A 144,179-nucleotide genomic window follows, 5' to 3' on the forward strand; every position below is an offset into this window, starting at 1 on the left:
CTACAAGGAACACATACACACCCTAAAGTATTAACACTTATTTTTGTTACACCTTGTATTAATTAGTAGAAAACGCTTACAAGCTACACCCCTTAGAATATAGATTAACCTCTAACTAATAAAAAATCCAATGTGTATATATAGACGATATAGTTAAACAACGTTTTGTCGTTGTCTGTCAAGCGACTCTTTTAAAATATCAGACGAGGATAAAGCCTTATAAAAGGGTTTTCCAATAGGGACTTGACGACTTTGAATTTAGTTTGTGGACGCACCCTTACACTTAACATCGAACTGTTACTGTCATTTTGCTCATTAGACATTACATTTTTATCACGGTTAAGTCACTATGACATATCCCTACTAATATAGCTATACTGTGGTAAAGTACACGAACGAACAATGTCTGCAAATCTTAAAAATTTACTACAGAAATTCGTAGATTCGTAAATAGAGTCGGTGGCCGCTCCTTTAAGAGCGTTAACTCCGATTTTCAATCGCAATTCTCGCCCTAGCAGACAGACAGATTGGCCATAATTATGGATTATTTTGGCCCGAATTAGAAGATATGGACTTGGACAGCATTCGAGGTATCGCTAGGACGGCACCACAAGCCGCACGTCACACTGCACACATTACAATCGATTTATTTAAGAGCAAGTTTGATGAGCGTGTTATCTCAAAATATGGACCAGTCGATTAACCGCCTCTTTCGTGCGATATAACGCCTCTAGATTTTAAGGGGCTGCGTCAAGTCGTTGGACAAGCCGACACCGTTGAATGAGTTCCATTAAAAAATTTTATTGTACTTCAATTCGATAATAAAATTTTTGAAATATCTCAAATGGTTTTAATTTAATTTTGAAAAAAAGTTGTCAAGCCCTTTTTGGAGTAAAAAAAGTAAGTGACAATACTGAAGGGTGTGTAATGTGTATATCCCTTAAATAATTCAATGTGAAAGTAGCAGCGCTGAAAGAGTACATTTTTTGTGATTCGTATGGTCACGCGTCCGAGCGTGTTGAATTTGCAAGTACGTAAGCTAAAAAAGTTACACATCCTAAAGTACAATCACGTCTTGTTACATTCTGTATAACGTCTGTACGCGCAGTATGGATATTTTATTAGTATATGTACTTAGGATAGAATTTTGACCTGCAATAAGTGTGGTATGCTTTTGGCCAGCAAAAGCGCTTTAAACCTTTAATAGGTAAGATATTAATTATGTAAATAGCTACAGTAGATACAAGTTAAGTTTACAGTGAATAATCAGTACTTACATAATGTTAAAATTAGCAAAGTGCTTATTCAATAATTCTAACATTATAGTACTGATGATTCGTGCAAAGAGCCACTTAAGCAAAAATACTGTACATGAAATATTTTAAATCTAATATTTTAAATATTAATATTTACAGAGGTAATTTTAACAGGTAACATGATAAGGACATTCATTTAAATACATTATAGGTAAATGAGTAGTTATAATATTGGTACTGATTTTAATTATATCCTATTTGCTTTTTAATTTTTATACAAAATCTGGTTACGTAGTACAAGTACTTGCTACTGTAGGTATCTGATTCCCGGAGAAGTAAATTAAATTTTGTATCATGTTAAACGCAACATGTAGTATTTTTTTAAATAAATTTATTACTACATTCACTTAAGAGGCCGGGTGTCATCGAAATTCTCATACATACGTAATACCAAAATCATTTTCTCATACGAAAATATTTAACATGTTTGAGTTATTTTTCAGCTTAAAATAGTAATCACCTATCTAGGTAACCAGGAACCTTCCTGCACAAAAATTTACTACAAAATATTTAAGTAAACACTAAAAATATTTTTAAGTGTTTAAAATATTTTGTAGTAAATTTACTACTAAATATTTAAACACTAAAAATATTGTAAAACACAAAAAAATATATAAATAAAAATATTTTTTAGTTTTTAAATATTTAGTAGTAAATTTTTGTGCAGGAACCTAGGTAATTACTATTTTAAACTGAAAAATAACTCAAACATGTTAAATATTTTCGTATGAGAAAATGATTTTGGTATTACGTATGTATGAGAATTTCGATGGCACCCGGCCTCTTAAGAATAAGTATATAATATTAGAATATAAAATAATTAATTAAGTATTTAATTGTTGTTACGTAACTTATTAAACAAAAGTCTCATAGGATAAAACATGGCTCTGCGAAAATTTTTGTCGTAAAATCAGTTCCTTAATATGAAGGGTATCAATTCCACATATAAACGAAAGGGACAGAAATTGGTTTAGTTTGAACCAGTCAAGTGAGTGAGGTGAAATCTAAATTAAATCAGAAGGGCCCAGATTCGCAAAAACCCAACTTAAACATTTTCGTATTCGTTATCTATCTTACCAGAAAATGGGGAACCTATTTCGAGGTAGAAATGTAAAATTGTGAGGATAATTTCATGACCTTTTGTATAAATGGACAAATATTAATCGTTTTTAGCTACGAATAATAAAAACTAAGGAATCGTAACTCCCATACTATTACCGTTTTAAATTTGGTTCCTTTTGATCTGTCATGTAACGTCAGCCTAGTACCGCTCAAGGTCACCTAAATATTGCAAATGTATTGAAATGTGTACCTAAGGTACACTTCTTTGACAAGTATTGTGGAGCATGTTTTTTGACAGAGTTACTTTTCCTTAGTTTTTATTATTCGTAGGTTTTTAGGGTTCCGTACCCAAATAATAAAAACGGGACCCTATTATTAAGACTTGGTTGTCTGTCCGTCTGTCCCAGGCTGCAACTCAAGAATTAAGCTAGAGCGAGGGTTCCCAATCTTTTTCAGCCTGCGGAGCAGTTACACGTACAATATTTTGTCACGGCGCGGCCCTCCTCTACCTAGCAGCTAGCTATATTAGAAAAAAATACACGAATAAACACCTTTAATGATTTTAGTTAGGTTTAGATGGTAATTGTATGTAGAACAAATATTAAATCATCTATCTGCTTTACAAATTACAATTTTATTTTACGATATTTTGGTTTCGGATAATGATGGAGGATCGACTCACGGCGCTCCTCTTCAAGTCTTTCCACAGAGTTGTCACAGATTGTGTTCGTTGTCGCTATGACAACAAATATTAAAAACAAAATAAAATAATATTTAAGGGGGCTCCCATACATGATACAACAAACGTGATTTTTTGGCCTTTTTTGCTCTATATCAATGCAAAAGTCGTAGCAGAGATAGCTACTAGCACATACAGTGAATAATCCGACCAAAATCCGATATGCTGCACGCGTCATATCAGAATATTGACAAACGTCAAACATAAAACTTTTTGTTTACAATCTGTGCTGGTGCTGCACTCTAGCGTGAAATCATTGTAGTAATTCCTAATAGCTTTGTCCACACTGTGCCTTTTTCTGTTCGTCAAGGGCATGCGTTATAGAGCAGTCAACAGCGAACGTGAGGCATGCCCGCGACGCATGCCCTCTGACCGTATCCAAAACTTCAAAAATGCACTTCAAAAATTGAATGCGCTAATATGAAAGTTGATGACGAAAATTGAAGATGAAAGTGCACAGTGTGGACATAACTTTTGACGTAGGTCCGCCATTTGCATTTAATGAGAATGTTCTTTTTGACATTTGGGTCATTTTTGACATAGGGTCCCATCCCTATTAATTTTGGATAACTATTAATTTTGAATAAGATAGCACAAAATATGATATTCTAGATAGCAACACCAGTAGCTAAAGCAAAGCGCACGTGTACAGTTTCGCACATTCTGTATAATTTCAGCTCTTTAATATTCACTCTTTTGTAGCTTGCTCAGTCTGAAATTTTCATTAGTTTTTACTTATACTGAACAAGCTTTTACTTACAGCTCGTCTGCCAGCAAAATGTAGATATTACAGACTCTGTACCTCTTTGGCACAAAAATGAAGGATGTGGACTCTACGAACAGACGTTGTTCGTAGAGTCCACATCCTGAGGATGCTCCGGTGTTGGGGTGAAACGCGCGTCGAGGTTTTCAACCTGCATGGTGTTGAGGGGCCTTGCACGGATTTGCCAACATTATTGCTTGTGTGGTGGTGGTGTTTGCAAGTTCTTGCATGCGAGTGTACGCATAGGCAGTGTGGGAGGAGGGAGGTGCTGTACGCATGCCTATGCGTACACTCACTCATTTACAAAGACTTCCTCATTTACTTAAAGGTGGAAGTTTATTTCGCGGAATATTGCTAAAAATAATAACAATCTAAATAAAACGATTCCATAAATAGCGATTGCACCTGACTGGAGCAGATGGTAATTGGAATTTAACGACCACATAAACTTAGGTACTTTATTAGGAACATGAGCCTGATTCTCATAAATAGAATCTCGCTTTGAAAATTGACTCGTTTGGCAAATCGAGTTGTGATTGGTCGAAATTCCAAAAATTACTTTATATTTTCAACAATATGGCAAACCAATAACTACTAATTTTAAAGTCTAATTTTTTTATAAAATTAGGGGGCAAACGGACAAACCAAGATGGAAAGCAACTACCGTCGCGTCGCCCATCGACATTCGAAATATCAGAAGAGTTGTAGGTGCTTTGCCGGCCTTTTAAGAGGGAATACTCTCTCTTCTTGAAGGTTTGCAGGTCGTATTAGTCCGGATATACTGATGGCGACAGTTCATTCCAGAGTTTTCCTGTGCGTGACAGAAAGTTACGCAAAAGACTGCCACTCTACAAGGTGATGAGGATGATAATATATTTTTCTCGTCGAACGATGGCGGGAAGTTGCAGGAGGTTACGAAAACTGGGGTTCAGGCTGTATTATTTACGCGTGACGTATTAGATTATTTAGAATTAGGACCCTGCACAATCGAAACAGAAATCCAGATTCTTACCAAGAAAGCTTCCTGGACCTTCCATCCACGTGGCCATTTACTAATAAATGGACCAGGAAACAATGCAGATTGCAGATGGATCGCATGATGGCATTAGCAACACTATAGAAGTTACAAGTGAGTTTCCAGTCCATAAAAACCTTATGCTTGTTACTCATCATGAAGTATTTGCCCGCGACTTTTTTTTATGAAATAAGGGGGCAAACGAGCAAACGGGTCACCTGATGGAAAGCAACTACCGTCGCCCATGGACACTCGCAGCATCAGAAGAGCTGCAAGTGCGTTGCCGGCCTTTTAAGAAGGAATAGGGTAATAGGGGAGGAAAGGGAAGGGAATAGGGGAGGGTAGGAAAGGAAATTAGGGTATTTATTTATTAGTAGGGATTGGGCCTCCGGTAAACTCACTCACTCGGCGAAACACAGCGCAAGCGCTGTTTCACGCCGGGTTTCTGTGAGAACGTGGTATTTCTCCAGTCGAGCCGGCTCATTCATGCCGAAGCATGGCTCTTCCACGTAACTTTGCCGAGGAGAAAACCGTTTATCACTCAGTTTCCTTTCTTAGGACTCAAAGTATTAGTCAGAGAGCCCTAGAACAATTTTTTTTATTACTTACAAGCTAATTTTTTGTGAGTAGCTTTATTGGTAGGTTCATAGTTAAATAATTTAAGAGTAACATTGTCCTACAAATAGAACAATCCATATTTTAGGACCATCAAATCAAAGTATGAAATCCTTTCTATCTCTGTTTGCTACCACTTTCAAGATTTTTCGCTTTATTATTCGTAGTTTTTCGCAGATAAAAAAGTTGTTTGTCTTATCAAAATGAAGCTACTGACAAAAAATTTGCTTGTTAGTAATTTAAAAAAAAATGTTCTAGGGCTCCCTAGGGATATAGTCATATCTCATGACATGAGTAGTGTAGAGGTAATAGACATCAACCAGACAGACAAAAATTACGCATCGCATTCGCATTATCATGTTGTATCAATTGAGTAACTAAGTTTCGCATTTGAATAGGCCCGTATTTAGGAATAACTTAGACAGAAAATATAAATATTTTGCTGAGAAATAACCCAAATTATACTACATAAAAATTCTTTTCAGTTATTCTATACAATAATTTAATTTAGTTTCCTTTTAACACAAAAAAAATTATAAACTGTGACAGAACGTGATTAGATTTTTTTTACATTGACTAGAGATCGCCCAATGGTCGAAATTCGACCTTAGATTCAACGACATTAGGAGTTAGGACTACTACCTATATTTTGTAAAAACATATTGACAATATCATATTTTTTTCAACCCTTGTCACTGGGACTTAGCTGATCTCAGACTGGCCGTGTTAGCATTGTCTAATAGCATCTATCTAACATTAAATAAAAAAAACTATAATCCATTTTCAATTTGTCACCTTGTGAACAGACTGCAACCATGAATAAAATAGTATAATTCGTATGTATAGGCTTGTCAGTTGTCACTCAAAAATCTGTAATTTTTCCTAGTGTGTGTGTTGTAGCGTGTGTTTATTTGTTAAAAAAATGTATGATAAAAGCTTAATTTTAAAATAATATTAGCTCGATGCACTCCTTCACCATATAAACTATACTATACTGTGCAAAATTTCATTCACCTATGTTTTCCCATTTTTCGTCCAAAGGGTTACGAATTTTTGGCTCACGTATTAATAATTATATATATAAATAATAGATACAGCTCAGCAGCTTGATAATTTATGGACGCCGCGCTGGACTGTATCGTATACAGCTATCTACTGTACAGTGCTTAGTAGCACTGTGTAATACTGTGTATGTATATACTATATTGTATGCATTTTATTAGTAAGTATGCATTTTTTTTAGGTTGAAATGTGGACAGAGGCCATGTTAAAGTTCATAAGATAGTTCTTATGAATTTTAACTGGCCTTTGTCCACATTTAAACCTAAAAAAATGCATACATTCACTGTTAAAATAATGACAAATTAAATTAATTTAATGAGGGTGTTTGATATTCGATTTGCCACCAGGTGTCGCTATGTAGCCTGTAGCCCATTACTGTATCAAAGCAAATAAGCACAGCTCTAATTTATAAACGTCAAATATCAAAATGTAACGTTTTAAGTACTTATATAAAAAAGAAAAATATTATAAATTATAATATCCTATTATAATATGGATTTATACAACGTTTACCGAGAGAACGTACTAGAGTTTCATAATTTTAGACATACAATTGATAAAATAATTATATTACACGGGTTCAGATCCTACAGTATGATATAAACTTATTAAAATATAATTATATTACAAAGTCTACGTTCTAACAACTATTATATTAATTATGTTAAAACTTTCACAATTACAGTGACAAAATTGTTGACTAAAATTAAATTAAAATTGGATCTGTATAAAGGTAGAGAAATATGAAATTAAATTAGTATATTACCATTGAAAATAATTTAAAGTTATCTTAGATATTATAAGGTCTACAATTAATTAAAAAGAGGAAATGTTTTTTTTTTATTTAAGGCTCCGATTTTGATGAGGCACCGACGCGATATGGAGAAGACAGATGTGAATGCATAGACTCTGTACAGAAACTGTAACTATTCTATTTCAGTAATAATTGTGAAATAATTGAAAGCGAATAATTAATTTGCCATTTAATTTATTTATTTCGCAGTTAATTCTGAACGTTACTGTAGCCTATATCTCGATAAGTTGTAAACAGGGTGTAACAAAACTAAGTGATAAAATACTTTAGGGTGTACAATGTATTTAAGTTGTGTGTCTAGTAGCAGCGGTGTGAGAGCAACTTTTTTACTTTTGTATGTGTAAACTTATGAGTCATGACGCTGCGCCGCGCGCCGGGGAGCTTGCCCACTCGACCCACAAAAATAATTTTACTCCTTCAGCGCTGCTATTTTCACAGTAAACTCAACACAAGGAACAAATACACATCTTAAAATTACTATAACTTAGTTTTTTACACCCTATACAGCATGTCGAGAAATAGGCTACAATGTTCAGAATACTGTAATATTATAAATTAAACTAAAGGCATATAAATCACGTTATTACATAATAACTTTGCTTTTATTACTTTAATAAGGCTGGGTGTTATACTCGTATGTTTAAGAGAAGCGAGAATATTACCTAGAAATTACTAACATAGCCTATATCATAACAACATCTGTAACCATATTTTGTTCTAAATTCCACATTAATACAGCTACGATATTCTTTTGATATAAACCCGGCAAAAAATTACAAAATGATAATAAAAAAGAACGTGCTCTAATTTATCAAAATATAGCATACCTGTATCTCAAAAATTGGGAGCCCCCTTACTTTTTATTTTAATGTTATTATTAAATATTAAAGTACACAATATATAACCAAGGATTTGTGGAAAATTCAGGTATCTATCTGTTGCCATTATTGATATAAAGCAAAAAAGGCCAAAAAAACACGTTTGTTGTATGGGAGCGCCCCTTAAATATTAATTTTGTTTTGTTTTTAGTATTTCTTGTTATAGCGGCACCAGAAATACACAATCTATGAAAATTTTAGAAACCTAGCTTTAGCGGTTCTTGAGATACAGCCTGGAGACACACAGACAGACAGACATCGAAGTCTCAGTAATAGAGTCCCGTTTTTACCCTTTAGCTACGGAACCCTAAAAATTGTGACGCCGGCTACTACAGCAAAGAGTGATCCTTTGTCCTTGGAGACTACTCTACATTATAATACTCTATGCTTTAAGCTCAAAACAAAGATGGCGAAGGTTCCCTGTTCAATGCGATACGGTTGTTAGTTTTCAATGAACAAGCCTCCATAGTGATTACTATTAATATATTTCCAATACTGAGAAGGGTAGGGTTTATAATAATATTAATTATTGTGTTTTCAACTACGAATATTGCTTTTAATTACGCCCTACACGTGTTCTCGCTTAAAAACGGCAAGGCCGTTTTTCTTAGCAAAAAAAAGAGCTGTCAACTTTGTCACTGTTTTATTCACAGGTTTTATTTCTATGCCTTTATTAGTTTTTTGGTTTTCCGAACACTCGGTGCTTCGCAATATAAATAAATTGTTATTTACACTTCGGAAAATACCAATAAATCTTTTGTTTCAAACAAATAATCTGCAGATCGGCTTTGCAAAAATTTTGAACGAAAACAGAATTTCCCTCTTAATAAATACATAATATATTTTTTGGCCTTGTTTATCCTGTGACTTTTCCAATATGCTAGACAGAGACAAGCACATCTTAGGGTCAATTCAGACCGCAACGCGTTGCGGAGATGCATTTTTAAAGTGTCGAATTGACAGATTTGCATGACGTCTCACGCAATAATTAAAGTCTGTCAAATGACAAATCCATATAAATTTAGAAATATCTACGCGTCGCGTCGCGGTCTGCATTGGGCCTTAGAGCCATAACTCACCGGAACGCCATCGTGCATAGCGACGTAACCAGTGACGTTGTCACCTCTACGTCGCCGCGAAGCGATGCTTTTAAACTTAATAGACCTAGATCCCAGAAGGATAAGACATAACTTACTCTTTGATGGATGAAACCATAGGTTATTAGTAGTGCCTCGTGTACTTAGAATACCTGCGAATTTGTGTAGCTCTAAGTGTGACACCTGGTCAGGTACCCGGAACCAAAGTGGACTAAAATGACTCTTACTTTACTTATTTTCAAATGGCTAATATTTATATATAATTTGTAGATTATTGTTCTGAACTAGTATCATGTAGTATATGGTACTTTTAAATGACCAAAACTATTATCAGACGTTTTAAAAGTAACTTTGTTGCTATTTTTTTTTCAAAGGCATTATTTTTATTTTATAAATTAATATAACACCTTAGAAAACAATACGATATTGCAATAATTTATTTTCTACTAGCTGTTGCCCGCGACTTTGTCCGTGTCAGCATACTGCATAGTATAATAACAAAGTTGGACAATTTTCCTCTGTTTCCTTACCCAAAGGGTAAAAGCGGGACCCGATAGCAAAGATATTTCAGCCTGCGCGCTCGGCGACGTAGAGACGCCAGACGTTGCTTGGACGTTGCCATGGTATCGTCTCTGGCTACGTCGCGATGACGTCGCGGTAAGTTTTAGCCCTTACAGTAATGCTCCGTGTAATCATTTCTATTAGTAAGGGGCTCAGACTTAATCTATATATAAGTTACTTATCGTTCTTATAACGACTTATAATCAACCTTATAATTACTTATAATAGCATAGTTTGTATCACACTAACCACGGTAACTCTCGAGTGGTATGAAGAAGCTCTCTGCCTCCTTCGTCTCTGGGTTCCCGTCGTTCTCGCAGCATTTTGGAAATGGTGCCAGGAAGATAGTGTTGTAGTCCTTGGGTCGGCCGACGGAATGCGGCGTGTCCCTTCCTCAAAGCTTCGACGAGCCGTTTAAAAGCCGAATGCTGCTGTCGCGCGCAACACTAGTCCTGTCAAATTGTCTATGGTTAATATCTATGGTTTGAAGCATAGAAATACAAAGAACGACAACTCTTAGCGGGCCCCAAGACGATCAATTTCATTGTGCAATATCACGTATTGTGCAATATTATTGACCGTCTGTTGAACGTGCTTTCAATTTTATTGTCAAATATATTGTTCAATTAATTAAATTGTTCAAACTTCAATGATTTTCACAATAAAATTGATCGTCAAGGGGGATGTAAAAACAGTGATAACAGCGTAGAATATTCAGTGATACGAGTAATATCGTAGGGTGTGTATATTCTGATTTCTGACAACAACTCACACATAGCAATAATAATAATTATTATTATTAAGCTGCTTTTATGCGTAAGAGTAACTTTTGAACTTATTTTTTTTTACAAGTAAGACATTGAAGCAAAGAAATGGGGAATAATACTGCCTATTATATTTTAAAAGGTAGCGAAACCGAAAAGAGGCTTAAGTCCTAAAATATTATTTATATCAGTAATACCCAGCCATTGTTCTATTATTATGGTATTAAGAATATAGATAAGATAGAAAGGTCTAGATTCTAGACAAAACAAGCTTAATACTATAACGATTTCCATTCATTCATTAATTGAGCAAAACGGTACAATTAAATTGAATTAATAATGGACAGAGTCGAGTATTTGAAGCTATGCCAAGTCTTTGTGGCTTGTAAAATTCTGAATCTATTATTTTAACTGTCTTGCATAGAAATATACTTATTCATTTACAACCAGTCTTTGGTATAATTTATATAATAAATAATAAGTTTGGTACAGTACTCTAAAAGTTATAGCTTCCGTGGTCTATAAGTTGCTTTAGAACTTATGCCTTTATTTCAGACGAAGGTCGTGAGTTCGATTCCCATGATGGGACTGAACACAACTACACATGATTGCCAAGTTAGCTTTTTTTATGAAATAAGGGGGCAAACGATCAAACGGGTCACCTGATGGAAAGCAACTAACGTCGCCCATGGACACTCGCAACATCAGAATAGCTGCAGCTGCGTTGCCGGCCTTCGGTATTTACAGGTATCATATAGCTTATTTACAGGTAGCTTAGGAGTTTAGCGGTTTATCACAACCATTGAAATACTGTGTCAGATGTTATTGTACCCTTAAAATAAGCGAGGTATGTGAAAAATAATAGCGGCAACAGAAATACGTAATTTTTGAAAATTTCAAATCTCCAGCTATTACCCTTATTGAGATACAGCCTGAAGACAGACAGACTGACAGACAGCTGTACAGACGTAGACAGACGGACAGACACAATATACAGACGGGCAGACAGTCTTAGTATTAATATGAAGGTCCCGACTTTACCCTTCAGGTATACGGAACCGTAAAATTGAGCACAAAAACAGTAAACATTGTTTTTGTTTGCCACAACTCTTTTTTTTTGTTTTGGCTTTCATTTTATAAAGTGAATTTTGATAAATAAGAAAAAAGGACGAGGTTTGATTTCGATTTGCGATTTTAAAGCCCTTCGTAAGCAAAGGGATAATACATTTTCCCTTTGAAACCTTTTTCTGTTTTTCTAACCCGAGACAAGCGATGTAAAATATTTCGTCGCTTTGAAGTGTGAGTGTAAGTCTCCCTCTTAAGTAAATTCTTGGCGAAGTTTTTGTTTCGTCAACATATTTTCGTTATACTTATATATTTCTAGTTCAAGGTACAGACTACAGAGTAAATTCTATGGTATTTACCACAGAAATGAATCAAGATAGAACGGCTAAGCGGGTACAGTATGCGTGTTTCAATCTTGCACAAGAGAGCAAGAATTGTTGAACGTTAATTTAGTCAGCGCGCACGTCTCGACTTGATTACACCGGAGTGGTTGTGCAAAAATGCCTCATTGTGCAGTGTTTAATTGTAAAAACAGAAGTACGAAAGTAAATCGTCCAAAAAGAGGTATTTCTTTCCACGGGTAAGTTATTTGTTCTAACTAAATGCAAAGCAAAAATTGACACGATCGATTCCTTAGCAACGCACGCGCGTCGCCGTTCTATCTTGATTTAATTCTGTGGTATTTACTCTAAGGCAAGTGCCATATTTTTTGTCAAAGAAAATTAGTTTATACTTAAAGGCGAGGAACAGAATTTTGTAAACTTTTTTACTATTAATATAATTTTTTGTGACTTGTTCTACGACTATTTTATACGTCAAAATCCGGGACCCTGGCGAATTATAGGCTCAATGAAAAAAGTGGAATTAGAAAAATCGGTTCTATAATAATTCTGAGTTAAAACAACCTTCCCAACCTTTTTAGAGCTGTTACCCCTATGGCCTGTAAGAGAAACTGATTTTACCCCTCCCCCCCACCATTAAAAACAACTTCATTAATTCGTATTATTAATTAAGTAAGGACTTTATTTTAAGGTTGATATTATTACTATTGTTATTATTATTTTACACTCGCAAGTTTTTTAATGTAATAGATTCAGACTGCCGTTTCACATGCTCCACGTTCAGACGGTTTCTGGCCATTTTTTAAATGTTACCAGAGTTGAGAGGCCGCTCTCGCATTTACAAGTGGTAGCTAACGGTACCAACATTTTCAGATCTCTGTCTCCAATGATAGGGTATTCTGTAGCTGTTTTTCTCCAAAATGCAAAGTTTATTTTTTTTCTGCCAATTCATCTATTTAGGTACCACCTCTGTTACCCCTATGGAATAGCTATTTTACGCCCGCAGGCATGGGCGTACCCAGGTTCTGGGCCAGGGGGGGGCAAATTACCCAGGTTCTGGGCCAGGGGGGGGGCAAATCAGATTTTTCATTAGCTAGGTGCTTATAAAGCATAAAAAAAAAATCATAATTTTTAGTTGTAAAAATATTGTATTGCAAAAAAATGGCAAAAATTAGTTTTCTTAATTTTTAATTTTTATAGATAAAAGTACTTAGTAGGGACGTCAACATGATCCAGGGGGGGACCCCCCCCCCCCCCCTCGGTACGCCCATGCCCGCAGGGGTAATTACCCCCAGGTTGGGAACCACTGCTCTAGTGTTTGATTTTAGATTTGTTCTATTACGTGGACCGTGGTATTACAGTAGACTTAAAATTATGATGCTCTGAATTATTTTCCCCGGCGGTTTAGATTGCAGCGGCTATCCAGAATTCCTGTTCGACTCAGATTCTGAAACGTAGGGCCTTATTAAACCTACGGAGTAGATGGAACGTTGATTGGTCAAGAGGCAAGGGCACTGTTTTGCCACTCTACTCGGTAGGAGTAAAGAGGCCCTTATCGCTTGGTCAGCGAATAGCGAGGAGAAATTTCAAATTAGGTTTCAAAGCTTAAATTCGTAACTAAATATATTATGATATTGGCTTACCAGCCATTTTTTATTGACTAATTTCATGTAGGTAATGTTTTTGTCAATGAGTTTCTAAAATACTAGAGTAGCAATGTCTTACAAAAGATTCTCAGAAATGCGTAACCACTTTTTTGTTCAAAAGACAATGTCAAGTCATATATTCGTTATGTCATTATGTATGTGAGATATGCCTGCAGGCATCTTCGAAGTGGCAACGCGTTGCTACCGTAAACTTCCAATCTAAATAGTTACGTTAGTAACATAGAATATCATAGAATAACATAGAAGCTAAGAGCATTTCTAGCTTTAAATCCTTAATTAAAAAACATTATTTAGAGTCACTCCCTAACAATAATAATATGTACCGTAAGTAATGTTATTTGAATGTAATGGTAATTCAGCCATCGCAAATTACTTATCCTTCTCCTTCTTTTTATTTTTATTTTTACTCACATGTAGGCATGTTTAGAGGTTTACAATAATTACTTTTAGTATATTAATATTTGATTATTATAGAGTATTTATTAGTTTATAATATACTTATTATTTGTGTATTAGAATGTAAATGTTTATGTAATTATTAGGCATATATGTATTATATAATATTATTAGAATTTAAGTTAGTTGTTAAGTTTCAATGCTTATAGTTTTTATTAGAGCACAGTATACCCTAAGTTAATTGTTATTGTACTCCTATAGATACCAAAGGTCGCTTGGAAGAAATTGCTCAATAGCAATAAAGCCGCCTTTGCGTTCTTGTATCTTTGATGAATGTATTTTATGTTTGTACAATATCTTGAACGCAATAAAGTATATTCTATTCTATTCTATAGAATATCATTGGTTTTTGTGGTGTAAATCGGCAGAGCGATTATGTAAATTGCGACAGCTCTGCAACATGCAATTGACAGCATAAATTACACATTGGCCGCTGTCAAACGCCTGTTCCGCAGCTGTGTTGCGACTTGCGAGGAATGTGTTTTTGAGAACCAATAGAATCGATTCATTGACGTGAGCTTGCCATGACATCGCTCAGCGCGGCGATGCTATTGGATCTTAAAAACACATTCATCGGAACACATATCTGGTAGACACACAGCCTTATGTTGAACTTTTAAAGTGGTACTTACGTTCTCGGCACCATGCTGATGTTGGTCTTCCTGCTAGAAGTGATTCTTCTGGACGTGGATATGGAGAGGGAGCCCCGCGGCCCATGCGCCGACCCGCTGCGGCAGAGCAGGTACCTGTTCCAAATTTGAACTTTAGCAAATCTGAACTTTTGAGCTTTGCTGAAATCTGAACTTTTGAACAAAATTTGAACTTTGCTGAATCCAACCCCTTTTTTTGGAACGAAGTTCCTTATCGCGCGTTGCGAAATGAGGCTAGGGCTTCCTCCTCCTCGTAGAATCTGGCACGTTATAAAAAAGGGTAAAATGGAAATTTTGAATTTAGAAGAATATTTTACAGTAGCTGAATACTGGTATGTAATAACAATGTTAATTGTGTAACATAGGTACCCTACCTATGTTACACAATTAACATTGTTATGTTAATTGTGTAACATAGGTTAAAGTTGCTTTAAAAACTACCTTTTTCTTTAAAATCAGGCTTTCTTTTCCTTTTTAAGGCAACCTTAATAAATATTGTGTTTTTGTGCTTTGTCCAATGACTGGTAATAGTCCTATCACTAGTCATTTACCCTATAGCATTTTTAATTTAGAATTTAGAATAGTGACTGAATACTGGCACGTAATAAAAAGTGTAAAATTAAGCTGTTTGATTTTAGAATTACTAAAAATCTTTCAAAAAAACTTAAGAAACCGGGTATTTAATTGCTATCCACCACTTAATTTGACAGAGTATGTACTATGATAAAATTGTAACAAATAAATTGTGGATAGCCTATTCGGTACTTCATTTATTATACCTACACTTCACACATATTTTATTATAAAGGCGAAAGTTTGTGAGTTTGTATGTTTGCTACTTTTTTACGTCTAAACCGCTGCTCACTGGAGCGATTTAATAAAAATTGGTATGAAGCAACGACGGGTAATACCGCGGGGCACAGCTAGCAAAATATAATCTTTTAATGCGTCTCCAAATCGTGCACTGCCACTGGAGATAAGTATTTGAACTTAGAACAAAACGGGTTTAAATATTTCATTGCAACTAAAAGCTTGTAAATCCAGTTGAAATTGGAAAGGGGTTTAGTCGAAATGGATTATTTAAATCAATGTTGTTGATTTAAATAATCCATGTCGACAGCCTTACAGATGTTAATATCATTAATTTGTTTGTATTTAATATTTCTGTCAGCAAAATTATTTGAATTTTCATGATGTTTAGTAAACTTTGTCTATCCATACTTATATTACAAATGCGAAAGTGTGTCTATCTGTCTGTCTGTCTGTTACCTCTTCACGCCCAAACCACTGAACCGATTTTGCTGAATTTTTAATACGTGGGAGAGCCATGCTTCGGCACGAATGGGCCGGCTCGACCGGAGATATACCACGTTCTCACAGAAAACTGGCGTGAAACAGCGCTTGCGCTGTGTTTCGCCGAGTGAGTGAGTTTACCGGAGGCCCAATCCCCTACCCTATTCCCTACCCTCCCCTCCCCTATTCCCTTCCCTTCCCATCCCTACCTTCCCCTATTACCCTATTCCCTCTTAAAAGGCCGGCAACGCACGTGCAGCTCATCTGATGCTGCGAGTGTCCATGGGCGACGGAAGTTGCTTTCCATCAGGTGACCCGTTTGTTCGTTTGCCCCCTTATTTAATTTTAAAAAATTGGCATTGAGACACTTAGAGTCCCGGGAAAGGACATAGGATACTTTTTGTCCCGGAAAAATGCACGGTTACAGCACGATAAACGAGTTTTGGCGCAACGGAATTGCGGGCGTCATCTAGTTAGGTATAAAGTGAAGGGGAAATACATTGTGTATTTGCATGGACGTACCCAGGTTCTGGGCCAGGGGGGGGGCAAATCAGATTTTGTATAAGCTAGGTGTTTAGGTCGACCTCGCAAAAGATGGCGCGATGAACTTGATACATACAAGCCAGGTTGGCCGACGGTGGCGATGGATCGGGATGAATGAAAGGACTTGGGGGAGGCCTTTGCCCAGCAGTGGAACTGCATAGGCTCTTAAAAAAAAAAAAGGTGTTTATAAAGAATAAAAAATTAATATTTTTTTGTTGTAAAAATATTGTATTGCAAATAAATGGCAAAAATTCGTTTTCTTAATTTTCATAGATAAAGTACAAAATAATATACTTAGTAGGGACGTCAACATGATACAGGGGGGGGGGGATGCTGCCCCCCCCCCTCGGTACGCCCATGTATTTGCATCTAACTATTATAATTCATATCCATACTCATATCAAAAATGCGAAAGTGTGTCTGTTTGTCTGTCTGTCTGTTACCTCTTCACGCCCAAACCGCTTAACCGATTTTGCTGAAATTTGGCATGGAGATGCTTTGAGTCCCGGGAAAGGACACAATACTTTTTGTCCCGGAAAAATGTACGGTTCTCGCGAGATATACGAGTTTTGGTGCAACGGTGTTGCGGGCGTCATCTTTTTTTTTTTTTTTTTTACGTTAGACCTGGGCCTCTATCATGAGCTCTTAAATCCATTCACTTTACGTCCTTATACAGTAAGTATAAGGACGTAAAGTGAATGGATTTAAGAGCTCATGATAGAGGCCCTGCACGGGATGTCAAGAGGTCGTGCAAAGTTGAAACGATCTACAAGGTAAGAGGGAGACATGGGATTGTAAAGGACTTTGTAAAGGAGAGAGAGAATATGGGAGTTTCGCCGGAGCCGTATTATGCTAGAATTTTTCTGGATGTTTGAACACAGCGGAAAATCTGGCCATTTTTTTGGGTTTTTGAATTTCTTATTTAATAATTAAATTATGAAAAAAAAAACATAGGGACATTGTATTAGTGGCCGTAGATATTCAGCAAAAAAATATATAAATCTACTAGTATTATCCAGGGAGGAAACAGGGGACTACGTTGTATGGAAAAAAGGGCGGTGTGGACTCCTCTCAGTACTCCCAAATTAATAATGCGCATGGAAATCTTCGCTAATTGTCGTAATCACGGAAACACCCGAATCTATGAAACGTATGAGCCCCAAACAATGCACTTGCATTTTGCACCTTGTTCAAAGGAAATAGAAGTAAATATCACATGGCCGGTGGCTGTCCGCTGTCGCCAGTCCGTTAATAACATAAAGTTAATATACTTAGCGGAATAGAGCAACAATCTCGAGCTGTCAAACGAAACCAAAATTGGTTTTCATCTGTGTGAAAAATATGTGTACGTATACACTTACACAAGCATGATTGAACATGAATTCTATGAGATTAAATTGTCAACGTGCGGCACGTGCCGACTGACCAAACATAGTATTAATATCGGCACAATATCGGCAGCGTTTCCTTTTATGGGGTAACGCTGCCGATATTAATCAAGTCAGTAAATCTTTCAAAAGTCAGTAAATCTTTTAAAGGTCAATGTATACGCCTTTTCAATAAAATCCCAGAAAACGTTAAAAATCTTTCCATTAATAAATTTAAGAAAGTAGTCAAAGAGCGTTTGTGTGCCAAAGCTAAGGTCAATGATTTCATAAACGATGGCACATCTTGGGCTGCTTACAAGGCTACTTCTACATTATTGTACATGACCTACTATGTATGTATGTTGACATTGTATAATTTTAAGTTACAGCATTGTAAATTTTATTTTAAAAGATTAATTTTTTTACCTCACTCTTTTTTGGTAAAAAAAGTGGGCCCCGTGCGAGTTTCTTACGCCGGTTCTTCTCGCCGGGATAGTTCCCGAACCGGTGGTAGGCACCGTAGCTAATATTAACATTCTGAAAGTATTTTCTTAAAATCTACTCAGAAATAAAACATTTTTTATTTTTTTATTTATTTTTACTGGACGTCAAAAAAAGAGTGCTGCTGTCATGTATCACACGTCTCATTTTACCACGTAGTGTTACTGATAGTGACATATCTCTTGCTCAGGCCTTTGTTTCTCTATTCGGCTAGGTACATTAACTTTATGGTTAATAAATGCTATATCTCACCGGCAAGCCATCGCGGCGTTACCATGGCAACGTCCAAGCAACGTCAGGCGCCTCTACGCCCGTGCAAAACGCTGTTTTTCTTAAAGTTAAGTTTAAAACAGCGCACAGCGACGTCTTCCGACGCTCGGGAAAATATAGTAAGTAAATCCTATTATGATTTATGACGACACAAAATACTCCGACTTTGATACACTTACTTAAGGCGCCGCCTTGATAATTTGGCTGTAGCAATATCGACTTTTCTCAGCAATGACTAAAGCTAAGAAATTATAGTTAATTGTCAGTATTCTGTATAGTTAATTGTCACTATATTCATCATGTCTTTATCCAATGATATTCTATGTTACTAACGTAACTAGATTGGAAGTTTACGGTAGCAACGCGTTGCCACTTCGAAGATGCCTGCAAGCATATCTCACATACATAATGACATAACGAATATATGACTTGACATTGTCTTTTGAACAAAAAAGTGGTTACGCATTTCTGAGAATCTTTTGTAAGACATTGCTACTCTAGTATTTTAGAAACTCATTGTCTTTATCTTTGAATTACCCATAGCATAACACGATTGGTCAACTTTTATAACACAGAATTATCAATCAAAATGAACTCTTTAAAAAAGGGATTCCCATTTTGCCAACAGAGGAGAGTGATTTAAGTTTCCAAAATTTGTATATAGATTGGTTTAAGCAAGCACTTATATTGCCCATAGCATATATGAAATGTATTTATGGGTTTTAAATAACCCGACGAAAACCATTTTGTCGCTACGCCCTCTCTATTTTTTGCTGTTCCATTGCTTGTTTTCTATGTGAGACCGGCCCTCATAGAAAACAAGCAATCTAAAACATACCCAACACCTTAATATGAACCATAGCTAGACTTAGTAAGAAAATTAAAAGCAAACAACTTAAGAGGATTTTTATAAAGTAGACCTTTATAAAGACCCTCATATTTATATTTTTATTTTTTACGGTTTCTTTAGAAAATCGCTACTCGTGTAAAGTGATCTCTTTAGGTCATTGAACTGTCAAAGTAAGAGCTTAAGACATGATATTTCGTTTATAAAAAAGATTTGAGCCATTAAAATTTATTGCTTTTGAAAATTGCTTACAAACGAATATCAATGAAAGATTTAATTGTTTGCAATCCGGATTGAATTGTCTATGAGGAAAAACATAGGCTACATTTCGGATTTCCACACAGCAGTTTTCCGCATCTTGCTATTGACCGCGATGGGTATCATCTCTAAATACACAAAGCCAAGAGCGCCCAAAAAAGTAGACGGGAAATCACATGTATACAATATCTTCTATAACGCACAGTAAAAACATATTGTCTCCGTATTATTACAGGTAGCAAAGACACCTAAAATACACCTTTCTCTTTCATTTTTTTCAAGCGATCTTTAAATACAATTCACGATATCAACAAGATGGCCGCCACTGTCTATCACACGTAATGGCGCCCAATTATCACAATAAATAGCTCACAGTGCATTTGTGGAGCGACACAACGAGTAGATTCATTATAGTAATACCCGTCCCTGTGTCACGTGGCCACGCTGCCACAATTTATTATGCTGACTTTTAGCGTCAACATTGAGTTTAAGCTACTATAAATTAAAACAAAAACTAGTAGTGAAATATGTCAAATTCAATCAACCAATTTGGTTAACATGCTGGCAGTACTAATTGCTATAAGTACATGTAATTTAATAATTGTTGTGCTGTCGACAACTTCCTAGCGCAGCAATTGGCTTATCAGTTATCACGTAGGAATCGTACATCAACTTCTTTCAAGGGACTCAAAGTAATAAGTAACAACCCTTCAGGCTTCATCACAATCGCTTTAGCGACTTAAGCATGAAGTGCCTTAATAAAGATTAAAAAAAAAAAGCATGCAGTGGTAATCGATAAACTTTCGCATTAATGATACTCTTTTTTTATTATAAACCAGTTTCTGTTTTTTTTTACTCCATAAAATTTGCTTTAGTAACACATGTGACATAATACGCAAAAAGTCCCATTTTATAACTCCAACATAATATAAAGAATGTTATGCAATATTACGATTCAAGAAAGCTTGTATTTCATTTCAATATGGTCGTAAACTACATTTTTATGAAGCATACTTCGGTAAGCCTAACCCTTTATCTAGTAAAGGGTTTACGACTTCCTGAATATTCGTAGTCTTTCAGCCGCGTTTTAAAGCTTAAACGGCATGAAAATTGGGTTTTGGGAAAACGCCAAGTATTATAAAAGTATCTTCTTAATCCATGTTGTTCTAAGTGTCTATTTCTATGTAAATAAAGGTTTTATGGATGTACTTTATACCTAGCATGAATAAAGTTAGCTTTTATGAATGTAACACTTCGAACGCCCATTTAGAATGAGGTTATACCATTTGGATGCTTGACGGCCAGACGTGTAGTTCTTTTCTTGCGTTCTGTGATGTCAAGATCAGTATTTTATTTATATCTATAGCTCATACTTATCAAACTGCCTCCTAAGTCCTAACGATGCGATGAGCTAGATTCAGCTGTGGAAGATAGACCAGCAGAATCTAAGTAAATTAAAACTCTATATCATTGTCATAAGGTTACCTATTAAAGTGTTTCAGTTGTTGAGGAAGGAGAAACAGAAGCCGATGATCCGCAGCGCGTGTCAGACGAATTAGACGAAGACGAATTAGAACTCTATATCAAAGTCATACCTACCTATAATTGAAGTGCTTCCTGAAGATACTACTGGTGTAGTTGAGTGCTATGGGGTTGACGCAGCTGTTGAGAAAGGAGAAACAGAAGCCGATGGTCCGTAGCGCGTGCCAGACGAATTAGAACTCTATGTCAATGTCATAACGTTACCTATAATTGCAGTGTGTCCTGAAGTCGATGAACCAAGCTCGTGCCACACGCATTGCAACTCTGTTGTTAATGTCATAAGGTTACCTATTGAAGTGCTTCCTGAAGATGCCGCTGGTGCAGTAGAGCGCGATGGGGTTAACGCAGCTGTTGAGGAAGGAGAAGCAGAAGCCGATGATCCTCAATGCATGCCAGAACGGATTGTAGTCTTCTTGAGCTGTTGGACTGGAAATATATTTGTCATTAATATAGATATACTTAATTGCTTATTGATTTGTAATCAGAATCGTAACTATTTCTACACGCTGGGTAAGTTCCTGATCCGTAAATAAATTAATGGCTAAATAATTACAGATGGATACTAATTGACCGCAAGCCATAATGGCTAACTGTCAAGTTAATAACAAAAAGTTTAAAGTATAAAGTTGACCTGCTTTTAATTATTTCAAAGTTTCAAATAAAACTTGCACATTTGTAACGAAAATACGAGGAATTCAAGAGTAATATCTAGAGAATTGTCCAATATTTATTTTCTTTCGAATATAAGTATTATTGGACTCACCAATAATAGAACCACAGCATGAAGACGTGCGAGGGCAGGAAGCAGGCCGCGAACACGAGGACAAAAGCCAGCACTGTCAACGCCACTTTCCGACGAGCTCGCATCTGAAATATAACGTTACCTTCTTAGTCGTATTGCATTTGTACAAAAATTGGACAGTTTGTGTCACGCAATATGTGCAAGATCCTTATTTTCCTGTTCTGAGGCAAGACCCCTATAATATTAAGTTAAAAGTTTTTTCCGAAGTTGAATTGAATTTCAACAGCAACATTGTGACGAACATCGCTAAGTGTCATGGGCCATGTCAAATCCCATATATTTTTGACATCTCACTTCGCTATTGAAACAAGTGATTTTTGGACCCCTCCAATCATCCAAGGAACCTAGTATGTTATTTTTTGGTGATAGGAGGGTGTTTTTTGTATTGTCACATTTGGTAACCCCCATTAAGCTTAGTTCTAATAAAAACTAGTCACTACTACTAGTGGTTTGTCAATCATTTTGATGAAAGGTCAATTTAAGATCTAAGGCTAATTGCTATTTCCTGAAAAGAAATCTTAGAAGTTCGAAAGTATAAGCTGTTAACTTTAAACTACACTTATCTATTAGAAAAGAAGTTTATGAAGAAATAACTAAAATTATTTTTACAGGCGATATGGTTTAAATTTGGAAAAGCTTAAGGCGACGCCTTGATAATTTGGCTGTAGCGATATCGATTTTTCTCAGCAATGACTAAAGCTAAGAAATTTAGGTTCATTGTCAGTATTAATCATGTCTTTGTCTTTGAATTACCCATAGCATAACACGATTGGTCAACTTTTATAAACTGAATAATCAATCAAAAAGACCTCTGTAAAAAAAGGGATTCTAATTTTGCCAACAGAGGAAAGTGATTTAAACTTCCAAAATTTGTGCATAGATTGGTTCAAGCATACACTTTAATTTAATTTGCCCATAGCTTATTTGAAATACATTTATGGTTTTTAAATTACGCGACAAAAATCATTTGCTGCTGTTGCTGAATTTGAATTTGAATGCTGTTCCATTTCTTGTTTTCTATGAGAACCCGGGCCTCTCATAGAAACAAGCAATCTAAAACATAATAAAGTCTACTAGAATCAAAAACCGCAATGTCCAATAATGATTCTATTGGACATTGCGGTTTTTGATTCTAGTAGACTAATATCCAACACGGTTTTTTACTTTTACACGGCGTCACCTTAAATGAGTAAAAACAGTAACACATTCAATGCTACGATAATATTATGACCTTAATACCGCATCTACTTACATGTTGGCCCATGATGGACCAATAATATTATTGCGATAACGAACAGTTTGGTGATGCATAATCGGCTATTGATGTAAATTACTAGCCTATAATCGTTATCCTACTTCCTACTAATATTATAAAGGCGAAAGTTTGTTTGGATGTATGGATGTATGGATGTGTGGATGTATGGATGTTTGTTACTCTTTCACGCAAAAACTACTAAACGGATTTTATTGAAACTTTACAATAATATAGCTTATACATCAGAATAACACATAGGCTACAATTTTAACCGACTTTCAAAATGGGGGAGGAGTTATGTTCGTTTTCTTATATTCAACGATTACTCCGCCGTTTGTTAATTTTGCCACCGCCGATTTTCAAAATTTTTCTTTTGGTATATAGGGTATCATTTTAGTATTATATTCACAAAAGTGGTGATCTGATGAAGGATCCATAAGTAATCGAAGGAACTCCTCAAAACTTATAGGGAAACATGTGGTGACTTCGGTTTCGTGAGAAGTATTCTAAGCATATGCTACCAACAAGTAAGATTTTGCACCGAGATATACCTGGTATACCGTGGTTCGGAAGGTGCTGAGAAAACTCCTGATTCTTTATAGATGCAAGTTTGGGAGTTTCGGCGTTGTTTTAAGAACAGAAAGCATATTATGCTACTATGCAAATTACATTCATCATCATCATTATCACTACCATAGTATACCATTTCATAGTCTTTTAGATCGAGACTCGAGTTTGTCAAGCGATAATTAAATAAAATCTATACCTACCTAATATTATAAACCTGAAGAGTATGTTTGCTTTAACGCGTCAATTTCAGGAACTACAGGTCCGATTTAAAAAACTTATCTCAGTGTTAGATAGATCATTTATCGAGTAAGACTATAGGCTATATTATATTATCACGCTAAGACTAATACGACCGAAGAAACTGAGGAAAATGTGGGAAAAACGGGGGAAATATTTTTTATGAAAAAATGTACGGTTTCTGTAAAATTCCTAATTTACGCGGGAGAAGCCGCGCGGGACATCTAGTACATCATAGCTTAACGTTAAAATGTTTCTTTAGGAGATGTTTTTATTCGTCACATCTTACGATTTAGCTTTTAGAAGAGGTAATAACTGACAAGCACACTTTAACATTTAAGTATAAAGTAAATTCGGATATTGGATAACTAAAGAAATCCTTCTTTAGAGTCAATTCAGAAAGCAACGCGACGAGGCGAGGCGAGCCGCGGCGCGGCGTAAATTTGTATGGATTTGAAAGATTTCAATCGCGTGAGACGTCTTGCGAATCTGTCAAATCCATATAAATTTAGAAATGCATCTACACTTCGCGTTGCGGTCTGAAGCAACCCTTAGTTAAGCGGGGAATTCACTACCGGGCTGCCCGCGGGTCGCCCGGTCTGGCACAAGTCTGCCGCTTGCCCCTATTGAACACACACAGAACAGGCAAGTCAGTCGAATAGATAGGGGGCTACAGCTCGGTCGTGGACTCATGGACTCAATCTTCTTTGTAACAATTAATGATAGATTAGCATCGTCATTGAGTTCTTTGGATTTTCCAATAAGTTCGCTGTATATTGTATAAGCGGCATTACGTAGATCGGTGTTCATGTAATCCTTGCTTTTAACTTTCTACAAACAAGGATACGACCGGTAAAGAGAAATAAACGAATGTCAAAATTGTTTTTGTTCCTTCATTCCTAAGTTTAGTGTTTGTATTGTTTACAATAATATGTTTTAAAATAATATTTTAAGTGCACTCCAGTCGCTCTCCAAGGCGCGAATGACGAGACGGGCCGCCCATCGCGACCATTCATGTACAGACTCGCCCGTGCCCGCGCGGGAAAAATGCGATCTCGCGGGCAGGCTGCGGGCACGGGCCAATGGGCATGTCTGTGCCCGTACCTAGGAATTGACGAGCAGACATGCGACAGACCTGCCCGTGACGGGCGGCCCGTAGCGGGCGGCCCGGTAGTCAATTCCTCGCTTTATACAATATCCGAATTTGCTAAAAATGGCTCCACAAGACTTATTATACGAATACGCTTTCCGCATGCTCAGGAGTCAGGTTATTCAAAGTTTTAGTGTTATACCGAGAGACGTGTTCAACGAAACCACACGTTGCAATATTTGTGTTTATGGGCTATCATTTTCTGCCGTAAAATATTTATTAAAGCTTTCCAGGGTTTTTGGACAAGTTGCTTTCGATGATTTGGACGTATAATGCGTGCGTTGGTGGGTGATGGTCTGATGGACCAATACAAGCAACTGCGATCGGGTAGGAGACATTCGTTTATGATCGCCCAAGATGTCGATTTTTTCCTGCTATTGACAGGTTCACAATCGTAGTTATCCAACATGACCTAACGTCGAGAGAGGCTTTAATAATCAGATTTTCTCCTTTAATCTATAACGTTACGAACTCAAGAGAAATTTTGATTTCCAATTCTTTACTGTTTAATGTTTATTTATAATCAAACATAGCTTGAATAAAGGCCAAGGGATTATTGTAAGCCAGTATCTAAATCTATGTAAATATACCTATGAAGGTAAAACCCAAAGGTTGCGGGAAATATACGAACAATTTGGGCAGTACTTTAGCGTTTAGGTAAGTAACAGTATTATCGTAAAATTACATGAATGTTTGGTAGAACGTTACGTAAATTTTGTAATATTATGGTATATGTGTGTGTGACCTACACGGTCATCTTTAAACTAGATAATATGTATTGCCTTTTTATGCACAGGAATCCTACCGAAACCGTACATTTTAATTTTTAAAGGTTTTTTTCTTGAAATTTAAAAAATACGCCGCCGCCGTCCGCCGAGAAGTAAAAAAACAAACTCGGTGAGATGATACGCCAGCAATTAAATGTTTAACATTATAATAATCATCATCATCATCTAGTGCCCTCTTCATGTCGAAGTTCGGCGGTCAGCAGGTGGAATATATTCCGGTCTTAGGCTAATTTCTTTAGTTGTGGGTAGCTACATCTGGTCCATTCCTTTAAATGTCATCGATCCAATAATATACTTTTTCAAATGTATAATACACATTATTTTGTAATGCAAAATCAACATCTCCATACTAATATTATAAATGCGCAAGTGTGTTTGTCTGTCTGTTACCTCTTCACGCCCAAACCCTGAACCGATTTTGCTGAAAGGTATTTATACTTGTCCTGGGAAATGACCTAGGATACTTTTAAGTTTTGGAACGTTATCGCGTGTTGCGCCTTGGGCTAGACTGAAAAAAATGTAACGACACTTTTTTATTAGTACCTGCTTGGTAGGGCAGAGGGCGTTGAAAGTATTCCTGTGCGTCAACTAGATGGCGTTTTTTGAGTATAAACAGCGACGCGTTGTTAGTATTCCTGGGCGTCGGTTCAGATGGTTTTTTTTTTAATTTTTGAGTGTATAATTTATGTAGGCTACATACAGGTTTTTTGAACATAAGAAATAACTTCGTTCCATTCGGGTGTCCCTTGACACCTCTCAAGTTTTTACTCCAGAAAAATGTGCGGTTCCCGCGCAATAAGCGAGCGTCATCTAGTACACTACAAAACAATACTAACTGGCACTCGCCACTCTGGGACTGCCGCGATAAAGCTATTACATAGCATTTTCGGGTACTTCTACTTGCGCGCTCACAAACATCGTGCCGAAGTCTGGCAACGCCGCACCGCTGTACCGGTCAGAGCGGGGAAGTTAGGTTTTTTCGTTACTGAATTTCTTGATTCAGTTGCCGCGCTCAAAGCGATAAAAGCTGTTGTAGAAACAGAACTGCAGGCCGCCATTAGCTTTGCTTACTTCTAAATCTGTGACAATGTATTTGTGCTGACAAACGCGAGAATCCTTTTTTTTAGATAAGCTCAGCTCACCAAAGGGTTTTAGAAAGGACGTTTTGACCGAGAAAAATAGTTCCAAGAAGAGTGGACACTGAAGATAAGTTTAGTGGCTTTTTATGACGCCGTAAATTTCTGTTTGTACATTTTGGCAGAGTTATTTATACTTAATCACATGATAACATCATGGCGTTTACTGAAAACAAGCGTTGCGAACTGCGACTGCGTTCGCAACAGATGCTGAGTAAGTGCCAATTTGATAAGACTTAATATTAAAATGTTCTTGATTATTTTAATGTTCATCTATTGTTTTACCAAATAAAGTTTCTTTCATTCTTTCTTCTTTCATAACATGGACCGATTTGCTGAAAAATAATATATTTAAAGGAACTTCGCTATTATCAGGATAGGTCTTCATCGTAAAGTGCTGTTTCAAGACAGTGGCGTGGGAAGACGGGCGAGGAGAGAATAGTACGAAATAGTACCACCCCATAATCTCTCTATTATAATCCTTATTGAGTTTCCATCATTCATCAAACACTTTCATAATGAAACTTCACAGTAACACTTTACTCTTTCACTAAATACTTCACAATAATTATCACTTCGCAACACTTTAAGAGGAGTCCACACCGCCGTTTTTCCATACAAACGCTGCCCCCTGTTTCCTCCCTGGATAATGCCGATAGAGTTATGATTTTTTCCTTAATATCTATGGCCACTATTAGCATGTCCGTATGTTTTCTTTTTTTTTTTTTCATAATTTAATTATTAAAAAAGATAAGAACGTCCAAAAGCCCAAAAAAATGGCCAGATTTTCCTCTGTGTTCAAACACCCAGAAAACAAATTGGCTAGAATATACAAAAACCGATTTAAGTAATTTTTTAATGAAAAAATTACTTAAATCGGTTAAGTTTTGGAGAAGGAATCAGCGGACAACGAATCGAAGATTTTCTGTTCTTTTATTAGAACTTTTGTCGTGTTGTCTCTATCGCGCTCTGCGGTGGGAGACTTGAGATTGGTGAAACAGCAATACATTTTCAAATACCTATTTCCAATTTCTCTCGCCCCTGGTGTATCCTTCTAATTACTTCACTTAGCACAGATAGCACATAGACGAAACTAGGGACAGTTCCGGAACGTGTTGGCTAGTTAGAAGCCTAAACGAGACTGATCTCACTTTCTGGCGACTACTGTACAGGAGGGGACGTTTCCCTCTCCATCTCTCCCACTCTGACACGCCGCGACTCTGTCAAAGCGCGCTACTAGTTTCATAAAGATGGCGCACTTAAGTTCCGTTTCCGTTTTTGACCGGATGCAACATATTTGAAAATTTTTCGAGATATTTAAAAACAAACCCTACTGTTCATTCAATTCAATACCATTAAATACCTACTATTCATAACATTCAATACTTTTATTATTATATTATTATTATATATTTATTATTATTATGCTTCGGTTTACGTGGTAGAGCCATGCTTCGGCACGAATGGGCCGGCTCGACCGGTGAAATACCACCGGCGTGAAACAGCGCTTGCGCTGTGTTTCGCCGAGTGAGTGAGTTTACCGGAGGCCCAATCCCCTACCCTATTCCCTTCCCTACCCTCCCCTATTCCCTTCCCTTCCCTACCCTCCCCTATTACCCTATTCCCTTTTAAAAGGCCGGCAACGCACTTGCAGCTCTTCTGATGCTGCGAGTGTCCATGAGCTACGGAAGTTGCTTACCATCAGGTGACCCGTTTGCTCGTTTGCCCCCTTATTTCATAAATAAAAAAAAATACAAAAATTATATTATTATTATTATATATTATTATATTTATTATTATAATTCAATACTTTTCATCATAATAATTATTCAATTCATTGTTTATAATATTTGCAATTTTTTAAAGCCCTTTTTGGAGTTATCCACGTTCTACATGAAATAACCAATTAAAAATCAAAATGCATTTTCCAAAATAATTAATGTGTGTAAAAATAAAAAGTGATGATTAAAACGTATTTATGTGATTATTTTTCCGACCCAAATATCGACCAATAGAATTGTACCATTCGACGTCACGTGGTACAACCTACATGGTATTATACTGATAATTTTTTGAAAATTTTCTCTGGTAGTTGCTATATATAAAAGACAAACACGTCAAACTGACAGGTTGAATTCAATTGTGTCTCATGGTGCAATTATATTGGCCGACATTTGGGACGGAAAAATACTCCCCCGAATACCACACGAGCTTCAAAATTATCTGGCATTTCCCTCAAGGTTCCCTGCAAACAAATAAAGTCGTCAAGTTTTTCAGGAAAAATCACTCATTTGTTTGCAATCCTTCATTTGTTTGCAACGAACCTATCGGGAAATATCCGATAATTTTGAAGCTCTTGTGGTATTATAAGTGAAAATTTTGTATGCGGCTGTAAAATTTTTATAGTATAGACGTGGAGATGAATATATTATCTTTCATTTGAAACCAAAATATCCTTGCAGTGTGACTCCTAATTCTTTAAAATGGTACCTGAAAATCGCTGATATTTATGAAAAAATGTGATAGCGTCCTTAAGAAAGTCCCCAAAAGTTACAATATGGACTTTAAATTCAGATTCAAACTTTAAGTCTATAAGTGGACATGATATCTCAACTTCCAAGTAAAGTGTACTTAGTAGCTACTTAAGATTGATCTTTCTGAATCCTAGTTAATCGGAATTGGCTTCGGAAACGATCCCAATCAATTATTGTCTTCGGATTAGGGAGATGGAATAGCGGAGTACACTTTTTAATGGAAAACAAATAAACGGAAAGATCTATCGCTTTTAGGGAACGTACGCAATTATAGTACTGCCAGCGCAGCTAAATTTTACCAGCCCTGTTAAGATGGATGCTGATGAATTATTAGAATCGAGAGTATTAAGAGCCCATATGACCCTAACTTGACTACATACTTTAACCTAGATCTGAAAATCTGTAAGGTCTAGAAAACTGATTTTTTGACACAAGTAACTTCAGTTCATAAAGATTAAATGTTCAAGACGAAAACACGATTACTCAAAAAATGCTCGATAGTTTTTTTTTTACAAAAAAACCTTGTTTTAGACACATTTTTGTTTGGATCTTCGAAGTTTGCTGTCTTTTCTTTAATATTTTTTAATATTTAAAAAGGTATTGATAAAACCTAAATTTATTAATTATATTTCGTCTTTTATTCAAGTAAAATTAACTCGGCGATGATTCCGCGCCGTCCTTTTTCACCTGGCATATGAAAGACGGGCGTGAGTGTGAAGAGAGAAGGACGATGTTTGATTTTTAGAGTCAGGTGAGCTCTTAATAACAAAAATAAAAGTAACAAAAATAAAAAGCGTATAAAAAAACGAAATCGGTCCACTGACTTGGACTTTGGATGCTACGATACGCTCATGAATCTAAAACAAATTATCTTCATTGATATGCAACATACACACAGACGGATCCGTCAAAGTATAACGCACTTCTTTATTTGTCGGAGGTTAAAATCGGCCAAGTGCGAGTTGGATTCTCACACGAGGGTTCGCGATTCCGTACCATTATAGAGAAAAAAAATAGGCAAATTATTTATTTTATTATTAATTTTATGATGTATTATTAAATTATAAATAAAATGTTGTGCGCATATTTTCAAGTTCCTATCTGTTGCCTTTTTTTTATGAAATAAGGGGGCAAACGAGCAAACGAGTCACTTGATGGGAAGCAACTTCCATCGCCCATGGACACTCGCAGCATCAGAAGAGCTGCAGGTGCGTTGCCGGCCTTTAATAGGGTAATAGGGGAGGGTAGGGATGGGAAGGGAAGGGAATAGGGGAGGGTAGGGAAGGGAATAGGGTAGGGGATTGGGCCTCCGGTAAACTCACTCACTCGGCGAAACACAGCGCAAGCGCTGTTCCAGGCCGGTTTTCCGTGAGAACGTGGTATTTCTCCGGTCGAGCCAGCCCATTCGTGCCAAAGCATGGCTCGCTCACGCGTTAATAGGCGAATTCTTAAAGTTTTTAATCTAAAAGAATAATAATAAGTAATAACAATACTGGGTGTTAGGGTTAACACCGTTATCCTTAAAACCCTTCAAATGAGCGCGTCAAAATGAACAACTTTTTCTATGAGAATATGCTGGAGACTCAAAAAATCCGCCATCATTCCGGGCAATTTGTATGGGTATTAATTATTATTAAGACGACATAGTAACAGTTGTTCATTTTAACGGGTTCATTTGATGGTTACGGTGTTAACCCTAACAACCTGTATAGTTTTTAAAACAAAATACAAACCCAAATTTTGTTTATGTTTTCCACTACGACACTAAAACATAACAACCCGTACCGTACTAAAAGCTACATACGAAAGCCTTATTTAGTACTTACACCCAGCAGTACATTTCTAGGATGGTAATGAATTAATTTTCTTTTGAGGCGAGCGAGGCTCGTGGTTTTCAAATTAAGCATGTACATATTAAAACAGAACTCTTGAGACGGTACCACAGACTATATTATGACGCTGTTTCTTTATCATTTAAATTAAATTTATGATAAGTTGTGTTTTTAGACGTGTGTTGGTATTTTGGTAAAATACAAAATGTTTATTATGAAGAAAGTTTGTTTTCCCTCTGCAAAGAGTAAATTTCTTGCAGTTAACGTTTAACTACATTCTTTCCTCTTTCCCTCTCTATCATCTCTTTCTCTCTCACCTGTCGCTGCGTTCCCTGCATTTACCATGTTCTCACCCCATTTACTATGACCTTTAGGCACAACTTTTGTACGTGAGAGAGCCATGCTTCGGCACGAATGGGCCGGCGCGACCGGAAAAATACCACGTCCTCACAGAAAACCGGCGTGAAACAGCGCTTGCGCTGTGTTTCGCCGAGTGAGTGAGTTTACCGAAGGCCCAATCCCCTACGCTATTCCCTTCCATACCCTCCCCTATTCCCTTCCCTTCCCTACCCTCCCCTATTACCCTATTCCCTATTAAAAGGCCGGCAACGCACCTGCAGCTCTTCTGATGCTGCGAGTGTCCATGGGCGACGGAAGTTGCTTTACATCAGTTGACCCATTTGCTCGTTTGCCTCCTTATATCATAAAAAAAAACAGAATATATATTAGTAGTACCAATTATTTATTATTTATTAGAAAATTTATGGATGTTGTCCCTGTTATGTGGGCAACGCGCGCTTAGGAGCATGTAAAACAATTCGCTCGAGGGTGATAAGTGACTAATAACTGAGAATCCGCATGACAGGGAAAAAAAAAAACTGACTTAGCAGCTAACACCTACGATATCGCTATCTATAGAAGTTACTATTCTGTCTCTCTCTCTCACCTGTCGCTGCGTCCCCTGCATCTCGCCCGGCATGTTCTGCGTGCTGAGCACCAGGTGGCGAGCCATCAGGATGTAGAACAGCGCTATGACGGTCAGCGGTAGGGAGTAGTACACGATGAAGCGGATTAGCACCATGGTCCGCGCGTAGTTCTCCCCCCATTCCACCGGGTAAGGGTAGCAGACGAGGAACTGCAAGAACGGAGAAGAATATTAGAAAAAAATATTGTCGGGAAAGCCGAGTGGGATGCCTTAGATTTATTTTCGTTATAGAATCCCGCGCTCGAATCCCGCGATAAAAGCTAGCTTTAAGTTAAAAACGTGTTTAGGACAATCAGAAAAGATTATTCTGATTTATGGAGGTATTTGCGTACAGTTTTTTTGCTTGTTTAGCTTTAGGGTTCCCAATCTTTTTCAGCCTGCGGCGCATTTACAAGTCTCAATATTTTGTCACTGCGCGCCCTACTTGGTAAAGTATCTAGGTAGCTATTAGAAAAATCATCATCATAATATTAATACGCGAACGAAAAACTTTGTAACCCTTTTTACGAAAAATGGGGAAACGCCGGTGCATGAAATTTTCCACAGTTATAGTTTATATGGTGAAGGATTGCATCGAACTAATAATATTTTGAAATTATGCTTTTATCATACATTTTTTTAACAAATAAAACATTACACACACTACAACACACACACATGAGAAATAACAGATTTTTGAGTGACAAGCCTATACATACGAATTATACTCTTTTATTTATGGTTGAAGTCTGTTGACAACAAATTGACAAATTGAAAATGGATTATAGTTTTTTTATTGAATCTATGATACTATTAGACAATGCTTACACGGCCAGTCTGAGATCAGCTAAGTCCCAGAGACAAGAGTTGAAAAAAAAAAATGATAAAGTCAATATTTTTTACAAAATATACGTAGTAGTCCTAATGCCGTTGAAACTAAGGTCGAATTTCGACCATTGGGCGATCTCTAGTATTCATAAATAAACACCTTTAGTGATTTTAGTTAGGTTAATCAGGTAAATAATCATAAACAAATATTTGTCATCTGCCTGCTTTGTCTAATTCATATTATAATTTTATTTTTTTCATTTGGCTTTTGGATAATGATGGAGGATCGACTCACCGCCCCTCTTGCCTTTCCACGGCGCACCAGGGCGCCGCGGCGCACAGTTTGGGAACCCCTGTTATAGGCTATATTTTATTCTAATGTAGTTTTTTTGTATTAATATTTCAATATAGATGACACCAGCAACTCCGTTGCGCCAAAATTCGTTTATCACGCGGGAACCGTACATTTTCCTAGATAAAAGGTATCTTATGTCCTTTCCCGGGACTCAAAGTATCTTCATACTAAATTTCAGCAAAATCGGTTCAGCGGTTTGGGCGTGAAGTGGTAACAGACAGATAGACAGACAGACAGACTGACAGACAGACGGATAGACAGACAGACACACTTTCGCATTTATAATATGTAACAAATAAATATTAGTATGGAAGCATGGATGTTATGGTAGATATACTGACGGTCAATCTGACGGTACTGTACGTGAATGTTATACGAAAATTAATTTTCTTTTTACTTTCCAGGAACCATGCGGAAAATTTTCATGGCATAAAGAGTTCATAACTTCATATCAGGCATTCAAGGGTTTTCTTATGAGGAAATGTTGAACTTTCAAAGACAAATATTCCAAAACAAACGAAAGTTTCAAAGCTAAGGAGTAAGGGGTTATTATGTTATGAAATTTTGAACGAAATAAAACCATCTCCTTATTATGTGATGGTAAATATATGAATACAAGAGATCGCCCAGTGGTCGAAATTCGACCTTACTTGTACATTAGGACTACTACCTATATTTTGTAAAAAATATTGACTTCATCATAGTTTTTTTTCAATTCTTGTCTCTAGGACTCAGCTGATCTCAGACTGGCCGTTAAGCATTGTCTAATTATTATCTAAAATTAAATTAAAAAAAAAACAATAGGTACTTAATCCATTTTCAATTTGTCAACTTGTTGTCAACAGACTTCAACCATAAATAAAAGAGTATAATTCGTATGTTTTGGCTTGTCACTCAAAAATCTGTCATTTTTCCTAGTAGTAGTGTCGTAGTGTGTATAACGTTTTATTTGTTAAAAATATATATGATAAAAGCATAATTTTAAAATAATATTAGCTCGATGCACTCCTTCAGACCTTCACCATATAAACTATAACTGTGCAAAATTTCATGCACCTACGTTTCCCCATTTTTCGTAAAAAGGGTTACAAAGTTTTTCTCTCACGTATTAATATACAGTGTGTAACAAAAATAAGTGAAATCACTGTTAAAGTAGCAGCTCTGAAAGACGAACTTTTTTTTTCTCTTTTGTATGGGCAAGGGCCCGAGCGTCACGAGTTTCCCCATACAAAAGTGAAAAAAAAATTTTGGTCTTTCAGCGCTGCTACTTTCACAGTGAACTCTCTACAAGGAACACGTACACACCCTAAAGTATTATCACTTATTTTTGTTACACCCTGTATAGATATTCTGAGTTATTGTAAAGTATTTGTGGACTTAATATTAGTTCTCTGTTTCAATTTATTTTATTTAATAATCTACTAATATTATAATAAATGCGAAAATATTGCGACAAGTATAAAAAATTTCACAATCGGTCCACTCGTTTCGGCGGCAACGAATACCATACCAATACAAAAATTTTATATATGAAATACAATTTTTTTAATGAAATAAGGGGCCAAACGAGCAAACGGGTCACCTGATGGAAAGTAACTTCTGTCGTCCATGGACGCTCGCAGCATCAGACGAGCTGCAGGTGCGTTGCCGGCATTTTAGGAGGGAATTGGGTAATGGGGGAGGGTAGAGAAGGAAATAGGAGAGGGTGGGAAGGAAAAAGGGTAGGGTATTGGGCCTCCAGTAAACTCACTCACTCGGCGAAATACAGCGCAAGCGCTGTTTCACGCCGGTTTTCTCATTTCTGTGAGCCCGAAATATTTCTCCGGTCGAGCCGGTCCATTCGTCTTCGGCACGAATGGCTCGCCCGTGGTATTTACCCGACTACGGCGAAGCAAAAAGGAGGGTTATGATTTTGGCCTGTATGTATGTATTTCTCCGGTCGAGCCCCCAGCCCATTCGTGCCGAAGGATTGGCTCTCCCACGTCAAAACTCAATATCAATACTACTTCTCCGCAAAGTTACAGCCTTCAGGCAACATCTAAAACAAAGTTTTGCATCTGTCAACTACGCCCAGAGGAAATAAGATACGGTTGCACTCTCTTGCGAGAGTAATCTTAAATTATAATACGATTTTTATCTCAGTGGACACATTTCTAGCACATTCTAGTGTAGTCTAGTATACACTTGACACTAATTCTAAAAATTTTCCATACCATTGCATTCTACGAGTAATAATTATAGCAAGGATTTAAATTTGTGTTATAAATTATAATGAACATTTTTCTTTTATACTTTTATTCCTATTGATTAATTTTTAGGTATGTTTATAGTAAAAGTAACGAATTATTGTAATTGTTTTACGATTCGAATATTTTGAATAATGCTACAAACTATAGTACCCTATTTGAAACTGTCAACCTGTCAACCTGTCAACAATGTTCAATGTACTATTATTTATGTTCATTTTAAAACGTAAATCAGAGTGCTAAGTGTAACAAAAATAAGCGGCAATATTATATTTTAAGGATAAATATGAATTGGATTAAAAAAAAAAAGGTTTGCTATACTATCATCATGATAGAGAAAATGATGATTTTTAGGGTTCCATACCCATAGGGTAATTAAACGAGATCCTATTACTAAGACTTCGTTGTCTGTCCGTCCGTCTGTCTGTCTGTCTGTCTCCAGGCAGTTGAAATTTTTACAGATTATGTATATACTTCATAGTTGCCGCTATAACAATAAATACTAAAAACATAATAAAATTAATACAACCAACTTGATTTTTTTGGCCTTTTTTGCTCTATATTAATAATGGCAACAGGTAGGTACTTGAATTTTTCTCAAAGTGCTTATTATGTGTACTATAAAATTAAATAATAATATTAAAATAAAATGAAAAATTAAGGGGGCTCCCATACAAAAACACAATTTTGGTCTAATTTTGATAATAATATAATAATAAGATATCTCTATAATGCACAGTGTGATAAAAACCTCAAATTTGTTTCATCTCGTTTTTCTTTCAAAATACTATAGTTAATAGCTATACAAACATTAGAGTAGAACTCCGAGATCGATATTATTTGTAGTTTTTTTGTTAAAGAGTGTCAAAGTTGGCCTTTATCCGGGTCATAAATTTGCATAAAAATTGAATTAAAAAAAAACTAATCAAGTAACATTCATTTTGTTTATACCGATTGAATAAGCACTTAATAATATACTTTTTCTCCAAAATTGGTTAACCTACTGTGATCAAGTAGGGAGATATTAATTTGTCTATTAATTTTAGTTTTTCATTTTTAATTTCCCCATTAGATCGAATTAGAAAAAGTTTTAAGCATGACACGATAGAGTGAGTAATCCTTTATCAATATTAATAAAAATCATATTCTAATGACGTCTAAATCAAAAGTTACAGAGTAATTAAAATTTTTGTTCAGGGTTGCCACTTTTTATATCCGGATGTAAACCTTTTTTCATGCGCGTGTGAGATATTCTCTGTTTTGGTAAAATAATAAAAGTCATTTATATTCATGAATATAAATTACTATTATTTCAATAATAGTCGTAAATAAAATGATGATTTATGGTAACAATTATGGTCTTGTTTTGTTATTCAACATTGTACATTTTAATTTTTAGGGTTCCGTACCTCAAAAGGAAAAAACGGAACCCTTATAGGATCACTTTGTTGTCCGTCTGTCCGTCTGTCAAGACCCTTTTTCTCAGGAACGCGTGGAGGTATGAAGCTGAAATTTATATCAATTACTCAGGTCTACTGTCCCTTGAAGCTGTGAAAAAATCAAACTTCTAAGCCAACGCAATCAAAAGATACAGCCGTTTATGCCGCAAATTTTCGACACTTGCAAGGGAATCAAAACCTACAGGGTGCTTCCCGTGAACTCAGAATCTTGAAATTTGGTACGAAGCAACGTCTTATAGCATAGATAAAGGAAAAATTACGAAAACCATAAATTTTTAGTTACATCACATAATATATTTTTTTTAAATAATTTTAAACTTACTACCCATTTCCTCATAAACGCGTAGAGGTATTAAATTGAAATTCATACCAAATACTCAGGTCTATAATACCTTTAAGCTGTCGGAACCCTCGGTGCGCGAGTCCGACTCGCACTTGGCCGGTTTTTTTATAAGAAATACATATTTCAATAATTTATGTGAGTTGAACTTATTATTAATTAATCCATGATATTTTGACAGAAAATATAATATTATAACAATTTATAGTTAAATAGACAATAATATTACGGTTCTTGATACTTTTGTTACAAAAAGTATAGATATTAATTTCAAATCGAATGTAAATGTACTTCTTCGAATAAATATCTAAGTTAAGTTTTTAATTAGTTTTACCAGTATTTCAGAAGTTTTCTCATTTTCATAAATAACACAAAGTTATTTATGAAAATGAGAAAAAGGTAAGTGAATTGTACTTGTAAAGTATTGAAGTGCTTGTATTAAAAAGTGTAATAAATTATGTTTAACTTACTGGTGTTTATGATTTATACAATACTTTTATTTTGCAATATATTTCGTTGACGTTCAAAATTTTTTGCGCTGACTATAATGCAAAACTTTCTAGTAAATCCACAATAAACTGATGCTCCTATGACTCGAAATAAGAAATGTCGTGAGTGCCCGTTTTTTCTCTCTCTCTATTTTAAGTATTGAAGGTGTGTTTTTGTTTTCAGTATTTAGGGCTTATTTTTTTAAGGCTTATTTGGATTCAGAAGTACCTACGCGTCCAATCAAAGCATTCGTTTGTTAATTCGTGGTATGTTAGTTCTACTGTTTTTAGTGTTCTGTGGTGAAAATTAACATTATGACGTCACACGCGTTCGGGTTAGTGCGGGAGCTGTCGGCCTGTCTTCGGTATTTTAATTTAGAAATAACTTTTGAATTATTGCGAAAAAAAAATAAAAGAAAATGGATTTCCATTTATCACAAAAATGTTTTTGTTCAAATACCCAATTGTGACGTCATAATATTAACGCTAACAATCCTAATTATTCTAAACATAGTGTACGAAAGTAGCCTATATGCAAATTATCAAGATCACGTTTAGGCAGGTCTAATAAAAAAATAATCTAAAAAGTGAAAAAAATATAACGTACATCAATTAATTTATACGCTCAAACAGTATCTAATCACCTTCTGAAGTAGTCGGGGAAAATAAATTATCAACCGGATAAATCAAACAAGAGACTTTTAGTGACAACCCTAGGTCACTAAAAATCCGGATATAAATTGAATTTGATATAACTTCTGACACAGACGTTATTAGAATGTGATTTTTAATAACATTGATAAAGGATTACTCACACTAACGTGTCATGCTTAAAACTTTTTCTAATTCGATCTAATGGGGAAATTAAAACTTAAAAACTAAAATTAATAAACAAATTAATACCTCCTTACTTGATCACAGTAGGTTAACCAAATTTGGAGAAAAAGTATATTATTAAGTGCTTATTCAATTGGTATAAACAAAATTAATGTTACTTGATTAGTTTTTATTTAATTCAATTTTTATGCAAATTTATGACCCGGAAAAAGGCCAACTTTGACACTCTTTAACAAAAAAACTACAAATAATATCGATCTCGGTGTTCTACTCTAATGTTTGTATAGCTATTAACTATAGTATTTTGAAAGAAAAACGAGATGAAACAAAATTGAGGTTTTTATCACACTGTGTAATGGTACGGAAACCTTCGTGCGCGAGTCTGACTCCAATTGTGTTGGCCAATTATCTCTACATACTTACACAAGGCTGGCCACCCCTGTATAAGCCAGATCAAGTAACACAAGGGCCTATCATTTTAGTATACGACAAAACATTTTCAGCATTTAATAGGCCGTCTAGGAGTCTAGACTATTCAGATTTGGGACAACTTTAGGTATTTGAGGGAAATTACTGTAAGCCGCTTACTGTTAGGTTAGTTGGCTATGCTTTAGGAACATTTCGGGCACTAAGATATTTAAATGTAGGTCTCGGTCTAGTTCAAATGTCTATATTACATATTTTGATGTTACTAGGTTACGACGAGCTAAAGGTCATTTCATACAGAGACGAAAAGTGCGACGAGGCGATACGTATATATTTATAATAACGTGGCGTCACCCTACGTCATAATAATTGTTACGATGTCCTATGTTGAGATCCCATACAGTGAAAACGGATCTTAAGTGCTAATTTACACTGATACAGCAGCTAGCATCTGCTTTTGGATGTTAGACATGACAATGTTTAGATCAGCCTTTCCCAAAGTGGGCGATAACGCCCGCTTATGGGCGCTAAAGGCATAGTAAAAGGAGGTCTAAAGGGGGGCGGTGTGAGTCCAAGAAAAAATAAGAGCGTTGTGTAAAGGCTTGGAGGGTGATTTATTTCCTCTGGATGCATTTTAAATTGAAACAAGGGGGGTGCTAAAATATAATCTTTTCTCAAAGTGGGCAGTAGACGAAATAAGTTTGGGAACCCCCGGTTTAGATTGATACAAAGTAATCTAGCGTCAGATTCCAGTGATACTGGTGTCAATCTAGATCACCATGTCCACATGATCCACATGGTGTGGGACGTATATCCCACAACAAGGGTTGCCATCTTGTTTGGCAAGAAATAAAGTATATTCAGATCTCTGAAGTATTTTCAACAGTATTTTAGTAAAATGAACAGTACGATCGAGGAATTAATTAGAGCTTCTGTCAAAACTAACTTGAAATTTAAAAAAAAGTCTGAGCGTCTTGGTTTAATACGCCATAATAAAGTGTTGACATTTTGATGCTGAAAACAGTATTTTGTATACTATATTTTTCTTCAAGAGTAAAAAGTATAATTTAATGAAAAACAGTATAATACTGTTTAAAACAGTATGATTGGCAGGGTTGCCAACCATACTGTTTTACACCACAAATTATTCAGGTTGTGGGTAGGGTTACCCACAACCTGAATAATTTGTGATACACTTTACGAAAAAACTATCACACCTGTTGATTTGTGCTTTAACATAGTAATTTTTATTTATATGTAGATGTGTATCATCAGTCAGTCACGGTTTGGTTACTAATAAAATATATAAAAAAACTGCCTAAAGATTATCACTACACAGAAAAACGACGCGAGCCCTCACAAAGCTCGGCTTTTAGCTAGTGTATCAAGGTTGACGTGGGAGAGCCATGCTTCGGCACGAATGGGCCGGCTCGACCGGAGAAATATCACGTCCTTACAGAAAACCGGCGTGAAACAGCGCTTCCGCTGGAGGCCCAATCCCCTACCCTTTTCCTTTCCCTACCCTCCCCTGTTTCCTTTCGTACCCTCCCCTATTCCCTTCCGTACCCTCCCCTATTACCCCTTAAAAGGCCGGCAACGCACCTGCAGCTCTTCTGATGCTGCGAGTGTCCATGGGCGACGGAAGTTGCTTTCCATCAGGTGACCCGTTTGCTCGTTTGCCCCCTTATTTCATAAAAAAAAAGGTATGTGTTTGTTTATGGCGTTTTACTTACCTGTGTGGTAGGATTGACGACGAAGGCCCGAAGGTAGGAGCCGATGTATGCCGGGGCGGCCAGCGCGCCCGCCAGCAGCCAGATACCAATAGCAGTCGCCACGGTCAGGCGAGTAGCGCGCTTGCTGCCACCTGGGAAAAAGAGGGACTTAGTACTAACAGTTGTAGTCCATATCCATAAGTACAGTTATTATATTATAAATGCGAAAGTGTGTGTCTGTCTGTCTTCTGTAAGGCATCCATTACACGCTCCTGCAAGCGACAGTCAATTCCGTCAATCATGAATTATGTTTGACTGATGGTGACTGATGGACTGACGAATAGTATTAGACAGTCACTCAATTCTCTTCAGTTTTATGTCAGTCAAAGCCAAAATTTTCAAAGGTATACGCTACGAATAATAAAAACTAAGGAATCGTAACCGTTACCATTTTAAATTTGGTTCCTTTCGAACTGTCATGTAACGTCAGCCTTTATGCCGCTCAAGGCCACCTTAATATTGCAAATGTATTGAAATGTGTACCTAAGGTTACCTACACTTTTTTGACAAGTATTGTGGAGCATGTTTTTTGACGGAGTTACTTTTCCTTAGTTTTTATTATTCGTAGGGTATACGTTTCTAATTGTTTTCCTATTTTGTCGATGTGACAACAGTCACAGAAAATTCGTGACTTATCGTTGCATGAAGCAAAAATCAAGATACCCAGATTTTCGTCAATCAACTTCATGCAACCGTCTATTACGCTCTTACACGGTAGGTTATCCATCAGTTACAGCCATGGCTGTGGTAAAACTGACAGCAAAACCTACCGTGTAATGGATGCCTAACCTGTTCACGCCCAAACCGCTCAGCCCATTTTGCTGGGTATGGCGATACTTTTGGATAATAATAATAATAATAATAATCATTTATTTGCAAAGAATGTTGTTTACAAAGATCTTATAATATGTAGTAAGTTTTATACAGTATCAAACATTCCGCTTATGAAGCATGCAAAAATTAATATTAAATATTTAGTTATTACAGCGATATTATCATAAATTTTCTATAATTATAATTGTCTTATTAGAATGATAGCCACACATTAATTAATAGATAACAATAGAAAAGCTGCCTTTACTGTCCAGATGAAATAAAACTTTAATATAAATCATTATTATCATACTTAATTTTTCATTCTTATAAATATTTTAATACTTATGTCATTCTTATAATACTAAACTTAATGGCTAATATTTTAATAATTGGTCCATGATAATAATTAAAGTCTACTAATTAAATATAGAAAACATACTATTTTGAGAAAATGTCAAATTACAGATAAAAAGTAATCTATGACCTTTCCCGACACTAAAAAAAATCAGAAAAAACTTCAAGAGAAAAGCAGGAAAGCAGGGAAAATCATTTTATAATGATTAAATAATTTTAAAATCATTTTAGAATGAGGGAAATATAACACAAAACAACGTTGCCGGGACAGCAAGCGATATTATAAAGGCGAAAGGTTTTCTGTCTGTACTAAAGCAATTAGCAATGGTTAAATAATATTATGGATACTTTGAATCACAGAAGAGGATTATAATTTAGTTTTTATGCCAAAAAATGAACGGTTCCTGTGCGTTGCATGAGTTTCAGCACGAAGAAGTTGTGAAAATCTAGTTAGTAGTTAGATTTTTACAAACAAAAAGGTAAGGTTAGGCTACAAAAATTTCATTCAGTTTATTTACGAACTTTGTCGTTATTAATTCAGTAATGCCATTTTCACTGTGTGCAAAGTCTGTCACAAAGCGATGTTTGTAAAATCCAACATACTTTGTTTTCGAACTTTTTCGACAAAAACCGAATGCAATTTGACTAACTCACTGAAAAGATACGTGAAGCTACGCAATAAACTTTTCTTTGTTTTCAATGTCCGACAAAATATCACCTTTCCGGATAAATAGGAAACTGCGAAGGAAATGGTTTCTCCACCGACGATTTTAATTAACTCGGTAAGGAATCCGGAAACAGTTGCTTAATTTATTACTGTCGGGGCCTAGTGGTGAGATTATATTCGAATTTCGAGGCTTGATTCTCGTTATTTCAATGTTTGATTTTCAGCCTCTCTCGCTTGCGGACAACCGGCATTTTGCGACAGCAATTTGGCAGAGAAATTGTAAAATGTTTGCTGTCAATAATTTTCGATATTTTCGAGCAGACCATAAAGTTAATATTCCGCTAGGTATATTAACTTTATGCAGTAGACATATTCGCTTGTTGCTTTGCTCTCACAAGTTACAAAGTCACCACATGGAACGGCATTAATTACAGCATTACCTGTAAAGGACCTACGATATTTTGGTGTGATTATGTAATGACTAACTGCTCTAACGAATTATAATCAACATTTACGGGACATATTTAAATTAAACTAATGTTTTCGACATTCATATATATCTACCTTATTCTGTCTATAATTCAATTTCTCTGAAACCCCGGAAATACTGGATTTCCTGACCGAACTTTTAAAACCAATTTCAGTGGCGGAAAGTGCACTTTTCTCTTCGAATATCTTGCTTTTCGCTTCCCTTTCCCTCTTCCGATGCAGGGTACACCTTGTTGAATAATTACATCAACTTATCCGCGTCATCGCAGTAATCCTGCCTCGCCGTGTCTTAATGGGAGTTTCACATGTCGTGATAAATGTACGAGATTAGTATTACACTAGTATGATCTATACCAGGCCTGTCCCACTCGCGCGTTTAGGTATCGAACTGTAAGTACCCCTTTAAAGGGGCAGATCACAAGGGACTCACAAGCGAGCGGTGACGCGCAAGATTTTTTTGTCGCATATTATAATATCTACGTACTGATTTAACCGCTGTGACATAATCGTTATTAATCTGATAAATATGAACAATTAAAAAAAGTAAAAGAAATATTTCAATAAAGTAATTTAAGACTTTAAAATACAAAAAAAGATAAAAATAAGAAATTTAAAAAAACCCCCGCCAAACAACTTTAAATAGTAATGAAATAATTTTTACTGCCCTTAATATCAAATAATTCCTAACTTGTGTAAAGTAATATTTTAGTCCTTAATCGTTGTCAAGGTGTGTAGGGGGACCGCTATTATGTAGACATTTGGTTTCACATAAAATTATAGTTTAAGGATCAGTTCACAGTGAACCGAATCGAGATAATTTACACAAGTTAGGAATTATTTGATATTAAGGGCAGTAAAAATTATTTCATTACTTTTTAAAGTTGTTTGGCAGGGTTTTTTTTAAATTTCTTAATTTAATTTTATTTCAAACTTTTTAAACTTGTGTTGGTTATTGTGCAGAATAATTCGATGGAAGTTAATATGAGCCCAAACTTTTCGATGGAAGTTAATATGAGCCCAAACATGAAACCTCCACTTTGGGTTAATACGAAGCTCGGTTCCTATAGAATCCAGGTGATGCTGCAGCAGCAGCATGTAAATATTTACTGTCTATCTACTTCTCACTGGTTATCGCAATAAAATGAGCCCAAACACGAAACCTCTGCTCTAAGTTGGCGAGGAGTTGGATATCCTATTGATTACCAGGTGATGCTGCAGCACCAGGTCAACTTTCCATTAATATGTAAATATTCATAAATGTCACGAACTAGAACGCAATAAAGTCCACCAAATGACTGCAAGTTGCTAATCGGCCCTTCACGTGAAGAGGTTCCCAGATGAACCGCGATTTTTCAGCACGGAGCTGGCTGATGATGATGAACTATAGCTAAGAACACTCTCAATTAAGCCAGCTTTCAAACAAAAAAAACTAGATCAAAATCGGTCCACCCGTTTGGATGCTACGATGCCATGCGAAATAAAATAAAATTAAGAAATTAAAAAAAAAAAAACCCCGCCAAATAACATTAAAAAGTAATGAAATAATATATTTTACTGACTTTTAGTTTAAATAATTCCTAAGGGTAAAGTGATATTTTAGTCCATAATTGTTGTCTAGGTGTGTCGGCGGACTGCTAATGTAGATGTTTGATTTCACATAACATTATAGTTTAAAGGTCAGTTCACAGCGAACCGAATCGAGACAATTAGTGACATGGCGATACAAAATGCAAAAGACACTGTTGGCGGTCCCCCGACACACCGTGACAACAATTATGGACTAAAATATCACTTTACACTTAGGAATTATTTAAACTTAAAGTCAGTAAAATATATTATTTCATTACTTTTTAATGTTATTTGGCGGGGGTTTTTTTAAATTTCTTAATTTTAAACGGGTTTCATGAGTGGGAATTCTGTTGGTACTACTAATATATATTCTGTGTCTATACTAATGTTGTAAATGTGAAAGTGTCTGACTCTTAGATCTTAACTAAGGAATCGCTGAATAACATCCAAATCGATAAAAAACCTAAAACTTGAAATGGAGATACTTTGGGTCCCGAGAATAGTCCAAGGTAAGTTTTTTCTTCGGTACGGTACGGTAAAAATGTACGGTCTTAGTGATATAATATACTATTTGTGGTGCAACTAAGTCGCGAGTTGCAAGCTGCAACTGGTATATAATGTTGCTCGTACCTTCATTATTGCTCCGAAATTTTATGCCGCGGTGACCGTATATTCCGGCATTGCTTGTCTTTCTGTCAATCTACTTTTATAAAGTATCGGACAAGGATCCTGTAAAAGTCTGTATGCTATACTTACATCCCTTACTAATAAATATTATATTTACACAGCGAAAAGGAAGGTTACTATTCAAGATCCCTGTCACTTTTTTGATGTCCCAGAATAAGACAAACAGACGTCGTGTTCGCTATTTTTATTCGTAAGAGTAGAGGAGCATAAAGGATAGCAGTCCATTACCATACAACAGAGGTCTAATAAAATATCACGAGCGTGCGTGGCATATGAGGCCAACAAATCTATCAATGTAAGCCAAACTGATGAGGATGAACAAGTGAATAGACTATCTCTATCTCTGTCCTTAACCCCCGAGGAGTGAAAAAGCAATATATCCTTATCCCACTTAATCCTACCCGAAAATGCGACACGGATATAAGAAAAGTTATTATGCAAGAAGAACAATTTGAAAAGGAAGACAAAATGTGTCTCGCAACGTCATTGCTCTGAAATAGGCTTATTATAGATAAAAAACTGTCCTGTCTTCTTTTCCAACGTATCTCCATACCAAATTTCAACAAAATAAGTTCAGCCGCTTAACCTGCTAAATGTAACAGAAAGACATACACTTCTTTATTTATAATAATAAGGATTTTTTGACAAGACGTATTCACCAACTGAGTTAGCAAAATAGTATAATGTAGCTTTCAAAGCGACAGTATTTTCTTCCAACATGCGATCTGCTTACTCGTTTACTCGCTATTTTATTAAAAAAAAATATATTATATTCCGCTATCCCAAACCTGCAAACTTTATAAAAAGTGAGACTTAAGGGAGACCCAAAAGAAAAGTTCTGAAGAAAAACCCTGTTTGTTATGATTACAATGTCAGCTTTAACTTTCCAAACTTTTACATTAAACTCCCAGAAAATAGGCAGTCGGCTTAAAAATTAGTTATTTCTTAACTGTATACCAGCGGCTCTCAAAGTTTTTTGCTGACCGAACCCTTTAAAGAAGTGACATTTTTGACATACCTCCAAAAAAGTATATTTTGACTTGGAAATAATCATTTCCACACCTGCTCTTCATGTGTCTAGATCACTTACTAAAAAAAAATTTGAGAGGTGTCAAGGGACACCCGAATGGAACGATGTTATTTCTTATGTTCAAAAAACCTGTATATATAATACATATATACACTCAAAAAATTATTAAAAATACGCTATCTATAGGTATTGATGCCCAGGAATACTAACAACGCATTACTTTTTATTTAAAAAAAAAACGCCATCTAGCTGACGCACATGAATACTATCAATGTAGGAATACTACCATGCAGGTACTAATATAAAAGTGTCGAGGTCAAATATCGTTCTGTCTAGCCTTCTTTACGTCGAACGCGTGATAAGGAACTTCGTTTCCATTATGTATCGCTCGCGGAGCCCCTACAAGACATTTGCGGACCCCCAAGGCCCCGAAAGCCTTTGAGAATGGCTGACTTATACCAAAACGCATGACCAAAACGCACGAAAAGGCCTATTAAAAAAATTACGTAGCTTAAGGTATTAGGGCCTGTATTCACTTTGATTAGTGCAAGTGCAGGTTATTAGTGCACATGATAAATAATCAGGAAAAAGCCAGTGTCGACAGCGACTGATTAGTGCAAGTTGTTTATTTTCTCCTAATCACTAAACAACTGCACTAATCACCTGCACTTGCACTAAACAAAGTTAATACAGGCCCTTCTCGTAGCAAAACAATACAGCATTATTAATCTCAGTAATAACTGAAATGTTCAATTCAAAGTTCAGTGCGATAATCATATTTCCGTAGGCATAATATGATAATTACTTCAAGCAAACTAAATTACAATATGTTGATTAATTTAGCCGCCGATATTAAATCTTGATATGTAACATACATAATGCTTGTGGTAAACATAACACATCATAATAATAATATAATACAAATCAGTTTGAATTTAATTCGAAATATTAGTTAATAAGTTTGGCCGGCAACGCACATGCAGCTCTTCTGATGCTGCGAGTGTCCATGGGCGACGGAAGTTGCTTTCCATCAGGTGACCCGTTTGCTCGTTTGCCCCCTTATTTCATAAAAAAAAAAGTTTATAATCTTAAGATATTCATGCGTATAATGTTACCGCACCGTGAGCATTCAAATGTAATGTAACATTATTATAGATTCGTCTTTGAGCATTACATTACAGTACTACCCTCCCTGACTGACGAGCATTCGCGTGTAATGTAACATTTATATACATTCGACTTTGAGCATTCCCGAACAAGTTGACTTCACTGTCACGTTGCATTGAATTTACAAGTTGTATCAAGATAATGGTTTCTCCTCCCTCACTGATGAAATGCTCGACTCTGTAATGTTACCTCACAAGCGAATGCTCCCGGTGAAGGAGCACCTTAAGGTTTTTTGACTGAAGTTTATCTACTCGCTAGCACTTTTCATGGGCTAATGTCAAAACATTAATCGATATCGTTAATAAATAGATAAACATCAGCCAAGATCTTTCAGTAACTGGGCATTTGACACTAATTACTAGAGATCGCCCAATGGTCGAAATTCGACCAATTTAATTGTCTTCTTCTTTTGGCTCCCCGTTTAACCTTTCGATTTCGATCGACCGCGGAAAAACGAGACACAATAGCTTATCTATTGTTATCGCGGCCGGGTGTGGCCGCTTGGGGCTTCATGAAAGTATTGACTACCTATTTCAGATTTATTAAAAAAACAACAATCCATTTTTAATTTGACAACAGACTTCAACCATAAACAAAGGAGTAAGACGTATAGATCTGATAAAATGATCAATGCATAATTTTAAAACAATATTAGCTCGATGCACTCCTTCTCCATAATATAAACTAAAACAACTGTGCGAAATTTCATGCTCCTACGTTTCCGAATTTTTCGTAAAAAGGCTTCCAAAGTTTTTCGCTCGCGTATTAATTTATTATATATATAATTAGTATAATAAATATAGATTTGTGTCACCAAAGATCAAAATTACGGTATAAATTACAGATTTATACGTGGGAGAGCCATGCTTCGGCACGAATGGGCCGGCTCGACCGGAGAAATACCACGTTCTCACAGAAAACCGGCGTGAAACAGCGCTTGCGCTGTGTTTCGCCGAGTGAGTGAGTTTACCGGAGGCCCAATCCCCTAACCCCTACCCTATTCCCTTCCCTACCCTCAACTATTCCCTTCCCTTCCCTACCCTCCCCTATTACCCTATTCCCTCTTAAAAGGCCGGCAACGCACTTGCAGCTCTTCTGATGCTGCGAGTGTCCATGGGCGACGGAAGTTGCTTTCCATCAGGTGACCCGTTTGCTCGTTTGCCCCCTTATTTTATAAAAAAAAAAAAAAAAAGATGACACCCGCAACTCCGTTGTGACTTGTGACAAAATTTGTTGATCGTGTGGAAAATCGGGATAAAAAGTATCCTATGTCCTTTCCCGGGACTCAAAGCATTCACAAACCAAATTTCAGCACAATGGGTTCAGTGGTTTGGGCGTTAAGACGAAACAGGCAGACATACTTTCGCATTTTTAATATTACGACTTACGAGCTTTTGCCCGCGGCTTCGCTCGCGTTAAGAAATATTATTATATACAAACTTTCATCCCCTATTTGAACCCCTTGGGGTTGGAATTTATCAAATTCCTTTCTTAGCGGATGCCTACGTCATAACATCTACCTAGTGCCTTACTCCCGAAACTGGTATCGATTTCGATTTTCGATTTCAACGGTTTTTTGACATTTTTTAGACATATTTTAGATGGCTAAAGTTATAAAAAACTGTTGAAATCGCAAATCGAAATCGATATTAGTTTCGGGAGTAAGGCACCTGCATGCCAAATTTCAGCCCGATCCGTAAAGTGGTTTGGGCTGTGCGTTGATAGATCACTATGTCAATCAGTCAGTCACCTTTGAGTTTTATTTAAATAGATATATTATAGATTTAGTATAATTAGTATGGATGTTACACAATATGTTTGGAATATAAAAATATTCAGCGTAACGCCTGAGTCTGCAGTAGAAATTTCAAGTTCTCTCTTTGATCTGTGATTTAATGCATGCCATAATATCTTTTGAGATATTCTGGAAAACTCTGCATGAAAACAATTTCATATTCAAGCTTATATCATACGTGCAAAGCTTCTTATATTTTCTAATGGCAAATAGTATTCTTGATAAAAAATATGTTCAGTAATACAAACAGTAAATTTAGAGTTTTTTATTCGTTATACCTCTTTAATAATAATATTATATCAATCTACACTACTATTATAAAGAGGAAAGATTTGATTATTTGTTTGTTTGTCTTGAATAGGCTCCGAAACTACTGGACCGATTTGAAAGATTCTTTTACCATTGGAATCCTACATTAATTCTGCTGAACATAGGCTAAATTTTATTATGGAAAAAAATAGGGTTCCGTAAGATATTTGGGATTTTCGGACGCAAGGTGTAAAAAATCAACCAGAAATGTTACTTTTTTCGCGTACGCTGCCTAAACTATAAAAGATAGAACCATAAAATGTTCTAAGTAATTGTAGATCTTTTAAATATCTACAAAAAAGTTCGCGACACACTATACCTATCTATGTTGAGTGAGGCACAATAACCATTTTTTTTATTAAAAAATCTTGAAATGTTTTTGGACTACATTTAAATGCCTTTATTTTACTCATGGCATTAATTCTTATCAAAATAAATTATTTCATTACTAATTATAGTTAATGTAGATAATATTTGGTCTTTGAATGATTAAAATTGGACGTTTGGTTTTAATGTTATGGCGAAATTAAAATATTACGATTTCTGCTGCACGTTGCGAATTGGGCGTCGTCAAGGCGCGCCGCGCGGGTGTGCTCGCCCGGAGAGTCCACGTAAATATTAATTATTATTACCTCGATCATGGGAATCGCAGACACAATCGATTTATAATATACTAGACGTTCCGCGCGGCTTCTCCCGCGTATATTAGAAATAGACATTTCACAGACAATTAATTAGTCCACCCGTTTTTCCACATTTTCCTCTACTTTTTCGCTCCTATTAGTCTGCGTGACAATTTTTTTTATTATAATCTATACATCTTCTATGCATCTAAACATCTATACATACATGCATATAAATAAAATTGAAGTGTCTGTTTGTAATATTGAAAGAACCGTTTTTTACTACATGACAACATTTTTTACAATTTTTGTCTGTATGTCTGTCTGTCTGTCTGTTTGTTTGTTCCGGCTAATCTCCGAAATGGCTGGAGCGATTTTGACGGGACTTTTTTTTGCAGATAGCTGATGTAGTAAGGAATAACTTAGGCTACTTTTTAACTGACTTCCGAAAAGGAGGATGATATATTTTACTATTTTTTGTATTTGTTCTCGGACAACTATGCCATTTGTGGACCGATTTTCAAAATTTTTTTGTTGTTGTATAAGGTGAAGCCCGATTTCGGTAACATGATCACAAAAGTGGTGATCTGGTGATGCGATCCATGAGAAATCGACGGGACTCCTTGAAATTCATATAGAAACATAACTAAAGTTTACGCGGACGAAGTCGCGGGCAACAGCTAGTTGTCTATAATTTAAAATGGTCCTTTGTGTTATTAATAATTACAAGATTAGATACGTTTTCTTTTACCTTATTAACTTTTTTAACCAGTAGATAGCTGAATAAATAAATTAGTTAAGTACAAACGTTACTAAGTTAACCTATTGTATTAGTCAAATGCTGTAAGTTTTTGCTAAAATAGATTAATAGAAAATGGAAACAGAGCTAACTTTTTCTTGAGTATTGAATGTTTCAGTATAAAAATTTTTGAAAAACAGCTAATAAAATACTTTTGACAGTAAGTACCTAAAATATGTGCCAGAGAATATTAACTCTAATCGAGAAGGCAACTAGGCCTTTTATTCTTTAAACCTCAAGTACCCTATCTTGTTCCACCTCTAACTAAAATACTTCACGTACTTAGTTACATTATTATTCGTGTCGCACGAAGTCGCATTTTTCCTGAGCCTGAAGGCATTTGATAAGTGACGTGAAAAGTAGGCACCATCTATCAAATAGACTTTTTATTGCGGGTTTATTAAATGTGGAAATAAAATTCAATTCTTGTCCTCAATCAATTAGTGTGGTTCGAATAAATTCGAAAGTTCGTCTGTCTGTAACCTTTTTACGCCAAAAGGAAAAACCGCTAAATCGGTTTTTCTATATCAGGGGTCACCAATTAGTTTCGCTCGGGGTCCGTTTTAAGACACGAAATGACCTTCGCGGTCCACACATTTTACATTAAAAAAAATATTAAACAAAGGTAATTACGTAAATTACAAAGGTATTTTTTAGAATGAGAAAAGTAACCATTTTTGTAGCTAATAAAATTATCGCTGTGAAGTTTGGAGTGAAATATTGGTGCAAGCTATAGATATTGACATGGAATCCTCGAGATGTTGAAGTCCAAAGGGACCTATCAGACAGAGAGCGGCCACGTGTTCAAGCGTTCTGCGTTCGCATTTTGTGTTCCAGCAGTCAGTCACACAGGAGGAGTTTTGACGCGGTCAGAACGCCCCCAGTGTGAGTATCTCTATGTAACGTAATACAACACAAAGAACGCAAAACTGATTGCTTGCACGCTTGACCGCGTGACCGCTCTGTGTCTGATAGGTCCCTAAGATGAACGAAGATCATCTTCGAACATACTTGGTCCGCACACAATGGGTCGGCGCGGCGGTCCGGATGCGGACCGCGGTTCGCCATTTGGTGACCCAATTCTATAGGTCTAGGTCTATATACTTTGAGTCCCGGGAAAAGACCTACGATACTTTTTATCCCGGAAACATTTACGGTTATGCGATAAACTAATCGGCAACGGAGTTGTGTGCGTGATCTAGTAGTTAACAAACATAATGAAATACCTCTCTGGCTCATGGTGGGCTGTTGGTAGCTCAAGCCGGGGGTCACGGGTTCGAATCTCTCCGACGGAACAAAAAGTTTTTAAAGTTCCTGGGTCATGGATGTGTATGATAAAAATCTTAAATATATGTATAGTATAAAAGTATTAAATATATTTCCGTTGTCTGGTACCCGTAACACAGGTCCTTCAGGCACTTAGCACGGGGCCAGACTGACGTGGTGTGAAGCGCCCATAGATATTATTATTATTATTAAAAAGGAATAAGCGAAATTAGTTTAGCTGTTTTCGAGATTAGTGCTCAGCAACACATTTAACTGTTTAATTTTATATTATAGAAAATTCAAAGGATTACTTAATCTTGCAGACTTTAGTCCTATCACATAATGTAATATGTTCGCCTAAGATGGATGATATATATTATTATGGTTCAAAGAACCGGAAAGTTCTGAAGCGCGATGTCAGCTTGTTTGATAAATGACATCATTGTCATAAAATTAATTAAACACCACACAACATACATAAATTATTATACTAACACAATGCAATATGTAATCATTAGCAAATAAATGTTTTAGAATGATTAATACGACACTGAACCTAATTTATTATCTGCATTTTGATCTGCACAACCTATTATGAAAATACTAGATTTTTTAAAATGAAATAAGGGGGCAAACGAGCAAACGGGTCACTTGATGGAAAGCAACTTCCGTCGCCCATGGACACTCGCAGCATCAGAAGAGCTGCAGGTGCGTTGCCGGCCTTTTAAGAGGGAATAGAGTAATAGGGGAGGGTAGGGAAGGGGGATTGGGCATCCGGTAAACTCACTCACTCGGCGAAATAAAGCTTAAGCGCTGTTTCACGCCGGTTTTCTCTGAGAACGTGGTATTTCTCCGGTCGAGCCGGCTCATTCGTGCCGGCCCATTCGTGTAAATAACGCTTGCGACCCCGTTGCACCGAAATTCGTTTTGCACGCAGGCACCGTATATTTTTCCGGGATAAATAAGGGATCCTATGTCCTGTCCTAAAACTCAAATTATCTGAATAATAAAGAACAATGGCCAAATCGTACCAGATGATAAAAAGTGGGCGGTGGCGTCCCGATATGTCATTAGTAGCAAAAGTTTCCTAATATTTTAAGGCATCAAAAAACAATAGAAATGTGTCTTTAAATGGCCATAAAAATAAGATCTATATTTTAGTTTCGTTGTTGTCTACGAATAATAAAAACTAAGGAATCGTAACTCCCATACTATTACCGTTTTAAATTTGGTTCCTTTTGATCTGTCATGTAACGTCAGCCTAGTACCGCTCAAGGTCACCTAAATATTGCAAATGTATTGAAATGTGTACCTAAGGTACACTTTTTTGACAAGTATTGTGGAGCATATTTTTTGACGGGGTTACTTTTCTTTAGTTTTTATTATTCGTAGGTTGTTGTCTTTAAAATGTTCTGACAGCCGGCGATCATTCGCATTCGTTCTATTTTTTGGGTAATACTCTAGGAAAAATTGAAATAATTAGAAACGAGATCGCCGAATATACACTTGTAGCCTACACCGCAGTCGGGAAAAAGGTTAAGTCTAACCTCAGAATAATTGAAACGTTATTAATTATTGTAAAAAACCGTGGGCTATTACCAAATCTAACTATAGTTTATTTTGGAACATCAATAATAAAAGTCGATTCCAGCTTCTATACAAATTTGGCCATGATTCTTTAAAAAAATTCTAAAAGAAAATTTTCGTTACCAGTAAAGGGTTAGTTTGCAAGTAAATGTAAAATTTCCTTGGTTTCGTAGTACACATAAATTGCAGATTCAATCTACCTGTATGTATATTAAGATAACCGGTCCAGAAAGGAAATTCATCCCGAAACTTAAAATATAATGATATCGTCCTTACTAAATTTGGGGACTCAAGTCAGGTACGCAGAAGTGATTTTATAGAGCTCAAATGTGTGCGCAGTCCATACTAAAGACCACGTTTTCCCTTCCTTTATTCGAAAGCCAGTGGACGGATGACCAATTTTTACATGACCATACCATCAATCCGGTGCTCAGCCTGTATTGCATTTACTTAAAAACAATATTTTTCCAACGAGGAAATCGAATCCACGACATCCTATTCAAGAGCCACGCTCTAAGCTACTGGACCACAGTGGACAAAAGTGGAGGAATGAGTTTAAGGCTGCGTTTCCACTGAAGCGGAGCGGAGCCGAATTGACCAATCGTGCTATTCCAGCGGAATGACAGCGAAGATTTCGAGCATGGTGGTTGGTCAATTCGGCACCGCTAAGCTCCGCTCCGCTTCAGTGGAAACGCAGCCTAATTCAGTGACAGACGATAATGATGAGGGAAACAAGTTTTCAAGTAAAATTCCACGTTAAATTCTCAACGTGTCTCAATAAAATTCAGAGCATTCAATTTCTACATGCTACACATTCCGACATTTTTTTCAGCGGAAATATTTTCGCGATGCATGAAATGTGCCCGAGTTCCGAAGATACGTTAAGTATTGTTCATTCCGCGTTTTTTTAAACAGCTTTAGCATTTTTACTGAGTTCCAAAAACGATGTTATTTTAGTAGTGGATGAAAATGAAATGGTTTTAGTTTTGCGTACAGCTTACAATTAGTATACATGGGTACACCGCATTGAAATTTTGTTAGTACATACTTATCTCCGCTAATTCGAGCAAAAAGTGGCACGGTATTTCTTACTAGTCGATGCCCGCAAATCCGTTTTGCCAAAATTCGTTTATCGCGCGAGAACTGTACCTTTTTCCGGAATAAAAAGTATCCTATGTTTCCCGGGACTCAAAGTATCCCCATACCAATTTTTAGCAAAATCGGTTCAGCGGTTTGGGCGTGAAGAGGTAATCAGACAGACATACATTTAAAATATTAGTATATTAGCACGCCTCGGCGGTCCATTGCTTTAGATCGTGGCTCTTGACTCGGAGGTCGTGGGTTCGATTCCCGCGTTGGAAACATGTTATTTCCAAGTTTGGTTAGGATAATGCAGGCTGATTACCTGATTGTCTGACAAGTAAGATGATCCATGCGTCGGATGGGCATGTAAAAAGTCGGTCCTGCGCCTGATCTCAAGCCAGTCGTGTCGGTCTTCCGTCCCACTGGGTTATGAGAGTAAGAGGAATAGAGAGTGCTCTTGTGTACTGCGCACACACTTGGGCACTATAAAATTACTCCTGCGTTTCAATGAAACCGGTAACCGTCACCGAAACCGGTGTGGGAGTTATTATTATTATATTAGTATGGATTCAAACTAAATAAATTTTCACAGTTTCAAACGGAGGTGAGGTCCTGTGATTAAATGTTTTCAACCCCTAATTTCTTTGCATTTCTTTTGATGCAACGAATACCTATGCAACCAAATAAATTCTTTGGTCGGGCCGTCAAAGTCAATGTTCGTCGTTAATCCAGATCTATCGGCTTGACATAAAGCTAGATCCATCTTCTGTCTGAGACTATTCACGGCGCATAAAGTCGTAACGAATTTTACAGTAGATAGATGCATTTGCTGTGCACTATGTAACAGCTTAGAAAGCTTTAAAAGACGATATTGTTTGTTAAATATCGCTTTAAATAAATAATTTAATAAAACCTATTTGATACTATATCAAATAGGCTGTTAAAAATTTTAATTACTCAAAAAACTTGTTAGCCCAAAAACTGAACGAGTTACGACATTATTCGTCGCCGAATTATGAGATCAACAAAAAGCCTTTCAAAATTGGAATTTTATCGAATACGCTAATAGCACGCATTGAATCATTCCCCTATAGAAGCCAAAATCGTTCCATAGCCCTCGATATGTTTGATATACCCCGACTTTGATATATGCCCTGGGCTTAGGATTAGGATCATAATGGGTTGAGGATCAATTAAATATATCCCAAACCGAAAAATACCATTAAAGGTTCGCACTTCGCACACGTTGTAACGAGACGCAACGGGTCGCATTTTTTTATATATTATTTTATGATAAAGTGCGCAACCCATACTTCCATAATCCATCCATACTAATAGTATAAATGTGATGTCTGTCTGTCTATCCGTCTGACCGTCTCTCCATCTGTTACCTCATCAGGTCCAAGCCCATGAAATTTTGTATGGAGATACTCTGAGTCAAGAAAATGTACATAGAGTACTTTTTATTCCCGAAAAATTTTCCTGCGCAATAATCGAATAATGACAATTCGATTTTATGTCCGAGTGAGGAAATTTTTATTAAACATTATATAAAAAATTCGGCCCGTCCCGCTACTCGTCACAACGTGTGCGTAGCTTAACTGCGGAAATATGACTCGACGTTTTCCGATTTTCGGTTATCAATTATACCTCTTTTGTAATTCCCAGCCTGTATATTGTTGAAAATATTATGTAAAATGGGTTCAGATAGCTTTTATAAGAAGTACTCCGCTCAGATCCAATTTCTTTTTGTTAACAAATAGATTGTACTACAATTACAATACACAGAACGTATTTTCTAAAATAAACAATACAGGATGTAACAAAACTAAGTGATAATTCTTTAGGTTGTGTCCCTTGTATAGAGCTGAAAGAGCAACTGTTTTAAACTCTTGTATGGGTAAATTTCTGACGCTGGGGCGCTTGCCCCAACAATAGAAAATATTTTTGATAATATTTATAGAATCTACTCTGTAATATAATGTATCACAATATTTTTACCCAAAATGAGGTGCGTGTATAATAATTGTCGGGAATAAATACGTAAACAATTTTTTCCGCGTGAAATATTATGTCAGCCCTCTGACTCCTGAGCTGAGTAATGTATGTCGGTTTGTACCACTTAGTTCACGCAAGGAAAAGTTCTATCTTCATTTATAATTGCTAGAAGTTTATTCTATTAAGGAACTAGAAGAAGGTTTTAATATAAAGATACTACGTAAAAAGTCATGTTCATGATATTATGAAAAAGCACAAATAACAGTATTTTAAAAAGATAAAACCGACTTCGCAATTGTACGTGATTAAGAATTAAAATTCCCTATATCAAAAACAACTGAACCGATTTTGATGAAACTTGCAGTAATCCCTAAGTTGAACAATAGTTAGCACAATAAGAATCACTTAAATCCGACTTGTAGTTCCGGATATATATTATGCAAACAAACATACGTACTTACACTTTTGAAATTTGGCACATTTGTTCTGACGCCGACATAGACTAACATATATGGCAGGGCAGTTCTGGAAATATTACAATATACTTAAGGGTCGAATTTATAACCTCCTTTTTTTGAAGTCGGTTAAAAACATCATTTAGTTCCACTTAATATCATAATACATACGTACTTGATATCTATATGTATATTAATACGTGAGAGAAAAACTTTGTAACCCTATTTAAAAATGGGGAAACGTAGGTGCATGAAATTTCGCACAGTTATAGTTTATATGGTGAAGGAGTGCATCGAGCTAATATTATTTTAAAATTATGCCTTTATCATATATATTTTTAACAAATAAAACGTTACACACACTACGACACTGCTACTAGGAAAAATGACAGATTTTTGAGTGACATATACATACGAATTATATTTTATTTATGGTTGAAGTCTGTTGACAACAAGTTGACGAATTGAAAATGGATTTTTGTTTTTTTTTATTTAATTTTAGATATTATTAGACAATGCTTAAACGGCCAGTCTGAGATCAGCTGAGTCCCAGAGACAAGAATTGAAAAAACTATGATGAAATCAATATTTTTTACAAAATATAGGTAGTAGTCCTAATGTCGTTGCAAGTAAGGTCGAATTTCGGCCATTGGGCGATCTCTAGTTATAATAAAACTAGATGATGCCCGCAACTCCGTTGCGCTAAAATTCGTTTATCTCGCAGGAACCGTACATTTTCCCGGGATAAAAAGTATCCTATGTCCTTTCCCGGGTCTCAAAGTATCTCCATGCCAAATTTCAGCAGAATCGGTTCAGCGGTTTGAGCGTGAAGAGGTAACAGACAGACAGACAGACGGACAGACAGACAGACAGACACACTTTCGCATTTATAATATTAGTATGGATATTATAATTATTAGACATTAATATAATCTATAATAGCTATAAGCTGATATACAGAGGTTACTTTATATCACTGGAAAATTAGCTAAGGTACTTGCTAGAAAAAAATACAGCAAACAACTTTTCTTAGTTCTTGGAACGAGGTCTTTGTAAACCCTACGGAATTCTAAAAACCTGAATACTTTGATGTGTAACTCAGTGGCACTTTCACCAGTAAAAGGAATCCAACAAAACCTCTCAAGCTCTAATGCGACAATCCGTATAGGAGGTCCGGTCAGGAGTACTCAATCTTTTTTATACGGGCCACAAACACGTCTTAGTGCTGGTGTCGCGGGCCGCAGCCCGTAACCTCTATAATTATATTTATTACTAGCTGTCCCGGTGAACTTCGTGTCACTTTAAAACCTTCCCTGGACTTCTACAAATATTTTAAGACTAAAATCAGCCCAATCCGTCCAGCCGTTTTCGAGTTTTAACGCGACTAACACATTTGAAAATCCATTTTTATATATATAGATTTAGGGTGAAAAATAAGTTCAAAATTGAAAATATTAAGTTCAGAATTAGCGATTTAATAGTGGAGTTTCACGATTTAATATTAAATAAGTTATCAAGTTAGGGTGAACATGAGTAGTTGGACAGTACTAGTCATTGGAGAGAGCACAAAAACACTATATTTTTAAGGTTGCTTTAAAAACTACGTTTTTCTTTAAAATCAGGCAGTTTTAACACAACCTTAATAAATTTCTTGTTTTTGTGCTTTATCCAATGACTGGTACTGTCCAATCACTAGTCATTAATACTCTAATAAGTTATTAGACATAAGCCGCAAAACAAAATATTTAGGAAGTCATCCTAAAACAATCTATGTTTAACTTTAACTTAACGCGGGCCCCTGATAACAGGCGGTCTACAGAAGGTTCCGAGGACGACTTCCGAACACGTCGCGCCCCACGTCGCAAACAATACGAGTTTAGTACTTAGTGTTAGTTTTAGTATAAATGTTCTGTATGTTAGTCTATAAGGCAATGATATTCTATGTTACTAACGTAACTAGATTGGAAGTTTACGGTAGCAACGCGTTGCCACTTCGAAGATGCCTGCAGGCATATCTCACATACATAATGACATAACGAATATATGACTTGACATTGTCTTTTGAACAAAAAAGTGGTTACAAATTTCTGAGAATCTTTTGTAAGACATTTTGCTATAAGGTATATATATGATATGGGCCAAGATGCCTGATTTAAATAAATAAACGATAACGTCCCGACGGGCCGCAGGTTGAGTATAGCTGGTTTAAAATATAATTCGTGCCAAAGTAACATATTATTATATTCTATACTCTCATACATAATATATATTATCTGTCTAGCGTTGTAGCTGGGGTAAAACCTACTTTTGTTGACCGAAAAGTAAAGATTGATGGTGGAAAGATCGTAAAAGAATTAATGTAATGAGTAATGACTAATGATGTATTTTCGATGTCATGTAGGTCATGTCATAGACTTTTTAAAACAATATAAAGGATGTATCTGGCTGACAATTATCTTATAATCCATAGACTTATAATATATACTGTCGTAATCTATATATATATATATATATATATACATATATATATAAAAAACTCAAAGGTGACTGACTGACATGGTGATCTATCAACGCACAGCCCAAACCACTGGACCGATCGGGCTGAAATTTGGCATGCAGGTAGATGTTATGACGCAGGCATCCGCTAAGAAAGGATTTCGATCAATTCCACCTCCAAAAGGTTAAAATACGGGATGAAAGTTTGTACATAATAATACTTCTTAACGCGAGCGAAGCCGCGGGCAAAAGCTCGTAAATTATAAAATTCTCGTGTCACAGTGTTTGTGCGCGAACACTTCTAAACAACTCGACCGATTTTAATGAAATTTTGTATGTACATTAATTAGGCCTGAGAATTGGTTTTTATCTAGGTACTTTTTATATTGATACTAGAAATAATTTATATGGCAAAATAACGTTTGCCGGGTTAGCTAGTGTGATTGTAATAATTTATATCTATTATTGTTTTAGTGCCAATGTTTTAAAAATATTAAACTCTCATTTTTATTACGGTCTTGTAATATTGCTATATTCTTTTCGTACACTTTTTTGGGATAAATTTTAATCACGTGACACCGGACACGTGAACTGCGGGGCTAAAATGGTCGCTTTGGAGAATCATAGTATGAATCATGATATGATTCATTGTTTTAAATTGCAAAATGTAATTCTGCTTGCAATTCATGTCTAGTAATTCGTAAGTACTAATTTTACATTTATCAGTTTGACAGTTTTGACAATTCATTTGCTGAATTGATTGAGAGGAATTGCTAAATGTGACCATTTTAGCCCCGCTGATCGAATATTCATAAGACAGAGAGAGAGACAATAGACCGTCGTTTACCATACGAGTAGAAGTAATACCTGCTCCTACTGTTTCTCCGATACACCCGGAATGCAAAGTTGTAATAATTTTTAAGTTACTTTTTATTATTCGCAGGGAATAAAATAAAAAACTAAATTAAATGGCCGGCTCAACCAGAGAAATACCGCGGGCTCACAGAAAACCGGCCTGAAACAGCGCTTGCGCCGAGTGAGTGAGTTTACCGGAGGCCCAATCCCCTACCCTATTCCCTTTCCTACCCTCCCCTATTCCCTTCAGTTCCCATTCCTACCCTCCCCTATTACCCTATTCCCTCTTAAAAGGTCGGCAACGCAACTGCAGCTCTTCTGATGCTGCGAGTGTCCATGGGCGACGGAAGTTGCTTTACATCAGGTGAGCCGTTTGCTCGTTTGCCCCCCTTATTTCATAAAAAAATTGCAAGTAAATTGATAACAGGTTTTATAATTTAGGAAATATTTAATCTCTTTTGTGATCCTCGTCCTCGTCATTGAGCTGTTTATGCAAGCAATTTAAACTGCCGCATTGTATAAATTTAAAAAATAATTTTATTCCGAGTTAAACAAATTGTTGTTTAACTCGGAATAAAATTATTTTTTCGGATTAAAATTATTTTGTGTTTATGGATATTGTATCGATAAACACAAATTATTATGCAAATCCGTTGTATTTGGTTAAAAATATGAGCATAAAATATTTTTTGTTAATAATTTATTTCTCGTTTAAAATAAAATGTGTCGGCATAGCAAAAACTAGCATATTTTATATATTTTAGACAATGATGTTTTCTCATTTAGTAGAAAAATAATTACATTTTTCTACGAAATGAGTAAAATGAGTATAATTATTAGTTTAGCTCTCGACTCGTAGCACAATTTTCGTAGTTCAAGGTCTACGCCGTAGACTTCTCGTAGACGGGGGAGTACACGACGTGCAAGCTTGTACATTGCAAAGTAATATTGCAATGCCGACCTCTGTCTCTGTGGCTCAATTGGTTGAGTGTGTGGCTCAAGTCGGGGGCCACGGGTTCGAATCCCACCGACGGAAAAAAAGTTTTCAATGTTCCCGGGTCTGGATGTGTATAAAATATTTGTATGATATAATAAAAATCTTAAATATATGATAGTATAGTATAAAAGTATTAAATATATTTCCGTTGTCTGGTACCAGTAACACAAGTCCTTCAGGTACTTAGCACGATGCCAGACTATGATATATTAGATTATGGAAAAGAAAATAAGGGTAATAATTTTGGCAGTCTATGTGTGTAAATTATGTGTCGTTGAGGCTTAACTACTGGTCTAATGTTAGCATGAGGTGTCGATAGATTTGGATTAAAGGCGATATATTATTATGCTACAGCTTTTTGGAATATTTTGATTATTTTACTTGGTCGGGTTACAATTTTTTAAACTACTTAAACTTTAAACATTTAAAATGGCTACTTGAGTATTAATTATTATGTATTATATTTCACAAACTGTAAAAGATCGTTCGTCTCGTCACGTTGATGTCAATTATGAACCAGCCAAAATCCATCCTGAAGGGGGCGACTAACCCAAAATTTTCGATTTTATAATTCATTTTTATACTTGAAAATAAGCCCCGAATTGTTTCATTTTCTAAAATTAGATACGACATTATATTTCCAAGAATTCGATATGAGCAAAAACACGATATCTTTTAATTTTCTCTATAGAAAAAATCACAAAGATGCATCTAATTTTCACAAATTTTTCATTTATTTCCATAACCGTGCATTGAACTAAATTAATATTTTAGCACATTGTATAAAATTCTATCATTGAGAGATCGACCTAGCAGCGGATTTTTAAAATGTCGTATATTTATCGAGTTATTGAGAAAAAACTAATTTGGCGATGAATCCGCGTCGTCCTTTTTCACCTGGCATATGAAAGATGGGCGTGAGTGTGAAAAGAGGACGATGTTTGATTTTTTTGGGTTAGTGATAAATGCGAAAGCACGTGTCTCTGTCTGTTACCTCTTCACGCCCAAACGGCTGAACCGATTTTGCTGAAATTTGGTATGAAGATACCTTGAGTCCCGGGAAAGGACATAGATACTGTTCAATTGAGAAAAATGTACGGTACCCGCGCGATACACGAATTTTAGCACGAGTTGCGAGTAGCAGTTAGTCGGATATAAAAAATAACTTAATATGTTAATATTTTATTGTTTTACCAAATAAAGTTTATTTCATTTTTTCTTTCTTCTTTCTAATGTACCACTTTTAAAGCAAATAAATGATTGATTGATTGAAACGATGATAATGAACCCTAAAGTAAAACATCGTCTGAGCTTTTTCACCTAAATTGTTGACTCGACATTCCGGCGCGTCACCGTGACCTGTCGGCCCTTCTTACCGAATAATCCCTTCTTGATGAAATTACCCCGCCGTCATGGACGAAAAAAACAAGATATTGTACGATGTACTTACAAGGCTTAGTATAGTCGTTGGACAGGCTTCATGTTGAAGAAATCTGCGGGGCTAAAATGGTCACATTTAGCAATTGCTCCAATCAATTCAGCAAATGAATTGTCAAAACTGTCAAACTTACTAATGTCAAATCAGTACAAAAATACAGAAATGAATTGCAAGCAGAATTGCATTTTGCGATTTTAGAAAAATGAATCATATTATGATTCTTCAAAGCGACCATTTTAGCCCCGCTGAGCTAGCCTTTGATGAGTTATGTTATGACATTAAGGGCCTGTTTCACCACTTCCTGATAAAGTGCCTGATAGGCTATTCACAACTTATATCACAGATACTCCATACTCCATCTGTCAGATAGGTTGTGGATAGCTTGTCCGGCACTTATCAGGAAGTGGTGAAACAGGGTATTAGTCTAGTCATTGGACAGGCTTCATATCTGTTAAAGCTAGCCTCATTTTGATGAGCCTTATTATGTTGTGACATAATAAAGCTTAGTAGATATATAATAGGTAAATGTCTTTTATATGTGTTAAATTTTCTCTTATATGGATATTGAATAAGTTTGTAATTTGTATCACAAATCGGAAATAAAGATTAATTATTATTACGTCGGTTCTTCTCGCCGGGTTGGTTCCCGAACCGGTGGTAGGCATCGTAGTTTCTTCGTCCTTTCTACGACTTTCAAAAAGTGTATCATGATACTGTAATATTATTTTATTATTTTTATTACTATAAGACTGTTTGGTGCGCATAAAGTTAATACCTAGCGGAATAGATAATCTCGAGCTGTCAAACGAAACCGAAATTGGTTTCATCTGTGTGTAAAAATATGTGTACGTATACACTTACACAAGCACGATTGAACATGATTTCTATGAGATTAAATTGTCAACGTGCGGCACGTGCCGACTGGACGTCAAAAAAAGAGTGCTGCTGTCATGTATCACACGACTCTTTTTACCACGCAGTGTTACTGATAGTGACATCTCTCTTGCTCAGGCCTTTGTTTTTCTATTCCGCTAGGTATATTGCTTTATGTTAGTGCGTAGCCGAAATTAGGACAGTGTCACAAGGGAGGCAATGTGTCTTCCTGTCACTTTCACCGAAGCATCATTTCACATGTGGCCGAACGCCACACGTGTTCCATTTTCGTTTCTAATTTCCTCAATTCCAACATATCCGCTTTTAAATCAGGTTCATAATATTATAAAAATTGAGGATGAATATGCTTCAAAGGATATTATATTATTATCTATAGATTATATTATTAGCGTAAGTACTCAAATACGGTTTTGCTCGATCGAGCAATAACGTCGAGCAAAAGCCGCGGCTCGGAATTTCGTTCACACATCCAGCATTGCTCGATAGTTTTATTCTAAATCCATATATTCATTTCCATCGAGCCGGCTCGATGCGAGCTATGAGTTTTGCAGTCCACACGGTAATTATTACTCGATTTGGAGTAAAACTATCGAGCAAGTGAGTACTTAGCATTTAAAGAATGTTTAATGTAGTGTATTATATAGTTCAGTGAATCGATAAAAAAGAGGTAAAGTTTGTGAAATCTTAGGGGTAATTTTCGAAAGGCTGCATCTATTTATCCGGATACTGTACGAATATTTTTTTAATTATTTATCCGGATACCGTAACTTTTTGTTCCGTCGTCGGGATTCGAACCCGCGACCCCCGGCTTGAGCGCTGACAACACGCTCAAACATGACTGAGCCACGGCGGTCGTCTAAAAAAAAAGTAATTCTTTCAACGCTGCTACTTTCACAGCGTGCTATATATAGGGGCCCCATATACACACCAAAGTATTATCACGTAGTTTTGTTACACACTGTATTTAAGGTAAAATACGTTCCGGAACTTTGTCAAATAAATGTGCTCGGAACGTCGACAAAGAGGCAATTTGAAGGTTAGATATGACCATTTCGTAGATAAACGTCTTTTGTTTGATAACTACCACATCTATCTCAATAGTGAGTTCGGAAAGACGTAACGTATACGTTCCTAATATTTCCAATGAAAATAGTAAAAGACAAAAATGTTACAGCCGAAACTGAAACCTACCTAAATATGCCGTTTTTGTTTGTATAATAATAATATGAGAAAAGTAGAAAATATATTCTACATGTCAAATATTTTATTTAGTACTAGCTGTCCCGGTGAACTTCGTGTCGCTTTAAAACCTTCCCAGGACTTCTACCAATATTTTAAGACTAAAATCAGCCCAATCCGTTCAGCCGTTTTCGAGTTTTAGCGCGACTAACACATTTCAAAATCCATTTTTTTACATAAGATGTGTGATTTAGAGAGAAAAGTATCACATTGACAAACAGAAAGAGAGACACACTTTAAGTTAACATTTTTAATATTAGTATGGATTTATAAGAAACCCAAACTGCTACTTTCTCATTTCCCGACTTCTCGAAGTTAGGAGATGAGAAAATAAGACGTAGGATGGGTCCTATCGTAGTTAATATCATCGTGGGTATCGCAGAAACAATAGATTTTCAATTGTTATGTGGCAGCCGGCTGCCGCTTAGGGTTGGGTTAAATTCTATTAACAATTCATAATCAGTTCAATGTGATTCAATCAATTCAAACTTGATTAACTCTAAATTGTTATATCGGTCACCACAGATCATGAAAAGGGTTTAGGGAGAAGATTAAGGGTAAGGCCCTAAATCTACTCTAACTTACTATAATCTAGGTTATGGCATATCTTATGACTGAGAGAATGGACAGGGATAAAGTCTGTTGAACAACTTTTCAGATTTGCTTTGTACAAGGAAAAGTTTCGGAGCTTGACTGCCAAACTTCAGTGATTGGAGAGGCATTAGAAGAAGAAGGTTATGGCTATCCTATTCATTAAAAAATGCTTATTCTCTGATAATGAAAAGAAAAGGAAGGAAAAGCATACTATGCTAATATAGGATTCCCTTTGTGCTATAACGATAGCACAAAGGGAATCCTATATTACCAACGCACACGGCGGGCCAAAAAAACCGCGCCGCAGGTGCCCGGCGGGCACTGGCGGCGCATGTCCGCGGCTGCCCGCCGTAGGTCACACAAACCAGTTTACATGCAGTAACGCAGACGGCGTGTGCTTTGTGTACGCGGCGCGGGCAACCGCAGACATCGACGGGCGTACGCAGCGAAATTGACCGGCCCGCCCCGCCCCGTCGTCTGCAAAGCACCTTATAGAGTGGCCCATGTGCAGCTAAAGGTCCATATTGCAACGTGATGAGGCGATGCGATGCATTTTTGAAACAAGCATCACGACACCGCGGCAGGCAACAATTCTGTCTATTCAGATCAGACAGTAAGAACTGAATACTTTATTTACTACATATATATTATAAAGATACAGTGTATCTTCTGTTAGTTTAGTTTTGAATGGGTCATTTAAATTCATCGAATTGCATCGTCGCGATACAATGTGAACTAACCTACCTACGTACCTACAAAAACAATCATTGAGTACTAAATGTTTCACTACATTAAAAATTGCTTGGAAAATTTATAATTTAAATTTTACCGAAATAAAAATACATAAAAGATAGCTTCAACCTGCATAATTTATGCGGCGGTTATTTCTAGAAGCTACACGGCTACCGAAACTGCTCAAGCGGGTGTGAAATCGATTTAACTGACAGACAGAACAGGTTAACTATCTGGCGCCTGTAAATGTACTAAAATAACAAATCACAAAATAGCTGTAGAATACAAAAAATCGGCCAAGTGCGAGTCGAACTCGCACACGAAGGGTTCCGTAACGTTATAGAGCGAAAGTAGGGCAAAAATAGTGTTTTTTGTATGAGAGCCCCCCTTTATTATTTATTTTATTTTAATTTTATTCTTAAATAATAAAGTACACATATAAATGAAGATTTTGTGTAAATTTCAAGTGTCTACATGTTGCTATTATAGATTACAAGTCAAAAAGGCCAAAAAAATCAAGTCTTTTGTATGGGAGCCCCCCTAAAAAAATAATTTTATTTTGTTTTTAGTATTTGTTGTTATAGCGGCACCAGAAATACACAATCTGTAAAAATGTCAGAAGTCTAGCTATAGCGGTTATTGAGATACAGCCTGGAGACAGACAGACAGACGGACATATGCAGACATCGAAATCTCAGTAACAGGGTCCCGTTTTTACCCTATGGGTACGGAACCCTAAAGAGGTTCAAGTTTAAAAAATACTTCCGTTGTTTCTGTATAATGGTGACAAGACAAATTAATATACCTACGATGGGCCAATTATAAGGGCCGGTCGGCCAATATACAGTGTGTAACAAAAATAAGTGATAATACTTCAGGGTGTGTACGTGTTCCTTGTAGAGAATTCACTGTGAAAGTAGCAGCGCTGAAAGACCAAACATTTTTTTCACTTTTGTATGGGGAAACTCGTGACGCTCGGGCCCTCGTCCATACAAAAGTGAAAAAAAAAAATGTTCATCTTTCAGCGCTGCTACTTTACAGAGAACTCTCTACAAGTAACACGTACACACCCTAAAGTATTACCACTTATTTTTGTTACACCCTGTATATATTTAAGTTCATAAAATAGCTCTTGTAGACTACATTTAGGCCCAATTTCACCAACAACTGTTAAAGTTAATGCTCAAATTAGTATCACGTTACCCCTTTCGTTTTTAGGGTTCCGTAGCCAAATAGCAAAAAACGGAATCCTTATAGATTCGTCACGTCTGTCTGTCTGTCTGTCGTCTGTCTATCCGTCCGTATGTCACTTTTCTCCGAAACTATAAGAGCTATACTATTGAAACTTAGTAAGTAGATGTAGTCTGTAAACCGCATTAAGATTTTGATAAAAAAATGGAAAAATTATCAAAAATTTTATGGGTCCCCGTACAACTGAAACAAAAAAAATATTTTTTCGTCTCACCTATGCGTGTGGGATATCTATGGATAGGTCTTCAAAAATCATATTGAGGTTTCTAATATCATTTTCTTCTAACCTGAATAGTTTGCGAGAGAGACTCTTCCAAAGTGGTAAAATGTGTGCCCCCCCCCCCCTCTAACTTCTAAAGTATGGGCATGATAATTCTAAAAAAAATATAATATGATGTACATTACTATAAAAACTACCAACGAAAATTGGTTTGAACGAGATCTAGCAAGTAGTTTTTTTTATACGTCATAAATAGTAAACCTTAATTTAACTTTCATGAAATCAACTGAAATATAAAAATAAATCAAAACCCTTTTAATTTCATAGAAATAAACCTTATTGCTGCTGCGGAACCCTTCATGGGCAAATCCAACTCGCACTTAGCTGGTTTTTATATGAATGGAAGAGAAGACATGACATTTTAATAAGCTGTTAACACTAATGAACGCTGGTGAAATTGGGCCTTAATTTACTGAAGTAAGATCACTTTTATAACGGCACTGTTAGGGAAATAGTCGGCCACGCCAAGCTCCGAGGCCGTTTTATGAAGTCCATCATTTTGTTTTTCTATTTTATCGTACCGAGAATAAATTGTTGCGCCTATAAAAACAATCAACAGCCAAACCAATATTTCAAACGCTATTCGGTTAACCATTTCATTTTCTCCATAATTTATAGCCTATTGTAAATATAGAAATAAACCCAGGCATTGAACTTTAAGCGTATACTTAGACACTCGAAAGTCGAATAATTAATTGAATTGGCAAATTCGGTAAACTTTGTCAAAATATTGTTCAACAGCTATGTCCACACTGTGCATTTTCATCTTCAATTTTCGTCATAACTTTTATATTAGCGCATAGAATAATTGAATGCGTCAAGGAACGCAACGCCAATATTGGCATTTTTGAAGTTTTGGATACGGTCATTGGGCATGCGTCGCGGGCATGCCTCACGTTCGCTGTTGACTGCGCTATAACGCATGCCCTTGACGAACAGAAAAAGCACAGTGTGGACAAAGCTGATCGGATTTACCTTCAACTCGGAACTAAAAGGATTCAAAGGACTTTCGTAATTAACAGGCGTAAGCATTGAAAAGCATTTTAACGACTCAAAAGTACTCGGAAATTCAATCAAAACAAGTTACAAACAAGAAACAAGAGTCGAGATATAACGAGTTTGTTTAATAGTTGGAAATGAATCTTCGAGGATTTGCCTTAAGAGGGCAATTAATCCAAACAATCAAACATCGTCCTCCTTCACATTCACGCCCGTCTTTCATATGCCATGTGAAAAATGACGACGCGGAATCATCGCCAAGTAAGTTTTAACTCGATAAATATACAATATTTTAAAAATACGCCAGGTCAGTTTTTGAATGATAGGATTTTATACAATGTGTTAATATATTAACTTAGTTTAATGCACGGTTATGGCAATATATGAAAAATTCCTAAAAATAAGATGCATCCTTGTGATTTTTTTCCAACGAGAAAATTTTAAGATAGGTATCGTCTTTTCGCTCAGATCAAATTCTTGGAAATATAATGTAGTATCTATGTTTAGAAAATGAAACAATTCGGGGCTTATTTTCAAGTAGGTATAAAAATGAATTATAAAATCGACAATTTTGGGTTAGTCGCCCCCTTAGTTCTCAGCGTCTTCTGGCTTAGAATAATAAAATGAGTTCTATTTTACGTCTATAGTCGGAAAACTAGTGTGTGCTTGCAGAGCAAGGCAAACAAAATGGCCGACCTGTCCATTCAAATTTGGAATGCAGGATTTGTCGAACGCCTGTACGGTGTTTTCGAATGCACCTAAGTAAATATTTAATTTTGATAAAATACAATTTTGTATTCTTAGAATATATACATTGCAGTTTAAAATACCTCGCGAAAACTCGAGAAGGGCTAGGTGGATTGGCTAATTTTGGTATTTAAATATCAGTTATGGGTCAAAGTCAAAAATTACGGCGAAGTCTACTCAGTGAGTAGGCTGTTTGACACGACAATACCTTACTTTGTTCCGCCTGGTGGCAGGTGATAGGTGCGAAAGTATCGGAAAATACTTTTTAGGCGCTTCGTGTATGGCTCAGACCGCAACTCATCACGTTGTGGTCTGAGCTGACCCTAAGTTCTTGAGACAAATAAATCGAAAACCGTCATCGACATTAGGGTGCCTTCTCACGGCGCGTATTATCGCAAGCCGCGCCGCGCCCGCTCGAGTCACGCGCCGTGTGACGGGGTGGCTCGGGCTGGCTCGATCAGGCACGTTTAATATCACGCGCCAGCTCGAGCCATGCGCCCAAGAAAGTGGTGGCGTGGTTGCGTTCTCACGGCGCGTGTGACCACGAGCCGGGCCGCGCCCGCTCGAGCCACGCGCCGTGTGTTGGCTCGCGCTCGCTCGAGTAATAGCTGGCTCGGCGCGGCGCGGCTTGTGATATCACACGCCGTGAAAAGCCAGCTTTATAAATACATAACAAGCTTTGACAGCTAGTAAATATACATCAAACGTTATAAATAGGTATATTAGTTTACCGTCGACACCGGCGGTACTATTAATATGCGGTTATGACTTCCTTTATTACATTACCCGTTAATCCAGTACGGTTAATACTCGTTTTGCGGATCAAATTCAATAACTTGCGGAACTGTATTAGAGATAGGTGTGTTATTTACGGTACGCATTAAATACGTGACGTAATTTCGGCATGATGTGTCATCAGTAATTTAAAATAATTTGCTGGCGTAACCATGCCGAACTTCGGTCGAGTTTTGTCGGCCTAGTGTGTTTAGACACTAATACTCGGTTATAAGGATCAAATTCACTAGGGGAACTATGATATTAGATAATATACTCCTAGGTGTGTATTCGATACTTGTCTTCTTGTAATAATATTAGAGGTCTATAAGTTATCAACACAGAAAAAAACGATTTTGTAAAATTGAATATAATTTTTAACGATTGGTAAAAATCTTTTAGAAATCGAAATATAATATACTAGATGACGCCCGCAACTCCGTTGCGCCAAAACTCGTTTATCGCGGGGTAATATGTCCTTTCTCGGGACTCAAAGTATCTCCATGCCACATCAAAATCGGTTAAGCGGTATGAGCGTGAAGAGGTAACAGACAGACAGACACACTTTCGCTTAAATTATATTAGTATGGAAGTATGGATATTCTTATTTATTAATGGATAAAATCTTCCTTTAATCTTCTTTCGAATCTTTACAAATGCTTGTAATATTATTATATAAGTAACTATTGACCCGGTACGTGCTTCGCTACGTACATCCATACTAATATTATAAATGCGAAAGTATCTCTGTCTTTCTGTCTGTCTCGCTTTCACGCCAAAACTACTGAACCGATTGCAATGAAATTTTGTACACAGTTATTCTAGAGTCTGAGAAAGGACATAGGCTACATTTTGATGTGGGAATCTATCTATCTTATTTCCATTAAAATATCGATGAAAATGAATTCGCATTGCGCGTGGCCAGCGCTCATCCCGGGGGTCCTGGGTTCGAGTCCAGCAGGCGGAACAAAAAGTTTTCAATGTTCCTGGGTCTTGGATGTGTATTAAAATAATATTTCAAAAATCTTAAATATATTTTATGTATGTTCGGGAGCAGGAGGAACTCTTCAATGAAGTTCTTTATTGACTTGTTGATTACTACGTTTATTGTACGAAAAATTACAAAATTAATGATTTATTAACGTGAGGACAGTTATATTAGCAACCATTACGCGTTCAGCGTTGAAAGGGAGTGAAGTTGCCCCAGATGCGGCGCGGCGATGCGGGTGTCGACGTCACGCTGCTGCAAACTGCGCGGGGTTCACGTCACTGCTTCCGTTACGCCACTCTTTCGCTAGATGGCGTTATCGACCATCGGATGATATATTATTGAACATACCGGCCGCCTTGGAAGAACCAGGATCTTCCAACATATTCGTCTTCACAGTTGTACAGGCAGCGGGCAGATCTTCGAGAAAGACCGTCGTATAATACCGTGCGCTGTACGTATTTCAGCTACACGGGATACTCCATCAGTCCCGGGGAATACTTCTGTTACTCGTCCCAATTTCCAGTTGAGTGGTGGAGTATTATCCTCTTTGATAAGGACCAAGATATTAGGTGTGATGTCCTCATTGTTGTCCTTCCATTTTGTTCGTTGCTGGAGCTCTGAAACATATTCTTTAGACCATCGTTGCCAAAAGTGTTGTCTAATTTGCTCCACACGTTCGTAGCGTCCCAGTCTCGTAGGCTCGATCGTCGTGAGGTTCTCGCAGGCAGGCGCAGTCAGCGGTCGACCGATCAGGAAGTGTGCTGGAGTGAGTGGGAGGAAATCGTCAGAATCTGAGGACAGAGGGGATAAAGGGCGGGAGTTCAGAACAGCTTCTATTTGCGTTAATACTGTTTCAAACTCCTCGCGTGTTAATTTAGCATTACCGAGTACGCGTCTCAAATGGTACTTGCAGGACTTGACTCCTGCCTCCCATAACCCACCAAAATGAGGACTATAGGGGGGTATGAATGTTAAACGAATTTGGTTATTAGTTAGAAAATCAGAAATATCTTTAGTTTTATTAAAAATTGCTGCCAATTCTTTTTCAGCACCCACAAAATTTTTCCCGTTGTCTGAAAATATTTGGTACGGCTTTCCGCGTCGTGCTATAAAACGATTTAATGCTAAAATATAATCCTGCGTGCTCAAGCTACCTACTAATTCTAAATGTATTGCTCTAGTCGTAAAACATATAAATAGACAAATATATGCTTTAATTAATTTAGCACCTCTGCCTTTGCGATCCAGTATGAACAATGGGCCCCCATAGTCAACTCCACACTGTATGAATGGGAAGCTGGGCTCCAGTCGCTCAGTAGGTAAGTTACCCATGAGAGGAGTCAACGTTCTCCCTTTCATTCGTTTACATATGACACAGTTATGTACTACCTGTCTAGCCAAATTACGAGCTCCTAAAATCCACCACTTTTCACGCATAGAATACACTAAAAGTTGAGGTCCAGCGTGAAGGAGTCGTTTGTGTTCATATTCACACAATAACCTCGAGAAACGATGTTTATTACTTAACAATACCGGGTGTTTCTTTTCATAATTAAATCCAACCGCGTTAGATAACCTTCCACCTATACGAATTATATTAAACTTATCTAAAAATATATTTAAGCCTGATATTTGTTTATATAATAATTTATTAGTTTTATTGTTATTTTTATTACTATTCAACGGTATTTTATTTTTTAACTCATGATATTGCTCACTAAAACATTCTTGTTGAACGAGCCGCGTCAATGCATCGAGCGACCGCTGCAGCTCGTCTACTGATAACGGACCGGTTAAACGCGAACCTATACTGCCGCGCGTATTTACTCGCGCGTTATTTATAAAACGCAATAAATATGCACAACTTCTTTGCAAACGAATAAATGACGAAAATCGTTCAAAATCAATCAATGAAGTAATTTGAATGGAATGTAAATTAATTGTATCAGGCTTAGTTTCGGGTAAATCAATAGATAACGATTCAATATTAGTATTAAAAATTGGCCACTTAGCCACAGGTTCTCGTAAAAACGTAGAGCCACACCACCAGTTATTATTATTATCATACTTTAATGTGTCTAATGTAGAACCTCTCGTTATGATATCAGCTGAATTTTCCGTGCCCTTAACATGCCGCCAGATGGTATCACCGGTCAATTCATTAATTTCGACGACTCTATTTTGTACAAACGTTTTTAGTAGATGAGGTGACATACGAAGCCACCCCAGCACGATTGTTGAGTCAGTCCAAAAATAAACCTTATTAAAATTTAAACATAAAGACTTTTTTATTTTACAATACAATTTCGCACCTATTAAAGCTCCGCATAGCTCTAACCTGGGAATACTAACAGTCTTTATCGGCGCCAACTTACTTTTAGCGCACAACAAATGCACAGAAATAGGTACAGTAGTTTCACAATCATTGTGGCACGATCTAACGTACGCGCACGCACCGTAGGCACTTTGCGACGCATCGGTAAAAATATGAAGTTCTATATAATTACCGCGAACCACGTAACGAGGTATTTTAATATCGCGTAAATATTTTAAATCTGAAAGAAAGCCTTGCCATGCATTCGTAATATTTTTAGGAACTTCGTCATCCCAATCTAGTTTATGTAACCATAGCTTTTGTAACAATAATTTAGCTGTTATTACCGCAGGTGCGAGTAAACCTAAAGGATCATATACTTGTGAAATTGTCGATAATATTAAACGCTTTGTAACTACTGTATCATTATGTGAGATTTTAGTTGTAAAATAAAATTCATCATTTTTTGTACACCAACCTAACCCTAACGTTTTTGACAAGCGATGTTCACCGACATTTAGGTCTTTACACTTATCAGCAGAAACGTCATGACTAAAAGTCCATTTATGTAACGGGAAACAACCCTTTTTTAAAGTTGCAGATATTTTATTACACAACTGTAATAACGAGTCAAGGTCGTCGGATCCTGTAAAAAGGTCATCTACGTAAAAATTATCCTTAATAGTCCTGGCTACTAAATCATCATCACATTCTAAAGCCAATTGTTGTAAGCAACGCATACTTAGAAAAGGAGCCGACGCCGTACCATACGTAACTGTGTTCAACTTATACAATTGCAAAGGTAAATCTCGACCTTCCCGCCATAATATTAATTGCAGGACACGTTGATCCTGTTCAACAAATATCTGTCTGTACATCTTCTGGATGTCGCTACACACTACATATTTATACTGCCTAAATCTAAGTAATATAGACAAAATATCATTTTGTAACGGTGGACCTACATGTTGTATATTATTTAATGATTTATTATTAGACGTATTCGCGCTCGCGTCGAACACAACACGCAATTTAGTAGTGACACTATCCTCTCGGTAAACACCATGATGAGGCAAGATATAATGCGGTTTACTTAGTATATCCGGGATATCCTTTGATGCAACTGGAGTCATATGACCGAGTGCCTCATATTCCCGCATAAATTCAAAATAAAGCTTTTTATAGTTAGGTAAACGATCTAACTTTCTTTCCAGGCATAAAAAACGATTTTTTGCCATAGTGTACGAGTCCCCTAACAATTCGGGTGACTCCTTTAAAGGAATACGAACGAAAAATCTACCAAACTCGTCACGTTTAGTAGTCTCTGTAAATAACTTCTCACAATAACGATCATCATTCGACATGATATTTGGTAAGTCAGTCAATTCTTCTAACTCCCAAAATTTTTGCAATTGATTATTTATTTGAACTAAATTACATTGAACTTTTTCAGGTTTAAACGACTTATTAATATGAAGAGGGCCAGAGATGATCCATCCTAATTTGGAATCGTACAAATATGGACCACTGCTAATTTTAATCTTATTATTATTTAAAAGATCCCAAAATATGTCCGCTCCTAACAATATATCAATGTCCGACGAAACGCTAAACGTAGGGTCCGCGAGCGAAACATGTTTAGGAATCTGTATACATTTACAGTGAACGTCTAACGAAGGTAACTTCGATGTTATACGAGGAAGAACCCAACATTGAATATTAGTATTAAAATCATTAACTTTTGAACGAATATTTATTTTACAAGTGTGAGAACTTTTTGAAACGCTTTGTCCTACACCTGAAATATGAATTGTGGACTGTATAATAGGTAATTGTAAACGATTACATAACGATTCTGTAATAAAACAATTTTGACTCCCATTATCGAGGAGTGCTTTAACTGTATGATAACAATTATTTATATCGGGAACATCTATAAGTGCCGTTGATAACAAAACCGGTTGCACAGCGGCACTACACGTAAGTACATTGCGCTCGGACCGTAGGCCCTGCGCATCAGCTGATTTGTTTACGCTCGCCGACGGATGCAAAATAGTCGACGTAGATGCAGCTTTACCTACGCTATCGCTGTTATTATTATGAAGTAATGTATTATGATTATTTTTACATATTTTACATGGGCCGTACGAACACTCGCTTATTGAGTGACTATTAGAACGAATACAATTTTGACAAAGTCCTTTATTTTTCACAATTATATTCCTATCTTGCACAGACAAATTTAAAAATTTTGGACATGAGTATAAATAATGATCTCCACCGCAATTAACACAATTACGCCTAGATTTATTATTTTCGGAGTTATGTTTATTAGAACTTGAATTAGAAACGTATGAATGTGTGACAGGTTGCGAGTTTATGTGATTTGATTTACTTATATATTTTTTATTAAAATTAGAATTTAACTTATTTGTATCACTGTAATTATGCTTAATTGTAGAAATACCTTTATTATTACTAGACTTAATCATTTCTAACATATCCGCACGGTTTCTTAAAAATTCTAACAGATCATTTAATTTAATGTTATTTGAATCATTCTTAGACACGAGAGTACCTTTATAAGTTTCCCATTCGCGTTCAGTTGACTGATCAAGTTTAGATACAACAAGATAGACAATTAGCGTGTCCCATGTATCCGTCCGCTCGTTCAGTGATTTTAGTGCACGCAAATTACGTAATGTTGAGTCTATCAATTTTCTAATTTGAATATATGATTCACTTTGAAGAGCCTGGACAGTAAACAAAGCTTTAACGTGATTTTGCACTAATAACCGATTGTTGTGAAACCTATTTTCGATAAGCTCCCATGCATGTAAGTAGTTTTCCGCAGTAAATTCCAACGCCGTTATAACTTGAGAGGCAGTACCACTAAGAGATGATTTTAAATAGTGGAATTTCTGTATATCATTGAGATCTTTACGATTATGTATCATGGTGAGATATGAATTTCTATACTCCAACCACTGATCATACGCACCGTCAAATGCTGGTAGTTTAATTTCTGGTAACTTAATTGCCGACACAGGATTATGTAAAACTTGACAAGGAACTTGGTTTCGTTCACTATCTTTAGAATTTATCATGCACTTCGCTTCAGCCATAATGGAGAAATATTGTTGTTCGAATGACTCCCGATATTCTAATTGAGTAGGTAAATCGGTTTCATCAATTAATTGTTCCATTTCACATTGAATATCATTGAAACTTTGGAACAAATTGTAAGCTGACTGAATTCGTAAATCTAATTCTGTTTTCATATTTAAATTTAGTGTTAATTTGTCTAATTTCGAAATATACTTCTCAAATAACGTAAGCCGTCCTTTTAGCGTACCTCGCTGCTTTTTTAAATCAGCGAGACGTTTATTTGAGGTTGTGCTAATACCTAAGCGAGGAGATTTAGCCCTTTCATTTGTTTTCATAGGCCCCTGGGGAGGTTCTAACGCATTAAATTCATCGTCACTCATTTTGAAAGTTATAGGAAGCAAAAGTACTTACAGTTTCCCGCTCAGCCACGCCCTGACGCGGCACCGGCGCCGCGGAATACCGCAACTAAGACGGAAAAAATAACAATATTAACGCAAATATTGGATAAGGATGGGGAAAAAGGGTTTTGTAACCTGACCGGATGCGACTTGACGACAATCCTGGACTGGATAATCCTCTTCTCCAAAGTAACGCTCCACGTTGCCGCCTGGCTCTTTGTATCTTGTATATGGCTCGGCAGGACCAAACTTGTTCGGGAGCAGGAGGAACTCTTCAATGAAGTTCTTTATTGACTTGTTGATTACTACGTTTATTGTACGAAAAATTACAAAATTAATGATTTATTAACGTGAGGACAGTTATATTAGCAACCATTACGCGTTCAGCGTTGAAAGGGAGTGAAGTTGCCCCAGATGCGGCGCGGCGATGCGGGTGTCGACGTCACGCTGCTGCAAACTGCGCGGGGTTCACGTCACTGCTTCCGTTACGCCACTCTTTCGCTAGATGGCGTTATCGACCATCGGATGATATATTATTGAACAATGTATAATATTATAAAAAATCCAGAAATATATCGATGCAATGAACATTTTAGTTCTAATACGATTCAACAGATGGCGTTTTATTTTTTACTTCATTGTAACATAGAACTAATCATACTTATTAGTTACTAGCTGTTGCCCGCGACTTTGTCCGCGTGGACTTCAGTTTATAAAGCGCGATATCAACAAAATTGGTGTCAAAAGCTTTTATAAAAAAACCCTGGTACTCCTTAAATTAATACAGCTGTGCAGTGTGCACGCAATAAATATTTCATTTTTTTATATTAAACTTAAATTTTATGCCAAATTTTAAAGCTTATTTAGCCCCCCAATTACACAACTTTACCCATAAACTATTAACATTGATAGGTTTAAGGTTACGTCACTGCACAGATAAAGTACTGAGTTATTTAATACCGTAGAATAGATATAACAATCGAAAAAAAACGAATCTTAAATGTAAGATGATACCACCTCTTATAGAAAGACTTTTGAGCAAGCGTCAGCGCGATGTAGAAGACGCACGGCGCCATCTATTATGAATTTTTGTAACTAACTTAATTTGAACAAATTTACGCATTTCCACCCCCTGACAACCCTTTTTTCCAGTAAAAAAGTAGCCTATGTCGTTTCTCAGGCTTTAGACTATCTGTATACAAAATTTCATTACAATTGGTTCGGTAGTTTTGGCGTTTGGCGTGAATTTATAATATTAGTATAGATTATGTGCACACTGCACAGCTGTTTTTGGGTATTTTGATTAATTAAGGGCCGCGCTACACCGGAATGGCAGCGGCGAGGCGAGCACTTTCAGCGCTGCCATTCCGGTGTAGCGCGGCCCTAAGAGGGGTACCACTTACCAGGGTTTTAAAAAGTTTTTAAATTTGACACAAATTTTGTTGACACCGCGCGCTATAACTAAAGTCCACGCGGACGAAGTCGCGGGCAACAGCTAGTATTACATAATTGCTAGCCATTTAAAAACTTAATCCAAAACATTAAATTCCCCGTCTAAAAATCGCCATTAACAAAATGACCCGCCAATAATTGAATTCATTTGTTACAAAAATGTGATAAATAAATAACTACTCGACCAAATCTGTGAAAACTTCACATAAACCATCTACTAAATACTAAGGGGCGATTTCACCAAAGAAACGGAATGCGTTCAAAGCACTCTGAACCGGTTCAAAACGTATAAACGCGATTATAACATCGAAATGCATTTCACCAGCACAAACTGAACGCGTTCACAGCAAATCCGAGTTTTATCTTCTGAACGCCCAAAGTCCGAAGTTTAACGTCATAAAACCCGTTCAAGCCCTGTCATGGCGGAACGAAAAACATAGACAAAAGAAATGTCAAGATGACAGTTTTGACACATGCGTTTGTTAGTTTATGTATTGTTTCTTGCTATTTTGTAGTTAAATTAACGTGAAAAGGCTTTAAAATGATGAAAACATGTAAAATAATCGCATGACGTCACGTAAACTTAGATTTAATAATCGCGATCAAAAGAAGTTTATGAAATCCAATCGAAACAAAACGAGATTTACGTCGCAGCATGAATGCGTTCAATGGGAACTAAGTTTTATAAAACTAAGTTTTATGTGTGTTTGGTGAAATCCCACCTAAATAGTCCGAACAAACCCTGAGAATTTGGTTTGGTTAGGTGAGCCCGTTCTTGAGTTATAAAGTGACAACGAAAAATGCCACTTATTTTTATTTAAATTACTAGCTGTCCCGGCAAACGTTTCTTTGCCATATAAAGTATTTCGCCCGTATTATTTTATTGAAATGACTAAATAAGTATGTCACCATGGCAACGTCCATCGCTATCCCGTCGCACAAACAATGGTCGCCGTCAGTCTCGAGTTGTAATCATTTACCATTATTTATTCAACAAATGTACTTATCAATATAAAAAGTACCCAGTAGCCGATTCTCAGACCCACTGAATATGCATATAAAATTTGGTTAAAATCTGTAAAGCTGTTTCAGAGGAGTACGCGGCCTAACATTGTGACACGAGAATTTTATATATAAGAAGATTTTTATGTTTCTCGTTTCCATTAAATATAGAGTCCAAATCTTCTACAACAATTTTGATGTTTGCAGAACAAACTTCACTTGCAAAGTGCTCGTGCAGGGTTTCCTTTTATACACGTCGTCGTGGACCAATCTACTTACCTATTTACAGGAGCTTTCATCTCTTTTGAGGTTTCCATTTCCCCTTCGAGGAAAAGAAAGAAAACTGATGACCTGAATATTATATTATCGATGTATAAAATTGTATGGAAAGGCCCTTAATGATCCCTTTTCAAAGAAATAATCGGACTATTAACCTTACAAAAGTTAGACTGTGTTCAGGTGCAATATGAAAGAACCTTTTCCGGGCAAGTTACGTTATGAAACAAATGTAATATTATAATCTCGAGTTTGATCCATTACACTTTAGGAATTTCATTTTTAAAAGTACTCAGGTAATATATTTTTAGAATCTTCCGGAAAATTTCGTAACGTAACTACTAAATAGTACATAATCATTCTAGAGAGGAAACGTTCATAATAATACTGAAAGGACTACGCTTCGAAGCGACTTCGCTCATTTTGATAAAATTTGACGTAGACATATGCCATGGGGATTTGCTAATGCTAATATTTTAAAGGCAAAGTTAGTAAATGTCTACTTTTATTACTTCTTCATGATATACCCATACATTATTGAATGGAACTTTAATCTGATTTTACATGGTAGATAGTAGTTTGAGTTTTGAATTAGTGCAAAAGCTATTTTTATCCCTAAATAATAATTTAGAAAAGTAAAAAAAAAAACACTTTTTTATTATTTTTTTCGAAAATTTTAACAAATTATTGCATTGTCATTGGCTCGTAATACGAATGCAAAGTTCCGAATGTAAAGGTAAAAATCGTGCTCAAAGATTCCGTTACATATTATTATTAGTACCTGGATGACCGAGCTTTGCTCGGTATAGCAAACACTCATTGATTTCGTGTTACTTAACAACGCCATCTGCTGGAATAGCTTTAGCTGTTGTTGTGTCGTTAAAGCAATTAGTTGCTCACAAAATAGTATTATTATTCACCAATAGATGTCAGGAAGAGTCACATTTTTTAGTTTATCAATTATCGATAAAACACGAATAAAAATACATTTTCTAAAAATGATTCCTAGCTAGATCGATTTATCGCCCCCGAAAACCCCTATATACTAAACTTCATGAAAATCGTTGGAGCCGATAAATCGATCTAGCTAGGAATCATTTCCAGAAAATGTCATCTTCATCGGATACCGAGCAAAGCTCGGTCAAACTGCTAGTATATATATATATATATATATATATATATATATATATATATATATATATATATATATATATATATATATATATATATATATATATATATATATATATATATATATATATATATATATATATATATATATATATATATATATATATATATATATATATATATATATATATATATATATATATGTGTTACTTAACAACGCCATCTGCTGGAATAGCTTTAGCTGTTGTTGTGTCGTTAAAGCAATTAGTTGCTTACAAAATAGTATTATTATTCACCAATAGATGTCAGGAAGAGTCACATTTTTCAGTTTATCAATTATCGATAAAACACGAATAAAAATACATTTTCTAAAAATGATTCCTAGCTAGATCGATTTATCGCCCCCGAAAACCCCTATATACTAAACTTCATGAAAATCGTTGGAGCCGATAAATCGATCTAGCTAGGAATCATTTCCAGAAAATGTCATTTTCATCGGATACCGAGCAAAGCTCGGTCAAACAGCTAGTATTTAAATATATATACAAGAATTGCTCGTTTAACCCTCAGTTTACCCGGTGGATTTTAGTACGTAATTTACCTCCTGTGGACCTTTAGCTTTATTGTCAAAACAAGTCTTAACAATATAATTATTACACATAATTAAAAGTGAACACTTTTATAGGAACTATAAATCAAATTCACAGAACTTTTCATATAAAATAACAAGTGTCAACTTCTGACTTGAAAATCACAACCTTCTTGTATCTTTATTAAATATTTAACATATAAACTTAAAAAAAATGTATTTTAAAAAACACAAAAGAACATGAATTAAATGTGTATATCTTAACAAAAAAAAAAAAAAAACGTGCAGGGGTCAATGATTGGTCTTTTCGACGCAACTCGAACATATCTTTTTGGTGCAGCTTATAGGCAGACTGGCTTTGAATAGCTGTGACACGGGTATTCAGTCCTCCCTACAAAGACGCCAAGGGCAAAGATGACAAACTTTCCTCTCGTTTTTGGTCATCTTTTGTGGCTTCAGAAGGCAAAAGAACTTGGATTGTTTCCTATATGATGGCGAATATTACATTCTTCGTCAGAATCACTTATATATTTATTCCTCTATGCTTTTATCGAGATTTCGTAGCCAATTAGCAACAACTGACTTTGCATTATCGTCCTGGAAGACATTAATTATATTGTTAGAAGCCATTTTGTATACTAAAAAGAAAAGAAAATCATATAAAAAAATACTGCTAAAAACAAAAACAGTTACATACTTACCCCGCTGTGGTCCCATGGACACACTTGGAGCCAGTACAAACCGATCCAAGCCGCGTGCCGACACGTCTACTCGCCACCGCGTTTGGCGCGAAAAATAATGAAGGCACTGAGCCGCACAACACCAACGGAACAAACCGAAAAAAGTTATGAGCTCAAAATAGTGGCCAGTGTGTCCCACGGACCAAGGAGGTAAATTAAGGGTTAAGAGGATTCCACACCGCCCTTTTTTCCATACAAACGTTGTCCCCTGTTTCCTCCCTGGATAATGCTAGTAGAGTTATAATTTTTTTCCTGAATATCTACGGCCACTAATACAATGTCCCTATGTTTTCTTTTTTTTCATAATTTAATTATTAAATAAGATATGAAAGTTCAAAAACCCAAAAAAATGGCCAGATTTTCCACTGTGTTCAAACGTCCAGAAAACAGATTTGGCTAGATTATACAAAAAAAGCAAAACATAGGAACACAGCTCAAGCCTTTTTTAATCTTTAATGAAAAAAGTACTTAAATCGGTTAAGTTTTGGAGAAGGAATCAGGGGACAACGAATCGTTGATTTTCTGGATTTTCTGCAGTTGTCTCTATCGCGTTCTGCGGTATAGGCTTAAGGTAAGGGAGACAGCTATAGATATTACACGTACTTTTTTTTCATTTCTCTAGCCCCTGTTGTATCCTCTTAAAGATATAAGATATACTAGCTGTCCCGGTGAACTTCGTGTCACTTTAAAACCTTCCCTGGACTTCTACGACTATTTAAAGACTAAAATTAGCCCAATCCGTTCAGCCGATTTCGAGTTTTAGCGTTACTAACACAATTGAGAATCCATTTTTATGTATATAAACTAGATTTTACTAGCTTGGTCTGTCCCAAGCTAGTAAAAGCTAGGAAAGGTTTTCTTAGTTGCCTTTCTCGTCAACAATCTTGTGTGTATTTGGAACAACGGATAATGTAGCTGAAACAACCTTGTCAATCAACACCAATTTTATCTGGACCTTCATAGTACATTATAATAATACTGATGGGTATGATACGAGTAATAAAATTCACGCTGATCCATAAACAAACTCAGATAGGCATACATTATATCACGTACTTTCAAACGAGAGAGGTCGAGGGATGGGTATCTTCATTTATCGATTATTATTATCGACATCGATGAAATTCAATTCATTGTTTTTTTGACACTTTAAAAACTATAATGTCAAAAAACAAAAATAGAGAATTGACTGTGGTAAAATAATAATTTGGGGACAAGAAAAAAAGAACAGAAAAAGAATCATCACAATGTGGTTATAGAAGTATTCGCGCAAAAAGATAAAAATCATAATATTATGTACGGTCGAGTTGATAAACCTCATCCTTTATAGAAGTCAGGCAATGAAAATAAGCAAAACATTACATTTTGCTCTTGCTATTATTTCTGACACTACAACATTCAAAATACAAAGCGAAATTCAATAAAATGACACTTTGCACTCTCAAGAAAGTGTTAAGACCGGAGCTTAATGTAGGATTGAGTTACAAGTAGGGTTTCCATCACCCAAATTCCCTTCGCCGGTCAGGCACGACAAAATTCCCGGGCATTTGGCCGAAATGTGGTTATTTCCCCGGACACCTCTTAAACAGTATTTACGATAACGTCTTGCCAATTTTTGCTTTTCCAACAAGAATTTGTAAAAATCTGACTAACTCAAGTCCGTGCAAGAAACCGTGTGTATGCTTCGCGAGATTTTATTGCTGCATAACTTATTTCTCCTATCAAAAGTGTCTGTATTTCACCCGGACGTTTTTCAAAAAACCGGCCGGACGCACCCCGGACGCCCTTCAAACTAGGACAAATCCGGCGAAATCCGGACGGATGGCAACCCTAGTTACAAGCTACTTGAGTAAGTATGTTTAAGGCTCAGCTCACATTGAGGCAAAGTCAAAGCGACGCGTCATGTTTTCTGTCAATGCATTTTCATCTCTATTGCCCTATTATTAACCTTTAACGTCCCGGGCGGGGTCTACGCAGACCCCACGCGCTGTTTTTTGACGGTATTTTTTTTAAATTGGCAAGTTACGATCGCATATTTTCGGCTAATCTCAATTCAGCGCGAGGTCTTTCAGTGAGTAAAAGTCCGTCGCTCCTCTGTTAAGAGAAATTACATTTTTGCTTATGTGGGGATACCTGCAGACCCCCCGTGATTTAACGTATATACTTTTTTCACGTTGGTTATGTGTTTATTTGTTTGTTTTTTTTAAAGCGTAGATACATTTCTAAATTTATATTAAATTGACAGTGTGGCAAGACGTCTCACGCAATTTGAAGTCTGTCAAATTCATACAAATTTAGAAATGCATCAACGCGTCACGTTGCGGTCTGAATTGACCCTAAAGCTAGTAGTACCTATAATAGTTTTCATTCTCGGGAGCCCGTAAAATCCTTTTCCAAGTTTACTTTAAGAGCAATGCAAGCAGCTGCAATTTAGTTTATGGATGCTAAAGCTTAGTTCGACAGAATCTTTGAAAGGCAAAGCTAATCTTCTGTTGAAAATCCAAGCTGATCACTTCAAACAGAAGTTTGAGGTTGTATGAAATAGCGGCTATTTTAGTTATGAAGGTGAACATAATTTCATTATCATTGATTCTTGTGACATACCAAACTTTATCTTCTTTTAAATACTGTATCGTGCAGATGGTAGAGTATTTATTTACTTAACATCAACTCCTAGCATGATTTTTTTATACCAACTTGTAAAAAATATTATGTTTTTAAGATAAGGATAGGTCAAAACTATCGATAAATCATTTCACATCCCTTCGTCTAAGTGCATCTGGATCTCCCCACGCACATGAATGCATGCCAGCGGCATAAAAGCATTACTTATACTAAAATTGTATGGCTCCGTACAATGCATTCGATGAATGTTTTGATGAGGGAAATTATTGTTTAAATTAACAACACTACATATTGCACTATACTTATTTTGGTAAAATCAATATCTTAATGGTTTATCATAATATCTCCTATTCTAGGAATATTCTAGATATTATATTATCACTTCGTTCAAATTCCTTTTTGTCTTTACGAGGTAATGGCGCTCGTTACAATCTCCATTGCCGATTTTTACGATACGTTGGCCGCCAAACAAAATATTGTACAAGAGCCATTCAGCGAGTTGCGAACATCTGGATTTTTGATTAGTTCATTTATTTTTAACTGGTTGTAGAGAAGCAATGTTGGTACATGATTTATAGCATTTTTAAACTTTTAAAGAGCTGGGATTTCTTTTTTCTTCGTATCATTTGCCAATCAAATACGAAATCGCACTGGAAAAGTGTCCATTCAACAAAATTATTAGATAATATAGTACTCTTACATCTAAGCGGTATTCTTATGTATGTGACTTATTAGCTGTTTGTTTGACAACGGACTCTATAATTATAATATCACAGTCTATAATATCCAACGCATGAAACTGCATCAAGAATGCATTTAAATAGAATTAGAAGACGTTATTTATTAGTAAACGTTAAAAATGTCAGTCCGTAATGATGTATTTAACTGTTTAATTGCAAAAAAAATAGGATAAAAAAGCGTTTCAATTGTTTTTTTTTAAATATTAAAGCGTGCCTGACCTTAATTTTTAAATTAAGGAAATATGCTTGTTCAAACCTATCCTTACTTTCGCAATCCAGAATAGATCGTGTAAAACAACAGGGAAGTTATTTTCATTAACAGAGCGATGATAGTCCAAGGTTCGAATCTCATACGAATAAACAGCTATAAACTTTATGAGCCGCGAACGTATTTCACTTTTTATTGTGTAAATTGTTACAAACACACCTCATTCATGTAATACTGTTTAATGTTTATAATGTGGTTAGCTAAGGAAGATTCCGAGCATTCAAGGTTGGAATGTACCATCGAGGAAATTGATTCCTAGGCAGTTGACAGACCAACGTCATTTGGTCGGATTATAATATCAATTCAATCGGCTGGGTTTGACGTAACGCGACCAAACTATGTAGATACCCTGAATATGTGACGTAGAGTAGTATAATAACTTAAATAACCCAAAAAGATACTTCGAGTCACGGAAAAGTCGACATAGTATACTTTTATCCCGAAAATTTTACGGTTTCTGTGCGATTTACGCCTAACGGAGTGGCGGACGTCATCTAGTTGTGTATAGGTTCAAGAATAAAATTCTCCGTCGCCAATTCTGCATCGTTATTGAACAACTCGAGTCGGCGAAAAGACGTCCTTTGTGCTTAATTGGCCTGGATTTTTGTTCGTTTGATGTTTGTGCACGTATTTTGAATATTTCCGAAGCGTTTTGTAATTTTTCAGCCATTGGAACAATTATGTTTTCTTCATTATGATTTGCTAAACGAAGCGCGCGACTCTGTCTGTGTAAAAATAGTATCCTGTGGTAATTGTACATTTTCAAAAGTCTAGTCTTTCCTTTTTTTAGTCATAAAAGATTTTCAGAGTTGTGGATATTGTGTATAGACATGATATATATACATATACTATCAGAGAAGTTGATTCCTAGGCATATGGGGGACCTACGTAGTTTGATCGCATTATGTCAAACCCAGGCGATGGATCACAATTAACATTGAAGTGACATAATCTGACCAAATGACGTTGGTCTATCAACTGCCAAGAAATCAATTTCCCCGATGGTGCTATGTAGTATTGTACTAAAGGTGACTTCTCAAATTTTGCCGTAAGCGACCGCGACCGAAAAAAGTTTAAGTAAATAAAATGCCACTATATAAACTAGGCTATAGCTTTCGGAAAACCTTATATTAGTATTTATATTATACCTTTTGTTGGCCTGAGTATTCTGAACATTGCAGTATCTATATTTTATCACGTGGGCACAGACGTGGGTTAGGCTACATCCCACACATAATTATCTTATACGTTTAAACGAGCAAGTTAATTAAGTTTTACATCAACTACCCCGAGCATTGCCGAATGAATACGGAAGTAGCCGAATATCAATGTCTACAGACATTTCACAATACATTGTGAAATGCTCAACTGAAGTCCACGGAAATGTGCACCACTCACTTGTGCTGGTGTTACCGGCTTCGGTAGACCGTTTCCGCTGTCTTCACGTGCCCCAGCCCCAGGCTAGAGGCCACGCACCAATATTAGGGTGAATATTTATGCCGTTGAAGGTGAAATACTCGATTTATATGCCGGCTACTGCGATTTCACAACCAAATGTATGTAAACAAGCGACCGCGCCGCTTTTTAAATAAATCGTTACATACATTTGCTTGTGATGTCGCGGTGTAGCGGCCAAACCGCGCGTTTATGCGTAAGCCGGACGCTTATAAATCCAGCCAAAGAGTAACGCATTCGCGTCTCTGAAATTAAATTCGAGCAACTTGTGTTTCTGTAGATATGGTGTCAAGGACTATTTTGTAGATAGAGCAAACAGTACAAACTGTTTGCTCTTTCTACAAAATAGTCTTTGATTGCGATGCAAATGCGTTCCGATTATTTATTATCGACGAGACACAAAATAAACCCTAAAAGTATAAGACACAAATTAAATACGAGCTAAAAAAAGACGGGTTGCACTCCGGGAGTGCCGGCAGAAGTGAAAACTTGATTACTAACGTTGTGCATTATTTTTTTAACCCATTTTCTATGAAAATCGATTTTAAAAAAATCGTTTTTTTTAATTAATCGAAACCCTTATAATCGATTAAAAAATATCGACAATCAAAAAAAAAACAATCGATTGCTCGATTAATCGATTTCGATGTTACAACACTACTCTCCAACCGTCTTACGGTTTTTCGATCAGCACGAGAATCTGACGCGAGTTTCACAGTTTTTACCCATCCCACAAAAGTGCTCAACGCCGCTAAAGAAGTTTTCACTTCAAAAACCGCGCGTCTTTCGCGGAATTCTTGAGAATTCTCCGGTACCAATTTCGCACCGAAGAATTCTCGAGCACTCGCATGGGGCGAAATTGACGCTTCCATTCCATTCCATTCCTTTGAGCCTTAGCATTTGACGTGGGAGAGCCATGCTTCGGCACGAATGGGCCGGCTCGACCGGAGAAATACCACGTCCTCACAGAAAACCGGCGTGAAACAGCGCTTCCGCTGTGTTTCGCCGAGTGAGTGAGTTTACCGGAGGCCCAATCCCCTACCCTTTTCCTTTCCCTACCCTCCCCTATTTCCTTCCGTACCCTCCCCTATTCCCTTCCGTACCCTCCCCTATTTCCTTCCCTACCCTCCCCTATTACCCCTTAAAAGGCCGGCAACGCACCTGCAGCTCTTCTGATGCTGCGAGTGTCCATGGGCGACGGAACTTGCTTTTCATCAGGTGACCCGTTTGCTCGTTTGCCCCCTTATTTAATTAAAAAAAAAAAGCCTTAAAAAAAACGACATGAACTTGTGATTATGATACAAGTAGCTAAAAATTATTTTGAACAGAACTTCGTAAACTATCAATAATTTTCCGATAGTAGACGATGAAAATTGATTTTTTCCTATCTCGTCGAAGCCTACTTGAGATGGCTTCAACCACGTAAATTGAGATCAAGTATTTGAGCTGATGCAGGTTAAAATATGTTGACCTCAGAAACCTTTATAATTTGACACGTATGGGTTTTAAATTTGTAGATATTAAAACTGTGAGAGATTTTTTTTTTATTTTAAGCTTAAAAACTCAAACTCAAACACAAAAATTTTTATTCAGAGTTTTTTTTTTCAAATCTTTTGATACTACCGGTTCGGGAACCAACCCTTATCGCAGGCTAACTAACTTTTATCGCAGGCTTTGAGCGCGGCGACCGAATCAGGAAATTCCGTTACGAAAAAACCTTACACATCCTACTCCTACCGACACTGCGGTGCGGCCTTGCCAGACTTCGGCACGGTTTTTGTGTGTGTGCGACTAGACATATGCAAATTATAATTGCATAAGTTGATAAAAATGCTATGCAATAACTTTACCGCGGCAGTCCACGAGTGCAACACGTACCTACGTTTTTTTATTTTTTTAGAGATCTGCCAAAGAGTGTGTCAATATTAAGTTTTGTGACTTGTTTCATGGTTCAGTTCATGTAGGAGTTCACTGTAAAAGTAGCAGCGCTGAAAGTGACATAAAAAGTATCCTTAGATGTCCTTTCCCGGGTCTCAAAGTATCTCTATACCTACCAAATGTCAGCAAAATCGGTTCAGCGGTTTGGGTGTGAAAGACAGATAGACACATTTATAATATGAGTATGGATTAGACGTAGTAGTATATCATTATAATTACTACTATTAATATCAATAATGATAGTACTTATTGAAATTTTAAAATCTTTATATTAGGCTGTGTACACACATGCCGCAGCGGCAGCGATACCGTGCCGCTGCGGTGTGTGTGTAAACAGCCTTAATCGTACCACCCGGCCCTAGTTTCGAGTTCATAATAGTCAGAGTAGACAGAATGGTAGAGTATTCCGACTTAGAACTGAGGTTTAAATTTTTAAATTTGACGTATTATGACAAAAGTCGTCGCTAGGGTCGTTACCTACAAATTTAGTTGTTGTTTATATTTTGGCACATGCAAAGAAAACTGTCAGATTTCTATTTCAAAATCTTCGTTTTAAAAATAAATTATATCAGCCAGCGCGCCAGCCCTTAACTTATCCTGGCGAAACCCGAAAGAAATGACAGGTGTTATTACACGTCCGTCTCTTAGCAGTCGAAGTACTGATAGTTATGTCTATTGTGTAATAGTAGTTCAAAGTTTCAAATCAGTGGCCACAGTAAATAGAAAGTGCAGTAGAACCAATTTCCTGAATGACCCTGAGGCGGTTCCGGCCCTAGCCACTGCAAACAAGTAGTGTCTTATTACTTACAGTTGAAAGTAATTAGTCTACAGTCAAGACCAGCGTTGCCAGATTTTTAGGGTTCCGTAGCCAAATGGCAAAAAACGGAACCCTTATAGATTCGTCATGTCTGTCTGTCTGTCCGTCCGTATGTCACAGCCACTTTTCTCCGAAAGTATAAGAGCTACAGTATTGACACTTGGTAAGTAGATGAAGTCTATGGATAGGTCTTCAAAAATCATATTGAGGTTTCAAACATCATTTTTTCTAACCTGAATAGTTTGCGAAAGGAGACTCTTCCAAAGTGGTAAAATGTGTGTGTGTGTGTGTGTGTGTCCTCTAACTTCTAAAGTTTCATGATAATTCTAAAAAAATATATGATGTACAAAACATTACTATAAAAACATTACTAAACAATCCTAGTGTAGGTAGGTACTATAGGTGTACCAGGAGCTGATGGCAATTTTTGACAGCAGATTTTCAAAAAATATCCTTGATCATTGGATAAATTTTTATATTTGCATTCAGCCGCTATAAGAAAAAAAAGACCAAAATGTTTTATGCCAATTACCTCGGTATTGCTAGATTCAATTTATTTTCTCATTTTTTGCCATCAGATTCTGAGCAGACCTATATTCATGATATATTTATGTTAATGTATTGCCCATATCCCATAATCGGCTTTATACAATAAGACAACGCAGAAAAGTATTTTCTGTACGTTTTCGCTTTGCTAAAATGTTATTTCATTCAACAGGATAAGATTTACATTACTTTCTTAAGGCCATCCCCTGAGCAAACGACCTTGACCATACATTTACCGCGTTGCCAAGATCGCACCAAAAACCAATTTTTTTATTTGTCATAATTCAAAATTGGCCTAAAAAAATTCAAACGGCAAATATGTAGTCAAATAAATTGTCTATATATTACTGAATGTATGCTTGAATTTAAATAAATTGGTATTACTTTGGAATCATTCATGAGTATAATATACAAAAAATAGGAAATTAATAACTATGAAAGGATTCATAATATACTGAAGACTATTGCTCTATTTTTATTAACTTTAACTTGGCTTGACACGCTACCGCGTGTCTAGATAATTTTGTGGATTTCAAATAATTATGAGTTAAAAAGGCTTTAAAAAGGTCTCTCTTAACGCCGAGCCATGATGAAAGTGTATCTGTCTGTCTGTTACCTCTTTACGCCCAAACTGCTGAACCGATTTTGCTGAAATTTGGTATTTAGATACCTTGAGACCCGGGAAAGGACATAGGATAATTTTATCCCGGGAAAATGTCCGGTCCCGCCGCTATAAAAGAAATTTTGGCGCAACGGAGTTGCGAGCTTCATCTAAGGAAGATATAAACTAGCAAACTGTATGGTTCGCGTAGAACACAATCTTATATCTTTAAACGAGCAATTCTTGTATATATATATATATATATTATTGGAATCTCGGAATCAGCTGCAATGAGGTTTTGGGGACGATAAATCGATCTAGCTAGGAATCATTTTTAGAAAATGTCTTTTTATTCGTGTTTTATCGATAATCCATAAACTGAAAAATATGACTGTTCCTGAGATCTATTGGCGAATAATAATACTATTTTGTGGGCAACCAAATGCTTTAACGACAAAACAACAGCTAAAGCTATTCCAGCAGATGGCGTTGTTAAGTAACACGAAGTCAATGAGTGTTTGCTATACCGAGCAAAGCTCGGTATTCCAGGTACTATTAATTATTCTATCAATTTTAGTACTGACAGGTTATAGTGATAAGTGGCTACTGGATTAGGAAATGTTATTTTAGGATACCGAAAATAATAAAGTGCCAGAAGTGAAAAGCTATTTTAGGACTGTTTTCAAGGGCAGTTTGATACCTTGTACTATCAGAGAATTTGAATCATGGACAGATGGCGGACCTACGTAATTTCGTCGTGTTATGTCAAACGCAGCCAACTTATCATGAATGTTGACTTGACATAACCCGACTAAATAACGTATGTGAGCAATTTGTCTTTATATCAATTGGTCACTGTTAAGCATTAGTGTTTTAACTCACAATTTTTTTTGTTGTTAAATTTTTAATGCAGACTTGTTCTAAATCATCTAAAAAACATAACTGCATTCATAACTCAATACGTAATTTTTTGTGGGTTAGTACACGAATGCTTAACAGCGTCCAATTGTTATAGTACATTAATTCTGGATGACGTCTGCAAATCCGTTGACCCAATATTCATTTATCGCACGGAAACCGTACATTTTTTCCGGGACAAAAGTATGCTTACTTAGTCCTTTCTCGAGACTCAAAGTATCTCCGGTTTGGACGTAACATACAGACACACTTTCGCGTTTATAATAATACTAGCTACCCGCCCCGGCGTCGCACGGGTATAAAATATAGCCACTGAAAAAATAATTAAAATCGATAGCCTATGATCCTTCACGTGGTCTACTTTTTATCTGTGCCAAATAACATAATATGAAATTGCTCCAGTAGTTCGTGAAATAAGCCCTTTCAAATAATTTCCCCCGTTTTTGCCACATTCACCTATTAGTCTTAGCGTGATAAAATAAAGCCTATAACCTTCCTCAATAAATGGGCTATCTAACATTGAAATAATTTTTCAAATCGGACCAGTAGTTCCTGAGATTAGCGCGTTAGCAATTTCAAATAATTTTTCTCCATATTTTCCTCTATTTCTTGGCTCCTATTAGTCTTAGCGTGATAAAATATAGCCTATAGCCTTTCCCGATAAATGGGCTATCTAACACTCAAAGACTCATCAAAATCCGTTGCGTAGTTTTCTTTAAAACAAATGCATCGCCACGTACGGCACACAACAAAATCTCGGCGGTACCAGCCTCTAAAACCCCGCCGAGATTTTGTTGTGTGCCGTACGTGGCGACGCATTGACTCTATGGCGCACACATACAAGCCGCGCGCGGTGCCTTTGTATGAAGATAACTTACTGCCCTCCTTTTACTACGGCCTAACATTGTGACACGAGAATTTTATATATAAGATAGATTAGTATGGATTGGGATTAAGCACGGTGTTGCTGATTGTACGGTAGCCATTTTATTTCAAGTGGTTTTATCGAGGGCTCGCACTTACGTCAAACCGTATCATACATTACGTTGAGTGCGTGCTGTTTTCGTTCCTAGTGATACAGGTTCGATTAATATTTCAGGTGAAAATAAACATGCTTATCTTGCGACAGCAATGCAACAGAATGAGAGCAGCTGCGCAATATCTGCTGTCAGTTAGACATTTCTACTAGAGAAGCAGCTGATAGCGTACATGTTTAATCCCGTTGCTTTGCTGTCTCGCTGTTTTAATTTTGTGTAAAAATAAGGATATTATTATTATTAAAAAAAAATTGAACCCGACTTCCAAGGAAAAAACAATATTCTTAAAAAATCCTAAAAGTACGAAATAATTCTTATTCGTCATTAGTGCCTTTTTCAAAATTCGACTAAATCTCAACGAATTCTGTACTCATTTTTCATTCGTTTCAAGTCGGTATCAGCTGGTATCAGCCCAGAACTTACAAACTTGACATAGAACTTAGCCAGTACCGACAGATTCGATGCAAAATATCACGAAAAGTACCAATGATTGACCAATGATTGGGTCATAATGCGATGACCCATGGTATAATTATGGTTATGATGATGATGGTCAATCAAATTGTTGGCTTATGCTTTCAGTTGTTTAAACAACGCCTAAATCCCCGAACCTGTATCTACAAGGATTCAAAAGTTCTGTTCAGTACCTTCAGATCCAGGATATAACCTGGTGCGAAATCTTACTTTTTGGTAGCATTTACCTCGAACGCTTTAGAAAAAATCGAAATCATATGTTTCCATACAAATTTCAAGGAGTCCGCTCGATTTCTCATAGATTCCATCATCAGATCACCATTTTTGTGCACATGTTACATTAGGTAACGGATTAAACCCTGTACAAAAATAAAAGAATCATAAAAATCGGTCCACAAACGGCGAAGTTATGGTTGAACATACAAAAAAAATATACAGGCGAACATATTATTATAATAACCTCCTCCTTCTTGGAAGTCGGTTAAAAATAGCATACATGATACAAACATAATTATTATTTAAATAATATCTAATAGTGTTTGAATTTTGATATTTTTCTCCACCGTATGAGTCGAGCGTCTGTTTTATGTACTTGAGATCTGAAAATGTGTCTTATTAATATACTAGGCCAGCTAAGCAGGAGTAATTTTATAGTGCCCCAGTGTGTGCGCAGTACACAAGAGCACTCTCTATTCCTTTACTCTCATAACCTAGTGGGACGGAAGACCGACACGACCGGCGAGAGATCAGGCGCAGGACCGACTTTTTACATGCCCATCCGACGCATGGATCATCTTACTTGACAGACAATCAGGTGATCAGCCTGCATTGTCCCAACCAAACTTGGAAATAACATGTTTCCAACGCGGGATTCGAACCCACGACCTCCGAGTCAAGAGCCGCGCTCTGTACCACTAGACCACGGAGGCTTATTAATATGTCCACCTATCGAACCTACCCCGACTGAGAATCAAACAATAGGTCATGGACAGTCTAATTTTATTCCACAAAACATATTAACCAAGCTTCAGTATGTTATTATCTTGTATAGTTGTTTGAGACGCTTAATTAAACTAAAACATTATAGTGTATTATGTCAAACAACATCTTAATAAGGAATCCCAGAACGCGAGGAATCCTAAAAGGGACAATACGCGGGAATTACCCCAGAATTTCCTGGGAAAAGTCGGGACAAATTGAGGGTATAGCCGGGATAAACAGGACTCTCAAAATTCATTATGATCCAAGAGCCAGCGACAGACTTTCGTCATTTATTTTTATAAATGACGTAAATGTTTAGCTTTTGCTGAACATTTACCTATTTGCACTTTAAAGTATAATACTTTGTTGCGCGTTTTCTGCGCGCACCGATTCAGCGCCGCATGTTTTTCCAAACGCTATGGCAGAAAACGCGCACGTGTCTGGCTGTGGGAAGCAACTGTCAAAAATGTCCGGCACTGGAAAGTGAATTTCGTACCCCGAAAATAATAACATAAAATATTAAGCGTTACTCTTTACCGAAGGTCAGCTGTAGACCTCCAGAACTGGATACCTAAAGTAACCGCGACCGAAAAACCATAGTTGGTGCCGCTCTAACCTCTAGAGGGGTCATATATAGGAAAACTTTCAGCTTTTATAAATTGGCTAAGAAAAAATGGAAAGTCTGGCTGTCGCTGGCTCTTGGACTATTACCGCCTCTTAGTAAATTGCACCTCCCTAATGAAAAAGATATTTTGGTCTTTGCGCAAATGAACAAGTTTCAGAAATATTTGCCCCTCAATATTTTGAGCTTCGATACTTCACGCTGATTAGTTTTTACCCGACTTGGCCGGAGGGAGCATCATATTATCTTAATTACAACAAAATTGGAGACAGGAAGACCGACATAGTACTAACCATAAAGTTAATATACCTAGCGGAATAGAGCAACAATCTCGAGCTGTGAATGTGGTTGGTTGGTTGGCCAAAAATGGTTTTATCTGTGTAAAAATACGTGTACGTATACACTTACACAAGCATGATTAAACATGATTTCTATGAGATTGAATTGTCAACGTGCGGCACGTGCCGACTAGACGTCAAAAAAAGAGTGCTGCTATCATGTATCACACGCTTTTTTTTACAACGCAGTGTTACTGATAGTACATCTCTCTTGCTCAGGCCTTTGTTTCTCTATTCCGCTAGGTAAGTATATTAACTTTATTGTACTAACAGAGAAGTTAATTCATAGACTACATTATCTGGCTGTGTTAACTGACATATCGTCATTAAATTGACATAAGAAGGTCCGTCATCTGGAGGCCTACTACGAATCCGTTTTGAGACTCAAACAATCGTACGAGAGTGCCGCGTCCTGCTCTAACAAACGTGAAATGACGTTGTTAGAGCAGGACGCGGAATTCTCGTCCGAGTCCGTCTATGAACCAGAAGACGGACATAGAATACTTTTTATCCCGTTCGATCGCGTTTTCGTGAAGTCATTGTAAAATATCTGACATATGTCGCAACCAACTGGTTTAAATAGCCGCTCAACAAACAGCTAGCCCTTTGACTGAACAACGCCATTCAATCACACGTCCAGCTTTTTAATTGAATATTTAAGTAGCTCAAAACGTTCAACACTACAGCTGATTCAAAAGCCGCCGTTTGATTGAATTAGTTCAGCGCTCACCACCGCGGCGCTAGGTGCGTTTTGTTTACAATATGGCGTCAACTAACCGGTGTTTTGTGGTTGTATTAAGATATTTTTCGTAAATATACGTTTCTAGCGTTACAAGTATTATTAAAGAGACAGAAATTATGTGAGCACATACGAGTAAATCAAAATTTAAACTAATATTCGAGGAGAAATAACGGGATTATGAAATATATATCACCAAGGTAATTTATTGCAATTGTGTTCAAAATAAGTTAGAATACAATTAATCTTCTTGTTATCTTTACGCTTAACTTGTGTTATAATAACATTAAGCTAATGGTGGTAAATGGTAAGCTTTTAACCAGTTGGCTAAGCGTCATCTAGCTGTAGGGTTGAAAGTTGCAGTCAACAAGTCGGCGAAACGACGTATAGCCGTGTGACTGAATGGCGTTGTTCAGTCAAAGGGCTAGCTGTTTGATTGAACGGCTATTTAAACCAGTTAGCTGCGATATATACATGATATATAAAATTCTCGTGTCACAATGTTAGGAACCGTACTCCTCCGAAACGGCTTTACTGATTTTAACCTATGTGCATATTCAGTAGGTCTGAGAATCGGCTACTGGCTTTTTATGTTGATAAGTGCATTTGTTGAATAAAATATAATAGTAAATTATTACAACTCGAGACTGACGGCGACCATCGTTTGTGCGACGGGATAGCGTTGGACGTTACAATGGTGCCATACTTATTTAGTCACTTTAATAAAATAATATGGAAGAAATACTTTATAAGACAAAACAACGTTTGCCGGGACAGCTAGTTATATATAATTCGACTTACCAGTGGCATGCAGTTTACATATAATTCGACTTACCAGTGGCATGCAGTTTCCTCAGCGGATCCACGATCGCGAAATATCTGTCAGCGGACAGCGCTGTCAGCGTGAACACTGACACCCCGATGCTGACATCCTTTGCTGCCTCGGAGACCCTGCAGACGGTGGCTCCCCAGGGCCAGGACTCCAGGGTGTAGACGATGGATGTGAACGGCACACACGTGATGATGACCAGCAGATCGGCGAGCGCCAGGGAGAGGATGTAGCTGAAAGAAGACGATCGTTCTAGAAACAATCTATTCTTGAATCGCGGAATTCTATCTGTAGCGGTTATTGACTCCCTGTCAAAAAAATTGTCATATTTCGTCGTTTGCTATTATACGGCCTTTACACTCGCGCTTCGTCCCTCGCCTCGTGGCTCGCCTCGTCCCTCGTGCGAGGCTCGTGTTGATCGATGGTTAATAAGTTGCCTGTTTACACTCGCGTGCCGAGTTCAGTCGTCTTTGAGCTAGCAACAATGGAGAACGTCGAAGTTTTAGCAGCAACAAGTTTGTGCGTACTGGGCTTATACTGCTACGTCACTAATTTAAATAAAAGGAAGCTAACTTTTTGGCTGTTCTTGTGGCATTTATGTTTAGGGTCCCAGATTATTCGTTCTTTTTGAAATAGTTCTATGAACTTAAATGTTTCGTCTTGCGACCAATCCATTATTTGACGACCTCTGTGGCTCAGTGGGTGGGCTGTCGCCTGTCGGTAGCTCAAGCCGGGGGTCGCGGGTTCGAATCCCGCCGACGGAACAAAAAGTTTTCAAAGTTCCTGGGTCATGGTTGTGTATTAAATATGTGTATCATATAATAAAAATCTTAAATATATGAGTCTACTAGAATCAAAAACCGCAATTTCCAATAATGATTTTATTGGACATTGCGGTTTTTGATTCTAGTAGACTAATATGTATAGTATAAAAGTATTAAATATATTTCCGTTGTCTGGTACCCGTAACACAAGCCCTTCAGGTACTTAGCACGGGGCCAGACTGACGTGGTGTGAAGCGTCCATAGATATTATTATTATTTTTATAATACGATGCATTTTTGTTTTTGCGTATTTAAAACTAAACACAACCTGCGCGACACGATGTAGAAGCCAGAATAAAGCGGGAGGGAGAATGTAAACACCCACTCGCGTGCGACGCGAGGTCCTTTGACTCGTGCCCCAAAAACCGCTCCGGACGCGAGCGCCGAGAGGGACGAGACGAGGGACGAGGCGAGCCACGAGCGTCTGTTCACACTCGCACCTCGCCCCTCGTCTCGTCCCTCGCCTCGCGACTCGTACGCGAATATAAATGTGCTATTACAGAGTACAGACCGCGATTGATAATGAAGTGACAGATGTTTCGTCCGTGAATTATCACTTCAAACCTAGGTACCTACTTCAAACTCATAAATAGTAGAGTAATATCTAGTATTATCATACGAATAGTTACCAAGACGTTTTCCGATGAAACTATAATACTTACTCTGTTTCTTTACAAGAATTCAATTTTATTTTTGTTAAGTATAACTTATAACAGTATACAGTGCGAGTATTTTTCACATAGCTCCTAGACTAGAAAGGTCAATGACCGCTGATGCCACCTTAAAGTACCCTGACTATAGTAGCTAACATTTTTAAGCGAAATTGAAAGTAATTGATGATAATATGGATTATGGCAAAAAGTCAGTCACCAAAATATCATGCTGATCATTAAAAGTGGTTTCATTAAACTAAGTACGAGGACGTTTTTCTTATCTTAGTTGCCGAGTTACGGTACCAGTACTTACATAATATCCTGATTAAATAAACGTTTAACTCAACTCGTATCATATATCAATTATACTGATTTTAAGCCTACCCACATGCGAAATGTAAACAATTTACAACTCGTGTAATGCCTCCTCTGTGAGCGATTCCGAATAAATTAATTTGCTCCCCACGCGAAATAACTCTCGAGTTTGAGATCAGGGGGCTTATTCTCATGATTAGAATCTCGCCTCGAGCACAGGCTGTCTACACGTGCTGCTCGCGCGCTCCTGCGATTGCAGCGATATTCGAGACATGAAAATTGGGTCCCGGAGCTACGATTCAACGCTATCAAACATTAATAAATCTTCAATATGATTTCAACCAACGTTCGAAAACGTCTAACCAAATTCATTCTGATTGGTAAAAGCTCCAAAAATCTTCGGACTGGGCTGTGATAAATATTATTTAAAGAATTAAGTTTAACTGGACATCTTTAAGGACGCTATCACATTTTTTCACAAATATCAGGGATTTTCAGGTACCATTTTAAAGAATTGCTTTGTTACTGCGAGGATATTTTATTTTTAAATGAAAGATAATATATTCATCTTCCCGTCTACACTAGAAAAAAATTATAGCCGCATACAACATTTACACATAAATACGTTTTAACCATCACTATAATCGCAAAGGATTAAAAAAAAATGGGGTTTGATTAGGTACCATTATAGCTAAATACACTAAACTAATGATACGTGGCAGAGCCATGTTTCGGCACGAATGGACCGGCTCGACCGGAAAAATACCACGTTCTCACAGAAAACCGGCGTGAAACAGCACTTGCGCTGTGTTTCGCCGAGTGAGTGAGTTTACCGGAGGCCCGATCCCTTACCCTATTCCCTTCCCTACCCTCCCCTATTCCCTTGCCTTTCCTACCCTCCCCTATTACCCCATTCCCTCCTAAAAGGCCGGCAACGTACCTGCAGTTCTTCTGATGCTGCGAGTGTCCATGGGCGACGGAAGTTGCTTTCCATCAGGTGACCCGTTTGCTCGTGTGCCCACTTTTTTCATAAAAAAAAGAACTAAGGAAAATAAATGGACAAAAAAATTGTTGTTTAATTAGTCCCCTCGATGAATAGCTAAATATTTTATATAAAAAATAAATAACATTTCCATTAATAGGAAAAATAAGAAACGCTCTCAAACTTCATACATTTTCGCCCTATCAAGAACGCGGCGAGCGTCGTAACCGCCACTGTACAAGGCGCGCTGATATTGAATATTATTTTAATGTCCTTAACGTCGATATTCGTACTGACCTGCTAATTTTTGTAGTAATTTTTGTGATAGCGTCCTTAAACCAAATCACATTATCTTATATCTTTAAACGAGAAATTCTTGTATATATATAATTGGAATCTCGGAATCGGCTACCACGATTTTCATGAAATTTAGTATATAGGGGGGGGGGGTCATTTTATTCGTGTTTCATCGAATACCGAGCGAAGCTCGGTCAAATAGCTAGTTATATTTTACTTCAGATCTTTTAAAACTTAATTATTTGCTATCTAATGAATTAATTCAAAATTTGGGATGAAACTCCTATTTTGTATGAAACCCATTATATTCAGATTTCAGACAAAACAGCTCATAAAAGTTACTTAGAGAACCAAAATCTTTGCATATATAGTCTCCTTATACAGGGTGTAACAAAAATAAGTGATAATACTTTAGGGTGTGTACGTGATCCTTGTAGAGTGTTCATTGTGAAAGTAGCAGCGCTGAAAGACGAAAAATATTTTTCACTTTTGTATGGGCAAGGGCCCGAGCGGCACGAGTTTCCCCATACAACAGGTACCCACCCTAAAGTATTATCACTTATTTTTGTTACACCCTGTATAGTCTCCTTATATTTAGGGAGAATAACCAATCTTCAAGAATAGCGTGGGATGTGATAGGACTTCAAAAGTAGTGCAAAGTGTGTGATATGCTTATAAATAGTTTATAGAATAGGTCATGAGTGGGCGTTATTTATCTGTTTACTGGTCACTTATCATAGATATTTTGACGTGTTCATAATACGGATATCTTATGCTACTATCAGAATAAAGAGGGTTGTTCGCCTCGAGAGTCTAAAATTACCAAGCAGTGGCGGGCCAAGACCTAAATTTGATGTGGGCAAGATATATCTTGCCCACATCAAATTTAGGCCTCGCAAGCTATAGCTTGCGAGGCCACCTAAAATATATTTTCCAAGCCTCCTGATGGATGAAGCAAGAGGACGGATTTGTTTTGTTGAGAGAAAAAAAACCTTTATTCAACTTTTTATTTATTAATATTTGAGTATCAAAACTACATAGGAAATCCTTAAAAAAAACCTCATGGTCCAAAGGGCGCGAGGCCTCTGGACCGCGAGGCCATGGGCGGCCGCCCACGTCGCCTACGCCGCCTCTGTTACCATTTACCAAGCTATTGACCCGGTGAACTTTGTATCGCATTCCTTGTAATATAAACTTTCCCTGGACTTTCACGGATAATTCAAGACTAAAATTAGCCGAATCGTTCAGCCGTTCTAGAGTTTTAGCGAGACCAACAAAATTGAAAATCAATTTCTACTTATATGGACTAGACTAGACTTGACTAGATGACCCTTCTTGATGACTTAGTATCACTCCCCTCCTAATGTCAACCTTTTCTAGACTTTTACGAATATTTTAAGACTGAAATTAGCTCAACCGGTTTAGCCGTTCTCGAGTTATAGCGAAACTAATAAATATAAAATTAATTCATCTATACTAATACTAATACTAATTACTAATAATATTATAATTTTGCAGAGTTTGTTAGTTTGTTTGTTTGTTTGTTTGAACGCACTAATCTCAGGAACTACTGGTTCGATTTGAAAAATTCTTTTAGTGTTAGATAGCCCATTTATCGAGGAAGGTTATAGGCTATATTTTATCACGCTAAGACTAATAGAAACGAAGAAACAGAGGAAAATGTGGAAAAAACGGGGGGAAATTATTTGTAAGGGCTTATTTGAACGCGCTAATCTCAGGAACTACAGGTCGGATTTGAAAAATTATTTCAATTAATAGCCCATTTATCGAAAAAGGCCATAGGCTATATTTTATTATTCTACAACTAATAGGAGCGAATAAATAGAGGAAAATGTGGAAAAAACGGGGGAAATTATATGAAAGGGCTTATTTCAACGCGCTAATCTCAGAAACTACTGGTCCGATTTGAAAAATCATTTCAGTTATTAGCCTATTTATCGAAAAAGGCCATAGGCTATATTTTATTATTCTACAACTAATAGGAGCGCAGAAATAGAGGAAAATATGGAAAAAACGGGGGAAATTATATGAAATAATAATAATAATAATATCTATGGACGCTTTACACCACGTCAGTCTGGCCCCGTGATAAGTACCTAATGGACTTGTGTTACAGGTACCAGACAACGGAAATATATTTAATACAATATAAAAATACTATACATATATTTAAGATTTTTACTATACCATACACAATATATTTAATACACATCCAGACCCGGGAACATTGAAAACTTTTTGTTCCGTCGGCGGGATTCGAACCCGTGACTACCAACGCGCTCACCAGTGAGCCACAGAGGTCGTCGAAATTGCTTGATTCTTAAGAACTACTGGAGCAATTTTTATGTTATTTGGCAAACATGAAGAATAGTCCACGTTAAGGGACATAGGCTATTTTTTTGCGGAAAAATGTACGGTCGCGTGATATTCCTAAATTACGCAAGCGAAGCCGCGCGGAACATCTATATAATATAATAAAATCGTAGGAAAGTCAATGCTGTACATTCAATATTTTTGTACAATTAATAATACTTGGGACGTGATTTACTATACTAACACGGACGAAGTTGCGGGCAACAGCTAGTATAGAATATGGATATATTTGGTAGCTTCGTTCCTTCTAGATTCACCCGATTCAGTATTTTTCTATCAAACTATTTGTAGTTTGATAGAAATGTCGAACCAACGTACAACGCGACGTTATTTTGACGAAGGTAAGATTATTTTGATGTGACATAGGAAAAATACTTTATCAAACAATTTTTAGGATAAAAAGTATTCTTGTCTAATATAATGTCCTTTTTTCGTATGTCGGACAGTAAGGATGGCGTGCGGAAGTATGCAATCTTTTTATATATATTTTTTTGAGGTACATAACTTTTCTGTAGGACGTGTGGCAATTTTAATCCTTCTTCTTTCAAGTCTCTTATTCGAAGAGGTGGACTGCAGGCAGGCAGATATACATACTTTCGCATTTATAATATTAGGTGATATTGGTATGAAAGTATGGATTCAATACTAGTAAATATGTTATTTATGCTGCATACATGGTGCAATTAAACCTTCGGGCCAAATTTCGATTTATTGATCCTTGTTAAATATAAAAATACACGTATATTTTCTTTTATAATCACTCAGTACTAAAATGTTGAGAAATAGCTTCCGAAAGTTTTCCTTAAAAACACCACATTAATGGACACTACGCGTCACCGCACACTGGTCCCAAAGTAAAAAAAAATGGGACAGGCTGATTTTTTTTGTAGACCTCCCCGGCGCCACCCCCCGCGGCATCCCTGCTCTAACCACCGCCACGAAGTGACCATTCTGCAACGATTTTAAGTGGCATAAAATATGTTATTGTAAAAATTTAAGGAAGGTTTAATTGCATCCTGTATAACTCTTCAATTTCCAATGTCTTTGTCTGTCATGACTCATGACATGACTCACGTTAATAATATTATAATAATGTGCCAGACAAATGGGCAAGTACTCGACCTGCGTCAGCGATTTTCCCATACAAAAGTTAAAAAAAAATCTTTTAGCGCTGCTACTGCTACTGTGAACTTATCGACGATTAACGATTATCACTTAGTTTTATTATACCTTGCATTTTAGTATGAAGAATAGTACGTGTTTACTTTCACTTCATTTGTATCAACTATAATAAATCCATGGAGCTGGAGCTACACTCCAGGATTGCGAACGGGAAATAAAATATCCGTGACGGAAAATATTGTGTATAGATTTTATAGTTGGGCCCAAAGATTTAAAGAAATAGATACGCTAGCGAGAAATGAACGTATTTTTATACTGTAGTGCTAAAACTTATTATTGTTATTATTGTTATAGGTGGTATGATATTTTATTGTGAATTACAATATATCCAAAGTTGTAAACCTAAATTTAGGTTAGTGTTGTCTGAACTATGCAAAGATACTATTAATATATATCTCATACTGTAGCTGTTCTTGTAAATTTTATGTCAAATATATAATATATTTTTTACATATTTTGGTATGTAAGAGGGGTCTCAAAGTGATACATTACAGCTGCTGGTTACTAATATAAATAACTATAAATAACAATAGGTACGCAAAATAAAATACTTATAAAACACCAAAACTATTTTTTTCACTTTCTATCTTGGCTTATCTAATGGTTATGAATCTTTGGTTTTATAGATTTATGGTAGGTTCAAACAGCCGTAGAACGGAGTCAATCTGTGTAGAAATAGACTTCAGTGGCGGGGTTCATTGACCTTGGAACTTGTACTCTGATATTTTACTTAGAAAGTAAAACTTCTTCAATCTTCTATCAAAGCCTTCAATAGATGAAGAGTAAACAATTAAGGGCTATATAAATTAACCGCTCTTATCGCTAATATAATTGCAACTTGAGAGGCTGTTTCGTGAATTATCAGAAACAATTGTTTATATTCTGGATCATTTTATAAATACAAATAGATTATTGACCATAATGTTTACAAGGGGTTTTTATAATTAACAGTCCTCCAAACTAGGCAAGGCCTGTCCTATGGGGGAGTTTAAAAGAGTATAGGTATAATGCGGCTAACAACAACAGAAAACAACAAAAACAAAAACAATTTTTTCATCTTTCACTCAACGGAAAGGCAGTCACTCAACGGAAAGGCATAATCACGTAATGTTAAAGAAAAAATCAAACAGTATTTCCTTTTCCTGGGACCATCTTCGAAATATCTTCTTTCCAACAAAAAATATCATCAAAATCGGTCAAAAAAAAGTTATATACGGTCGTATTGAGAAACTGCCTCCTTTTTTTAAGTAGGTTAAAAGCGGAATAAATATTCACCTTGTATTAATTGCGTTGCCAGTTTAGCTTTTAATTTTTGATTATTGGAAAAACTCTCGGAATATTTACCTCCAGTAAAAAGACTGGATTATCCTCACCGTTCGGAACGTTTTAAATCGCTTTTCCGAGGACTGAGAGAGGTTTTCCATTGGTTTTTCTGAACGGGTTGCATTCTATTTGCATAAAGATCAACCGTATCTTTCAAAGATATTTTTAGTAAAGTTTCATCGAAATAAAAACAATATAATTGATATTTTGAAGTAAGTAAATACCCATGCTTCCTCGCAAGCTCGATTTATGTAATACTAGCTGTGCCCCGTGCGTTACCCGCGGTTTAAGTGATATATTATAAAATACTATGAAAAGTACCAATAATAGGGTCAAAACGGGAAGATACACGATTTATGGTAGTGATGATGATGAATGTAATTTGCGAACGAACATAACACCTCCTCCATTTTGAAAGTCGGTTAAAATTATAGCCTATGTGTTATTCTGATGTTTAAGCTATATTATTGTAAAGTTTCATTAAAATCCGTTCAGTTGTTTTTGCTTGAAAGAGTTACAAACATCCATACATACATCCAAACTTTCGCCTTTATACTATTAGCACAGAATATATATTAGTTGCTATTAGTAGGATGCGTCCGCCAGAACGCGCGGTTTGGCCGCTACACCGCAAAAGCACAAGTAAGAGATAGCGCACATTAGAGACACGACAGTTTTTAGACAACTTGTTTCACATAGACGAGTCAGAATTTACGATTAAAGAGAAACAGTTGTGTCTACCACGCGGCGCTTAGTATATAACTATCATAATAGTTATAACACGGTCTCATGCTCATGGTATGTGGAGGGGGCACACATCACTACAGCGAGAGCCATGGGCGAGGGCGGATGTGTGCCGGAGACCTGCCAGTATCGTGTGTTGCCGAGCCTGTGTAGTTATGGGAGATAAGTAAATAATCCAGTACATTACAGCGCTTACCAAGAAGAAACAGTTTTGTCTACGACGACGCAACGCATACAATAATTGTATATTCATCAGTAGAGAACGCTCGGTTCAGACTAGGTACACCGCTAGACAGTTTTGTCGTTGATGTGCGCGCTCACATACACTTTAAAGGGAAGCCGACAGTCGTTAGTCAGACTTGTCGCCGTGCAGTTCTTGTACGCATTAGACAACTTTGTCTATGAGACGTTTTGTTTCAAATGTGCGCGTCTAGTACTTTTTATTATGCGATAGTCTGTCTAAAAACTGTCGTGTCTCTAATGTGCGGTCGCCCTAAATGTATGTATCGATTTATTCCAACTAGAAATCGCCCAATGGTCGAAATTCGACCTTAGTTTCAATGACATTAGGACTACTATATTTTGTAAAAAAATATTGACTTCATTATATTTTTTATCTCTGGGACTCAGCTGATCTCAGACTGGCTGTGTAAGCATTGTCTAATAGTATCTAAGATTTAATAAAAAAAACTATAATCCATTTTCAATTTGTCACCTTGTTGTCAACAGACTTCAATAATAAATAAAAGATTATAATTCGTATGTATAGGCTTGTCACTCAAAAATCTGTATTTTTTCTTAGTGTGTGTGTTGTAGTGTGTGTAATGTTTTATTTGTTAAAAAAATGTATGATAAAAGCATAATTTCAAAATAATATTAGCTCGATGCACTCCTTCACCGTATAAACTATAACTGTGCAAAATTTCATTCACCTACGTTTCCCCATTTTTCATCAAAAGGGATACAAAGTTTTTATAGATAGCGGCGCGGTCGCGCTGTCATTTTGTTTGCGTACAATATTGCTTGAGATCTCGCATTGTAACTTGCAGCCGTCAAACCGCGCGTTTGGGCGGACGTAAGTATATAAATCGAGCCTTAGCATGCACTAGCGGCCAGGCCGCGGCGGCCATCGAAAGTATGGTGCGGCCGCTGGTCGCGACACGGCAGGTGCGGTCGTCTATGGGGGTTTCATACTAAGGTATCTATATCGATGGCCGTCCGGCTTGGCCGCTAGTGCGAGCCCGGGCTTTAAGCCCTCCCCCTACAGAAATGCCGCAATTTACCGTTTCTAGAATCTCATAATTTGAAAGCTACAAAATTATAATAAAAATAAGAATACAGCAATAATCTTCAACAGTCCTTTCTCCGATATTAATTTCCTATATTTGTTTATTATACTCATGATATCAGCTTCCGAAGTAATACCAATTTATTTAAATACATGTATCTCCTTAGTATTTACAAATTACGTTTATTTGAAACACACGCCAATAGATCGACAATTTCTTGACTACAATATTATATACCTATTCGCCGTTTGATTTTTTTTAGGTCAATTTTGAACTAAGATAAGTAAAAAAATACGATGTTGGTGCGTTCTCGGCAACGCCGCAAAGGTATGCTTAAGGTCGTTTGCTCAGGGATGCTAAAAATATAAATAGGAATATTCGTGTTATACGCATGTTCGTTTGTTCCAATTAAGTTACCCCAGTCGTAAGAAACGGATTTACGAACAAAGTAATTTTATTACCGCAAATACGATATTTTTGTTACTTTTTACACTTTCAGGTCACGCTATTTTAGGGTATGTGTACAATGTAAATGTAAAAAAAATATAAATTATTCATCTGTGGTCACCGCTGTTGGTTTTACATTTAGAAAATATTATAATTATTGCATACTTTACTAATATTCATGTAAGACTGTTTGGAGACCCCAATATACGAAAATAAAATAAAATAAAGTAGCTAAATGTTTCGCGCGTAGCGTTTTTGAATTAAATTATGTCATAAACTAAATATTCCGCGCGGCTTCGCCCGCGAAATTTGGGAATTTCACGGAAACCGTATATTTTGCGCAAAAAATAGCCTATGTCCCTTCACGTGGTCTGTTCTTTATGTGCACCAAATAAGATAAAAATTGCTCCAGTAGTTCTTATAAGATAATAAGCACTTTCAAATATCTCCCCCATTTTTTCCACATTTTCCTCTATTTCTTTGCTTCTATTAGTCTTAGCGTGATAAAATATAGCCTATTCGCCTTCCTCGATTTTCTCAATTTCTTTCGGACCAGAAGTTCCTGAACAAACTCTTCCGCTTTATAATATTAAAAATATAAGTATTAATGAATAATTTGTATTTGATTTATTAAATTAACCACTTTTTACACAAAGTGTCAACCACTATTTTGAAGCTAAAAGTCTGCAGTTCAGCATGATTACAATGCTATTTGAAAATGTTATACAAAGGTCGGAGCAGAGGGCGCTACAAAAACATACGGTAGGTAAATAAAACCGGCCAAAATCTAACATGTTGCACGTATCAGGATATTGAATATTTTCATTTTATCATTATCATTTCAATGCCAAAATACTTCTATTTTTGTAATTATTTAGGCATTATATACTTTTACGCTTACGAACTTACTTAGAGCAGAAATATAATAATTATATTTTGCCTCTTAGTAGGTTTCTGAGCGTAAGCCAAGGCTTAGGCACGAGTACTTAACAAATTAATAAGTTCGGCACTTTTGGTGTGCCATAATCCGCCAAATATTACAACACAAAGACAGCCGAACTTCCGTCGGTAAACACATTACACCATAGGTACTAATAAAAAGGTAGTCTTTTTACCTCTTCACGCTTAAACTACTGATTCGATTTTGATGATGACAAAGAATAGTTGCGGAAAATGTACGGTTCTAAACGCGGTTAACTAATTTTTGCATCTAGTCCAGGGGTCACCAAATGGCGGACCGCCGACCCATTGTGTGCAGACCAAGCATGTTCGAAGATGAACTTCGTTAAAAATTTTGGTCTCGACATCAGTATGTCGCAAAAAAAATGACACTTTTCTCATTGATACAAATAAATACGGTCTTTGTAATTTCCGTAATTATATTTGTTTGATATATGCATGTATCTTCTTTTATGTGTGGAAAGCGAAGGTCATTTTATTTTTTAAAACGGACCCCGAGCGATAAGTTGTGACCCCTGATCTAGTCTCTGACGATTTTCTGATACAGTGTACACCTGGCCTTACACATGCTGTGCTTTACAGCGCCGTTTGTCTCCGATACGAACGCCGCTTTACTACGGTTACCATTTACCGTTGTGAGTATATTATACTATATTATACATTTGACCTTTGTGCCAACTGCTTAAGGATCATTACTTGAAGCTAATAGAAGTTTAAAATTTAACACATTTAAAATATGAATGAACTGTGATTGAACTTTGGATTTATCGCCAAATTAATTTATAATACAGTATTATATCACTTAGCCCATCAATCCCCAAGCGGCAGCCGGTTGCCGCATAACAATTGAAAATCTGTTGTGTCTGCGATACCCCGGATGGAGGTGCTACAATTGCTTAGGCCCTGTCCGCACTGCGAATTTTAACCGCACGGATTTTAAATCACATAATACATAATAATACATTGAGGGCCTGTTTCACCACTTCCAGAGATAAAGTGCCGGATAGGCTATCCAAAATTTATTTGAAAGATGCTCCATACTCAATTTGTCAAGTTAAGTTGTGGATAGCCTATTCGGCACTTATCAGGAAGTGGTAAAACAGGCCCTGAATCTTTTAATATACCTATCGGTGAAAATTTGCAGTGCGGACAGCCCCTTTTTGTTTCGTTTTCAATCCCGCAGAGCGACAACGCGTATCTTGCGACAGGTAAGCACTCTCTCTGTGCTTATACTGTCCAACGCTCATTCGCTGTCGCAAGATAACGTTATCACCATTATTAGCGGGTTATTAGCGGGTCTCTGCCATGACGTAAAAACGAAGACTCGGGGGCATTTTACTCACGTGTTAGGTACATTCCGCATCGCCTTATGCCGGACGAACACGGCGACCAGCGTGCCATTGCCGATCACGCCGATGAGGAAGATGAGCGCAAAGATGGCCGGCACTATGTACGTCTCCGGCCGCTCCACGTACGGCCGGTACGGCTCAGACGCGTTGTACAAGCTGCTGTTGTCGTCCATCACGCATTCTCTGGAACGATCGAAATTTGAATTTGAAAATTTGTTTTTTTTTATAGCGTTTTCGGCATCTAGAACCGCCCCGAGGGGCCGGGACAGTTCCAGGGCAGGCTGGGCAGGCAGCAGGGCAGGCCGAATGGATACGGAAATAGCTAAACAAAACCGATGATCCACGAAACACGTGGGCTTAGTACCTACTAGTGCAATACGTAGGCTCTTTTCGTATTCGTTCGGGCTTCGGCCCGCCCTGCCTGCCAGCTGCCCCGAGGCAGTTCTAGATGCTGAAAACGCTATTAGTGTGACTAGTGTCTGAAGTCATTTTCTGGGAGTAGGTACCTACTACAAATTTGAAATTGAATTGCGTTCGAAATTTGAATTTTCTTTTTCCGGGGCTTAAATACATCCTGGAAGGATATTATATTCGTGGCTGAAATAAAATACGCCTCCAAAATGAAGTGTCACTTGTAAAATACTGACACTCGCGTTAACTGTAACTTATACAGTGTGTAACAAAAATAAGTGATAATACTTTAGGGTGTGTACGTGTTCCTTGTAGAGAGTTCACTGTGAAAGTAGCAGCGCTGAAAGACGAAATTTTTTTTTCACTTTTGTATGGACAAGCGCCCGAGCGACATGAGTTTCCCCCATATAAAAGTGAAAAAAAATTTTAGTCTTTCAGCGCTGCTACTTTCACAGTGAATTCTCTACAAGAAACACGTACACACCCTAAAGTATTATCACTTATTTTTGTTACACCTGTATACACAATACAATTTGCGTTACAAGTCAGTATTATGATGGCGTGGAGCTGTGATCATAGAGCCGGAAGGTGAGCACAGGAACTCCATAACATAACCCCATCGAGTTTGGGCTCGTTTAATTCGTCTTGATGAGCAAAGCAAAACGCCGCAAAACTCAGTACAAAGTATTTGAATAGTACTTAAAGTTTACTTGCATTGTGTATGTTTTTTTTTGTAATTTTTTTCTTTTGTAAGGGAAAATCATGACACTGAGCCCATACAAATCAAATTGCTCAAGAAAAAAATTGCTCTTTCAACGCTGCTACTTTCACAATGAACTCTTTATAAGGGACACATGCAAACACCCTATATAGAATATAAACGAAACAATGACCCACATCCAAAAACAAGAAAGCCAAGCCTTCGGAACTCTTAATCAAAGTCATATTTTGTCGGACAGCGGATAAATACAGCCAAGTTGTGTGTCTTGATAAATTGCCGGAAATGCGGGATTCCTATAATGCCGGAGTTTTGGCAGTGATCAATTATTATTGATCATTAGTGGCTTCATAAGTTGGATGGCTTTCGAAATTTCAAATAGAATTCATACTAGAATATTATAAATTCGAAATGGAGAATGTTACCTAATTTCGATTATTAGCAGTCCACATTCTCTGTCAAAAATAAAGAATATTAGTGAAAGAATTACTTGGATACGTTAATTAGTTTCCGATTTATAAGCAAAACAATTTGTAACTATACGACGCGGGCGCCCGGTAACGGTGTGACGTCATAGCACAATTGTGCTGCGCGGGCCCCATACAATAAACGTGATTTTTTGCTCTATCTCAATAACGGCAACAGGTAGGCACTTGAAATTTTCACCAAGGCCTTAATTATATGTGTACTTTAATAATTAATAATAATATTATAATAAAATAAACAATTAAGGGTGGCTCCCATACAAAAATCACAATTTTTGGCCTATTTTGCTCTATAACGGTATGTGTATTCACGAGCGAGTCCGATTAGTAAAAAATACAAATAAATAATCGGCCAAGTGCGAGTCGGACTCGCGCACGAAGAGTTCCGTACCACCACAGTGATTTTTCTATGGGAGGCCCCCTTAAATTTTTATTTTATTTGGGTTGCCAGTGTTTGAAAGGGGCTTATTAAAAATCACATAAATGCGTCTAACCACTAACTGTTGTTACCCGATCTTTAGGTACGCACACATGGCGACGCGCAGCGAGCCGCGTTTTCTTTTTACAAGTTTCTACACTTTTTGTTCACTAGTTCTTAAAATATTTATAAAAAATGGGGCCCACTCCGCTTTGCCTCAAAACGCGCGCGTTAGTTAATTTGTCAAGAAACTCCGTTGCATAAAGTTTTCAAAGGCCCAGACTTTGCATTACAATTATCCAAATTCATTTTCATTCTAGTACCGTATTCGATCTCATTTGTCTTTCCTGTTGTAGAATTTAAAGAAGCCATTTTGTTTCGTCGTAAAGGGCACTTTTGAATATTTATTTTACATCCCTGCGAGCTTTAGTACCGAGGGTTCTTATTAACGTCGTTCACGCGGACATGATGCATATACCTATTAAAGTCTGCTGATGGTGTTTTTGTGATTTTTTTTTGAATGGGCGACACGTGTGTTTTGTTATACTTTTTTAATTTTTTTTTCGATTATTTTACATTTCCAGTTTCTATTTTTATTTAGCACCTAATGGTGCGCCTATACGGGCAACTAAAATTGCTCCACTTCAGTCAATTCTCGTCAACTTTGACGTCACGACTACATCAAGCAATTTGCGGCAACAAGCAGCAAATTGCGCAATACAATATTGAGTGATGTGGCCATCGAATATTTTGAGTGATATGACACTAGATCCATTTCTGTGGATATGACATTGAGTGGTATGAAATAAATTGCTCCATATTGCTACACGAATTGCTCCAGATCGCTCCATTCGTGTTGCCGAACAATTATTGCCGTAATAATTGCCTGTGTGAGCGCTTCTTAAGTTATATATGGCTTGTAGCCAAAAACGCACTGTGGAAGACTGCCACTCATCAAGGTGATAAGAATGGTATGTTTTTCGCGTGGGACGATGGCGAAAAGTTGCAGGTGGTATGATTCCGAACAATTCCTCAGAGCACTCCCCGTGATACAACCGATAGAGGATGCAGAGTGAAGTTTCTTTATAGAATCGCCTATCAAAATGCATGGAATTGACAATTGACATACCTAAGCGTTCGTGAATATGAAGTTGACGTTTGACTCGTCTAATTTCAAATCCATAGATCGGCGATTCTCTAAAGAAGCGATAAAGAAAATGTCAGGCTCTGGCTCTTCGTGTGGGCGCAATATTAATGCATCGAAATAATCCAAATATAGTCTGATTCGCTAATCTTGTTATCTGAAATATCCTCAGTCTAATATGAATATTTTAACGCATAATATAATAATATACAGGGCTGCCTCTTGAGATTATTTGTACATTGGCATTCTGGCGATATGCATTGGGATGATAGAGATATTGGGATAGCTTTCCAAGAATCGTGTGATAATATTATTAAAATAACTAGTTATTCCTGCAAGCTCATATGTGCTAAAACATCATTTTATTAGGGTGGAAAATGATCGTGGTCTATTCTGTGCCCAAAAAAATAGGCTTCGGATATTATAAAAAAATGTGCCTACAAGAAGAACTTTATAATATTGTATTTTTAATGAATTTTGATTTTCAAAAACAATAATATTTAAATTATAAAATAAACATGTTTTATTAGATATTTTTTATTACATAATATCTTCAAGCCAAATACTTTCGCTATATTTTATCTTAAAAAAAAAAACTTTTAACTGGACAGCAAAAACGTGTGCTCTTCAAAGGAGTGGTCAAATGTTCGTTTAAAAGCTTTTTAAAGATTCTCAAAGTTTACTCCAGGACACTTTAACACTACAACTTTTAGTATTTACTATCAAACACTAGTATATAAAGCACAGGTTTAGCAAATATTAGGCTTTGTGGAATAAATTGTTATATTGTATTAAATACCAGATGTCTCGGTGAACTTCGTATAAAATTAATTTTTGCTAAATATAGATTTTTTATTATTATAATAATAATAATATCTATGGACGCTTCACACCACGTCAGTCTGGCCCTGTGCTAAGTACCTGATGGGCTTGTGTTACAGGTACCAGACAAAGGAAATATATTTAATACTTACATGTATTTAAGATTTTAATTATAACACATATTATCAATACACATACAATACACATCCATGACCCAGGAACATTGAAAACTTTTTGTTCCGTCGGCGAGATTCGAACCCGCGACCCCCGGCTTGGCTGCCACACACTCAACCGATTGAGCCACAGAGGTCGACAAGGTATTATTTTCTTACTAGTTACAATCATCTTGTTTCACTATTCGCTATTATGTTTTTTCGTTTCTTGTTCATGCGTAACAGCTGAGTAGACACAACTTGGCGCAGTTTATCGTCTATGGTCTGTGTCACAGAATAATAAAATATAGTCCAATTCTACCAATAATAAAAACAAAGGAATCGTAACTTAAATTTGTTTCCTTTTGATCTGTCATGTAACGTCAGCCTAGTACCGCTCAAGGTCACCTAAATATTGCAAATGTATTGAAATGTGTACCGGTACACTTTTTTGACAAGTATTGTGGAGCATGTTTTTTGACGGAGTTACTTTTCCTTAGTTTTTATTATTCGTAGGTCCAATTCAGGAAATATTTTACGTCAGATTTGGTTCCTATTTATTTATCAAATAGGAAACAAAAAAGGCGAAAATAATGGGAGCGTGCGATACCGAAGAATGAATCTTTGAGTGGTTTTATAATTTATATTATGAGAAGAAAACTGATATGAAGTTTACTAAGCCATCTATTATCTAATGATAATAATTAATAAGGTACTTGGCGTAAACCGATTGGTGCACAAACACAATGATAAAATTCATTTAAAAATATTTTAAGCCTACAAACTTTAGATGGTTCAGTAACCGTCATATCTAATTAATTATATTTTATTAAAAAAATCATCTTGTTTTTTCACAAACACGTTTTGACTACAACTTAATATTATACCTGCAAAGCATTACTATAGGCGTAACATTTGGAATTCCACGTCTTCTGTAAACTCGTCTGCTAGAACTTATTACGTCTGGTGTAAAAATCACGTGCTGTCTACGTGACCCGTCTGCTACTGATACTCGGAAATGAGGAGAAAAACGTTGAAAAACGAATTTTTAATGCTAGTGAAATGTCGTCCTAATAGCATAAACGTATGGTAGAAGTTTAAGCTGTACATAAGATACTTTTCGCCCGGTGAAATAATATATTTTCGTGTGATATCGTATTTTTCTTATTTTGAAAGTCTGTGTGCTAGCCAGAAAAATCTGTCCCTTTGCTGAAAGCCTATATCTCGCGAAAGCGACTTTTATAAAGTATCAGACAATGTAATTGAAACCAAGCCACTCTCTCTTCCTTTTTTTATTAGGGTTCCGTCGCTAAATGGCATAAAAACGGAACCCTTATAGATTCGTCATGTCTGTCTGTTTGTCCGTATGTCACAGCCTTATATTAAAGACTGACGCAGACGACACGACTGGCGAGAAATCAGACAACGACTTTTTACATGCGTATCCATCATTAACTTTCTTTTCAGACAATCAGGTGATTAGATTGCATTGTATAAACTAACCAGATTTTTATTTTATTATAACCAGATTTTTATTTTATTATTAATATTAAATATTAAAGTTCTTAAGGATAAATAACTACCTACTTCAGGATAATTAAGGATTTTTTGAATATTTAAAGTGCCTACCTGTGGTGATTATAGATAACGAGCAAAAAAAGCCAAATAAGACACGTTTGTTGTATGGGAACCCCCTTAAATATTAACATTATTTTGTTTTTAATTTTTACCCTTTGGGTACGAAACCCAGAAAATAGACGAATCAAGAGCCTCACGTTGGAAATATCCTAATTATTTTTTTATTTCATTGCCCAAAAGACGTGTATAAGTAATGTAAATTAATAATGTACATCAAACTGTTTAATAATGACGTTTTCTCTCATAACAAAACTGGAAGGAAGAAACAATGATATTTTCCTTCGTAATTGGTTAACCTTTATGCAAAATTATGTTTGTAAGTAATTTTCTTTTACAACGTTAGAATTCCTCAAGCTTCTTATTCAAATTTAACGTTTACGACAAACAAGAACAAAGTTACAAACAGCCAAGACAGGCATTCTTGTCAGCTGTGACAAGTTTGGGAGATACCAGCTGACCCGGCAAAGTTGTTTTGCCATGCAAGTTGATATGGGATTGGTATATATTTTTTTCAATGCTGAATTGTGCAAAAAATGTTGTCTTACAAATAAGTGAGGTGCTTTGCTTGTTAACTTCTTATTTCGAAATTAGAAACAACGGATTGCACTCCATGAGTGCCGACAAAAGTGAGTACAGCACAGGCCGTCAAATACTCATTTGTGAATTGTGAGGTAAAAAGAGTGGGGTATATGCCGTATAGTTCTACGGCGCGCCGGCATTCTAATCTGCGTCTTACGAATATTCAATCAGGTCACGTCACGTGACCTATGCCACAAGTATATAAGCAGCTTCAGCTGCCAAAAAAGTTTATTCACTCCAAAAAGCAATTGTCTGATAAAATAATGTTAAATTAAGAAAACAAGCAACCCCCGTTTTATAAATTTGAAGTAGATTAAGCCCCAATTTCACCAACGTATGTTAGTGTTAACAGCTTGTTAAAATGTCATGTCTTCTCTTTCATTCATAACAAAAATGAAAGAGGTACTAATTCGAGCGTTAACTTTAACAGTCGTTGGTGAAATTGGGGCTAAACCTGTTATTCTGCACTGCGTGCACTAATGAACTATAACTAAGAACACTTTTGATAATGTAAGATTTGGAACAAAAAAAAACCAGATCAAAATCGGTCCAGCCCTTTGGATGATACGATAGCACGGACAGACACACACACAGACAGATAGAAAGACAGACAGACACGTCAAACTTATTATAACACCCCTCTTTTTTGTCGGGGTTAAAAAATACCGGAAAGGGCTTTTCCTCTTATTTATGACTACCTTTTTTCTTTTCAAATTCATTATAAGTTAAGTAACTCTCAGGGTCTCAGTCAAAGGATGTTCAGAACTGAATTACTTTTGCGGCTGCCAGATGGGTAACTTGAGTTTGGAGTTATTAGGATTTTAATAACCGTATGATTTTCTTTTAAGGACCCCTAAATTGACGATTTTATAATTCATTTTTATACTTGAAAATAAGCCCTGAATTATTTTATTTTCTAAACTTAGATACTACATTATATTTCCGTGGATCCGACCCAGCGAAAACACGATATCTTAAATTTGTCTCAATAGAAAAAAATCACAAAGATTAATCTAATTTTCACGATTTTTTCATATATTGCCACAACCGTGCATTAATTAACTAAGCTTATATTTTAACACATTGTATAAATTTCTATCATTGGCAATCTGACCTTTTTTTTACATGGGGAAATGCATTACGCATCCCCGGCGGATTGGGAACATCGGCCGGGGTATGTGGGACTCTCCGAGGAACTACCCACTAAAACCCCATGGTGCTCCACTCACCGCTTAGGCAAAGTTACGGGCACGATCAACCCACCGCAACTTTACCAACGGTTGTCTGTGCCAGACCGATCAAGACATGCAGGTCTTTCTAGGTCGCCTCGCGAGGTGGCCTAGAAAAGCCCACGCGGTAGCCGCGATGTGCAATGTTGAGCACCATGCGCATCACGGCTCTCTCTGGAACTCGGTGTAATGGGCGGCGGTGTCCCCACACTACCACCCCGAGTATCCTAGCTAAGGCAAGGCGCTGCGGCCACTCCGTGGTGCGTGTCTTCTCCTCGGCCGTCTCAAGGGGTCGAATGCCTCCCGTTCTCTCCTGCGCTCGGCCTCCTCCTTTGCAGTGATGACATCCTGGGCAAAGTCATTCACCGCCTGCCACGCAATCTCGCTGCTCAACATTGCCCGGATTATTGCTGGCAGGGAGAGGTCCACTTCAATGGCAGCCGTAAGGGCCGCGCGTTGTTCCGTCCAAGATGGACAGGTCGACAATGTGTGTTCGGCCGTGTCCATTTCGTTAAGGCAGTGGTGACACTTTGTGTCACCACTATCTCTCTCCTCCCACTCTCTCCTCGCGATCTGGCACAGGTACCGACCAAAGCAGCCGTGCCCGGTCAGCATCTGTGTCAGATGGAAGGAGAGTGCTCCGTGTCTCCGTTTTACCCACTCTTTAAATAGTGGGCGGATTGCTTCTATCAGGGCGACGCGACGCTTACCAGCGGTTCCTGCAAACGCTCCGCCCAAAGGTCTAACGACCTCTCGCTCGCCTCAGCCCTCCATCGACGCACGACGTCCGGGAGGGGGTTGCTGCCCCCCGCGCGAACCGCTGCGCAACGCCAATAAACGTCGGCAAGAGCTTCTGCGTCGATGTCCCACGGGACACTCCCTGCGAGTAGGCATGCCGCATTACGGCAGATGGTAAGATACCCACGCACCGCTCGCGTCGCTATCACTCTTTGCAATCGCCCGAGTACAAGCCTGTTGACGGCCGACAGTCTCCCAGCCCAAATCGGAGCTCCGTACATGGACATGGAGCGGATAATTATGGAGTGCTTAATGAAGCACAGTAAGGTCGTACTTTTATTTAAATCGGGAATTAAATCAGATCCCACTAATTACCGGCCTATCTCGATTTTACCGACTCTTAGTAAAATATTTGAAAAAATAATTTTACAGCAATTACTGTTACATTTTAATTTAAATAATTTATTACACAATAACCAATACGGTTTTACTAAGGGTCGATCCACAACGGATGCTGGTATAGGACTTCTTTGCAGTGTTTTTGAGGCTTGGGAGGAGTCGCAGGATGCCTTAGGTGTGTTTTGCGATCTCTCCAAAGCCTTCGATTGTGTTAAGCATGCTACATTGATCAGGAAATTGCGCCACTACGGAATTAAAGACTCTGCTCTCAGCCTTTTGACTTCTTACCTCAAAAATAGGACTCAAAGGGTTGAAGTTAATAGTAAAATATCCAATGGGACCAAAATAGAATTAGGTGTACCACAGGGATCCATTTTAGGACCATTTCTTTTTCTCATATACATTAATGACTTACCTTATCTAATTAAACTTTTTAATCGGGACTTAACGCGACTTATTTAAGTAGTAATGCTACTACGAGTACATGCTTTTTCTCGACGTTTCGGCCGTGTTGCAACGGCCGTAGTCACGAGGGGACTGAGTAGTAGCATTACTACTTAAATAAGTCGCGTTAAGTCCCGATTAAAAAGTTTAATTCTAACGCAACGCGAAAGTTTAAAATGTTATTACCTTATCTAGTTAAGGATAATGAGATACTACTTTTTGCTGATGACACTTCACTTATTTTAAAAGTGAAGCGACGGCAGTCAAATTACGACGAGGTAAATAGTGCTCTCTCAAAAATAGTACATTGGTTTAATGTTAATAACTTACTTTTAAACTCTAAGAAAACCAAATGTTTAAAATTTACTTTGCCCAATGCTAGGCAAGTTCAAACCAATTTACTATTAAATGATGAGAAAATGAATTTGGTGGACTCCACTATATTCTTAGGTATTACATTAGATAGTAAATTACAGTGGGGTCCTCATATTGCTAATCTTGCAGGTAAGCTCAGTTCTGCAGCATATGCAGTCAGAAAAATTAGGGAAATTTCTGATGAATGTGCCGTGTCGGCAAGACTAGTTTATTTTAGTTATTTTCACAGTAGAATGTCTTATGGTATCCTTTTATGGGGAAACGCTGCCGACATCAATACAATTTTTGTGCTGCAGAAGCGAGCTATACGCTCAATTTATAAAATGTCAGCTTTTGAATCTCTGAGAGAAAAGTTTAAAGAAATTGGTATTCTAACTGTTGCTTCTCAATACATTTTGGTAAATGTATTGTATGTTAGAAAGAATTTAACTAAATTTAAAACTAAAAGTGATAGTCACGGTGTAAATCTTTTAAAGGTCAATGTGTACGCCTTTTCAATAAAATCCCGGAAAACGTTGAAAATCTATCAATTAATAAATTTAAAAAAGTAATTAAAGAACGTTTGTGTGCCAAAGCCTACTATACGGTCAACGATTTCCTAAAAGATAGCACATCTTGGGAGTAGGATGGCTGCTTGCAAGGCTGCTTCTACATTTATTATATGTGACTTACAATTGTGTATTCATATTGTAAAGATTAAGTTATTTACATTGTAATTTTTTTTAAAAGACAAATTTTCCACTTTTTTACTAAAAAGTGGCCCCGTGCGAGTTTCTTACGCCGGTTCTTCTCGCCGGGTTAGTTCCCGAACCGGTGGTAGGCAACATGTAGTTCAACGTTCTGAAAATATTTGATTCAAGTTTATTCAGAAATAAAACAATTTTTTTTTATTTTATAACGCCCATGTACAGGCGCTGACAAGCTAAATTTGGGCCTCCGAGGTTCGGTAGCATCGATGCCAAGGCCCCTGCGGATTTGGTTACTCTGTCAGAGAGCCGACGAAAGTGCTCCTTGAAGGACCATCGACCGTCTAGGATGAGTCCAAAATATGTGAGTGTGGGAGTAACTTTTATACTAGTTCCACTCACAACCACAGCCAAATCCGGTGGTGGCGGATTCCTTGGCCTGTGAAAACACAGGGCCTCGGATTTATCTAGGGCCACCGTTAGGCCGAGTGCTCTAATCCGATTAACTACTTGCGCCACAGTATCACCACCTCGCGGTAGGTTTTGCCACGACAAACGACGGCCGTGACAATCTGACATAGCGGATTTTTTTAAATACAAATATTTATCGAGTTATTGAGAAAAAACTAATTTGGCGATGAATCCGCGTCGTCGACTTTTTCATGGCATAATATGAAAGACGGGCGTGAGCCGTAAGTATGAAGGGAGAAGGACGATGTTTGATTGTTTGCGTTAGTCGCCCTCTTAAGAATATGTAAACTATGATATTATAAATGCGAAAGTGATATCTGAATACCTCTTTACGCCCAAACCACTGAACAGATTTTGCTGAAATTTGGTATGGAGGTACTTTGTGTCCCGGGAAAGGACATGAGATATTTAATTATTTGGAAAAATATACTGTTCCCACGTGACACTTTGGCCCAATGGAGTTGCGTGCGTCATCTATTTTGTTATTAAAGGTGCTCAAACTACGCCATCAGCAAAGCAACCCTTAGGTATCCCTAGTCCTAAGGAAAGTAAATTAATTCAATGGGATTTATTTTATTCAAGCACACCCTAATGAGCTATAAATTCAAGCGAGAGGACATTTTAAACCGCTTATAATGATCTGAAATGGCGGACTGAAAGAAAGAAGTGATTAAATATTCTTATTTTCTTAAGGCGGGGATTAATCTCAATCCAAAACGATAACTTTGCACACAACCAAAGACGAAGCGTATACGCATCGCAATAAGATTCATTTTAGCTTAGCATAAAACTGAAATCACTCGAGCGGATTTTCTCTATTTTTCATGTTTTTTTTAAATATCTTTGGAAATAAACATTAAGAAACAAAATTGTTCGGTTAAAGAATTTTTAATAAGATAAACTAACAACTTATTCAAATAAAATGTATAATTATCCTAGTTAATACTGATATTTCGATGAAATAGATTTTTATCGGAGGTGAGTTTGTAAATTAATTACAGCCAAAGTACTAAGTTTTATTAAAATGTTTATGGTTTATGGTATTTTAAATATTGTGCTTTATACCTCATATTTTTTAAAACTTCGTTATTATATTGGAACTAGGTAAACCGGAAGTCGCGGAATAACAAATTGGGGTTTATCCTCGCCTTAAAGTAAAAGTCCAAGGTTGACCGTGTTTTATAAAATTTAATGTTTGCATTGAATTTTACAGCACAACAATCAAATTTACATTTTATAATCACTTCAAACAGAGATACCACTTACGCATTTATAATATTAGTATAGAATTATAGATGTTTTCATCAACACTGGTGGCATAAATTATGGTGTTTCCAGTTTGCCACAATGTCGACGTTATAGAATACAATTTGACTAAAGACCCATCTTTCACAGAATGGTAAGCGTTACTATGAAGTACAAGCGACATGTACCATCGAGGAAATTGAATCCCACACAGTTGACAGACCAACGTCATTTAGTCAGATCATGTTAATTCAATATTAATTATTGTGATCTGTCGGCTGGGCTTTACGGAACGTACGACCAAACTACGTAGGTCCCCATCTGCTTAGGAATCAACTACTCATTGTACTATCAGATAAGTTGATTCCTAGGCAGATGGCGGACCTAAGTAATTTGGTCGCGTTACGTCAAACACAGCGCTCTAACATTGAATTGACATAAGCCGACCAATTAACGTAGGCTCGTCAACTGCCTAGGAATCAATTTCCTCGATGGTACATTGTGCAAGTACATTGCACGTGTACATTGTATAAGTTAATAAATATTACGAAAACTAATACAATCAATCATATTAAATGAATTTAAATTTTGATTAACGTTCATATAAAAGGAAAGACTATCTCATTATGGTCTGTAAGTATCCTATCAGAGGCCGACGATGCGTATAGTACAGTCGAGGAAATGCAACTTTTAGCTGCAATGCCAAAAACATTACAAATATTTATTCAAAACAACAATGTGACTTTGTAAGGAGAAAATAATTTCTGAAGAAATCGTCCTATTTCTCGCGATAAAAAGTAGCCTATCACCTTCTCTGTTACCTACTCTATGTCTGCTTAAAATTGTATCAAAATCAATCCAGCAGGAGGCGTCTGATGTAACAAACCCTAGGCATTGACCTTCCCAGTGACCTAATCTGTATATATAAAACTCAAAGGTGACTGACTGACATGGTGATCTATCAACGCACAGCCCAAACCACTGGACGGATCACTGGCTGAAATTTGGCATGCAGGTAGATGTTATGACGTAGGCATCCACTAAGAAAGGATTTTGATCAATTCTACCCCCAAGGGGTCAAAATAGGGGATGAAAGTTTGTATATAATAATACTTGCTAACGCGAGCAAAGCCGCGGGCTAAAGCTCGTCTATAATATTTGCATAAAATTGCACCAAAATCTTTCTAGGCGGTCACGCGTAATACTGGGACTAAGGAAAAAATACATTGTTCGTGTGACTTGATGATTGTTACAAATATTTTTTGAAAAGATTCCCATGGATAATATTTGTGTAGGTGGACCAGCTAACAAAAGCTGATCAAAGTGCTAAACTTTAATTTTCCCGAGTCTACTTAAATACTACCTTTAAAATAATATTCTCTTAAGCTAAGTTTAATTTAAGAAGTTTGTAATTAACAAAGATTTGTAATTTTATGAATTGTTGAACAAGAGAAGTTTCCAGAACTGAATAACATCGTAGTTTAAGCAAATATCTTTTGGGATTAGTGAAAGAGGGACCATTAAATAGCAATTAATTGTACTTCTTTCCGAGTTTCGTAGTATTTGACATTTATATTATAACTAGATGACGCCCGCAACTCCGCCTATAATTTGTTTATCGCGCGGAAACCGTACATTTTTTCGGGATAAAAAGTATCCTATGTCCTTTCCCGGGACTCAAGGTATTTCCATGCTAAATTTCAGCAAAATCGGTTGAGCAGTTTGGACGTGAAGAGGTAACAGACAGACAGACAGACAGACACACTTTCGCATTTATAATATTACTTTGGAAGTTCACCGTTCTTGTACTATTATTTTCAAGCTATACATCGTGTTTCATATTTTAATCTTAAATATAAAATTCTCGTATCACAATGTTAGGCCGCGTACTCCTCCAAAACGGCTTTACTGATTTTTACCAAATTTTATATGCATATTCAGTAGGTCTGAGAATCGGCTACTGGCTACTTTTTATATTTATAAGTGTATTTGTTCAATAAATAATAGCAAATTATTACAACTCGAGACTGACGGCGACCATTGTTTGTGCGACGGGATAGCCGCGATGGACGTTGCCATGGTGACATACTTATTTAGTCACTTCAATAAAATAATATGGGCGAAATCTATACTAATATTATAAATGCGAAAGTATCTCTGTCTGTCTGTCTGTCTGTCTCGCTTTCACGCCAAAACTACCGAACCGATTGTAATGAAATTTTGTATACAGATAGTCTAAAGCCTGAGAAAGGACATAGGCTACTTAGACTTTTTTACTGGAAAAAAGCGTTGTAAGGGGGTGAAAATGCGTAAATTTGTTGAAATTACGTTAGTTCCAAAAATTCAAAATAGATGGCGCCGTGCGTCCCCTACATCGCGCTAACGCTTGCCCGAAAGTCTTTCTATAAGAGGTGGTATTATCATACATTCAGTTTCCGATTTTTTTCGATTGTTATTTCTTAAGTACGTTATTTAATAAATCAGTACTTTATCTATGCAGTGAGCCAGTGACGTAACCTTAAACCTATCAATGATAAATAGTTTATGGGTAAAGTTGTGTAATTGCGGAGCTATATAAGCTTACAAATTTGGCGTAAAATATAAAGTTTAATTAAAAAAATTGAAATATTATTATTTGCAAACTGCACAGCTGTTTTGATTTAAGGGGTACCAGGGTTTTTTTTTATAAAAGCTTTTGACACCAATTTTGTTGACATCGCGCGCTATAAACTGAAGTCCACGCGGACGAAGTCGCGGGCAACAGCTAGTACTTTATAATTATGGCAAAGAAACGTTTGCCGGGACAGCTAGTAAGTATTTTAGTAAAACAGTAGATAATATTGTTGTCATTAAAAATGTACGCCATTGGTTTCGCCCTACGTTTTAACAAATCTTAGAATAAGCCTAGGCTCTGATTCTCAAATTTCCAATATCGCTTTGATCTTATGCTATTTTAACGTTGTTAGTGACGGTCGAAAAGGAAGATCTTCTGACCGAGAGAGATAGCATGCTCGGTCAGGTCGAAGTCCACTGACGTCATCTCAGACGTTGTATATAATATCTTGCCGTTCTCCGAAACTTCGATAGCGCGATGCAGGAATGTTAGGCGAATTGTGGGTACTGCCACACTATTATTTGACGACCTCTGTGGCTCAGTTGGTGGGCTGTTGGTAGCTCAAACCGGGGGTCGCGGGTTCGAATCCCGCCGATGGAACAAAAAAACTTACAAAAAGTTCCTGGTTCATGGATGTGAATTAAATAAGTATGTGTATAATATAATAAAAATCTTAAATACAGGGTGTAACAAAAATAAGTGATAATATTTTAGGGTGTGTAGGTGTTCCTTGTAGAGAGTTCACTGTGAAAGTAGCAGCGCTGAAAGACCAAATTTTTTTCACTTTTGTCTGGGGAAACTCCTGGCGCTGGGCTCTTGCCCATACAAAAGTGAAAAAAAAATCGTCTTTCAGCGCTGCTACTTTCACAGTGAACTCTCTACAAGGAACGCGTACACACCCTAAAGTATTATCACTTATTTTTGTTACACACTGTATAATATGTAAAGTATAAAAGTATTAAATTTATTTCCGTTGTCTGGTATCTGTAACACAAGTTTTTTATTTTAGCGGTGGGTTCAGAAACTGCAGCTATTTTAAAGTTTTGAAAAAGAAAATATATTCAGAAAATTGCCTATTTAGGTAAATTATAAATATATTTTAGACCACAAGGACGAAATCATTTAGTTTAGCGCAAAATAAAATATCTGCGAAGCTTAGTTAGGAAAATATGAAGCTTTATTTTTTAACCGACTCCCAAAAAGGAGGAGGTTAAATTATGTTCGGCTGTGGATATTTTTTTTTTGTTCAACGATTACTCCGCTTTTGTGAACCGATTTTCGAAATTTTTATTTTGTTGTATTATTTTTCACTCCAATTTGGTACCATGTTCACAAAAGTGGTGACTTGATGATGGGATCCATGAGTAATCGAAGGAACTCCTCGAAATTTATATGGAAACATATGGTGATTTTGGTTTTATAAGAAGCATCCTAAGCATATGCTACCAAAACGCAAGATTTTGGACCGAAGTATACTATGGTTCCGAAGATACTAAGAGAACTTCGGATTCCTTATAAATACAAGTTCGCGGGTTTAGGCGCTGTTTTAAGAACTGAAAGCATATGCTACTATGCAAATTACATTCATCATCATCATCATCATTACCACGTCAGGGTCACCAATGTCACCAAAATTAAACATAACAAATTCAGCCTTAACTCCAGAGCGTAAGGCACACATTTGACATTACTTTGAGAAGTAAGCTGCTTCGATAATACAAGAAAGTACATGCATGTCTCCGAGGGATATACGTGGGAGAGCCATGCTTTGGCACTAATGGGCCAGCTCGATCGAAGAAATACCACGTTCTCACATAAAACCGGCGTGAAACAGCGCTTGCGCTGTGTTTCGCTGAGTGAGTGAGTTTACCGGAGGCCCAATCCCCTACCCTATTCCCTTCCCTACCCTCCCCTATTCCCTTACCTTCCCAGTCTTACCCAGTTCCAAAAGTTTCAAATATTCTGGCAGACTGAAGATTCAACTATCTGGTACCGACTTCAAAATGATGAAGATTGAGTACAGAAATAGTAGAGTTTTAGCCGAATTCGGAAAAAGGCACTATTAGATAGGAAAAATTATTTAATACTTTTTAGTTCATATTATAAGGATGTTATTATTGTTTTCACCTTGGAAGTCGGTTTTAATTTTTTGTTAATTATATTATAAATTGCCCCTACAGGCTTACCTAACCTTTAAATCATCAGTGCTTTATATGGAAGCTTCTTTGGGGTATACTAAACATTCCCTATCTTAATCTGACAGATACGATGTCACCTCAATATAAAAAAAAATACCCACCATATGAGAAGTCTGATTTCTATACCATGATAACTAGACACATGCCGGAAGCCTATACAAGCTTAATCTGACACGCTCGAGCTTATCCCGAAATCCCCTCTTCCCCTCCCCAACTATCAGTCAGACAGTCCGAAAGACAAGACATTCAGACAGCAGACTGTATATTGCCCAAGTTTGGTAGCGCGGCTACGTAGCACTGTCTCAAGTTTCTCGTAGGCCGTAGCCCGTAGCACTGCTACGTACGTATCTACGTATCTACGACTACGCTTGTTCAGAAATAGCCGTGTCCATGTCGCAGCCGACTGGTTTAAATAGCCGTTCAATCAAACAGCTAGCCCTTTGACTGACCAACGCCATTCAATCACACGGCTATACGTCGTTTAGCCGACTTGTTGACTACAACGTTCAACAATACAGCTAGACGACGCTTAGCCAACTGGTTTGTTTTTGTTTTGGCGGGGGGCTGCGCCCCCCGAGCCCCCCTTTTATTTGACGGCGGTCGCCGGCTGCTGCCGCAGCACGCTCGCTGCGCTCGCTCGGCTCCCTCTGTGTTGTGGTCTAAGTTCTAACCTAACCTAACTTTCTGGATTGTGTTTGTTTTTGTTTTTACGGAGGGCTGTGCCCCCCGAACCCCCCTTTCGGGGGAGGCTGCGTCCATCCATTTCATAATCCCGTAATTTCTCCTCGAATATCTGTTGAAATTTTAATTCACTCGTATGTGCCTCCACAATTTTTGTCTCTTTAAAGTTACACTTGTAACTTTTATTAACTACTTTCTTTCCGAAAAACAACCACAAACACTAACAAACACCTGCTAGTTGACGCCATATTGTAAATTAAACGCACCTAGCGCTGCAGCGGTGCGCGCTGAACTACTTACTACTACTAAAATATTCAATATAAAAGCTAGACGTGTGATTGAATGGCGTTGTTCAGTCAAAGGGCTAGCTGTTTGATTGAACGGCTATTTAAACCAGTCGGCTGCGACATCCACACCATAAAGTTAATATACCTAGCGGAATAGAGAAACAAAGGAATGAGCAAGAGAGATGTCACTATCAGTAACACTGCGTGGTAAAAAAAAGACGTGTGATACATGACATCAGCACTCTTTTTTGGACGTCCAGTCGGCACGTGCCGCACGTTAACAATTTAATCTCATAGAATTCATGTTCAATCATGCTTGTGTAAGTGTATACGTACACATATTTTTCACACAGATGAAAAACAATTTCGGTTTCGTCTGACAGATCGAGATTGTTGCTCTATTTCGTATATTAACTTTATGGTCCACACAGAGCGATAATAATAATAATATTATCAAACTTATGATACCACTATGATATATCTATGACGAACTATGACCGGATAAAGATCAATTTGGTCAGGTGTTGTTTCCCGACTGTGTGGAATTCCTTTAAAGGTGGCTTTTAGATCCTTGCGGCAAGCGACCGACAAAAATTAAAATTAAATGGCACTTTATGAACTTGAGTGTAGGTTCCATAATGCTTGACGCCGCTATTTGTAGCGGCGGCATCATCTAGATATATACAAGAAAGTTGTGTTTCTACACGACTTATAACTTATAACTCAAGAACGGATGAACCGATTTGGCTGTAAATTGGTGGAGAGGTAGCTTAGAACCAGGAGAAGGACATATGATACTTTTTATCCCGTTCGACCGCGTTTCCGTGAAGTCAACTCCTCCGAAACGGCTTTACTGATTTTTACCAAATTTTATATACATAATATTCAGTAGGTCTGAGAATCGGCTACTGCTTACTTTTTATATTGATAAGTGCATTTGTTGAATAAATAATAGTAACTTATTACAACTCGAGACTGACAGCGACCATTGTTTGTGCGACGGGACAACGATGGACGTTGCCATGGTTCAGTACTTATTTAGTCACTTCAATAAAATAATGTGGGTGAAATACTTTATATAGCAAAACAACGTTTGCCAGGACAGCTAGTAGTTCGTAAAGTAACATTTTATTTAAATTTTTGTCGGTCGCGTGCTGCAAGGATCGGAAACCTACCATAAGATAATACAATTTGGTTTAGAAAGTATGATAATGTTATTCTTTAAGTACTGCTACTTGCACAGTGACTTTTGCGGCTACATAAGGGATATATATACACACCTTTAAGAGGATTCCACACCGCCCTTTTTTCCATACAAACGTTGTCCCCTGTTTCCTCCCTGGATAATGCTAGTAGAGTTATAATTTTTTTCCTGAATATCTACGGCCACTAATACAATGTCCCTATGTTTTCTTTTTTTTCATAATTTAATTATTAAATAAGATATGAACGTTCAAAAACCCAAAAAAAATGGCCAGATTTTCCGCTGTGTTCAAACGTCCAGAAAACAGATTTGGCTAGATTATACAAAAAAAGCAAAACATAGGAACACAGCTCAAGCCTTTTTTTAATCTTTAATGAAAAAAGTACTTAAATCGGTTAAGTTTTGGAGAAGGAATCAGGGGACAACGAATCGTTGATTTTCTGGATTTTCTGCAGTTGTCTCTATCGCGTTCTGCGGTATAGGCTTGAGGTAAGGGAGACAGCTATAGATATTACACGTACTTTTTTTTCATTTCTCTAGCCCCTGTTGTATCCTCTTAAGTATTATCATATCGTGTTGCTACCCTGATAAACATAATAAGACACAACATTCGTTAATGACTCGTCCTAAATGAAATTAATGATGAAAGAGACGTGTTTGAGCGCGGTCCTGTATTTAATTACAGTATTAATTATATCCAGCCTACAGCTCTACATAATAAATGATGTAAAGTGAATACTTACTTAATATTTAAATGAGAAAGTACGTCTGTCTATTAACTCTTCACGCCCAAGCCGCCGAACCGGTTTTGCTGAAAATCGATATGGAGATGATTTGAGTCCCGGGAAAAGACTTAATGCGGGCTCCACACTCACGGCGCGAATCGCGGCCGCGATTCACGGATGCCACGTGCCGTGAACACGACGCTAACAAATACGGCCTACACTCGCAATCTTCGATTTACGTTCGCACATTTGAGTAAAATGGACGTTGAAGTTACTGTTGCTGCTGCTCTGATATTGTGTGCAACAGCGAATAAAAGCGAGTGTGGATGATGTTCGCGTTCGCGCTTCGAGAGTCCATTGTCGAGGGCTAAAAAACCGACACCGGACGCGAACGTGAAGCCGCGAAACCCTCCACACTCGCGGTTCGCGGCCTTCGCGGGCTTTCGCGCCGCGAATGTGGAGCCCGCTATAGAATATGTCTTTTGGACAGTTTTGGACATAGGACATAGTATATTATACTTTTTATACCGGAAAAATATAGAGTTTCTGCGCGGTAAACGAATTTTGGCGGAACTATTTAGAAAATGTATGAATTACAATTAATATTCATCGATATTTAATGTATATCAATATTATAGATTCGAGAAAATTTCGTTTATCGTACGTTAATTGAAAAAAAAAATTGAAACAACAAACAATTTTCTGAATTCTTATTTGATTATCGCAAACAATATAACGATTGTTAACAATGTTTTTGTTTATACAAATAGTCGGGAAACATCCAATTTAATTTGCAGACATCATTACTTCAGATTCGGAGATCAGATTCAGATTTCAGAGTTTATTTGTTGTTACTAAGCTGGTAATAGGGCAAGCTAGGTTTTTATGATTCCGTACCCGAGGAAGGAGGAGTAAGGTTTCGTTGTCTGTCATCAGACCATCTCAAGAACGTTGGCTAATAGTCCGGGTTCCCTAGAAATTTTTTTTATTACTATCAAGCAATTTTTTGTGAGTAGCTTCATTTTGATAATACGAACAACAATTTCCTCTGCGAAAATTCTCGAAAATGGTAGCTAACAGAGATAGAAAAAAATTAATATTTTGATTTGATGGTCCTAAAATATGGATGTTCTATTTGTGTGTTACTCTAAAATTATATAACTAACCTATCAATATACAAAAAATCTGCTGGTAAGGGTTCCGCATGCAACTAAGTTTTGTTATAAAACGATATGCAATAAAGAAACAAGGGAAGTAAATTCAAAATTAATTTAGTCAAGAACAAATTAAAAATGTTTGCCGAGAGCTCGTTCCGATTCCGATATTAAAATGTTACTGAGCATTTTTGGACGTAAGCAATAAATAGCCTGGGCAGTGATTGTCAAGCTTGTATGGCCGAGGGTCGCATTGGATTAAACGTATCACTGTAAGCCTTGTGAGACTAGATCCAATTATAGGCTCTATTCGAAGCTAATTTGGCATATAATTTTTTTTTTTTTATGCAATAAGGGAGCAAACGAGCAAACGGGTCACCTGATGGAAAGCAACTTCCGTCGCCCATGGACACTCGCAGCATCAGAAGAGCTGCAAGTGCGTTGTCAGCCTTTTAAGAGGGAATAGGGTAATAGGTGAGGGTAGGGAAGGGAAGGGAATAGTTGAGGGTAGGGAAGGGAATAGGGTAGGGGTTAGGGGATTGGGCCTCCGGTAAACTCACTCACTCGACGAAACACAGCGCAAGCGCTGTTTCACGCCGGTTTTCTGTGAGAACGTGGTATTTATCCGGTCGAGCCGGCCCATTCGTGCCGAAGCATGGCTCTCCCACGTATAAATTAGCTTTTAATAATAGCCCACATTATAAAATATATTCTAAATATACCAGTTTCACATATTAGGTTAGGCAGAGGGCATGCAGAAGACATTAAAGTATGTGAAACTGGTATAAACAATAATTCTTGTCCCTATTATTGTAACTACAGAATTTTATTTTGTAATACTTAATATCTAAGTAGCCGTATAAATCATCTTTTTCATAAAAAAAAACATTTTACTAAAAATTTTTGAACCTGAGATAAAAAATCAGAAATATGTGTGGGCCTCATCCTTTACGGGCCGCTGATTGGCCAGCATGGTTTTAAAGTGTCTGCTCATCATACCCTTGGAAGGCTCACGAGAATTAGAGCGTGATTTTTGAAGTGATTGGAAACGAAAGTGCTCGTAAAACGTGAAATTCATAAACATTTCTTAAAATTTTTGAGTTTACATCCATTTTGTAGACAATTTTTGAGGGTAAGTTGAGTGAAAAACAGAAAAGTTCTATTATTAAACGACTTCCAAAAAAGGCTTGATATATTAATGCTTGATAATAATCAAGCATTAATATATCAAGCCTTAAACTTCTAGGTTACAAAACCACCTCATTTTTGGAAGTCGTTTAATAATAGAACTTTTCTTTTCATACGTTTTATGATTTTAATATTATTATATTAAAATCATAAAACGTATGAAAGTGTGTCGGTTATAGCCTTTATGCTTAAAACACTAAACTTATCTTGATTGGTCCAGTGATATATAAGTTCCGAAAGAGAACATAAAATAGTTTAAACGCAATAATATAACCCTCTTACTAATAAACGCTGTATAAGCTTTGAATTGTTATACAGGGTGTAACAAAAATAAGTGATAATACTTTAGGGTGTGAACATGTTCCTTGTAGAGAGTTCACTGTGAAAGTAGCAGCGCTGTAAGACCAAAAATTTTTTTCACATTTGTATGGGGAAACTCGTGACGCTCGGGCGCTTGCCCATACAAAAGTGAAAAAAAAAATTCGTCTTTCAGAGCTGTTACTTTCACAGTGAACTCTCTACATGGAACACGTACATACCCTAAAGTATTATCACTTATTTTTGTTACACCCTGTATAGTGTTTTGTCTTCTTCAATCCAATTAAAAATGTTACATGTGTGACAGGAACAAAACACTGTATAACTATTCAAAGCTTATACAACGTTTATTAGTTAGAGCGCTTACAGACGAACGGCACGTGTCGGCGGCACGCGTCGGCGGCAGTCGATGGGAGACGACGGCACGTGTCGGCGGCAGTCGACGGCAGCCGTCGACAGTTTATCACGCTTGCAGTTGTGAAGTAGCGCGTAAAGGTAAAGGTCCACAGGTCGGTATCGTACGCAACGGATGTCTTGCATCAAACGGATGTTTTTTTGTCCACTGTATCGGCAGCATGTTCATCTTCAAATTAGTCCACACAAAGTTTTTAAGTCAAAATTTCTGCTTTCGACTATTCCATCCACATCCCCCTTTTGAGCATTCATTTACTAGGCTATTCGATAATCCGTACGCTGCCGATTCAGCGGAAGTACTGTGACGTCCGTTGCGTATGATACTGACCTGTGGACCTTTACCTTTACGCGCTACGTCACAACTGCAAGGTGATGAAATCTTAAAAACTTAATAAAAACATTCAAATTATAATAACTTATTCTGGACTGAGATTTCGTATTCAAATTTCGAGACTCATATTTTTAGATATTGAACGGTTATTAAAATATTAAAACATTATTAACGATTAATATTTAGAAATCTTATAAATATTATGTAAATATTTCATTCAATTGTACTTGAAAATTAAATAATGTAAAATAAAATTCGATTATGTAAAATATATATATATATATATATATATATAAGTATATATGTATTTGAAAGTTCGACTGTACTTTCTTACTTGAAAATAAAATAATCAAACACTGCACTCAAAGACATTACTTTAATGATTAACTTTAATTTAATAAATAGTTTGTCAGAAAACATACTATAGAATGTAAGTATGTTAAAATGTTTATTTAATTAAAACTATCTAAATCATGCCTGTGGTGCGGCCGTAGTGGTTAAGTTAGGAGACATTTTAGATGACCTAGATAAATCAAAATAGACCTAAGCTAGATTCTGGGGCTTATTTGATTTGCACATGCTGCCGTAGGATAAATTGAGCTTTTGAGAGATCTAGCCGGTGGTTATTGAGCGTCGTATGATAGTTAACCAACAAATAACGATATAAATCAACTGTTCCATCACAGAACGGATATGAAAGGTTAGATAACATTGATAAGCGATGAGGCGATGCATTTTTAAACAACTTCAAGAAAAGGAGTTTAAGAAGTCGACGCGTATGTATGTAATATTTCCAGTGCTGCCCAGTTTTTAAATAATTTATATAATATGTTATTTCAGTGTCTGGACAAATGTGCCAAATTTCAAAAGTGTATGTATGTATATTTTTATGTTTGTGTTAGCATATCTCCAGAACTACAAGTCCGATTTAAGTTATTCTTTTTTGGGGGTTCTAGGTACAATATATGGATCACTATAAGTTTCAAAATTCTGATGACACGACTAGGGAAATGATAGAAATTTTAGTGATAATCAAAAATATAAAAAAGGAATTTACAGATTGTACAACTTTATTAGATAAAGTTTTGCTTATTATGTATAATTTGGGTCAATATGTGTAACGATAATAATTTATTGCGTATCATTACTTGGAACGCTGACGGACTGCGTACAAAAATACAAGAACTCTTGCATATGGTGAGTGCCCTATCTATCGACATAGTAGCAATTTGTGAGACAAAGTTATCACCTAAGGCTAAAATTGAAACACCAGGTTATACCCTTCTCCGTAAGGATAAACACGATTCTGGTCGTGGACAAGGCGTTGCTATTCTCGTCAGGGACAATATTGATTGCACGGTTGTAACTACACCTAAAACTACAAATATTGAGGCTATTGGTATTAAGCTCAAAATGTTTGGTAATGAGCACTTTATTTTTTCGGCTTATCAGTCCCCAAATCTGCCACTTACAAGTGATGATCTAGACTCTTTGTTCTCAATAGGGAATCACGTTCTAATATTGGGAGACTTTAATGCCAACCATGAGTACTGGCATAGTAGTTATCGCAACATTCATGGTCGAACATTGTTTTCCCATATGTTACAACATGATTATACCATTTATGCATCTGATACACCCACACAAGTTAACTACCGAGCAAATCTGAATACAACCAACCCAGACTTAATTCTCGCCCTAAATGTTGCCAATATTGATAACGTAAAAGCTTTTCCTGCTCTGGCATCAAATCACCTACCACTAGGTTTTACAATTGCTGCAAACGTTGTGCGAAAACCTCCAATCCCTTTTTATAATTATAAAAAAGCTAATTGGAGTGCTTATCGTAACTTTATTGATAATAATATTGAGCTAACATCCCGCGTCTTTACTAATGTGCAACAGGTAGATGAAAGCGTAGATAACTTACATAATACTATTTTAATGGCCCGTAATCTCAACATCCCCCTCCAATCTAATTTGAAAAGTTCGACACGATTTCCTAATTATATCAAAAGACTTATTAGATACAAAAATCAACTTCGTCGCTATGACCTGTGTTTGCCTAAAGGTGAATACAAAATATATGTAAGGTCTATAGTGCGTAAATTCCAGAGGTATATTGATGTATGTATTCGTGAATTTAACGACAAAATTTGGAACCGTAAACTTTCGAAAGTTGATAATCCTAGATCGGACATCTGGCGCATAACAAGGTCATTAAAACCGAGGTCTCGCAATATTGCACCTCTTAAGCGAAGTGACGGAGGCATAACCGCATCGCCTGTAGAACAATGCGAAATTTTGGTTAATTCATTTTGTGATAATATGAGACTTACCTTAGACTGGCACAGCCCGGAAGTAAACGAAGTAGTTAGCAAATCGGTTGACTTATTAAACAATTCTGATATAACAGTTCTTTACCAACCAACTAGACCTAATGAAGTTTGGCGGTATCTTCGTCATCTTAAGAGCCGCAAGTCACCTGGTGCTGATGGTATCCATAATTTACTGCTCAAAAACTTGTCTCAAAAAGCGGTTGTGCTCCTTACAAAAATATTCAATGGGTGTATGTATCTCGGCTACTTTCCTGAAGCGTGGAAAATTGCTAAAGTTATTGCAATCAAAAAGCCTGGCAAAGACGAGAGCCTGCCCAGTAGCTACCGCCCTATTAGCCTATTGCCTACATTGGGTAAACTTTTCGAAAAAATTATATTGGCGAGACTAAAAAAGGCCACTGATAAAATACTACCCAATGAGCAATTTGGATTCCGGACTGGTCACTCTACCGCTCAGCAGCTTGCGCGTGTGGCTGAGCACATTTCCCATCATCTTAACCTTCATGAGTCAACTGGCCTGATCCTTCTAGATATAGAAAAAGCTTTTGATACTGTTTGGCATGATGGGCTCCTTCACAAGCTTATTATTTGTGGTGTACCCTTATGTATAGTCAAATTGATAAAGTCTTACTTACTGGGTCGTAAAATCGCAGTCCACATTGGGGATACAAAGTCCGTTTATCTGTTTGTTGAAGCTGGTGTTCCCCAGGGATCCATACTGGGACCGTACTTATTTTTAATTTTCATTTACGATGTTCCTATCCAACCCCGCACGCTCCTGGCTTGTTTTGCCGACGATACAGCTTCTTACACATCTTCAAAAGATATTGACATCGTGATAGGCCGTCTTCAGTTTTCCCTAGAATTGCTGCAAAATTTCTTTACCACATGGAAATTAAAACTCAATGAGAGCAAGACGGAAGCCATTCTTTTTACTCGGCAAAGAAAACTTCCCAAAAGATTATTGAATATATCAGGTCACTCTATACCGTGGAGTTCGTCCGTAAAATATTTAGGTGTAACTCTGGATGCTAAGTTGAATTGGTCCAAACACGTTAGCCAGCTTCGCATTAAAGGAGCACAGGCAATTGGCTCTCTTCATCCTATCTTGAATAGAAGAAGTTCGCTTAGCCCCCACACTAAACTAAGAATTTACTCAACATTAGTTCGACCCTGCATAACATATGCGTGCCCCGTTTGGAGTAGCACTTCTAATACAAATTACCAACTATTGCAGACTATTCAGAATAAAGCCCTTAAAATTGCTTACAATACGAAATTTCGTACCAATCTCAGTAACATTCACTTAGAATTAAAATTCCCTACGTTACGAGAATTTATTCTTAAACTTGCACATACATTTTATCAGAAAAATAAAACCCATTACAATACACTAATTTCATCCATTGCACGAAGTAAAAAAGAAGACTTAAGTTATATCGATAGATACGGTACATACCGCTTGCCCCATCACTATCTGTTGTTTCCTACCGAGCATAGCGATAACCAAAGTAATGAAACGTAAAAACAGGTTCCCAGTCCCCTCGGTCGCCGTGCGGCGAGCGTGCGCGCGGGGCAGGGCAGCTCATCGCGAGCACCCAGCCTGGCCAGTTCATTATCTAATAACGAGTAAACCTACCGTATTTATTTGTTAATTATTAAATTGTTTCTATTAAGTATGAAATCAAATATTATGTATGCCTGTAATGGGTAAGTTGCGTAACAATTACTATATGTAATAAGTGTGTATTAAGAATCCTTTGGCGCTAAAAGTAAAATGCTAACTAAGCATTTACGTGTAAATTACAATGTAAACAAGTGAAGTGCTGTAAATGGTGTGATAAAAACTTTACACAAATTCATGCAGTTAACTTTAAGAGGTGCGCTCAGCCTGTAAGTTTAAAAATTGCATGTTTTCAGTATAATTGTGCCAATCCAATTGTATGTGTACTTATTATTATGATTAATAAAGAATTTTGAAAAACAAAACTATAAGTTTCATCAAAATCGTTTCAGTAATTTTTGAGACGAGGTAATTTTGAAGTCGGATTTATCTTTTTAAAATACTGTTATTCAACAAGCGTTTTCCCTCTTCATAATATGCCGGCTACGCAATTCTTCTAATGTTGCAAGTATCCATGGGCAACGGTAGTTGCTTTCTATCAGGTGACCCGTTTGCTCGTTTGTCATCTATTTTGCAAGTAAAAAAGCTATTAAATTCTTGGTGGGAATATTATCTCTCTTAACTACGTAGCGCCGGTGGTTATCGTTTCATCTTACGAACTTTTCACTTCAAAACAGGCTTGTGGTCGTCCTTACTTCATATAGGTGTACTCGGGGAATCGAGACAGTAGCGGTCATTGCCTCCCTGTCAAAAAACTTGTCATTTTCTATATAAACCATAAAGTTAATATACCTAGCGGAATAGAGCAACAATCTCGAGCTGTCAAACGAAACCGAAATTGGTTTTCATCTGTGTGAAAAATATGTGCACGTATACACTTACACAAGCATGATTGAACATGAATTCTATGAGATTAAATTGTCAACGTGCGGCACGTGCCGACTGGACGTCAAAAAAAGAGTGCTGCTGTCATGTATCACACGTCTCTTTTTAACACGCAGTGTTACTACCTACTGATAGTGACATCTCTCTTGCTCAGGCCTTTTTTCTCTCAGATATTTTTTATGATATAAACCGCGATTGACAATGAAGTGTCAGATGTTTCAAGTCTGGGCGATATCGTATTTTGCATACTCGATGTGAACTGAATATGAATCATATCACTTCGAACTCCTAAAAAGTTGGAGATTATCATTAGAGTTACGAAGAAGTTTTCCGATGAATCTGTAATAATATTTATAAGAGGTCAATTTTATTCTTAAATATTCTAAATGAAAATTAATCGCACTGTGAGGATTTTTTATTTAGCGCCTAGACTAAAAAGGTCAATGACCGCTTCCGCCTCGTTTCGCCGAGTACAGTAAAAAAAAACTATTTTAGTACATTGATCCCTGAACCAAGTGTCGTATTCAGTATAACCCGGACCTTGAAAAGGGGCACCCGTCGGGGAAAATATTGCCTTCCTTGTGACATCTGAGATCCAATTAAAAATATCATACGAGGCGCCTTCTCTAGAGCTTAGAGCAGACGGGCGACCGGCTACGATCACAAAACGCCACAATCATAATATTTCAGTTGTGGTAGACTTTACCATTTTTTTTATAAAATTAGGGGGCAAACAAGCAAACGTTCCACCTAATGACAAGTAAATTACGTCGCTTACGGATACTCGCAAAATAATAATAACTCCCACAGCAGTTTCGGTGACGGTAGCCGGTTTCACTGCAACCAAGCCAGTTACACAGAAGTCATTTCATAGTGTCCAAGTGTGTGCGTAGTACACAAGAGCACTATCTATTCCTTTACTCCCATAATCCAGTGGGAAGACCGACACGACTGGCGAGAGATCAGGCGCAGGACCGACTTTTTACATGCCCATCCGACGCATGGATCATCTTCACTTGTCAGACATTTAGGTGATCAGCCTACATTGGCTTAACCTTTGAAAAAAAAGTTTGGAAACTTGGAAAGTTTCTAACGCTGGAATCGCAGCTTTGCTTTGCTTAAGCAGGGAATGGACTGAGGAGCGATTCATTTGCTTACTAAGCGAAAAACTGATCGATACTACTAGCATGGTATGCTCAATAAACAAGTCCATACGTGCTTAAAATACGCCCGCCGCGACCCGCGCTGCAGGTAGCATGCTCAAAAATCTGTTGCTTATTGAGTATGCTTGAAATTAGCATGCTTATTTTGAGCAATGCTTGGACACACGTAGGCAGCAACTGCTCGGTTGAAGCATGCTTTCGTGCTTGAAATAAGCATGTGCACCTTTATTCTCGTCGCGTTTGTGATTGTCGCAAGTAGCTCGTGTGCAGGCGACTTTTAAATACATCCGCTAGAGCTAAGAATTTTCTATAAGCAGCCTTATACCGACGAAATAAGGAACATTTTAGAATGAACTCAAATTTAAAATATCTCAACGTACTATAAAATATTGTGTAAAATATAGACGTAAGCAAAACGTTATTTTTGAATAAGGCGCGAATAATGAGCTTGAGGGCTTTCTCAAATTAGATTTTAGAAAATAATAAACAGTGGTGCTTATTTAATTTTTGCGCTAGACTGGTATTATCTCAAATGATTAAATGTTAATATTATTTTATTTTACTTCAATTTCTTTATTTGATCTCAATGACCGCTCCGTACTCGCACCAAATTTTTCATATTACGACTTACCTAAAGGCCGGCATTCACGAGCGATCCATCGATCTATTTAGCAAGCTGTCGATCCAAAATTCGTCTGATAAAAAATACTGTCGATACAAATGGATCGGCTCGACGCGATGGAATTCCAACTGCGCCGAGCCAATTAGCGCGGTGCCCTCGTGAATGGTGTTACTCGCGAGCCAAAGTGCCTAAACACACTAGGCTGAATTACGCCGGCGTAATTTCCGTGGCCGAAATTACGTTCAGCCGCATCCGTCTGATACCACACACTATAAATTACGCAAAGAGCCGAAAAAAATTTTAAAAAAATTCTCAGATGTAATGTGTGCGTTAACGCTTTGGAGTTAAGGTTGGGTTTGCTATGTTCGGTTTTGAAAAACATTACCGCCGAATCACCGCGACTCGGCTCGACGGAAGTTCGGCTCGCGTCGGAATTTCGGCATAGTATGTCGTCCATCACGTTCGGTCCGTATTTTGTATGCGTTTAAAACGCGGCGGAATCTACACCGGCGTAATTCAGCCTAGTGTGCTTAGACACAAAGACGCCATTTTGATTTTAGTTTGCGTTTAGAACACGGCCGGTGCTGTCAACGCACACTTAAAGATCAAATGGAACGGCTCGCTGGCGTGTTCGTGCCCATGAATTTGGCTCGGCGCGACATTGAGTATCGAGCCAATGGCGCGAGAGCCATCTGGATCGCTCGTGAATGCATACCCTAAAATTTAAACAAATCTACTTAGTCGTCCTTTGATTATTTAATATGTAGATACTAGATAGTTACTGTGAAGACTTGACTGAAAAAGTATGGACTGAAAAAAAAAAAACAATGTTTATTCTACTTTATTTTAAAATCTCCATTTAGTTACTCCTTGAGTAATCATTAAAGCTGAGCACGGCTGTATTTTCGGCTCGTGTTTAAAATATATATACCGTATTTAAAAACTGAATATTTTTTTAAACTCGGATAACATTTTATATTGATAGGGAAATTTGTATTACTATTTATCAAATAAGCAGTAAATTTAACAACGTTGAACGTGGTGTGAATAAAACATTGTCTATTAAGTAATGGGCGAATCGACAGCCCATTTTATTTCATTTAAATATTCTAGGTTTAATAATATTATGTAAAATGTGTATAACGTAGGCACTTATTTAAATAAATTCAATATTTAGCCCCGGCTTAGACACAGCGAAAAACGTTATCTCAATACTTAATTGAATTTTTTTTTCAATGTTGATCGCAAAGCGACGCGCAGATGAGCGCAGATGCGATTTCTGAATTCGTACTGAATTGACAGCTGATTTCGTGAGCGTGGCACGTCTTGCTAATCTGTCAAATCCATACAAATTTAGAATTTTCGTTGTGGTCTGAATTGACCCTAAATAATAAGTAAACTTTAAATTAAAATCTTAATATTAATTGACTAGCTGTTACTTCGTCCGCGTCAACAAAATGTAAAATACATAGGTAAAAATAAAAAAGTAAAAATATGTCCTCCTCCTTTTTGGAAGTCGCTTAAAAAGTAGCCTAAGTTACTCCTTATTACATCAGCTATCTGCCAATCAAAGTACCGTCAAAATCGGTCCAGCCATTTCGGAGATTAGCCGGAACAAACAGACAGACATACAGAGAGACAAAAATTCTAAAAATTGTTATTTTGGTGTAAGTACCGTCTAAATATTCATATGCATGTAGCAAAAAGCGGTTCTTTCAATATTACAAACAGACACTCCAATTTTATTTATATGTGTGTAGATGTGTAAAGATGTGTATAGATGTGTATAGATGTATAGATTGACAGTTATAGTTAACATTTATCTCTGAGCTGTCCTGTTAATGCATTCCAACTATCACTTAGCATACGCTCGTATATTAATCAATTCTAACATACACGGGCCAATTATCGTAACGATTTATCTCCTCGATGTTAAAATCGAACGACAAATTGTACGTGTGTAGCAATATCGCAAACGATTTTACGTTCAAAAGATCGATTGGACGATTTTCTTGACGATCGATCGAAACGACAAATTGTCCCGTGTATGGGCACCTTAATATTATAAATGCAAAAGTGTGTCTTTCTGTCTGTATGTTCCTGTTTCTGTTTGTCTGTCAGTTCCATAAATGCCAATTTTCCTCTCCAAGCAAAGCGGGACACGACCAAATAGCTATAAAAGATTTAATTTCGTCTAACGCATTTCTTTTATTTTAACTGTGAACCATAAAGTTTAACCGTTACCATGAAGGCTCCAGAGTAATTGAACACCAATAATGGCTTTCCATTAGGAATTAAATGGTTGCAGGAAAAGTTACTCATGAGTTCGACAGGTATCTATTAAGTCTTAGATTCCCTCCATCGTTTAGCTCAAAATAATTAAATGTTGATTGTTTGCAATTTCAAACTAAAAAACCGGCCAAGTGCGAGTTGCACTCGCCCATGAAGGGTTCCGCAGCAGCAATAAGGTTTATTTTTATGAAATTAAGAGATTTTTGATTTATTTTCATATTTCAGTTGATTTTATGAAAGTTAAATTAAGGTTTACCATTTATGACGTATAAAAAAAACCAATTTTCGTTGGTAGTTTTTATAGTAATGTACATCATATATATTTTTTATACTAATCACGCCCCTACTTTAGAAATTTAGAGGGGGGGGGGACACATTTTTCCACTTTGGAAGAGTCTCTCTCGCAAACTATTCAGGTTATAAAAAAATGATATGAGAAACCTTAATATGATTTTTGAAGACCTATCCATAAATACCCCACACGCATAGGTTACATGAAATTTTTTTTTTTGTTTCAGTTGTATCTATGGGGACCCCTAAAATTTTCCATAATTTTTCCAATATTGTATCAAAATCTTAAAGCGGTTCACAGACTACATCTACTTACCAAGTTTCAATAGTATAGCTCTTATAGTTTCGGAGAAAAGTGGATGTGACATACGGACGGACAGACAGACAGACAGACAGACAGACAGACATACAGACAGACAGACATGACGAATCTATAAGGGTTCCGTTTTTTGCCATTTGGCTACGGAACCCTAAAAACTTGAGAGGTGTCAAGGGACACCCGAATGGAACGAAGTTATTTCTTATGTTCAAAAAACCTGTATACATATACACTAAAAAAATAATAAAAAAACGCCATTTATTGACGCCTAGGAATAATATGTACTAACAACGCGTCACTGTTAACTCTCAAAATTTATTTAAAAAAACGACATCTAGTTGACGCACAGGAATACTTACTATCAACGCCCTCTGCCCCTAACATTCGGGTAC

At 36.9% G+C, this 144,179-nt stretch overlaps 3 protein-coding genes and 1 long non-coding RNA gene across 4 annotated transcripts; 1 reads left to right on the plus strand and 3 right to left on the minus strand.

Annotated features, from left to right (window-relative positions):
• Positions 1-9,948: 9,948 nt before the first annotated feature.
• LOC121735483 (neuropeptide CCHamide-1 receptor-like) lies at positions 9,949-111,358 on the minus strand. Its single transcript, XM_042126324.1, has 8 exons — positions 111,179-111,358; positions 98,432-98,658; positions 41,468-41,598; positions 32,737-32,925; positions 22,250-22,353; positions 21,775-21,912; positions 14,848-14,961; positions 9,949-10,374 (listed from the first exon to the last, which is right to left on the minus strand). Exons 1-8 carry the CDS (start codon positions 111,355-111,357, stop codon positions 10,317-10,319), a joined length of 1,140 nt encoding a protein of 379 aa, XP_041982258.1. The 5' UTR covers position 111,358; the 3' UTR covers positions 9,949-10,316.
• LOC121735510 lies at positions 72,688-76,260 on the minus strand. The gene is made up of 2 exons (XM_042126357.1): positions 75,738-76,260; positions 72,688-74,834 (listed from the first exon to the last, which is right to left on the minus strand). Exons 1-2 carry the CDS (start codon positions 76,163-76,165, stop codon positions 72,878-72,880), a joined length of 2,385 nt encoding a protein of 794 aa, XP_041982291.1. The 5' UTR covers positions 76,166-76,260; the 3' UTR covers positions 72,688-72,877.
• Positions 74,970-76,543, plus strand: LOC121735511. Its single transcript, XR_006036865.1, has 3 exons — positions 74,970-75,027; positions 76,016-76,173; positions 76,255-76,543. It is a non-coding gene; the product is annotated as an uncharacterized LOC121735511 (long non-coding RNA).
• A 7,653-nt stretch (positions 111,359-119,011) lies between the features above and the next one.
• On the minus strand, positions 119,012-137,084 carry LOC121735683. Its single transcript, XM_042126585.1, has 3 exons — positions 137,042-137,084; positions 119,491-119,660; positions 119,012-119,395 (listed from the first exon to the last, which is right to left on the minus strand). Exons 1-3 carry the CDS (start codon positions 137,082-137,084, stop codon positions 119,012-119,014), a joined length of 597 nt encoding a protein of 198 aa, XP_041982519.1.
• Between the last annotated feature and the right edge of the window lie 7,095 nt (positions 137,085-144,179).

The sequence above is a fragment of the Aricia agestis genome, chromosome 17 (assembly GCF_905147365.1).
Source record: "Aricia agestis chromosome 17, ilAriAges1.1, whole genome shotgun sequence".
In the NCBI taxonomy this organism is placed as follows: domain Eukaryota; kingdom Metazoa; phylum Arthropoda; class Insecta; order Lepidoptera; family Lycaenidae; genus Aricia; species Aricia agestis.

Coding starts and splice junctions, on each gene's coding strand:
- LOC121735483 (XM_042126324.1), bottom strand. CDS start 111,357: ATGGACGACAACAGCAGCTTGTACAACGCGTCTGAGCCGTACCGGCCG. Junction 14,962..21,774: donor TTCAGGAAGCACTTCAATAG/GTAACCTTATGA, acceptor AATTTGGAACAG/GTACCTGCTCTGCCGCAGCG. Junction 10,375..14,847: donor ATCAGCATGGTGCCGAGAAC/GTAAGTACCACT, acceptor ACAATTTGACAG/GACTAGTGTTGCGCGCGACA.
- LOC121735510 (XM_042126357.1), bottom strand. CDS start 76,165: ATGTCGAATGATGATCGTTATTGTGAGAAGTTATTTACAGAGACTACT. Junction 74,835..75,737: donor CCGTTACAAAATGATATTTT/GTCTATATTACT, acceptor AAAGACTGTTAG/TATTCCCAGGTTAGAGCTAT.
- LOC121735683 (XM_042126585.1), bottom strand. CDS start 137,084: ATGATGGGAAATGTGCTCAGCCACACGCGCAAGCTGCTGAGCG. Junction 119,661..137,041: donor CACGCGCAAGCTGCTGAGCG/GTAGAGTGACCA, acceptor GCCTACTCGCAG/GGAGTGTCCCGTGGGACATC. Junction 119,396..119,490: donor AGCGTTTGCAGGAACCGCTG/GTAAGCGTCGCG, acceptor CATCTGACACAG/ATGCTGACCGGGCACGGCTG.